This window comes from Anolis sagrei, chromosome 8 (assembly GCF_037176765.1).
Source record: "Anolis sagrei isolate rAnoSag1 chromosome 8, rAnoSag1.mat, whole genome shotgun sequence".
Classification (NCBI taxonomy): domain Eukaryota; kingdom Metazoa; phylum Chordata; class Lepidosauria; order Squamata; family Dactyloidae; genus Anolis; species Anolis sagrei.
The window spans coordinates 36,378,227-36,522,405 of NC_090028.1; the positions used below are offsets into that span (position 1 = coordinate 36,378,227).

General features: G+C 42.6%; 1 protein-coding gene across 1 annotated transcript; it reads left to right on the forward strand.

Moving 5' to 3' along the window:
* Positions 1-4,532: 4,532 nt before the first annotated feature.
* On the forward strand, positions 4,533-88,988 carry SLC6A2 (solute carrier family 6 member 2). The gene is made up of 14 exons (XM_067471121.1): positions 4,533-5,596; positions 36,959-37,090; positions 37,268-37,502; positions 41,973-42,111; positions 43,291-43,425; positions 48,946-49,049; positions 56,020-56,144; positions 57,798-57,910; positions 60,627-60,755; positions 65,056-65,155; positions 73,953-74,053; positions 79,205-79,372; positions 88,528-88,599; positions 88,751-88,988. The coding sequence occupies exons 1-14, from the start codon at positions 5,293-5,295 to the stop codon at positions 88,772-88,774; spliced, it is 1,881 nt and encodes a 626-aa protein (XP_067327222.1). The 5' UTR covers positions 4,533-5,292; the 3' UTR covers positions 88,775-88,988.
* Positions 88,989-144,179: the final 55,191 nt, after the last annotated feature.

Genomic DNA, 144,179 nt, shown 5'->3' on the forward strand with positions numbered 1-144,179 from the left:
TGGTTTTTGAGTTATGTTAATCCCACAAATGAACATTACATTTTTATTTATATAGATGGTCACTCTTTGGCCTGATAGGTGTCTTGTGTCCAAATTTGGTGTCAATTCATCCAGTGGTTTTTGAGTTATGCTAAATCCACACACAAACATTATATTTTTATTGATATAGATATTATTATTGTTATTGTTGTTGTTTGATTTCTTCTTCTCCATTGCAAAGACTTGGGTGGGGGGACACAAGGTGTCTTTCCAGTAAGGGGAAGCAAAAGGCCCTTCGGATTCTCCAAAGTAGGACATCTGGCAGGTTTGATTGAGATCATAATTCAATCAGCCAGAGAGAATGGGTTTTTTAAAAAGCTTCCTGCTGGCTTGCCAAGACCTGTGTTCCTTCTCCATAGAAAGGAGGCTGAAGAGGCAGTGATGGATGACCCAACTCTACCCAGGACCATCTTCTGCTGTGAGATGCCATCCATTGGTGAGTAGACTGAAGGTTCAGGGAGGTGGGGAAAGTAGCGTGTTGGGTTCAGCTTGGGCAAATACACAAAGAATACGTATTGTCGAAGGCTTTCATGGCCAGAATCACTGGGTTGTTGTAGGTTTTTTCGGGCTATATGGCCATGTTCTAGAGGCATTCTCTCCTGACCTTTTGCCTGCACCTATGGCAAGCATCCTCAGAGGTAGTGAGGTCTGCTGGAACTAGGGAAAAGGGTTTATATATCTGTGGAATGACCAGGGTGGGGCAAAGGACTCTTGCCTGCTGGAGCTAGGTGTGAATGTTTCAGGAGGAAACCATGAAAATGAACAAAATCTGGCTACCAGTATTAAAAAAACTCTAAAATTAGAACAGCACAATAACAGAGAGGAAACAGACAAGGACATCTAATCACCTCTCAACAAAAGATTGCTCCAGGCACTTCCAGGCAATCAAGTGCTAATCAAGGTGGTCAGTTGAAATATTCACATCTAGCTCCAGCAGACAAGAATCATTTGTCCCACCCTGGTCATTCCACAGATATATAAATCCTCTTTCCTAGTTCCAACAGACTTCACTACCTCTGAGGATGCTTGCCATAGATGCAGGCGAAACGTCAGGAGAAATGCCTGTAGAACATGGCCATATAGCCCGAAAAAACCTACAACAACCCACACAAAGAATACTCTATTGTACACTTGAAGCAAAACTAATGTGATGAGGAGGGTGGCTTCCTGGATTTTAAGTGTAGCACTTAAAGGTTTTTAGGGTGATTGTGTTGATGTGAGTACTGTGCATCATTGAGTGAGTAAGTTTAAAGATGTTGAGGTGACACCTTCTGCTGTCAAGAATTCAATTACTGCATGTTGCTTAAGTCGCATTGACCGACCGTCTGTGGAGGGTTCTATAGTTTGCACTTTAACAACACAACTGTTCAATGCTAAGGCTTCCTGCCAAAATGAAACTGTAGAGGAGAGTCTACCGAATAAGCTAGTACCTGCCACATACCAGTACTGCCATCTGTTGAGGAATTACGAAGGTGGAGGCATTACTTTTCATTCAACTCTCATACATTGGATAGACAGCTCTAGTTTCTTTGATATGGTGGTTATCATAGTTTCTATGGGTAAGCAGATCATGACTGGTAGGTAGCATATGTTCTGTATCTCACAAAAAAAGCTGATAGAAAACTGGTGCAATTGTTTGAAACTGGCAGATTAAATATACCTAGAAAGATGGCTAACATTCAAGGCACCAAATGTGTATTGGACAGGGTTATCATTGAATCGGAGCCCCCAGTGGCGCAGTGGGTTAAACAGCTGTGCCGGCAGGACTGAAGACCGACAGGTCGCAGGTTCAAATCCGGGGAGAGGTGGATGAGCTCCCTCTGTCAGCTCCAGCTCCCCAAGCGGGGACATGAGAGAAGCCTCCCACAAGGATGATAAAAACATCAAATCATCCGGGCGTCCCCTGGGCAACGTCCTTGCAGACGGCCAATTCTCTCACACCAGAAGCGACTTGCAGTTTCTCAAATCGCTCCTGACATGACAAAAATCATTGAATCAGTAATCTCCCAGAAGGAGACGAATTGGGTCCACTTTCCAATATGTGTCTGCCTTTGCAAAAAAAAAAAGCAGGGTCAGAAAGAATTCTCAGCTAAAGAAGCAGCAGGAATCGGGACACTTGCCATTATAATGGTAGACTCATTATATCTGTGTGCTAACTGTTCATAGTCCAAAGGGCAGCACTCCACAGAAGATGGATGCTCATCAACATGGTCAAGTATGTTGCACAACATAAACTTGATTTGTACAATAAACTTGAGTAAGGAGATTCTTAAAAGGGTAAAGTGAAATACCCAATGAGGAATGAGCATGCTCAACGGCTACAGAATGCTGAGTATGTTTTGGGGTGAACCATGCAGTGGGATAGAATGGCTTAGTATGGTTATTAAGAACACAGCTGGGTAAGTTGGATTCCTAAGCAAAAAAAACAACAACACTCCAGATGCCAAAATTTGGTAGCTGGTCTCACTTGTAAACAGAATAATCTGATTTATATGGGAAGAAAAATGTAACTGAATGATCAAAAATAGTTTGGTCAAAGCAAATGTGCATACATGGTGCCCAAACTCTACCAAACTGAATTGGGAAAGAATCTGGGTTCCTGGGGTCCCCAAAGAGAAGTGCAAGGATGGCACTTGGAACTAGCTGCCTTATAGTTGTCTCCACTGCTTTCCAAGGAGGAAAAGGAAGACAAAAGGAAGAGGAAGGCTTCTTGTTGAGGAGTTGAGATGCGGGAAGGAAGAAGGATATGACAGAGCCTAGTCAGTGTTGAGAAGAAGAGAAGGAAGAAAGTCCTTGGGGCCAAGGTGGTGCTTGGAACTAGCTATCTTGTAGTTGTTTCCACTTCTTTCCAAGGAGGAGGAAGAAGAAAGGGAGAAGAAGGTTTCCTATTGAGGGGCTGAGACCAGGGGAAGGAGGAGGGATAGGACAGAGCCTAGTCTGTGGTGAGGGGAAAAATATCCCCATTGAGGGATTGTGATCAGGAAAAAGAGGAGGGCTAGGACAGAGTAAAGTCAGTGTTCAGAGGAACGGAAGAAAGTCCTTGGGGCTTGGAACTAGTAGCTGCCTTGTAGTTGTCTCTCCTTCTTTCCAAGGAGAAGGAGGAAGAAGAAAGGGAGAGGAAGGCTTCCTGTTGAGCTTGAGATCAGGAAAAAGGAGGGTTGGGGCCAAGCCTGGTCAGTAGTGAGAGAAAGAGTTGGGGTGCAGCAATGTGGTGCTTGGAACGAGAAGCTGCCTTGTAGAGGAAAGCTTCTTGTTGAGGAGTTGAGATGCAGGAAGGAAGAAGGATATGACAGAGCCTAGTCAGTGTTGAGAAGAAGAGAAGGAAGAAAGTCCTTGGGGCCAAGGTGGTGCTTGGAATTAGCTACCTTGTAGTTGTTTCCACTTCTTTCTAAGGAGGAGGAAGAAGAAGAAAGGGAGAGAAAGGTTTCCTATTGGGGTTGACATCAGGAAAAGGAGGATTGGGACAAAGCCTGGTCAGTGGTGAGAGGAGGAGACGAAGGAGCAAAGTTGGGGCTCCTTGGAAGCAAAGCGCTGCTTGGAGCAAGGCGCCTTGGAGTTGTCTCCAGTTCTCCACTTCTTTCCAAGGAGGAGGAAGAAGGAGAGAGGAAGGATTCCCATTGAGGGACTGTGAGCAGGAAAAGGAAAAGGAGGAGAGATAGGACAGAGCTTAGTCAGTGTTCAGAGGAAGAGGAACGGGAGAAAGTCCTTGGGGCCAAAGCTGTGCTTTGAACCAGTAGCTGCCTTGTAGTTGTCTTGCCTTCTTTCCAAGGAGGAGGAGGGGAAACTAGCTGCCTTGTAGTTGTCTCCACTTCTTTCTGAGGAGGAGGAGGAAGAAGAAAGATAGAGGAAGACTTCATTTTGGGGTTGAGATCAGGAAAAGGAGGAGGGTTGGGACAAAGCCTGGTCAATGGTGAGAGGAATAAGAAAGTGGTTGAGGCCAATGTGGTGCTTGGAACTAGTAGCTGCCTTGTAGTTGTTTCTCCTTTTATTCCAAGGAGGAGGACCTAGCCGCCTTGTAGTTGTCTCTCATTCTTTCCGAGGAGGAGGAGGAGGAAGAAGAAGAAGAAGAAGAAAGGAAGAGGAAGGATTCCTATTGGGGTTGAGATCAGGAAAAGGAGGAGGGATAGGAGAGAGCCTGATCAGTGGTGAAAGAGGAGCAAGAAAGTCAATGAGGCACTTGGAAAGAGTAGCTCCCTTGTAGTTGTCTCTCCTGTTTTCCAACGAGGAGGAGGAAGCAGAAAGGGAGTAGAAGCCTTCCTTTTGGGGTTGAGATCAGGAAAAGGAAGAGGGTTGGGACAAAGCCTGGGCAGTGGTGAGTGGAAGAGTAGGAAGAAAGTCCTTGGGGCCAATGTGGTCCATGGAACTAGTCGCTGCCTTGTAGTTGTCTCTCCTTTTATTCCAAGGAGGAGGACCTAGCCGCCTTGTAGTTGTCTCTCATTCTTATCTAGGAGGAGGAGGAGGAGGAGGAGGAAGAAGAAGAAAGGAAGAGGAAGGATTCCTGTTGGGGTTGAGATCAGGAAAAGGAGGAGGGATAGGAGAGAGCCTGATCAGTGGTGAAAGAGGAGGAAGAAAGTCAATGAGGCACTTGGAAAGAGTAGCTGCCTTGTAGTTGTCTCTCCTGCTTTCCAAGGAGGAGGAAGAAGAAAGGGAGAGGAAGCCTTCCTATTGGGGTTGAGATCAGGAAAAGGAGGAGGGTTGGGACAAAGCCTGCTCAGTGGTGAGAGGAAGATTAGGAAGAAAGTCCTTGGGGCCAATGTGGTGCTTGGAACCAGGAGCTGCCTTGTAGTTGTCTCTCGTTCTTTCCAAGGAGGAGGGGGAAGAAGAAAGGGAGAGGAAACCTTCCTATTGGGGTTGAGATCAGGAAAAGGAGGAGGGTTGGGACAAAGCCTGCTCAGTAGTGAGTGGAAGAGAATAAGGAGCAAAGTCGGGGCTGGTTGGAACCAAAGCGCCGCTTGGAGCAAGGCGCCTTGGAGTTGTCTCCAGTTCTCCACTTCTTTCCAAGGAGGAGGAAGAAGGAGAGAGGAAGGCTGGGACCGGGGCGGTGCCTGCCTGTGTGTGCTCTCCTCCTGGCCCCGTGGCTTCCTTGCCTTGCCCTCTTCCTCCTCCTCCTCCTCCTCTCTCCTTCTTCTTCTTCCTCTTCCTCGGTGCGCCTTTTTGCGCCTCGCTCTTGGAGAGCTTTTGGAGAGGCGCGTCCTGAGCCTTCCTCTCCTCTCTCGGGGTTGTCTCCTCTGCTGGCTTCTCTCCGAAGTGAGGATGATCCAGCCCCGCAGTCCTCAGCCGCCCGAGCAGGACAGCAGCCCGGCGCCTCCTCCTCTCAAGAAGGATGTGGAGCTGATCCTGGTCAAGGAGCAGAACGGCGTCCAATACACCAGCACCAGCCTCTTGGAGAGCGGCGGTGGAGGCGGTGGCGGTGGCCCTTTCCTCAGCGGAGAGACCACTTTGCCGGAGAGGGAGACCTGGGCCAAGAAGATCGACTTCCTCCTCTCCGTCATCGGCTTCTCGGTGGATCTGGCCAACGTCTGGAGGTTCCCTTACCTCTGCTACAAGAACGGAGGAGGTAAGGCCAGCGGTGGCGCTTGACTTGCCTTGGGGCACCTGAGAGAACAAAGTTAAGGGCATCACCACCTTGGGGAGACTTGGAGAAGGGATGCACTTATGAGCTGCCTTGGCTCTGTTGGGGACATCCATACCATTGGGCACCCTCATGGCTCAGTGCAGTGGTTCTCAACCTTCTTAATTTTTTTTGTTTGGTAGTCTTTACAACATGGGGAACTGTATTAAGACCCCTTCATACAGTTCCCCATGTTGTGGTGACCACCAACCAATTTTTTTTTGTTGCTACTTCATAACTGTAATTTTGCTACTAGGTTCTTGTGGGTTTTTTCAGGCTATAGGGCCATGTTCTAGAGCAGTGTTTCTCAACCTGGGGGTCGGGACCCCTCTGGGGGTCGCGAAGGAGTGTCAGAGGGGTCGCCAAAGACCATCAGAAAACATAGTATTTTCTGTTGGTCATGGGGGGTTTGGGTGGAAAGTTTGGTCCAATTCTATCATTGGTGTGGTTCAGAATGCTATTTCATTGTGGGTAAACTATAAATCCCAGCAACTACAACTCCCAAATGTCGAGGTCTATTTTCCTCAAACTCCACCAGTGTTCACATTTGGGCTTATTGAGTATCCATGCCAAGTTTGGTCCACACCCAGCATTGTTTGAGTCCACAGTACTCTCTGGTTTTAGGTGAACTACAACTCCCAAACTCAAGGTCAATGCCCACCAAACCCTTCCAGTATTTTCTGTTGGTCATGGGAGAACTGTGTACCAAGTTTGGTTCAATTCCATCATTGGTGGAGTTCAGAAGGCTCTTTGATTTTAGGTGAACTATAAATCCCAGCAACTCCAGCATTACCAAATGACAAAATCAATCACCCGCAACCCCACCAGTATTCAAATTTGGGCATATCGGGTATTTGTGCCAAATTTGGTCTAGTGACTGAAAATACATCCTGCATATCAGATATTTACATTACGATTCATAACTGTAGCAACATAACAGTTATGAAGTAGCAACAAAAATAATTTTATGGTTGGGGGTCACCACAACATGAGGACCTGTACTAAGGGGTCTTGGCATTAGGAAGGTTGAGAACCATTGTTCTAGGGGTGTTTCTCCTGACGTTTCGCCTGCATCTATGGCAAGCATCCTCAGAAGTAGTGAGGTCGCTGAGAATGCTTGCCATAGATGCAGGCAAAACGTCAGGAGAAATGCCTCTAGAAACATGGCCCTATAGCCCGAAAAAACGCAGAAGAACCTAGTGATTCCAGCCATGAAAGCCTTCGACAATACAATTTTGCTACTGTTATGAGCCATAATGTAACTATCTGATATGCAGAATGTATTTTCATTAACCAGACCAAATTTGGCACAAATACCCGTTAAGTCCAAATTTGAATACTCGTGGGGTTGATTCTGTCATTTAGGAGTTATAGTTGCTGGGATTTATTGTTAACCTGCAATCAAAGAGCATTCTGAACTTCACCAATGATGGAATTGAACCAAAACTTAACACAAATATTCAATATGCCCAAATGTGAACTCTGGTGGAGTTTGGCAAAAGTAGACCTTGGCTTTTGGGAGTTGTAGTTGGTGGGATTTATAGTTCACCTACAATCAAAGAGTATTCTGAACTCCGCCAACAATGGAATTGAACCAAACTTGGCACAAAAAGCTTCCAGGACCAACAGAAAATAGTGGAGGGTTTGGTGAGCATTAACCTTGAGTTTTGGAGTTGTAGTTCACCTATATCCAGAGAGCACTGTGGACTCAAACAATGATGGATTTGGACCAAACTTGGCTCAAATCCTCAATATGCCCAAATGTAAGCACTGGTGGAGTTTGGGAAAATAGACCTTGACATTTGGGAGTTTATGCCAAGTTTGGTCTAGAGCCATCATTGTTTGAGTCCACAGTACCTTCTGGATGTAGGTGAACTATAACTCCAAAATTCTAGGTCAATGCCCACCAAACCCTTTCACTATTTTGTAGGTCATGGGAGTTCTGTGTGCCAAATTTTATTCCATTCCATCCTTGGTTGGGTACAGATTGCTCTTTGATTGTAGGTGAACTATAAATCCCAGCAACTACAACTCCCAAATGTCAAGGTCTATTTTTCCCAAACTCCATCAGTGTTCACATTTGGGCATATTGGGCATATTAAATATTTATGCCAAGTTTGGTCCAGAGTCATCATTGTTTGAGTCCACAGTACTCTCTGGATCTAGGTGAACTATAACTCCAAAACTCTAGGTCAATGCTCACCAAACCCTTCCACTATTTTCTGTTGGTCATGGGAGTTTTGTGTGCCAATTCCATCATTGGTGGGGTTCAGAATGCTCTTTGATTGTAGGTGCACTATAAATCCCAGCAACTACTCAGTATGGCTATCTACTGAGCGTGTAGAATAACACAGAATTTGATACGTAAGAGTAGTTTGAAACTGAACAACCATAAGGCAGATGGCATACAGAAATACTTTTGTACTGAGAGGGTTTTTTTAGTTGCATTGTGCTTTTCAAATGTACACTGCCTTAGATCACAAGGTGGAATAGAATACAGAAGTAATTTTAAAAAAATCCTTATCCAATCTTCTCGCCTTTCCTCCCTCAAATAAACTTTGCCATTGTAAACAAGGGCATTTAAGAGCAGCAGTAACCTATAAGCAACCATTCAAAGACTGAGCTGTTTAAGTCTGGGTCTTGGAGTATGTTTGAAACCAATTCAAAGAATGACGTTGGTAGCCTAAAGCCAAGATGGATAGATAAGCATATGGACAACGGTGGAGGGAGTTATTATGATGTAGCGCGGTGTTTCTCAACTTGGGGGTCGGGAACCCTAGGGGGTCACATTTGGGTAGAGGGGTTGCCAAAGACTATCAGAAAATACAGTATTTTCCATTGGTCATGGGGAATCTGTGTGGGAAGTTTGGCCCAATTCTATTGTTGGTGAGGTTCAGAATGCTTGTTGATTATAGGTGAACTATAAATCCCAGTGACTGGAACTCCCAAATGTAATGGTCTATTTTTCCCCAAACTCCACCAGTGTTCACATTTGGGCATATTGAGGATTTGTGCCAAGTTTGGTCCAGATCCATCATTGCTTGCATCCACAGTGCTCTCTGGATGTAGGTGAACTACAACTCCAAAACTCAAGGTCAATGCCCACCAAACTCTTCCTGTATTTTTTGTTGATCATGGGAGTTCTGTATGCCAAGTTTTGTTCAATTCCATTGTTGGTGGAATTCAGAATGCTCTTTGATTGTAGGTGAACTGTAAATCTCATCAACTACAACTCCCAAATGTCAAGGTCTATTTACCCCAAACTCCACCAGTGTTCACATTTGGGCATATTGAGGATTTGTGCCAAGTTTGGTCCAGATCCATCATTGCTTGCATCCACAGTGCTCTCTGGGTGTAGGTGAACTACAACTCCAAAACTCAAGGTCAATGCCCACCAAACTCTTCCTGTATTTTTTGTTCATCACGGGAGTTCTGTGTGCCAAGTTTCGTTCAATTCCATTGTTGGTGGAATTCAGAATGCTCTTTGATTGTAGGTGAAGCATAAATCCCATCAACTACAACTCCCAAATGTCAAGGTCTATTGACCCCAAACTCCACCAGTGTTCACATTTGGGCATATTGAAGATACTGCAAATGTTTACTTTGCGTAATGGGTTGAGCCACCCCTGCATGGCGCAATGCTATGGAATAATGGGGAGGTACCAGCAGAGAAGGCTAAATACCTTGTGAAACTATAACTCCCAGCCTCCTATAGCATTGAGCCATGGCAGTTCAAGTGGCATCAGATTGCATTAATTCAACAGTCCGAGACTCGTCTTCACAACTTCTGGGATGGAAACAACACTGAGGTATCTCCTTATTGTGAGCGTCGATTGAGATTAGCATTGAGACTCCGTGGCATCATTCCAGTTACTAAACTAATACAATATACCTACTAATACAAATAAATGGCAAACGGAAGATGCGTAAAAGAGCACGGCCAAAAGTTAGCGCAACGAATATTGTATTACAGTTTTGAGAGTAATAACAACACATTGAAGAAGGGATGGCATCCTAACTAATAGCATGCTTACTCAGGCTGAATTCACTTATTTATTGGTATTTCCATTTGCTGGTACTCCTCAACCGTGATGGCTTTCCAAGAACATGAATCAATTCCACCTTTTGGTTTCCAAACTTACGACGCAGACAGAAGGAATGCATGAAAGAATCCTTCTGGAAAACCACAAAGAGCCAACAATTCCAAATTCCTTCTTCAGATGCCTGTTGGGAAGTTAGAAGGAGGATGGAAAAGCTATTATTTATTGCCTTCCTCCCTCGTTTCTCTCTCCCCCCGCCACCCAGAAATTGATATACTGCACCTTTACATGGAAGCTCCATTTGACCAACAAAGCAAGTATAGAATCAAAGAGTTGAAAGAGACCTCCTGGGCCATCCAGTCCAACCCCTTGCCATGAAGCAGGAATACTGCACTCAAATCACCCCCGACAGATGGCCATCCAGCCTCTGTTTAAAAGCTTCCAAAGAAGGAGCCTCCACCTCACTCCAGGGCAGAGAGTTCCACTGCTGAATGGCTCTCACCGTCAGGAAGTTCTTCCTCATGTTCACATGGAATCTCCTCTCTTGTAGTTTGAAGCCATTGTTCCGCTTCCTAGTCTCCAGGGAAGCAGAAAACAAGCTTGCTCCCTCCTCCCTGTGTCTTCCTCTCACATATTTATACATGGCTATCATATCTCCTCTCAGCCTTCTCTTCTTCAGGCTAAACGTGCCCAGCTCCTTAAGCCGCTCCTCATAGGGCTTGTTCTCCAGACCCTTGATCATTTTAGTCGCCCTCCTCTGGACACATTCCAGCTTGTCAATATCTCTCTTCAATTGTTGTGCCCAGAATTGGACACAATATTCCAGGTGTGGTCTAACCAAGGCAGAATAGAGGGGCAGCATTACATCCTTAGATCTAGACACTAGGCTCCTCTTGATGCAGGCCAAAATCCCATTGGCTTTTTTTGCCACCACATCACATTGTTGGCTCATGTTTAACTTGTTGTCCACAAGGACTCCAAGAACTTTTTCACACGTCCTGCTCTCGAGCCAGGCCACGTCCCCCATTCTGTATCTTTGCATTTTGTTTTTTCTGCCTAAGTGGAGTATCTTGCATTTGTCCCTGTTGAACTTTATTGCGTTAGTTTTGGCCAATCATCTCTCTAATCTGTCAAGATCATTTTGAATCCTGCTCCTGTCCTCTGGAGTATTGCCTCTCCCTCCCAATGTGGTGTCATCTGCAAACTTGATGATCATGCCTTGTAACCCTTCATCTAAGTCATTAATAAAGATGTTGAACAGGACCGGGCCCAGGACGGAACTCCGTGGCACTCCGCTCGTCACTTCTTTCCAAGTAGCTACGGATGGACTTGCTGCGTTTCTCAACCTTCCTGATGCCGCGACCCCTTAATACAGTTCCCCATGTTGTGCTGACCCCCAACCATAGCATTATTTTCGTTGCTACTTCATAATGGTCATATTGCTACTGTTCTGAATCGTAATGTAAACACCTGATCTGTGGGATGTATTTTCATTCACTGGACCAAATTTGGCACAAATACCCGATATGCCCAAATCTCTATACTGGAGGTATTGATTTTGTCATTTGCGATTTATAGTTTACTAAAATCAAAGCCCCCGGTGGCGCATTGGGTTAAAGCACTGAGCTGCTGAGCTTGTTGATCGAAAGGTCACAGGTTCGATTCCGGGGTGAGCTTCCGCTGTCAGCCCTATCTTCTGCCAACCTAGCATTTTGAAAACATGCAAATGTGAGTAGATCAATAGGTACCGCTCCAGCGGGAAGGTAACGGCGCTCCATGCAGTCATGCCGGCCACATGACCTTGGAGGTGTCTATGGACAACGCTGGCTCTTTGGCTTAGAAATGGAGATGAGCACCACACCCCAGAGTCAGACATGACAGGACTTAATGTCAGGGGACTACCTTTACCTTTACCTTAAAATCAAAGAGCATTCTGAACTCCACCAACGATGGGATTGAACCAAACTTGGCACACAGAACTCCCATGACTAAGAGAAAATTGTTTGGTGAGCATTGACCTTGACTTTTGAAGTTAAGGACAAAGGTTAAAACAAAGGTTAAAATAGAGCAGCTATTACATAATCCCAATCCAGTTCTAATCTGAATTCTAGTGGGGTTGGGAGGGGATGACTTTGTAATTTGGGAATTGTAGTGGAAGTCTGACTTGGCCACGGTAGTTCACACTCTAGTTACATCCCGTATAGACTACTGCAACACTCTCTACATGAGGTTGCCTTTGAAGACTGTCCGGATATAAAATCTCAGCCTGCGTATGTTTGTGTTAGCAAAACTCAAAAAGTAATTGGTCGATTGACTTGCCAATTCGGCACAATGTTGCATTCCAATACACGCATGTTTTTATAGTAAAATGAAATTTTGACACAAGGTTCCATTCGAATCCTCACGTGTATTTAGTGTAAGACTAGCAGCGTGGGAATAGACAAAGTGCATTCTGTGTTGCCCAAAGCAACCACTCACAGCCAAGTTGTCACCTCAACAGTATAAGAATAATAGAATCCTAGAGTTGGAAGAGACCTCATGGGACATCCTGTCCAACCCCGTTCTGCCAAGAAACAAGAATATAGCTTTCAAAGCACCCCCGAATCCAGGGAGCAGGGTGAGCTACCGCTATTAGCACAGCTCCTGCCAACCTAGCAGTTCAAAAACATGTAAATGAGAGTAGATCAATAGGTACTGCCCCGGCTGGAAGGTACCAGCGCTCCATGCAGTCATGCCGGCCCCCTGACCTTGGAGGTGTCTACAGACAATGTCGGCTCCATGGCTTAGAAATGGAGATGAATGCCACCCCACAGAGTTAGACACGACTGGACTTAATGTCAAGGGGAAACCCTTAGTGTTGCCTAGTAGAACTGGAATTTTCCCAATTCATTCAAATTTTTAAGAGAAAAAAATACAAACAAAGAAAACAAAAATGTGTATACATATGCAAACATAAATAACATTTCCTAATATTTACATAACTCACTTTATTTATTTATTTTATGTTATTATTTTAAAATATTTAAATAAATAATATTTACATTGCTCACTATACAATTTATCCCACCAACCTACATATAACAACCTACTCCAACTATTCATAAGTGGAATATACAAACATATATGAAGAAGGGTTGTTGTGAGTTTTCTGGGCTATATGGCCATGCAAACAGAAACAACATTTCCTAATATTTACATAACTCACTTTATTTATTTATTTATTTATTTATTTAATATTATTATTTAAAATTATTTAAATAAATTATATTTACATAGCTCACTATACAATTTATCCCGCCAACCTACATCTCTACTCCAACTATTCATAAGTGGAATATACAAACATATATGCAGAAGGGTTGTTGTGAGTTTTCTGGGCTATATGGCCATGTTCCAAAAGCATTCTCTCCTGACGTTTCGCCTGCATCTATGGCAGGCAATCTCAGAGGTTGTGAAGTTGCCTGACCAAGGTGCAGGCGAAACTTCAGGAGGGAATGCTTCTGGAACATGGCCATAAAGCCCCGAAAACTCATAACAACCCAGTGATTCCAGCCATGAAAGCTTTTGACAATTCACATATTGTCAAAGACAGAGCCCCCGGTGGCACAGTGGGTTAAACCCCTATGCCGGCAGGACTGAAGACCCACAGGTCAAAGGTTCGAATCCGGGGAGAGGCGGATGAGCTCCCTCTATCAGCTCCAGCTCCTCATGCGGGGACATGAGAGAAGCCTCCCACATCAAATCATCTGGGCATCCCCTGGGCAACGTCCTTGCAGACTGCCAATTCTCTCACACCAGAAGCGACTTGCAGTTTCTCAGGTCACTCCTGACACGACAAAAAAAATATTATTTATTTATTTATTTACTGTATTTCTATTCCACCCTTCTCACCCCAGAGTCAGAGCAGATCACAATGCACACAGACATGGCAAACATTCAATGAAATAGACACATAATATATATAGACAGAGACACAGAGGCTATTTAACTTTTCCAAGCTTCATGAGGGTAAGCTTTTTTGAATTCCGACCACCGGGGGAGCTGTCGCTTCACCATCCACTTGTGACACCGATGAAATACTTCCTCATTCTTTTTGCATGCTGCTGGAGAGTTTTTTATGGTGTTGTAAATTCATTAAATTAGCCTCCCCGCATAAGCGGTACCTAAATTTCCTACTTGACAGATACAACTGTCTTTCGGGCTGCAAAGGTTGACAGCAAGCTAGGCAAATGGCCGGAAGCTCACTCCAACCCGGGCTGGCTTCAAACTCATGACCTCTCGGTCAGTAGTGATTTTAATGCAGCTGACTTCCAACCAGCTGCGCCACAACCCAATCCTATGCAGAAATTTCCTTTCTTCCTTTTTGTTGGTGTCTCTATAGTTCAACACCTTTTATTGTACCTTATCCAACACACTCATGTGCCACTGAAGAAAGGTTGTTTATATATGTAAATGATGGGGTTTTTTTAATCTCAGGGTTCAATTCAGTTTAAAATGTGATGGTGAGCAGGCATCGCCTGAACTTTTATAACTTTGTGGGGCGGAGAGGGGGACAGATGAAAGAGAAGAATACGGGCCCTTTTGGAGCACCGTGACACATGAGGCTGAATCCTGAGTATGTTTACTTGGAAAAATAAAGGTGCCTTGTGTTCATCACATTTTGCCTTACTCACTTTGTATGGCATGAAAGACTGGCCTCAGGCAGCAGATGATGGGCATCGTGAAAGGATAGTGGATGGTTTGTTCCTCAAAATGTATTGCGGCTTTCCTTTTAAAGAGAAAGCACAGATATCTTCTGCCCTGTGATCCAAAATAGCTTTGTTGGCTTTAGGTGCTGAAGATGATCCTTAAAGAAATCCCAGGCAGACTTGACTGTTGCTGTGGTTGGTGATTTTATACCACTGTTTCTCTACCTTCCTGATTCCGCGACTCCTTAATACAGTCCCTACAGTTGTGGTTTTTGTTATGTTTTGTTTTTTCATGTCAGAAGTGACTTGAGAAACTGCAAGTCACTTCTGGTGTGAGAGAATTGGCCGTCTGCAAGGATGTTGCCCAGATGTTTCGATGTTTTACCATCCTTGTGGGAGGCTTCTCTCTTGTCCCCACATGGAGAGCTGGAGCTGACAGAGGGAGCTCACCCGCACTCTCCCTGGATTTGAACCTACAACCTGTTTTGAACCTTCAGTCCTGCTGGCACAAGGGTTTAACCCATCACACCATCGGGGGCTCCCTCATGTTGTGGTGACCCCCAACCATAAAATAATTTTTGTTGCTACTTCGTAATAGTAATTAACTACTTTTATGAATCCTAAGGTAAATATCTGATATGCAGGATGTATTTTCATTCACTGGACCAAACACCTGATACGCCGAAATTTGAATACTGTATGGGGTTTGGGGTGGGGGATTAGTTTTGTCATTTGGGAGTTGTAGTTGCTGGGATTTATAGTTCACCTATGATCAAGAGCATTCTGAACTCCACCAATGATGGAATTGACCCAAACTTGGCACAAAGTACTCCCATGTCCAACAGAAAAGGAAGGGTTTGGTGGGTATTGACCTTGATTTTTGGAGTTGTAGTTCACCTACATCCAGAGAGCACTGTGGACTCAAACAATGATGGATCTGGACCAAACTTGGCCCAGTATACCCAAATGTGAATAGTGGTGGAGTTTGGGGAAAACAGACCTTGACATTTGGGAGTTGTAGTTGCTGGGATTTATAGTTCACCTACAATCAAAGAGCAAAGACCACCCAGTTCATCCCTGTCCTGCCAAGCAGGAATATGCAATCAAAGCGATTCTTGGCAGATGGTGATATATTTATTTGTCGTATTTACCATACGGCTTACATAGTAGGCAATGATTCTATGTCATACAAACATACATAGTACAATAGTATAGTACAGAGTACATAGTAAAATAATATACATTAAAACAATCATTAAAAACATATCAAACCTTAAAATCACTTATTTAAAATCACACAACCCAATATCATAGTCCATGGCCATTCCAAATTGTCATTGCACTATTCCATATTCTTATTGCACTGGAAGGGTACTAACCAAATGCTTGGTCCCACATCCATGTCTTTAGCCCTTTCCTGAAGGTTAGGGTTTCACTCCAGGACAGGAAAAGCCCTATGACTGTAAACACCACACTGTTGATTGGAAAACAATTCTTTTCTTGAAGATAATTAAAAAGCAGCAAGTAAAAAGCACTTTAAAGAAATAGGTAAATCCAATTAGGTAAGAAGATAAGCAGGGGCAAAAATAGTCCAAGGTAAAGTTCAGCAAACTCAATAAAAACCAAGGTCCACACTTCTCTAATATAATTCAGAAAACCAGGAAACATTAATCCAAGGCACGAGTAGGCATTCATACAATCCAAGAATCCAAACCATGAAAAAAGAAATACTTAAACAAGAATCTCCCCAGCAAGGCTTTCATGAAACAAGGATGAGAACTACACTTGATTGCAAACGATGCTATATCTGACTATATTTCCCATATTTTGAACTTTTATCCCCTCATTAAGCTATCCCCAGCACACAGAAATTGGTTTTGCTTTAATTGAGATTCCCTTATCTTTTTCTGTCGGATTCCGGCAGACCGCCGAAGGCACTGTTCGACTTGTCTGTTTTGACTAATATCCTGCCGTTTATCTATTTGCTCATTAACTTCTGCAGGCGCAGAGTCGTTTTCAAGCCCCAAAATCTGGGAACCCTCTGGTAACAATTCAGGGAGTACACCATCATCCCCACACCCTTCAAGGACATTATCATGCATTAATATCCTTGACCAAACCATAGCCATCTTGAAACTCATTGACATCACTCCCCACATCCAAAGCCCTGGAAGTTTAATGCCTAGGGCCTTCCAGAAACTAGATGTGCTAGTGCTAGTAAAATACATTAACCACTACAACCATGGTTGGTCTGCTTAAACGATCTCATGAATATCTTCATTGACCAACAACCTCATCAAATCCTGACCAGTTTCCATTCTGAGCTTGCTGTCCATCAGTTTTTAAAAAAATCCTATTTATTAGTTCGGAATGCATAAATGCCAGATGTTTGCGCTCTATTCATTTGGGTTTTCTTTCCCAAAGATCATAAAATAAAATATTCCCCACATGCTGGCTCTCTTATTTTTGTTCTCTGCATGTTTATTTATCCTTTGGACCTTGAAGGTCACAGATGAGATCTCAAGGAGCCCTCATGCTGGACACACTGTGCTAATATCAGTGCATTCTTGCGGTTTCCCAAACTACCACACATACTATTATGGGAAAATATGTAACTTCTCTTTAATGTTAGAGAAAGATGTAACTCTTTTGCATGTAGTGGCCAACATCCAAGTTGATACCCATTAGCCTGCTTTCTCATAGAGCAATGGTTCCCAAACTTTTTTTAACTAAGCACCACTTTGACCAGAGATCACTTCACCAGGGAATACTTCAACAGGGACCACTTCACCAGGGAATACTTGACCAGGGACCACTTCACCAGGGAATACTTCAACAGGGACCACTTTGACCAGGGACCACATGACCAGGGAATACTTGAACAGGGACCACTTTGACCAAGGAGTACTTGACCAGGGACCACTTTGACCAGGGAGTACTTAACCAGGGACCACTTTGACCAGGGACCACTTTGACCAGGGAATACTTGACCAGGGAATACTTGAACAGGGACCACTTTGACCAGGGAGTACTTGACTAGGGACCACTTTGACCAGGGACCACTTGACTAGTGAGTACTTGGCCAGGGACCACTTTGATGGGGACCACTTGACCTGGGAGTACTTGACCAGGGACCACTTTGACCAGGGACCACTTCACCGGGGAATACTTTGATCAGGGACCATGTTGACCAGGGAATACTTGACCAGGGACCACTTTGACCAGGGACAACTTGACCAGGGACCACTTCACCGGGGAGTACTTGACTGGGGACTCCTTTGGCCGGGGACCACTTTGACCAGGGACCACTTGACTAGAGTCCACTTCACCGGGGAATACTTTGACCGGGGACCACTTTGACCGGGGACCACTTGGACCGGGGACCACTTGTAGGGACTACTTTGACCAGGGTCCACTTTCCAACATAAATACCAAAAGGGTTACAAATCAGTTTTTGGTCAACTTTAAATTTGGTTTTGGGGTGCTGATTCAGAAAATTGCATTGGATAGACCACATCAGCTCTGGTTTCTGACAGAGAACATATGCCAGAAATACATGTCTGTTCAACATGTGAACCTTCAGGAGAAAATGCTGCTATAACACAGCCATACAGGCTGGAAACGACACAACACACCCAAGTCTGATGCTCTTTTTGAGGCTATTAAAAAGTTCTGCTACTCAGTCTTGCAAATGAATCTTCTGTTGGCATGTACAAATAGCTGAGCTTTATTCATTTGAATTCATTTAGCATCATTCATTTCTTGCATTCAAGTGCCGTTTTTCATTCTGTGTTTGGTTGGTGATGGATTGGTTGGTTACCATAACAATCCTGTGAAGTAGGTCAGACTGTGAATCTGATTGGCCCATGGTCATTTAGTATGTTTCATGCATCTCACTTGGACTAGAACCTAGAGCTTCCATATCTCAGTCTAATATTATAATCTTCAATAATAATAATAATAATAATAATAATAATAATCTTTACTTGTACCCCACCACCACCTCCCCAAAGGAACTCGGGGTGGCTCACAGAAGCACCCCAAGAACCACATGCAGACAACATACACCATCCATATGTCATCTCTGTGTTTGTGTGCATGAGTGTATTTACTCTGACGTGAACAAAATGTCTTGAAAATAAGGTTGGACAAGTTCATGGAGGATGCATAGAAGACTTGAAGGCCAAATGGAGTTTCCATGTAAAGTTGAAATACCATATATCACCACACACCAGTAACTGGGGGATGGAGCATGAGAGGAAGCCACTTGCCTCCCACCATTCTTCTGGACTTCCCATAGACTCCAGGACAGCGTTTCTCAATCTGAGGGTCCAGACCCCTGGGGGGTAGTGAGAAGGGTGTCAGAGGGATTGTCAAAGACAATCAGAAAACCCAGTATTTTCCATTGATCATGGGGGTTCTGTGTGGGAAGTCTGGCCCAATTCTATCACTGGTGGGGTTCAGAATGCTCTTTGATTGTAGGTGAAGTATAAATCCCAGCAACTACAACTCCCAAATGTCTATTTTCCCCCAAACTCCTTGGGCATATTGAGTACCCATGCCAAGTTTGGTCCGGATCCATCATTGTTTGAGTCCACACTGCTCTCTGAGTGTAGGTGAACTACAACTCCAAAACTCAATGTCAATGCCCACCAAACCCTTCCAGTATTTGTTCTTGGTCATGGGAGTTCCGTGTATCAAGTTTGGTTCAATTCCATCGTTAGTGGAGTCTAGAATGCGCTTTGATTGTAGGTGAACTATAAATCCCAGCAACTACAACTCCCAGATGTCTATTTTCCCCAAACTCCACCAGTGTTCACATTTGTGCATATTGAGTACCCGCGCCAAGTTTGATCCAGATCCATCATTGTTTGAGTCCACTGTGCTCTCTGGATGTAGGTGAACTACAACTCCCAAACTCAAGGTCAATGCCCACCAAACCCTTCAAGTATTTTCTGTTGGTCCTGGGAATTCTGTGTGCCAAGTTTGCTTCAATTCCATCACTAGTGGAGTTCAGAATGCTCTTTGATTGTAGATGAACTATAAATCCCAGCAACTATAACTCCCAAGTGACAAAATCAATCCCCCATCCCAACCCCATACAGTATTCAAATTTAAGCGTATAGGGTATTTGTGCCAAATTTGGTCCAGTGAATGAACATACATCCTGCATACCAGATATTTGTGTGACGATGCATGAGAGTAGCAAAATTACAGTTCTGAAGTAGCAATGAAAATAATTTTATGGTTGGAGGTCACCACAACATGAGGAATTTCTATTAAGGAGTCACATCATTAGGAAGATTGAGAAGCAGTACTCTAGGAGGAGCAGCATTCTGCATTATCTGGACTTTGGCTTTTATCTGGCAGGATTCTTTGTTGTCTGTTACTTGTGGGATCTCAAAGTCTTGGTAAGTATATTTGACCCACATATCCACAAGGTATCCTCTATTACAGTGTGTCTCAACCTCCCTAATGCTGCAACCCCTTAATACAGTTCCTCATGTTGTGGTGACCCCCAACCATGAAATTATTTCTGTTGCTACTCATAATTCTAATTTTGCTTCTGTTATGAATCGTAATGTAAATATCAGATACTCAGCGGCCCCAGGTCCCCATTGGGGAGATGGTGGTGGGGTACAAATAAAGATTATTATTATTATTATTATTATTATTATTATTATTATTATTATTATTATTATTCACTGGACCAAATGTGGCAGAAATACCTGCTACACCCAAATTTGAATACTGGTGGGGTTTGGGGGGATTTATAGTTCACCTACAATCAAAGAACATTCTGAACTCCACCAATGATGGAATTAAACCACCTTGGCACACAGAACTCCCATGACCATTAGAAAATACTGGAAGAATGTGGTGGGCAATGACCTTGAATTTGGGAGTTGTAGTTCACCTACATTCAGAGAGCATTCTGGACTCAAACAATGATGGAGCTGAAGCAAACTTGGCACAAATACTCAGTATGCTCAAATGCGAACACCGGTGGAGTTTGGGGAAAATAGATCTTGATATTTGGGAGTTGTAGTTGCAGGGATTTATAGTTCACCTACAATCAAAGAGCATTCTGAACCCTACCAGTGATAGAATTGGGCCAAACTTCCCAAACAGAACGTGCATGAGCAACAGAAAATTACTTAAGTGATCCCTCGTAGTCCGAGGATGATAGTACTCCAAGGTTCTGTTGGAGGGTCCATAGGTGACTGTGGAGCCCTATTCTTGATCCTGCAGTGAGAGCATTGGTTTCTAGGTGGAAGGTGGTCCTGGTCAGGGTTGGCTTGATGAGCCTTCCTCTTGGCATGTTTCTCTCTTTCACCCTCCATTCGTGCCTCTTCAAATTCTACAGCACTGCTGGTCACAGCTGACCTCCAGCTGGAGCGCTCAAGGGCCAGGGCTTCCCAGTTCTCAGTGTCTATGCCACAGTTTTTAAGGTTGGCTTTGTGCCCATCTTTAAATCTCTTTTCCTGCCCACCAACATTCCTTTTTCTAAGTTCTTGTGGGTTTTTTCGGGCTATATGGCCATGTTCTAGAGGCATTTCTCCTGATGTTTCGCCTGCATCTATGGCAAGCATCCTCATTTTCCGTTTTCCATTCTTGAGTATACTGTGTTTTCTGATGGTTTTTGGCGACCCCTCTGACACCCCCTCATGACCCCCCCAGGAGTCTCGACCCCCAAGTTGAAAACACTGCTCTACTAAGTATTCTCTTGAGATGTCTGTATACCAAACTATCCATCCTCCTTCTCACTCCTTCTCACTCTTTATCTGATTTGGAAATATTTTTTTTGAGCATAGATTGGCAAACCAGAAAGCCATCCCACTGACACGTGGAAAAAGGCTTCCTATTGTTCCATGAGTTGTCTACTGTTCTTTACTTTGTACTCAGCTCTGTTTGTGTGCATCTAATACAAGAAATCGTCTTTGCTCCCAGAGTGCTATTCTTAGCAGATGCAAATAAGAACTCTTTGGTGGCCTGCTGTGGTGTGTACCACTTCCTGTAAAAAATACATGTCATGCTCACTCAAATGCCAAATGTGGATCTGGAAAGAGAGACAGGCTGATTAAAAAAATCCCAGTTCCTCCACATATGTTTAGGCATTGTCTCTGGAGGCAACAGAATGAGGTGCTTGGATGTTGAAATGGTAAAGGATTGTGCCAATGGAAGCTGGTGGCTCTGAGGTTTATCTTTTATTAAAACTTGGGATGGATATGATACGGAAGCCTTCAACTGTTGGCAGATTGCGTTCCTTCAGGCTTTTAAGTGGGCAACTTGCTTTGGGCATTGAGATTTGAAAGGTGCCAGGCATCTGCAGAACTTATTCAAGTGGGCATCACAGATTATCATAAAATTAAAGCCTTGGACAACTTCTCAATCACAACGAAGCCTCCGTTTCACAACAGTTTCCTCTACAGCAGCCTTTTCTTCTCATTTCATTTACTCACAGAGCTGGACCAGGGGGGATTATTGGGATTTGAGTGCGGGGACTCTGAGGAAATTATTTCTATACATTTTCAAGGTGGGGCACACATCAAATCATTTTCCCCCTTAAGGTACCCTAAGGACAACAGTTTCCTGAGTATTAGGCTTGGGTAACCACAGAAAAATTTGGTTCTAAATTCGTTTTGTTTTTAGGGGGGCCTTGCATTTCATTTTTTTTTAATAATTCCGAAATTTTCCTTTTAAAAATTTTGAAATATATGAAATTTCGTAAAATTACGAATCGATTCGTTAATGGCGGACGTGATTGCGCAATATGCTAAAAAAAACCTCCAAATGGGACAGGAGGAACTTCTGAAGCTTCCCTCTCCCTCTGTTGTTGACTGTTGGTGTGGTAAAACAAACAACAACTATAAAACTTGCACCAGACATGCGAAAATAATTACGAAATAATTACGAAATAATTACGAAATAAATTGAAAAAATTGTTTCGAATCTAATTTACTCCTCACACTATTCCTGCATGGCTCAATATTGGATCGTAAGCTAATTTAAATACGAATTAATAGCGAATTACGAAATTAACGAACGAAACCGCCCAAGCCTACTGAGTATCTGTCGGTCCTATTTGCCTGGGATTTAGCATACGCCGAGTATTTCCCTCAAACTTTGTCCTTTATGGCTGCTGAAAAAAGAAAACCACATGAGCCCATCAAAGTAAAGATCAAGGGTTTCCTTGCAGATTTTCTATAGAGCAAAGTTTATTTTGGCTGAAAGGGGCAAACATTCACAGTGTGACAATATTCTATAGAACCTCAAGAGCTTCGTACAATATTTTTGTCCTATAGACCACAAGGTGGAGCAGTGAAACTTTGCAAGAGTATATACAGATATATATATAGATATAGATCAGGCATGGGCAAACTTTGGCCCTCCAGCTGTTTTGGACTTCAACTCACACAATTCCTAACAGTCTACCAGCTGTTAGGAATTATGGGAGTTGAAGTTCAAAACACGTGGAGGGCCAAAGTTTGCCCATGCCTGATATAGATAGACACATGTACACAATAATATACATATACACACACATGTTCTCATGCCACTATGGTGGCACTTGAGTGGTTTTAATAATGTGTTCAATGTGTATATGGTTTTAAATCTATGTTTTAATGCAGTGTTTCTCAACCTGGGGGCCGGGACCCCTGGGGGGGTGTCGTGAGGGGGTGTCTGAGAGGTCGCCAAAGACCATAAACAGTCTTTTCTGTTGGTCATGGAGGTTCTGTGTGGGAAGTTTGACCCAATTCTATCGTTGGTGGGGTTCAGAATGCTATTTGATTGTACGTGAACTATAAATCTCAGCAACTACAACTCCCAAATGTCAAGTCTATTTTCCCCAAACTCCAACACTGTTCACAATTTGGCATATTGAGTATTCATGCCAAGTTTGGTCCATATCTATAATCGTTTGAGTCCGCAGTGCTCCCTGGATGTAGGTGAACTACAACCCCAAAACTCAAGGTCAATGCCCACCAAACCATTCCAGTATTTTCTCTTGGTTATGGGAGTTCTGTGTGCCAGGTTTGGTTCAATTTCATAGTTGGTAGATTTCAGAATGCTCTTTGATTGTAGGTGAACTGTAAATCCCAGCAACTACAACTCCCAAATGTCGAGGTCTATTGTATTGTCGAAGGCCTCTAGACCATGGCCATATAGCCCGAAAAAACCTACAACAACCTCAAGGTCTATTTCTCCCAAACTCCACCAGTGTTCACATTTGGGCCTATTGAGTATTCATGCCAAGTTTGGTCCAGATCCAAAATTGTTTGAGTCCACAGTGCTTCCTGGATGTAGGTGAACTACAACTCCAAATCTCAAGGTCAATGCCCACTAGACCCTTCCAGTATTTTCTCTTGGTCGTGGGAGTTCTGTGTGCCAAGATGGGTTCAATTCTATTGTTGGTAGAATTCAGAATGCTCTTTGATTGTAGGTAAACTATAAATCCCAGCCACTACAACTCCCAAATGACAAAATCATCCCCCTCCCCCAACCCCACTAGAATTCAAATTTGAACTGGATTGGGATTGTGTAACAGCTGGTCTATTTGAACCTTTTTTTTAACCTTTGTCCTTAACTTCTGTGGTATGAAGTTTTATCTTGGCACTTTAATGATGATATTTTTAACTCAATCAAGTTTTAATTGTGCTGTAATGTATGTTCACTATTACAAGAACCCCTGGTGGCGCAGTGGGTTAAATCCCTATGCCGGCAGGACCGAAGACCAACAGGTCGCAGGTTGAATCCGGGGAGAGGCGGATGAGCTCCCTCTATCAGCTCCAGCTCCTCATGCGGGGACATGAGAGAAGCCTCCCACAAGGATGATAAAAACATCATAATCATCCGTGCATCCCCTGGGCAACGTTCTTGCAGACGGCCAATTCTCTCACACCAGAAGCGACTTGCAGTTTCTCAAGTCACTCCTGACACAACAAAAAAAATTTACAGAAGTTTTAGAACAGTGGTTAGTGTATTTTTGTTTTGTTTTGTCTTTTACTGTTGATATGGTCAGTGGCCTAGTCAATAAATTTTACTACTCAAATTTGGGCATATCGGGTATTTGTGCCAAATTTTGTCCAGTGAATGAAAATACATCCTGCATATCAGATATTTACACGACGATTCGCAACAGCAGCAAAATTACAGTTATGAGGTAGCAACAAAAATAATTTTATATTTGGGGGTCACCACTACATGAGGGAGCGTATTAAGGGATTGCAGCATTCGCAAGATTGTTTAAATATTTATCTTATTTTATACTGTTGTTGATATGGCATTGAATGGTTGCCTTTGTAAGATCGCTCTGAGTCCCTTTCGGGATGAGAAAGGCAGGATATAAATATCGTAAGTTAGTAAATAAGTAAGTAAGTAAAAATAAATAAGTCTATCCCCTCGTTTTGTATCATATGATATGGTGCAATGAAGCTTAAGGCGATAAATCAAAAATCAATGATCATGCAGCAAATATTCTCTTTACAGCAGTGGTTCTCAACCTTCGTAATGCCGTGACCCCTTAATATAGTTTCTCGTGTTGTGATGACCCCCAACCCTAAAATTATTTCCATTGCTACTTCATAACTGTAATTTTGGTATTGATATGAATCGTAATGTAAATATCTGATATGCAGGATGCATTCTCATTCACTGGATCAAACTTGGCACAAATACCCGATACACCCAAATTTGAATACTGGTGGGGTTGAGAGGGGTTGATTTGGTCATTTGGGAACTGTAGTTGCTGGGATTTATAGTTCACCTACAATCAAATAGTATTCTGAACTCCACCAACAATGCAATTGAACCAAACTTGGCACACAGAATTCCCATGACCAACAGAAAATACTGGAATGGTTTGGTGGGCATTGATCTTGGATTTTGAAGTTGTAGTTCACCTACATCCAGAGAGCATTGTGGATTCAAATAATAGTGGGTCTGGACCAAACTTGGTTTGGATACTCAGTATATCCAAATGTGAACACTGGTGGAGTTTGGGGGAAATAGACCTTGAAATTTGGACGTTGTCGTTGTTGGGATTTATAGTTTACCTACAATCAAAGATCATTCAGAGCTCCACCAATGATTGAACTGAAACAATCTTAGCACACAGAACTCCCATGACCAACAGAAAATACTGGAAGGGTTTGGTGGGCATTGACCTTGGATTGTGAAGTTGTAGTTCACCTACATCCAGAGAGCATTGTGGATTCAAACAATGATGGGTCTGGACCAAACTTGGCATGGATACTCAGTATGTCCAAATGTGAACACTGGAGGAGTTTGGGGAAAATAGACCTTGACATTTGGATGTTGTCATTGCTGGGATTTATAGTTCACCTACAATCAAATAGTATTCTGAACTCCACCAACAATGCAATGGAACCAAACTTGGCACACAGAACTCCTATGACGAAGAGAAAATGCTGGAAGGTTTTGATGGGCATTGACCTTGAGTATTGGAGTTGTAGTTCACCTACATCCAGATGGAGCACTGTGGACTCTAACAATGGTGGATCTGGACTAAACTTGGCATAGATACTCAGTATGTCCTAATGTGAACACTGGTGGACTTTGGTGAAAATAGACCTTGACATTTGGGAGATGTAGTTGCTGGGATTTATAGTTCAACTACAATCAAAAAGCATTCTGAATCCTAACAACAATAGAATTGGGCCAAACTTCCCACACGGAACCCCCATGACCAACAGAAAATACTGTGTTTTCTTATGGTCTTTGGCAACCCCTCTGAACCCCACTTTTCAACCAGGGGTCCCGACCCCCAAGTTGAGAAACGCTGCTTTAAAGAGACTGAAGTCTTGAAACCTGCCTCTCTTGTCGTGACAAGGAGGAATGTGTATTTAATTTGTAAAGGAAACTATCTGATTTTTGTGTTCTCTTTTATGAAGTCCCAAAGCCCTTTTACAAAAAGTGGAGAGATTTTTTTTAATATGTCTGAACACACACACACACACACACACACACACACACACACACACACACACTATTTCTCGCTTACATTTGAGCCTTTCAGGATAAGACTCATAAATGAACACTTTGATGTCACATAACAGTCTCATGGTTTGGAATAACAAGGCTTGGAAGTGCATTAGAAAGAGATTGGGGGATCAAAGGCGAGCAGCTGGATGTGATTTGCATTTCTGCAGGACTTTTTTCTGCTTTTTTGCTGTTGTACAGAAATCACAGCTCTTCACAAGGGGAACGCCGGTCAAAGGTGGCTTGAGAAACTGAGATCTGACATTATGATCATTAATTGCACCTTCATAGAACTCTCTCCATGAAATGGATGTTAGAAGAGGTCTAGGGAGACGCTGGATCAAAAGTTTCAGAAGTGAAGGGTACTTTAGAGCTGTGATATTTGAAATGGGATGCATCTATTCTATTTTTTTTAACTTGAAAGGACATGTTTCTAGGAATTTTGAGCTCTTCCAGTGCGACTCGATCGTCAACTTCCATTGGAAGCTGGCCACAGAATTGTATTGGAGGGTCTAGATCAGTGGTTCTCAACCTTTTTTTGACCACTTTGACCAGGGACCACTTTGACCAGGGACCACTTGACCAGGGACCACTTTGAACAGGGACCACTTTCACCAGGGACATTTTGACCAGGGAGCACTTGTCCAGGAACCACTTGACCAGAAACCACTTTGACCAGGGACCATTTTCACCAGGGACCACTTTCACCAGGGATTACTTTGACCATGGACCACTTTGACCAGGGACCACTTGTCCAAGGACTACTTGATCAGATACCATTTGACCAGGGACCATTTGACCAGCAACCACTTTGACCAGGGATTACTTTGACCATGGACCACTTTGACCAGGGATCACTTGACCAGGGACCACTTTCACCAGGGACACTTTCACCAGGGACCACTTGACCAGGGACCACTTGACCAGGGACACTTTCACCAGGGACCACTTTGACCAGGGACCACTTTGACTAGGGACAACTTTGACCAGGGACCACTTGTCCAGGGACTACTTGACCAGGTACCACTTTACCAGGTACCACTTTAATCAGGGACAACTTGATGTGAGTACTGTGCATTGTTGGGTGAGTAAGTTTAAAGATGTTGAGGTGGGAACATCTGACTTGTGTGACAAACAAAGATTTGGACGTCCTGTGACAGCAACCACTGAGTTTCACAAGCAAAAGGTTGACAGATTGATTCAGAACTATCATCGAATCACTCAGAGAGAAATTTCAAGCATAATCAGCATTTCACAAGATCGTGCGGGTCACATTATTTCTTTTCTTGGTTACCTTTCGATAGCCAAGAAATATGATGGGTACCCAGGATACTGGTGCCTGAAACTCACCCAATGACGCACAGTACTCACATCGACACAATCGGCTTCCATTCTCTGATGAATCTCCTTTGGGGTGATGCCTTCTGCTGTCAAGAATTCAATGACTGCATGTTGCTAAAGTCACATTGACCAACCGTCTGCGCAAGGTTCCATACTTCACACTTTAACAACACAACCATTCAATGCTAAGGCTTCCTGCCAAAATGGAAGTGTAGAGGAGAGTCTACTGAACAAGCCAGTAGAGAAGTTACAAAAGTGGAGGCATTACTTTTCATTCAACCCTCGTATATGTTAAGAAAAGTTCATAGATGCCTATGCACATTAACAAATAACAAAAATACCTATATGTGTTTACATGATGAAAGAAAAAATAATAATCTTGCCAATGTACAAAGAATCGGGTAAGGTATTAGTCCAAGTTTTAAAGGAGCTGTCTAAGGTATTGATTCCTAGGCTTAAAATAGGTTCAAGTTTTAGGATTGTCCCTCCAACAGTCAGACTAAAGCATAGAACAACATAACCCTCTCCAACAGAATAAAAAAACAACAACTGAGAGCCATGTATGACCAAACAACTATACAGCAGCAAGGAAGGAAAGGAAATTTCCACTTCAGTGACTTGGGTTTCGTAAAAAAGTCACTTGTGTAGTTAAAAAGGTTGCTGATTATAGCACAGTCAGACAAGCCTTGAGTGTTATCTCAAGACGTTTGCAGTTGCGTTTGATCCAGCGCTTGGTAGGCCTTTCCGTCATCGACCTCCCATGGCTGAGCACTTCAATCCACTTGAAAGGCACATGGAGCTCATTTTAGCTGGCTTAAAGCACTTTTCTTCACCTTCATGTACAATGAGTTTCAGTGAGCCCAGTTATTTTTGTGTATGTTTTTCTTTTCTAATGTTTTCCCCTCTCTTCTCCTCCAAAAAGGCTTCTTTTAAAAGTTATGCCCAGTGCCTAGCTTACCATCATCATTATGAAAATCAGTGACAAGCTGCTTCTCCTCCTCCTTCTTCCACCTTCCTTCCTCCTTCTCCTCTTCCTTGGCCTCATTCTTCTCCTCCTTCCAACTCCCCCTCCATCTCCTCTCCTCCTCCTTCACCTCCTCATTCTTTTCCTTCTCCTCCTTCCACTTCCCTCCTCCTCCTCTGCCTTTTCCTCCTCCTCCTCTTTCTTCTCTTCTTTCTCCTTCTTATCCTCCGTCTCCTCCTACTTCCACCTTTGCCTCCGCCTCCACCTTTTTCTCCTCCTCCTCCTCTTTCTTCTTTTCTTTCTCCTTTTTTATCCTCCTTCAGCTCCTCCTCCTTCCACCTTTGTCTCCGCCTCTGCCTTTTTCCTCTCCTCCTCTTTCTTCTCTTTCTCTTTCTCTTTCTCCTCCTCCTCCTTCTCTTTCTTCTCCTCTTTCTTCTCCTCTTTCTCCTTCTTATCCTCCTTCATCTCCTCCTTCCACCTTTGTCTCCGCCTCTGCCATTTTTTCTTCCTCCTCTTTCTTCTCTTTCTCCTTCTCCTCCTCTTCCTCCTCCCCTTCCACCTTTGTCCCCACCTCTGCCTTTTTCTTTTCCTCCTCTTTCTTCTCTTTCCCCTCCTCCTCCTCCTCCTCCTCTTTCTTCTCCTCTTTCTCCTTCTTATCCTCCTTCGTTTCCTCCTGCTTCCACCTTTGTCTCTGCCTCTGCCTTTTTCTCCTCCTCCTCTTTCTTCTCTTTCTCCTTCACCTCCTCCTCTTTCTTCTCATCTTTCTCCTTCTTATCCTCTTTCATCTCCTCCTTCCACCTTTGCCTCCGCCTCTGCCTTTTCCTCCACCTCCTCCTCTTCTTTTTTCTCTTTCCCCTCCTCCTTCTCCTCTTTCTCCTTCTTATCCTCCTTCATCTCCTCCTCCTTCCACCTTTGCCTCTGCCTTTTTCTCCTCCGCCTCTTACTTCTCTTTCTCCTCCTCCTCCTCCTTCTCCTCTTTCTCCTTCTTATCCTCCTTCATTTCCTCCTCCTTCCACCTTTGCCTCCTTATTCTCCTCCTCCTCTTTCTTCTCTTTCTCCTTCTCCTCCTCCATCTCCTCCTCCTCATTCTTCTCCTATTTCTCCTTCTTATCCTCCATCGGCTCCTCCTCATTCCACCTTTGCCTCCACCTTTTTCTCCTCCTCCTCTTTCTTCTCTCCCTCCTCTTCCTCCTCTTTCATTTCTTTCTCCTTCTTATCCTCCTTCATTTCCTCCTCCTTCCACCTTTGCCTCCACCTTATTCTCCTCCTCCTGTTTCTTCTCTTTCTCCTTCTCCTCCTTCTCCTCCTCCTCTTCTCCTCTTTCTCCTTCTTCTTCCTTCTCCTCCTCCATCCCCCACCTCCTCCTTCAGGTGATATGCTTCTACCAGACATTACCATAGAGTCACCCTGGATAACCTCGAAAATTCCTAAAGAGAAAACATCTCTAAGCATTTTCTTCTGATGGAAATCCTTCATTTCCGTAGGGTTCTTGATTACTCACAGTTTTCTGTTTCCATGATACGTTCAAGAATGTGTCATCCACAGATATGGGAGTCCTACTGTAATTGGAAAACATTCCCTCTCCCCAGCTGCTGTGTGTCTATCACGAGTAAAGAGTTGAAGGAGTTTATTTATTAGTAAATAAATAAATAAATGATACTATCAAGTTGTACTTAATGGACTGTGTTGGTTCTGTGGTGCCTACAACCTCCCTAGATAGATACATGTATACAATCTGCCTGGGCTGATTCACTTTGATCATGAACTCTCCCATTGATTGGAGTTACACTTTGATATTGAAATTAGCCATGACCTGATGGGAGAAAGTGCTTATTTTCCTAGGGAGACTTGTATCACCGAGATGGATTTACACAGTAAAACATTGAGCCTATTCCAACAATCCAACTGTATTATTCAGTTTCCCACCCATACCTGATTTCTCCAAAAACATTATGCTATATAACGTTATGCATCTGAAACCATTGCCCGGTGAATTGACCTCTACACACCTGTGAGGAAGCCAGGGAAAATGAAGCTAGGGAAACGACACACATTTTGGGGTGTCTGTTGTGTGGAAAGCACAAACGCTGAAATAATGAATTGTTTTTAACTAAGCTACCTACAATAAGTTATAGTAGGTCTGTTGACTTCACAAGCTTGTTGATTTATTTATTTATTTATTTACAGTATTTATATTCTGCCCTTCTCAGCCTCGGAGGGGACTCAGGGCGGATTACAATGTACATATACATGGCAAAAATTCAATGTCATAGACACACAACATATATAGACAGACACTCAGAGGCTATTTAACAATCCAGTTTTTTCATGAGGGCATTCTGGCCACCAGGGGAGCTGTCGCTTCACCGTCCATTTGTGACACTGCTAAAGTATTTCCTCATTCTTTACATGCTTGCTGGAGATTTTTATGGCCTCGTAAATTAGTTAAATTAGCCTCCCCACATAAGTGGTACCTAAATTTCCTACTTGACAGATGCAACTGTCTTTTGGTTTGCAAAGGTCGACAACAAGCTACACATATTGGTCAGTGGTGGTCCCTCGGCTGTGGAACGCCCTTCCTACAGATATCAGATCGGCCCCCTCCTTATTGGCATTTTGAAGGAAAGTGAAGACCTGGTTCGAACAGGCATTCGATTAGGCAGTGTAATTGATTACAGGAACACGGAATAACGGATTATGAGATTAGATTCTGATTCTATTGACGAGACGCGGATGATTTGTCATATTGATGTTTAATTGTTGTTATGCTATTGTTTTTAAATGTTCCAATGGTTTTGTAATGTGTTCATTGAAATTGCTGCTGTTAACCGCTTTGAGTCGCCTAAGGGCTGGGAAAAGCGGTATATAAATGAAGTAAATAAATAAATAAGAAACTCAGTCTGACCCTAAATAAATAAGAAACTCACTCTGACCCAGGCTGGCTTCGAACTCATGACCTTCCGGTCAGTAGTGATCTTAATACAGCTAACTCCCAGCTGTGCCACAGTCCTGGTGAGGTTTCATTTCTATGTGAAGAGCTTTAAATACTGTAGAATTACAATAGAGGACCCAGAAATGCTTGCAGAGGTGTTATCTCTAGGTTTCCAGGATGGTCATCTTCTACCGGTTGTTCGTGGGACTTGAAAATATGGTAGTTGTCATAAATACCAATGAGTTGCAAATCTGTGACTTTAATATATGTAATATAATATATTGTATCTACATATAATATTTATAATATTATAATGTAATACGATATGATACTAATAATAATATGATATTATAATTATATATTATATGTAATATTACTAATATTACAATATGATGGTATAGTACAATATAGTAATATATAATACTGATATTGTACTATGCTAACGGTATAATATATTGTATGTATATGTATCTTGTAATCTGCTCTGGGTCCCCTTCAGGGTGAGAAGGGCGGCATATAAATATAGTAAATAAATAATAAATAAATAAGTTATGAATCTTAAACTGCAATACTAAATTTCAGCCATAGTTTATAGCAATACAGTATTCCCGAAAAGATCCATATTCCCCTAGCTACTCTGTGGGTTATGTATCAGCTCAGAGGGGGGCATACATACAAGAATGAGTAGGTAGCAAGATAACACAATCCACTCTACTTACAGCAGTGGTTCTCAACTTTTTTCATGCTGTGCCCCCCTAATACAATTCTGCATGTTGTGGTGACCCCCAACCATGAAATTATTTTCCTTCCTACTTCATAAATGTCATTTTGCTACTGTTATCAATTGTAATGTAACTATGTGATATGCAGGATGTATTTTAATTCACTGGACCAAATTTGGCACAAATATCCAATATGCCCAAATTTGAATACTGGTGGGTTTGGGGGGGTTGATTTTGTCATTTGGGAGTTGTAGTTGCTGGGATTTATAGTTCACCTGTAATCAAAGAGCATTCTGAACTCTACCAACGATGGAATTGGACCATACTTGGCACACAGAACACCCATGACCAACAGAAAATACTGGAAAGGTGGGTGGGCATTGACCTTCAGTTTTGGAGTTGTAGTTCACCTACATCTAGAGACCACTGTGGACTCAAAGATGGATCTGGACTAAACTTGACATGAATATTCAATATGCCCAAATGTGAACACTGGTGGAGTTTGGGGGAAATAGACCTTGATATTTTGGGAGTTGTAGTTGCTGGGATTTATAGTTCACCTGCAATCAAAGAGCGTCCTGAACCCCACCAACAATAGAATTGGGCTAAACCTCCCACACAGAACCCCCATGTGAGTCACAGCAAAGCGTGGCAGGGGACAACTAGTAATATAATATATTGTGTGTGTGTGTATGTATGTGTATGTATATATATATATATATATATATATATATATATATATATATATATTGTAAGCTGCTCTGAGTCCCCTATGGTGTGAGAAGGGTGCCATATAAATGTCATAAATAAATAAGTTATAAATCTTAATCTGCAATACTTAATTCCAGCCATAGTTTATAGCAATACTGTATTCCTGAAAATATCCATATTCTCCGAGCCACTCTGTGGACTATCTATCAGCTCAGAGGGGGGCATACATACAAGAATGAGTAGATAGCAAGATAACACAATCTATTCTAATTACAGTATCTAATGAAATTTGAAAACAAATTATGTTCCTGGTTCGAAAGTGTTATTTCCTCTTTCATTGTGTGGTACTTTGAAAGTAGTTGTTCGACTCCAGATATTTCATTTTTGTGGCTTTTGATTGAGACTCTATGATAGCGGTTCTCAACCTGGGGGTCGCGACCCCCAGGGGGGTCACCTGGCCATTTCGGAGGGGTCGCAAGGCCTCGCACAAAGCCTGCCTCACCTGCCTCGCTCTCTTGTCATCCGGTTGTTTGGGTTCACAATGCTCTCCAGATGTAGGTGAACTACATCTCTCCTAAATCACTGTCAATTCTTCCCAAACCCCTCCAGTATTTTTTGTTTGACATGGGAGTTCTGCGCGGAGGTCTCAGTGGTCTGTGGAAGTCAGCGCTGAATCGGTTGAAGGTACTGCAAATCCCATAATCTGTTTTCCATATTCCCCCAAATATATATTTTCTGATTAATCATGATGCTTTAATTATGTTGAATTTGTAACAATCCTTCACATCCTTCATATCAGATATTTACATTACTATTTGTAACAGTAGCAAAATTACAGTTATAAAGGAGCAACGAAAATAATTTTATGGTTGGGGGTCACCACAACATGAGGAACCATATGTAGGGGTCCCAGTGTTAGGAAGGTTGAGAACCACTGCTCTATGAGATATTCATGGAAAAACTATAGCAAAATGTGATGTACGAAAAACAAAGTTTTAGCAGTTCAATAAACGTTTCCCAGTTCGGTTCCATTATCCAGGTGGAGGCCACAAGGGGGCACTAGAGAGAGAAGGGCGGAGTTGAAGAAAGAAAACCATTTCCCCCATTTTCACTGGTTATTTTCCCCCTCCCCACTTCCGATATCACAAATGAGTATTTTTTTTCCCACGATGGGGACATGGATTGGGGGGGAATAACAGAAACACTGAGGGAAATGGTTTTCATCCTTCAACCCATCCTCCACCTCCATAAATGTACTAACTTTCACTCTCTAGCACCCCCTTGTGGCCTCCTCCTGAATAACGGGACAGTACCTTTTTTCCATGTTTTTATGATAGAACCAATTAGAAAATGACATTTATAAACCAGGAAAAAATTGGTTACATAGCAATCACTATCACTATAATTCTCCATGATCCTTAATGCCCCAGTGGCACCCAAATGTATTGCAATGAAATTACAGCCCAACAGGAAAAAAATCTTTGTGTCTTGGTTTTCTAGGCCTGTTCCTGGGGTTATTTCACTGGTAATTTCCCCTCCCCACTTCCCATATAATAAACAAGGGGTTTCCACGATGGGGACATGAGTTGTCGGAATAACAGGAACACAGGAGGAAATGGTTTTTGTCCTTCAGCCCACCCTCCACTCCCATAAAATGTACTATCCTTCACTCTCTAGCACCACCTTGTGGCCTCCGCCCGGATAATGGCACAGTACCTTAAATATTTATAATATTATAATGTAATGCAATATAATACTACTACTACTACTACTACTAATAATAATAATAATAATAATTATAATAATAATAATAAAATGTTATAATTATATATTTTATATTACATTTAATATTACTAACTAGCTGTCCCCTGCCACACGTTGCTGTGGCCCAGTTTGGTGATCTGGGAAATAAAGTAATGAGAAAGTGTTGGTTTCTAATATAAGTAATTCCTTTATGCTTGTGAGTAAACAGTATTTCTTGTTGTTTCTTTGTCAGTGTTGCTGTGGAGAGTGTCCGGTTTGTCAACTCTGGAATATTGCAACATATCATAGTCCTTCTTTAAGGGTCTCTTTCAAATCTATGGTGCTATATCTGTGTGTGAGAGAGAGAATCATATCTATCTATCTATCTATCTATCTATCTATATCTATGGCTGGATGGCTCTTTGTCGGGAGGGCTCTGATTACATTTTCTTGCCCTAGTGAAGAGAGTTGGACTGGGTGGCCTTAAGTATTTTCCATTGGTCATGGGGGTTCTGTGTGGGAAGTCCGCCCCAATTCTGTCGTTTGTGGGATTCAGAATGCTCTTTGATTGTAGGTGAACTATAAATCCAAATAACAGCAACTCCCAAATGTCAAGGTCTATTTCCCCCAAACTCCATCTGTGTTCATATTTAGGCATATGGAATATTTGTGTCAAGTTTGGTCCATCATTGTTTGAGTCCACAGTGCTCTCTGGATGTAGGTGAACTACAACTCCCAAACTCAAGGTCAAACCCTTCCAGTGTTTCCTGTTGGTCATGGAAGTCCTGTATGCCATGTTTGGTTCAATTCCATCATTGGTGGAGTTCAGAATGCTCTTTGATTGTAGGTGAACTATAAATCCCAGCAACTACAAATCCCAAATGACAAAATCAATGTTTGTGAGTGAAGGACATACATTGGGTTGTTAGGTGTCTTGAGTCCAAATTTGGTGTCAATTCGTCCAGTGGTTTTTGAGTTCTGTTAATCCCACAAACGAACATTACATTTTTATTTATATAGATAATATTACCATATAATGGTATAGTACATTATAGTAATATTTAATACTGATATTGTACTATGCTAATAATATAATATAATATAATATAATAATATATAATATAATATATAATATAATAATAATATAATATAAAATAATATAATATATTGTATGTATGTATATCTTGTAAGCCGCTCTGAGTACCCTTCGGGGTGAGAAGTGTGGCGCCCGTACCTTGGGAAGTCTGACTTGGTCACGGTAGTCCACGCTCTGGTTACATCCCGCCTAGACTACTGCAACGCTCTCTACGTGGGGTTGCCCTTGAAGACGGCCCGGAAGCTTCAATTAGTCCAACGTGCGGCAGCCATGATTCTAACAGGAGCAGAGCGCAGGGAGCATACGACCCCCCCTATTGCGCCAGCTCCATTGGCTGCCTATCTGCTACCGAGCTCAATTCAAGGTGCTGGCGCTGGCCTATAAAGCCCTAAACGGTTCCGGCCCAAGATACCTATCTGACCGCATCTCGGCCTATGAACCCACCAGGACTTTGAGATCTTCCGGGGAGGCCCTGCTCTCGATCCCGCCGGCTTCTCAAGCACGGTTGGCGGGGATGAGAGATAGGGCCTTCTCGGTGGTGGCCCCTCGGCTGTGGAACGCCCTTCCTACGGACATTAGGCTGGCACCATCTCTCATGGCATTCTGAAAAAAGTTGAAGACCTGGATGTTTGTGCAGGTGTTCGAGTAATCTAGTGCAATATTGGTAATTGAACATAGGAATGGAACAATGGACGACGAACCTGGACTACGCTTTGATGATGAGACGATTGGGTTGGTTATTGTAATAATTGTTTAGTGTAATTGCCTGTTGTTTATTATGTGGATAATGTGTTAAGTGGTCAATTGTTATATGTGCATTGAATTATTGCTGTTTTTATTGTGTGTAAACCGCTGTGAGTTGCCTTCGGGCTGAGAACAGCGGTATATAAGCAAAGTAAATAAATAAATAAATATAAATGTCATAAATAAATAAATAAATGCCTTTTTCCCATGATTTTATGATAGAACCAATTAGAAAATGACAAATGATTAAGATTTTTTTTAAAAAAAAAAAGGAAACAAAACTTGAATGCACTTCATGTTAGTGTCTTATGGTTCTGTTTCCAGGTGCTTTCCTCATTCCTTACATCCTCTTCCTCATCATTGCCGGGATGCCTTTATTCTATATGGAACTAGCGTTGGGTCAGTATAATCGGGAAGGAGCTGCAACCGTATGGAAAATCTGCCCACTTTTCAAAGGTAAATCCCAGGTTTTCTACTTAAAATACTTGTTAAAAATCCTGCTTTGCACATGCTATGTGGGACACTGAGCAGTATTTTCTCTCTCGCCCCATAAAGGTGAGCTATAAGCATGAGTCACTGCTGTGAAAACGATCTGAATGGAATGTAAACGTCACGCTTTCCCTTTGCCTCCAGGTGTGGGCTATGCTGTGATACTCATCGCTCTCTACGTAGGCTTCTACTACAATGTTATCATTGCCTGGTCTCTGTATTATCTGTTTTCATCATTTACATTGGGGGAGCTTCCTTGGACGAAATGCGGCAATCCCTGGAACAGTCCCAACTGCACAGATCCGAAAAACGCCTCCGCCTTTATCCCTGGGACCTCTTATGCCAAGTACAAGATTACGCCTGCAGCTGAATTTTATGAGTAAGTGTACGTCTGTGCAAAAATGTCTGTGGATCCCTATGGAGTCTACTCCTTTTGGACTTGACCCAGACATTCCTTCTATTAATTTGAGTAGAGAAGTGGTGGGTTTTTTTCAAATAGTCAGGTTGAATACTTTCCCCCATTTCCCAGCAGTGAATACAAGAACCCTGAATAGGAATTGGGATCTTTCTAGACATCATTCTTGAAGGCAAAAAACTCATTTCAATAGGCTTAACTATTACCCGTGGTTTATGAATGTATCCCATACAGATATGGGAGTTGTAAGTTGCATCTACACTGCAGAATGGGTGCAATTTCACACTAGGCTTGTGCATGTATTCAGATTGTCTGGTTCCTTTTGATCAATCCAGCTTGTTTGGTTTGACTGGATGGCTGTAATGGCAAGGGACCAGCTGACATGTTTTTTTCGACCCCAACAGAACAGTAGCTGTCAATCACCAGCTGGTTACAACTGGAGTACAAGAAAGAGGCAGCCACTAGACCAATGGTTCTCAACCTGTGGGTACCCAGATGTTTTGGCCTTCAACTCCCAGAAATCCTAACAGCTGGTAAACTGGTTGGGATTTCTGGGAGTTGTAGGCCAAAATATCTGGGGGGACACAGGTTGAGAACCACGGCACTAGAAGGAAAAGCATGAGGGCAGAAGGCACCATTCCAGGCAGGGCAAAGAGAAGACTTTTTAAAGGAAGCCTTGGGTAGGATAACTCCAGGTCTTCGCTCTTCTTTACTTGGGAAGTGGGAAGGCTCCTTAAAATGTCTTGGCTATGTGCTGCAGGGAGAGTGTATGCCTGTCTGCAGTGCGTGTCTCCTCCAGAGTAGAAACAACCTTAATAAATCTTTAAACCCGGTCTCCTCTACAGACCGAAGGGAAAGGATTGCAGAAAAAGTGGTATCTTAAGCACTTTCCTTAAACCCAGGTCTTCTCTACTGACCAAAAAGTATCGCAGAAAAAGTTGTATCTTAAGCACTTTCCTTAAACTCAGGTCTTCTCTACAGACCAAAGGGAAAGGATAGCAGAAAAAGTGATATCTTAAGCACTTTCCTTAAACTCAGGTCTTCTCTATAGACCGAAGGGAAAGGATTGCAGAAAAAGTGGTATCTTAACCACTTTCCTTAAACCCAGGTCTTCTCTACAGAACGAAGGGAAAGGATTGCGAAAAAAGTGGTATCTTAAGCACTTTCCTTAAGCCCAGGTCTTCTCTACAGACCGAAGAGAAAGCATTGCAGAAAAAGTGGTATCTTTAAGCACTTTCCTTAAACCTAGGTCTTCTCTACACACTGAAGGGAATGGATTGCAGAAAAAGTGGCATCTTAAGCACTTTCCTTAAACCTAGGTCTTCTCTACACACCGAAGGGAAAGGAATGTAGAAAAAGTGGTATCTTAACTCTGATGCTTTTAATCCAGGTCTTAATGAAGGATATAAGGACAATTGATGGCATTGCCTAAAATGATGGGAAGAGGAACCCATGGAGCCCCCTCCCACCATTGCCACCAATGGGCCAAATCTAGCCGCATTTTTCGGCTGTGGTACAAAAACAGCTGTCTAGCTACTAGGGGTGGGCAACCACGGAAAAATTTGTTTCTAAACTCGATTCGTTTTTAGGGGGTTTTTGCGTTTCGATTTTTAAAAGAATTCCGAAATTTTTCTTTAAAAAAGTTCGTAATTTACGAAATTTCGGAAATTACGAAACAATTACGAAACAATTACGAATCGATTCATTAATGGCGGCCGCGACCACGCAATACGCTAAAAAAACCTCCAAATGGGACAGGGGGAACTTCTGAAGCTTCCCTCTCCCTCTGTTGTTGACTGTTGGTGTGATAATTATATTTTTTTTCACTGATAAAACAAACAAAAACTATAAAACTTGCACCAGACATGCGGAAATAATAATGAAATGATTTCGAAACGATTTCAAAACGATTTCGAAACAATTACGAAACGAATTGAAAAATTCGTTTCGATTTTTAGTTGCTCCTGAATGGTTCAATATCGCTTCGTTATAAAAAAAAAAATGAATTAATAACGAATTACGAAATTAACAAACGAAACCGCCCAGCCCTACTAGCTACACACCTGTTTTCGGAAGGCACGTAAAAACGATATGGGGGTCTACCAGTATCCATCTAGCAGAAACAGATCGAGGTTCAGCCCAAATGCACAGCCAATTTCACACTTCTTTAACTGCCATGGCTCAATGCCATGGGAGCTGCGGGAGCTGTGGTTTCTCAAGGCCTTTAGCTTTCTCTGACAAATAGTGCTGGTGCCTCCCCAAGCTATATTTTCCATGATTTCACAGCATTAATCCAAGGGAGTTACAGTAGAGTCGCCTAAGGGCTGAGAAGGGCGGTATACAAATACAGTAAATAAATAAATTGTGTCAAACGGCATCCATTCTACACTCCCCAAGTCTTTCTTAGGGTTCATTTCCATCACAGTCTTTTCCATTTCTGTGCAGATGGTGGAAGCTATTGGTTCTCTGCCTTGCATTTAGAAATAGAGTTTTTAATAGTTTGTTTTTTCTGGCTTCATCTTAAAGACGAGACCTGATAAACAAAGCAGGCACCTCCCATAGAGGCACGTCGTGTTCTTTTAGATTCCCTTTCCTGTTTAGGCTTCATATCCTTTTAACAGCGCCATAGAGACCATACTTTCAATACTGCTCCCAAAGGAGAAATTGAACGTACAATGAAGGGGGATCTAAGGGTCTGCCGTTCTTACAGTGTTTGTGTCACCTAAACAACAATCGGATCACAGTACTTGCAAAGATCTCTTGATCTCAACATCCCTCCATGCACATCTTCTCAGCAGCTTTTCCAACTGACCTAGAAGGATGTCCAGTGAAAGTTTATGGTGATATATATCAACTTGGGATCCATGAGACCATTAAATATCTTCCATATCAGTGGGTCAATAAACCCATTTTGGGTTTTAATCTAGACTCTAAGGGAGAGGTATTGAGTTCTCTTCCCAAAATACATATATGTACTTGGATTAGCTTCTTAAATGTATAGCACAAAACCTGGAACAGGTCTTCTTTCCTCACATGGAAGTCAGCAACAGCCACTTCATGGCATGAAGATTTTGATCTTCAATTCTTAAGAAAAGTAACTAAATTTGAATTGGGTTGTTGTAAGTTTTTCGGATTGTATGGTCATGTTCTAGAAGCATTCTCTCCTGACGTTTCGCCTGCATCTGTGGCTAGCATCCTCAGAGGTTGTGAGGTCTGTTAGAAACTAGGAAAATGGGTATTATATATCTGTGGAATAATGTCCAGGGTGGAAGAAAGAACTCTTTTCTGTTGGCTGTAGGTGTGAATGTTTCAATTGGCCACCTTGATTAGCATTTGATGGCCTGACAGTTTTTAGGTGTGGCTTGTTGCTGCCTGGGAAATTTCCTTGTTGAGAGGTGACCAGGTGTTCCTGATTGTTTCCTGGCTGGAGTTTCCCTGTGTTTGAGTTTTGTTTTTTGTTTACTAGGCATGGTTAGGACCAGTCGGAATCTTCATAATTTGGAATAAATTCGGAAAAATTACCATTTTGAAGCAATTTTGAACTTTTTTAGGAAACCAGAAGTCCCTTTGCCCTTTTGTAGCTAGTCTTGTCATTTTCCTTCCAACTCAGGAAGTGAGTAGGAAATTATTCTGGTCCCTGGCCTCGGCCCAAGCCAGAGAAGCCGGGGAAGGCTGAATTTCCTACCTTTGCTTTCCCCACTTCTGGCTCAAGCCAGAGAAGCCAGTTTTAAACCAGAGAATGAAGGAATTTCCTCTGCTTTATTTTCCCCACTCCTGGAGTAACACAACTACTTTCTTTAGCCTGTGGAAAGGTGTGAAGACTTCAGGAAAGGTATGCCATTGCTTATGCTAGCCAACACACATTTTGGTGCCTCAAATTTCAGAACTATTTCTGGGTATACAGTGTTCCCTCACTTATCATGGGGGTTCTGTTCCAGGACCCCCCTGGATGGCGAGACACTACGTCCGTCACCTTCTGTAAAAAGTCTTGGTGTCTTATTGGACCCTCTACTCACAATGGAGGTCCAGGTCTCTGCTGTGAGCAGATCTGTGTTTTTCCATCTACGTCAGGCTAGGCGACTGCCTACTTTTCTAGGAACGACCTGGCTATGGTGATCCAAGCGACGGTCATCTTGAGAAACGTGGAAAAGCACGTTTTGGGACCTGAAAAGGATGTACCTCCAAGTAGTTGATTCCTCTTCAGAGATATTGTCTACTTCCTCTTCGGAAGTTTTCTACTTTGTGATGGTGTGCTCCTCCTTTTTCATAGTTCTCCATGACTTTTCAAGGCCTCTTCTAGATATACGTCTCATTCTTTGCCAAGATTGGGTTGTGTTATTTTAGCAGGAATAGGGTAAAATTGATAAAGTGATCTTCAGTGCAAAATTATCTCACATCATTGCTGTTGTTTGGGTTTTTTCCCCTTTTGGTTAGGCGGCAAGTTTTGCAACTCAACAAAAGCCGTGGGATCCAAGACGTTGGCATGCCACGGTGGGAGCTCACACTATGTCTCCTTGTGGTTGTGATCGTCCTTTTCTTTAGCCTGTGGAAAGGTGTGAAGACTTCAGGAAAGGTATGCCATTGCTTATGCTAGCCAACACACATTTTGGTGCCTTAAATTTAAGAACTATTTCTGGGTATACAGTGTTCCCTCACTTATCATGGGGGTTCCGTTCCAGGACCCCCCACAAAAAGCAAAAATCTGCAAAGTAGGGGCACTATATATATTTTAAATATATTTTTAAACATTTTGTGCTTTTAAAACCACAAATGTATTAAAATATATTAAACATATTTCATTTTCTTTATTTCACATGATAAAATTTCAATTAAAAAATTAAATATATATATATTAAAAATATTAATTTTCAAACCTAACCGCGAAACAGCGAGGGAACACTGTATTTGACCTCTTTATTCCAAAAATGGCACCAATTTCCCTCTATCTGCTCTAACTTTTGAATTTCAGAACATATGCCATCTACCATTCTCTTGCCCGTAGAAAATCATTACAACCTTATCAAAGAAACTAGAGAAGATGTGGTCTACCCAATGCAATTTACTGAAAATTGCAAATAATCCCAGGAACAGGCCAAAAAACCAAGACACTAAGAAAACAAATTGTGATTTGTTGGGAAATATGATGTATATACTCAATTTTATCCTATTTATTTACTCTATTGTTAAAAGTGTCTTATTTTCACTTGCTACATAGAGTACAATCAAGTCTTACCACGCCTTGTTATTTGGTTTGGTATTGTGATATGGCCTAAGGGCTAAACAATAAAATTATTGTACTGTTGGGAATCTATTGTATCTCGTGCTATGTTAATATAGGCTGGGCAAATCGTGGTTTCTCATTTTAACCACTCTAAGGCCAAACTATAGTTTATAAACTACCTTCAAACTACAGATCAATGGAGGACAACTTCAGCAGATGTAATGGCCAATTCCTACACAACACTTTCCGTAGGTCGCAATCCCTGGCTGCCACCAACATAGACATAATTTCATCAAAATAATTGCTTTAAATGGAATATCCCATTTTCTGCTGATAGAACACAATTAAAGCTAATCAAAGCTTACTAAAAATCAGTTTTCCCCATTCATTACAAAATTTGATAGCTTAAGCCTATTGATGGCTTCCTCTATTCTCATTGGGATTGGCTACCAATTATAAATCCATTCTAGTAACAAACTCTTTGCCACCAAAATATAGATCAAATATCTTTGTGTTGGTATCATTTTGCAGGTTGTATGGATTACGGCCACATTGCCTTATCTTGTAATATCTGTGCTCTTAGTCCGTGGGCTGACTTTGCCTGGTGCATATGACGGAATCAGAGCATACCTCAACATAGATTTGAGAAGACTAAAAGAAGCTACGGTAAGTCCCCGGTTTTCATAGTCCTTTTGGTTTATAGATGGATGACTATATGTTCACCAGTGGTCACTTTTGGGCATATTAAGTATTTGTGCCAAGTTTGGCCCTGATCCATCAATGTTTGAGTTCACAGTGTTCTCCAGGTGTAGGTAAATTACAACTCCCAAACTCAAGGTCAATGCCCACCAAATCCTTCCACTTTTTTCTGTTGGTCATTGAAGTTCTAAGTGCTAGGTTTGGTTCAATTCCATCATTTCTGGAGTTCGGAATGCTCCTTGATTGTAGGTGAACTATAAATCCCAGCAACTACACTCCCGAATGACAAAATCAACCTCCCCCCCCCCCCAACTCCGCCAGTGTATTGGATATTTGTGCCAAATTTGGTCCAGTGAATAAGTCAGATCCTTGCATTACAATTGCTAACAGTAGCAAAATTACACTTATGAAGTAGCAACAAAAATGATTTTGAAAGGGTCTTTGAGTGAAATTTCCAAATGCTAAGCAAGGGGCTTTGAATGAAATTAACAACAAAAGAGAAATATACCCTTTCTCTGTAGAAAAGGAGCAACACGGAAGAAAATGTTTTTGAGACAAGATGTGACATGTAGAGGTCATACAAAGTTCAAACTCACATAGTTGTGTTGTGGTTAAGCCAAAGGTTGTGGTTAAGCGCAGAGTCTGCAGGTACAAGAAGGTACTTTCCATCAAAAGGTCAAGGGGGGGGGGGGCTGGAAAGAGAGTATTTTCCATGACAAAAAAATGTTCTTGTTTACTTGAGGGTATATAACGGTGTACAAAAGCCGGGGGGGGGGGGGGGCCAGTCACTTGAAGGGTAGCATCTGCGTATGCTGCCAGGCTGTCCCTCTTCTTCATGAAGAAACTAAAATAAACCTTGTTTTTTAATCTTTTTTTGGGACTGTCTCCTTCCTTACGTGCTCCCATGGTGTGGACCTAAGAAGACCCAATTTAGGGTCTCTAACAATTTTATCTTTGGGGGTCACCACAACATGAGGAACTGTATTAAGAGGTCATTGCATTAGGAAGGTTGAGAAAACACTGGTCTAATATATCCCCTCCTTGTCTATTGTTGTCAGGTTGACTTTGCTTCCACTCTTAGTCCTCCATCATTTATAAGCATGTAAGCATCTGCCCCTACGTCCCACCTCATAATCTAAGATCATCCAGGGAGGCCCTGCTCTCGCTCCCATCAACAGCACAAATGTGTCTGTTGGGAATGAGAGACAGGGCCTTCTCGGCTGTGGCCCCCAGCCTATGAAACACACTTCCAAATGAGGTAAGATCCGCTCCCTCCCTCCTGGCTTTTAGAAAAAAATTAAAATCATGGTTCTGGGACCAGGCCTTTGGACAGTAGAGGGACATTTACTGGAATGGCAATTTGACTGATGAGACTGTTTTATTGTTTTAATGCTTGTTGATGTATTGTTTTAATTGTGGTTTATGCTTGATTGTGGTTTTACTATTGTAATTGTTTGTATTGGCATTGTATCGGTGCCCAACGTAAGGCATTGAATATTGCCATTATTTATGTGTAAACTGCTTTGAGTCGGTTTATTTATTTACTTACTAGCCGTCCCCTGCCACGTGTTGCTGTGGCCCACATGGGGGTTCTGTGTGGGAGGTTTGGCCCAATTCTGTCATTGGTGGGGTTCAAAATGCTCTTTGACTGTAGGTGAACTATAAATCCCAGCAACTACAATTCTATTTCCCCCAAACTCCACCAGTGTTCACATTTGGGCATATTGAGTATTCTTTGGTCCAGATCCATCATTGTTTGAGTCTACAGTGATCTCTGGATGTGGGTGAACTACAACTCCAAAACCAAAGGACACTGCCCACCAAACCCCTCCAGTGTTTTCTGTTGGTCATGGGAGAACTGTGTGCCAAGTTTGATTCAGTTCCATCGTTGGTGGGATTCAGAATGCTCTTTGATTGTAGGTCAACTATAAATCCCAGCAACTACAATTCCCAAATGACAAGATCATTTTTTTTGAGTGAAGGACATACATTGGATTGTTAGGTGCCTTGTGTCCAAATTTGGTGTCAATTCGTCCAGTGGTTTTTGAGTTCTGTTAATCCCACAAACGAACATTACATTTTTATTTATATAGATACTGTAAATAGATAAATAAATAAATAAGCAGATGTAATTCCAAGAATTTTGTGTTATATGCTCTTACGTTGATGCTCATGGGATGGTGGGTCCTATGACAATATGGGCCCTTCAAGATGGTCATCGTTGCTAATCTCTGGAGTTGGCCTATATCTTTTGGATGTTGATCGAACTGAACAATGGGCAATGAATCCTTGTCTCCACAGCAGGAAACTATAACCTCATTGACTCTGCAGTCATGAATGAATGGTTGTCTATAGATGTCTGTAGCATTTGAAGCTATACGTCTGTTTCACCAAAGCACTAGCGAGAATGACTCAATGAAATTGGGGATGTCAGGAAGAGTGTGTGTCTCGTCTCCATTGTTCTCCATTAGGAGCTTCCTGAGAATGTTTCAGTCTCTGTGGATTCCCCGGGTGTTTTCTCTTCCCTTTACAATAAATCTGCCCTTCATGATGTGTCAGCAAGGATTCGGCACTAGCAAAATGTCGTAGTAACATTTGCAGCAGCGCGTCACTGAAGCTCAGAGAGAGAGACAGACTGGCACCTCCTGGAAAATATTTAGCAAACTAGAAATAGTTGGAGAAAGCAACACTCTCCAGTTATAGTGTTGTTGAAGTCAATACAGAGCAGCGCTGAAAAGTCAACATTTCAAGGTCTGTGGTTTGGATGTATTCGATACTTCACAGAATTGCCTCACAGATTTCCAGACAGCAAGCTAGATTAGTCTCTTTCAATACAAAAAAAAGCCCAGCAAATTTGAACTAGCTAGTTAATTAATTAATTTATTTACTGTATTTGTATCCTGCTTTTCTCAGCCAATTGACAACTCAAAGTGGTTTAGATAGATAGTAGGTAGAATTTAGATAGATAGTATTAGTTAGTATTTAGATAGTAAAGATGAAGTACTTTGGCCACATCATGAGAAGAAAGGAAAGCTTGGAGAAGACAATTATGCTGGGGAAAATGGAAGGAAAAAGGAAGAGGGGTCAACCAAGGTCTAGATGGATGGATGGGATCCTTGAAGTGACTGGATTGACCTTGAAGGAGTTCGGGGTGGTGACGGCCGACAGGGAGCTCTGGCCACATCATGAGAAGAAAGGAAAGCTTGGAGAAGACAATTATGCTGGGGAAAATGGAAGGAAAAAGGAAGAGGGGTCGACCAAGGGCAAGATGGATGGACCGGATCCTTGAAGTGACTGGATTGACCTTGAAGGAGTTCGGGGTGGTGACGGCCGACAGGGAGCTCTGGCCACATCATGAGAAGAAAGGAAAGCTTGGAGAAGACAATTATGCTGGGGAAAATGGAAGGAAAAAGGAAGAGGGGTCGACCAAGGGCAAGATGGATGGACCGGATCCTTGAAGTGACTGGATTGACCTTGAAGGAGCTGGTCAATCCAGTGTGGTAACGGCTGACAGGGAGCTCTGGCGTAGGCTGGTCCATGAAGTCACGAAGAGTCGGAAACAACTGAACAAATGAACAACAACAAGTGTATTATTTGGATTCCCAAATTCTAGTTCTCTGGGTGTTTGATGGTCTGGACAAATGGAGAGATCTGGAAGAACTTTGAATTTAACCTTTCAGAAAGTCCTTTGTTTATTCACCATTATCTGTTTCTGCAAAGTCTTGAGTAATGTTTGGGAAGTCTCAGAGAATGGCCAGGATAATATTTAGGCATCGAGAGGCCAGTCCTTCAGATTGCCAGTTCTGAAGATGTTTCAAACAATAAGGCAAGCACCAAGAACATAAATCATACCACAAAATGGGCTAAAAGGTAATGGCATACCTAGAGAATTGATGAATGATTATCTTCATAGTTGATCTCACTAAACAGTCAGACTGGTCTTTTCTGGAGTAACCAAAGTTTCCAGTTTTCAAGGACTGTCTTACATATAAAGCACTGAAGGAGTCATGCCTATAGATCGGTTTTTCTCAACCTGGGGGTCAAGACCCCTGGGGGGGGGGTCGTGAGGGGTGTCAGAGAGGTCACCAAAAACCATCATAAAGCACAGTATTTTCTGTTGGTCATGGCGATTCTGTGTGGGAAGTTTGGCCCAATTCTATCATTGGTGGGGTTCAGAAAACTACAAATCCCAGCAACTACACCTCCCAAATGTCAAGGTCTATTTTCCCCAAAATCCACCAGTGTTCACATTTGGGCATATTGAGTATTTGTGCCAAGTTTGGTCCAGATCCATCATTGTTTGAGTCCACAGTACTCTCTAGATGTAGGTGAACTACAACTCCAAAAGTCAAGGTCAGTGACCACCAAACCCTTCCAGTATTTTTTGTCGGGCGTATAACTCCCAGTATTTTCTAGGACTTCTGTGTGCCAAGTTTGGTGCAGATCCATTGTGGGCTGGGTTCAGAATGCTCTTTGATTGTTGGTGAACTATAAATCCCAGCAACTACAACTCCCAAATGTCAAGTCTATTTTGCCCCCAAACTCCTCCAGTGTTCACATTTGGGCATACTGAGTATTCATGCCAAGTTTGGTCCAGGTCCATCATTGTTTGAGTCCACATTACTCCCAGGATGTAGGTGAACTACAACTCCAAAACTCAAGGTCAGTGCCCACCAAACCATTCCAGTATTTTCTGTCGGTCATGGGAGTTCTGTGTGCCAAGTTTGGTGCAGATCCATTGTGGGCTGGGTTCAGAATGCTCTATGATTGTTGGTGAACTATAAATCCCAGCAACTACAACTCCCAAATGTCAAGTCTATTTTTCCCCAAATTGCCCCAGTGTTCACATTTGGGCATATTGAGTATTCATGCCAAGTTTGGTCCAGGTCCATCATTGTTTGAGTCCACAGTGCTTTTTGGATGTAGGTGAACTACAACTCCAAAACTCAAGGTCAATGGCCACCAAACCCTTTCTGTATTTTCTGTTGGTCATGGGAGTTCTGTGTGACATGTTTGGTACAGTTCCGTCATTTGTGGTGTTCAGAATGCTCTCTGATTGTAGGTGAACTATAAATCCCAGCAACTACAACTCCCAAGTGACAAAATCAATCCCCCCCCCCCCCAACGCCAGCAGTATTCAAATGTAGGAGTATTGGGTATTTGTGCCAAATTTGATCCTGTGAATGAAAATACATCCTGTATATCAGATCTTTACATGACGATTCATAACAGTAGCAAAATTACAGTTATGAAGTAGCAACGAAAATAATGTTATGGTTGGGGGTCACCACAACATGAGGAACTGTATTAAGGGGTCGTGGCATTAGGAAGGTTGAGAACCAACGCTATAAATCATTCTGGGTTTTAATTTCCATACATATAAAAAGTCACATTCATTTATTTTCCCCCCATTTGTATTGTTTTCCTTTTATCAATGAGAATCTTTTCAAGCATACAAATAACTAGTGCTGTGTTTTCTTTATTTAGGTTTGGATTGATGCAGCCACTCAGATATTTTACTCTTTAGGAGCTGGGTTTGGGGTCTTAATTGCTTTTGCCAGCTACAATGAGTTCAACAACAATTGTTACAGGTAAGACAAATGAAGTTTACATGATCAGACACTTGTGTTCAGTTATTTCTTATCTAAATGTGTGAAAAAGATCTTGGAGTCCTTGTGGCCAACAAGTTAAACATGAGCTAACAATGTGATGTGGCAGCAAAAAAAGCCAATGGGATTTTGGCCTGCATCAAGAGGAGCCTAGTGTCTAGATCTAGGGAAGTCATGCTCCCCATGCTCTATTCCGCTTTGGTTAGACCACACCTGGGATATTGTGTCCAATTCTGGGCACCACAATTCAAGAGAGATATTGACAAGCTGGAATGTGTCCAGAGGAGGGCAACTAAAATGATCAAGGGTCTGGAGAACAAGCCCTATGAGGAGCGGCTTAAGGAGCTGGGCATGTTTAGCCTGAAGAAGAGAAGGCTGAGAGGAGATATGATAGCCATGTATAAATATGTGAGAGGAAGCCACAGGGAGGAGGGAGCAAGTTTGTTTACTGCTTCCATGGAGATTAGGATGTGGAGCAATGACTTCAAACTACAAGAGAGGAGATTCCATCTGAACATGAGGAAGAAGTTCCTGACTGTGAGAGCCTTTCAGCAGTGGAACTCTCTGCCCCGGAGTGTGGTGTAGGCTCCTTCTTTGGAAGTTTTTAAACAGAGGCTGGATGGCCATCTGTCAGGGGTGATTTGAATGCAATATTCCTGCTTCTTGGCAGAATGGGGTTGGACTGGATAGCCCATGAGGTCTCTTCCAACACTATAATTATATGATTCTATGAAATTGATTAATACACTTCATTCTGTTAAAAACGTTTCCCTTCCTAAGTATAGAATGGAAACGAATGCAATAATGTTATTCCAGAAAGAAGGTATTCATTCTTTCTGTTTTTGTGTCTTCTATTATACTAAGAGCTATTTAATATTACAATTTCCAAAGCATCCTGCAATTCAACAAAATGGAAAAATGCATTAAACCAAGTAAAAAAATTTGAAATAGCACTAAGCCAGCAGAAGAGCTGAAAATAATAAGGACAGCACAGCGCTCCATTATTGGAGTTAAGAAGTAAAAAGATTAGACAACCTGGGTAAATATCAAGATCTTTGCTTGATATCAAAAAGTAATTAAACTGGGCACCAGGTGAGTCTCTTAGGGGAGAGTACTCTAGCATGGAAACACAACGTCCAAAGCAGTGCTCTGCTCAGTTGCCACTAGATGAGTCTCATATGGCCATATTGTCTATAGATGATCCCCCAGGGATTGTCCTATTCTTCATGTTTGTGATAATAAATGGTAGTTTAGAATGGACAATTCGAGCTAAGCTATAAGTGGATTAATCTAGTGTCTTCCTACATAGAAACATTTGAGTTTTTATGCAGCCTTCAAAAATGGTTGAGCTCCTACATCATGGAACACAACTTGGAGTTCTTTGAGGCCTAAAGAAGAGAAGGAGAAGGTGACATGATAGCTATTTAAATATCTGAAGGGATGTTATATTATTATTATTATTATTATTATTATTATTATTATTATTATTGACACAAAAGCAGGGTATGTCACAGCAAACGAGATCTCTATACTGGATTTCATATCACAAAATCACAAATCGAACACTTCCCAAGCGTCTAGGACTGTGTGATGTATTTTCGAATGATGCGTGCAGATCCAAGTAAGGTGGCCTTTTGCAGTAGTTATTATTTCTGATTGCAGTTGATTGATCATGATTTTGTCAATGTTTATTGTTTCCAAATGACGGCTGAAGTCTTTTGGCATGGCACCCAGTGTGCCAATCACCACTGGGACCACCTGTACTGGTTTATGCCAGAGCCTTTGCGGTTCAATTTTGAGGTTCTGATAACGGCTGAGTTTTTCCTGTTGTTTTTCCTCAATGCGGCTGTCACCTGGTATGGAGACATCAATAACTCAAACTTTTTTCTTTCCAAAGTTCTAAAACTTGGTCAGTCTGGATTCGAAAGTCCCACAGTATTTTTGCATGTTCATTTTCCACTACCTTTGCAGGTTTATGATCCCACCAATTCTTTACTGCTGGTAGGTGGTCCTTGTGACATAAGTTCCAATGAATCATTTCGGCCACAGAGTTGTGCCTCTGTTTGTAGTCCGTCTGTGCAATTTTCTTGCAACATCTGAGGAGATTGTCCATGGTTTCATCAGCTTCCTTGCACAATCTGCATTTTGGGTCATCAGCTGATTTTTCAATCCTGGCCTTAATTGCATTGATTCTTCTTCCTCTTCCTCTTCCTCCTCTTCTTCTTCTTCTTTCATATCAAAAGCATTGCACAAATTAGTATAAAACTAATAAAAATAGAAGAAGCGCAGGTGGCGAAATATGTTTTGACCAAAAACAGGCAACAGCAATGGCATTGTCTGTAGCCTCCTGTGTACATGAGGCAGAGCACAGTGTACAAGCATACAGATGCGGAGTTGTCTGTTCTGCTCCACAGTCACACAAGGTGGGGGATTCTTTTAGGTAGTGCCATTTTGCCAGGTTGTCTTTTGATTTTCCCACTCCGCTTCTGAGTCTGTTCAGGGACTTCCAAGTTGCTCATTCTTGGTTTGTCCCTGGAGGAAGACCCTCATGGGGGGCCATCCAGTTGGGATTTCCTGGTTTAGCTGCCCAGAGGGATACCCTTGCTGTTGCTGGGAGGACACCAAGTGGAATGGTAATTCTCATAAAGCTTTTCCTTGATTGGAGTCTACTGGGAGGAGGTTGGTAGCCATGTAGTGGGTGGCTTTCACAGCATTCAACCTTATTTCTCTCACATTTAGCAGCAACTTCCCATCACACATTGGGGGGAGGGCAATGCCAGCTAACTTGTAGAGTTTATCAACAGGTGTAGGTTTAAGACATCCTGTGATTATTCTGCATGTTTCGTTTAATGTTATGTTCAGAAGATGAATCAATCTTGTCTCTAGCTTCAGCAGAGACTAGAACTTCCACCTAACTTCCCAATGTTCCATGTAAACATTAAAAAAGAACTTCTTTACCGTAAGAGCTCTTCAACAGAGTAATAGATTGCCCTGGAAGGTGGTGGACTCTCCAACTTAGAAAGTCTTTAACCAGAACTTGGATAGCCTTCTTTAAGGATTGCTTTAGTAATGTATTCCTGCATGTCACAGGGTTGGGCGAGATGTCTTTTGTGGCTCTTTCCCAGTCTAAGACCCTACAATTCTCTGATAGGGTTGCCATACATTGGAGTCGATTTGAAGGCACATAACTTACTTACTTACTTACTTACTTAGGCAATCCCTCGTTTTCCGAGGAAGATTGTCTTCCAGTATTCTTGTGGGTCCGTATGTGGCTGTGGAGCCCTATTCTTGACCTGCACCTTCTTCTGCAGTGAGGACATTGGTTTCCAGGTGGAAGGCGGTCTCGGTCGGGATTGGCATGACGCGCCTTCCTCTTGGCTCGCTTCTCCCTTTTGCCCTCCATTCATGCCTCTTCAAATTCTGCAGCAATCCTGGTCACAGCTGACCTCCAGCTGGAGCTCTCAAGGGCCAGGGCTTCCCAGTTCTCAGTGTCTATGCCAGAATTTTTAAGGTTGGCTTTGAGCCCATCTTTGAATCTCTTTTCCTGTCCACCAACATTCCGTTTTCCGTTCTTGAGTTCGGAGTAGAGCAACTGCTTTGGGAGATGGCGGTCGGGCATCCGGACAATTTGGCCGGTCCAACGGAGTTGATGGCGGAGGACCATCGCTTCAATGCTGGTAGTCTTTGCTTCTTCCAGCACGCTGATGTTTGTCTGCCTGTCTTCCCAAGAGATTTGCAGGATTTTCCAGAGGCACAAAACAACAACAAAACATGCAGAAGATTTTCAATAGTGAATTAGCAAAATGGAACCAATGCCTTGGTTTCAGCAACTTAGTATTTAGACTACTTTTGATTGGAGTTTTCCTGTTAATGGCTTTAGAACTGGAAGTAAGTATCGCTTGGCAATAATTAATGGCTATTAGCTTGTAGTAAAAGTGGCACCTGTAATCCCACATGGTTATCCGAATGGCAACCATCTGCTTTTGGCAATTAGATTACTGCTAATCACAACCAATCACTTGGAAGTAAAGGAGACAAAAAAGGGGGAAAGAAGACAATTCCCTGCATAATTGCTCTTATCCTGTAATCTGAATAAATTTACTACAGAGACATCTGAAAGAAAAACTTTTAAGCCCACATTATCCAACATCTTTTGGAGAGGGAACAAAAGTCCTTGAGACAGGCTTAAAACTGGAGGTGATACAAAATGCATTTTCTGCTGTTTTTCATAAGGTTGTGCAATCTTTGGTGTAAACAATAATTAGTCCTGGTTTTGAAATATCCATTTATCTTGGCTCCTTTAACATGCGTTCTGGTGCCATGCCAACTGGAATAGAAATAGATTACACTTCTGCAAGGAAAATAACTGTATTTGTTTCTTGGTGAACATGTTTGCACACAAAAAATGGCATTTTATGCAACAACACTTTGTTTGCAACACATGTATTTTTTTTCTAAATATAGTATGGTTTATGCATCTTCCTATCCTCCAATCAGACACTTGTTACTATCAGATCAATGATGTAGTGCAAGGACTCTCAAACTTTTTCAGCCACTGAGGCCTTTTTGAAGCAAAAGTTTCTTGTGGAGCCTCAAGAATTTTTTATATTTTCTTTTAGGCATGGGCAAACTTTTTAACACTTTGTGTTTTAAAATTCAACAGATGGGCCAGGCCAGTGGCAGATGGATGGAGAGTGTTTGCGTGAACTAATTGAGAAAAAAAGCGATCAAATTCCTATGCACACTTCACGTGTGTCCTTTGTAGTGCAAAAAGAAAAAGAAAAGAAAGAACAATACAATATTTATAATGAAGAACAATTTATTTATTTTATTTATTTACAGTATTTATATTCCTCCATTCTCACCCCACAGGGGACTCAGGGCGGATTGCAATGTACATATACATGGCAAACATTCAATGCCATAGACACACAACATATACAGACAGACACTCAGAGGCTATTTAACATTCCAGCTTCTGGCCACCAGGGGAGCTGTCGCTTCACCGTCCATTTGTGACACTGATGAAATACTTCCTCATTCTTTGCATACTTCCTGGAGATTTTTATGGCCTCGTTAATCAGTTGAATTAGACTCCCCACATAAGTGGTACCTAAATGTCCTACTTGACAGATGCAACTGTTTTTCGGGCTGCAAAGTCGATAACAAGCTACACAATTTTGTTCGGAAGCTCACTCTGACCTGGGCTGGCTTCGAACTCATGACCTTTCGGTCAGTAGTGATCTTAATGCAGTGACTCCCAGCCAGCTGCGCGACAGTTGTGGTGCAATTTCACCCAACATAAAGAGTATTTCAGTGGAAGATCCCAGGGGCCATCCAGTCGAACTCCCTTCTGCCATGCAGGAAAAGCACAATCAAAGCACCCCCAACAGATGACCATCTAGCCCAGGGGTCCTCAAACTAAGGCCCAAGGGCCACATGCGGCCCTCCAAGCTCATTCACCCGGCTCTCACTCAGAGTCAACCTAAGTCTGAAATGACTTGAAAGCACACAATAATAAAAGCAACATCAGCCAAAAGCAGGCCCACACTTCCCATTGAAATACTAATAAGTTTATATTTGCTCGATTTTTTCTTCATTTTAATTATTGTATTGTTTTTATGTGGTTTTTTGCACTACAAATAAGATTCATGCTTTTTTCAAATTATAATCTGGCCCTCCAACAGTTCGAGGGACTGTGACCTGGCCCTCTGCTTAAAAAGTTTGAGGACCCCAGATCTAGCCTTTGTAATAATAATAATAATAATAATAATAATAATAATAATAATAACTGCAAGGACTTTGGCACAAACCAGTAAAGGTGGTCCCAGTGGTGATCGGCACACTGGGTGTAGTCCCTAAAGACCTTGGCCTGCACTTAAAAACAATAGGCTTACCACGTGTCAGCTGCAGAAGGTCATCTTACTGGGATCTGCATGCATTATACATCAAACAGTCCTAGACACTTGGGAAGTGTCCGACGTGTGATCCAATACAACAGCCAGCAGAGTGACCTTGTCTGCTGTGGACTCATCTTGTTATGTTTATAATAATAATAATAATAATAATAATAATAATAATAATAACTACTGCAAAAGGCCACCTGACTTGGATCTGCACACGTCATTTGAAAATACATCACACAGTCCTAGACACTTGGGAAGTGTTCGACTTGTGATTTTGTGATATGAAATCCAGCATGTAGATCTCATTTGCTGTGACATACTGTGTTTTTGTTTCAGAATAACAACAACAACAACAACAATAATAATAGGAGTAAAACTAGGGGCCATCCAGTCCTACCTGCTTCTGCCATGCAGGAAAAGCACAATCAAAGTACCTCCTGAGGTTGTTGTTGTGGTTTTTTTTTGGGGGGGGGGGGGGGTTGAAAGCCAGGAAGGTAAAAGGAAAAGGACTGGGTGGCGAGTAAGGTGAGGAAAACAGGGTTTTTGGGTGAGGGAATTGGGGAGAAGGCTTTGGGGTCAAGGGAGGCATAGGATGAGGAGCAGGAGCAAGAAAGAGGAGGGGACGCTTGTAGAGAAAGGAGGAGATAGGAAAGGGGAAGCATTTAGTCCCTCAGTATTCTTCGTGGAGCCCCAAGGGCTCTGCGAAGTAGACTTTGAGAACCGCTGATGTAGAGAGTGGAATATTCTTTAGGTCCTTTTTAACTGGTTGGATTTCAGGATAGATGGCACATGACAGAGTGGGAATTTTTCTCCATATCCCTTGGCTTTAGTACAACAGAGAACAGCCACACTCCAATGTCCAGCCACTGTATTCTGCTGAAAATGGCTTCTAGTGCCTCAGCCTTAAATATTGCCCTACAAAGTGGTTTCTAACTTATCAAACTTGGATAGCATTTTGTGTTTTAAAGTTTAGTTTTGTAAAATAGTGCTGAATTTGTTGTATAAATGGCTCTTTCTTTATTTCTTTCCTTCCTGTGTTTCTATAGAGATGCCCTGATGACCAGTACGATCAACTGTGTCACCAGCTTCATCTCAGGATTTGCCATTTTTTCTATCTTGGGCTATATGGCTCATGAGTACAAAGTTGACATTAAAGATGTGGCCACTGAAGGTAAGACGTCTTCTCTCTTCTGTAATGGAAACACTCTTTTCAAATCACACATAAATCTACCTTTCTTTGTTAAGCTTAGAGCCATGGAAACCCTCTAGCACCAGATTGCAAAAAAAAACTTGGAAGCTAAGCAGGGTTAGTCCTGGTTAGTACTTAAATGGGACATTGGCAATGAATCCTAGGGTGCTGTAGGCTCTATTTCAGAGGAAGGAACTGGAAACCATCTCTGAGTATTTTTTGCCATGAAGTTCATTGGGTCACCACAAGTTGACAGGCAACTGGCGTTGGAGTTGAACATGTGATTGTGTTTCAGGATCAGGGTGCTTTGGATGTGGGAATGATGTTAATGAGGCTCAAGATGAGTTTCAAGATGGCAATAATTTGGTCAGTGATATTGATGCAGAGAATGACCAGGAGATCCCTGTAGTTTCCCATGAGAATGTCCCTGAGGGGTGTGGGGATGCACCTGCAGAGATTAATGAGCAAATAGATAACAAGCCAAGAGATAGACAAGAAGAGTTCAGTCAAAACAGGAGGGCAGTGCAAAGGCTTAGATGATCTGCCAAGCTTCGGCAGAAAACAATTACAAAGCCACAACTAAAGAGAAACCAATTCCTGAGCACTAGTGACCTAGCTAACGAGGGGATAAAAGTCTCAAGTTTGGGATGTGTAGTCAGATGAAGCATCATTTAGAATCACACCAAGTTCTCATCCTTGTTTTATGGAAACCTTGCTTTGAAGTTTCATGCTAAGATATTCCTTGTTCATGGTTTTGGATTCCTGTATTACATGATTGCTTACCCAAGCCTTGGATCAATGTATTCCTGCTTTTTTGGATTGTATTGGAAATGTGTGGACTTTGCTTTGTTGGACGTTGCTGAACTCTACCATGGACTAATTTGTTCCTGCTTATCTTCTTACCTAATTGGATTTACCTATTTCTTTAAAGTGCTTTTTTACTTTGCTGCTTTTTACTTATCTTCAATAAAAGGATTGCTTTTTCCTATTCAACATGTAGTTTTAAAGTCAGAGGGTTATTCCTGTTCTGGAGTGCAACAAATGGAAGACACACACACACACAAATACATTCACTAGAAAGTAATCTCCTAAATAAACATGGTGAATGGATCCAATCTCCCCTTATGAACCCTCCAGGACTTTAAGATCGTCTGGGGAGGCCCTGCTCTCAATACCGCCTTCCTCACAAGTATGCCTGGCAGGGACGAGAGACAGGGCCTTCTCAGTGGTGGCCCCTCAGCTATGGAACACCCTCTCTAGGGATATCAGATTGGCCCCCTCCATTTTAGCATTCCGGAAAAAAAGTCACAGCTTTTTGATGCAAGGTAACAGACATAGGAAAATGGAACAACTCCATGACGTTACTGGATAATGTTTTTAACAAAGGGACTCTAATGATACATGTTTTTATTGCTATTGATTGTTTTTACTTGTTTTATATTTATATTAATGTTTTAATTGTAATTTTTGGCCTACGGGCTGAGAAGGGTGGTATATAAATATAGTAAATAAAATAAATAAATTAAAAAATCTGGAGAAATAGTTGTTATCATAAATAGAGATGAATTAAGAAAACCTGCCTTATATTGATGAAATTAGAAGACAGGTCCTTTCCTTTTTCTTTTCCTTCATCAGGACCTGGATTAGTTTTCATCCTTTATCCAGAGGCAATTTCAACCCTGAAAGGATCAACATTTTGGGCAATTGTGTTTTTCATCATGTTGCTTACGCTGGGCATTGACAGTTCCGTGAGTATTCCTCTCTCTCTCTGAATTATTCCTTTTTGGATATTTTCCTTTGTTGTGAAATTTGCATACAATAGGTCTTGCAGTATAGAGACTTTCCTTAGTCCAGGATTCTTCTAGTTGGGGTTTCTCTCTTATCTTTCCCATTTTTCTCTTTTTTAATTAAAAGTAATATTTCTGCTACATTCCTCCTAATTTTTATATCCATAATATTTTCTATTTCTGTTATAGCCAATTCCCAAAAATCTTTTACATATTTGCAATCCCAACACATATGCATGTAGGTTCCAATTTCTTGGCACCCTCTCCAACATTTTTCATTATTATTCTTATTTATAATGTTTAACCTTCTCGGGAGTCAGCTGCATTAAGATCACTACTGACCGAAAGGTCATGAGTTCGAAGCCAGCCCAAGTCGGAGTGAGCTTCAGACCAAAATTGTGTAGCTTTTTGTCGACCTTTGCAGCCCAAAAGACAGTTGCATCTGTCAAGTAGGAAATTTAGGTACCGCTTATGCGGGGAGGCTAATTTAACTGATTTACGAGGCCATAAAAATCTCCAGGAAGTATGCAAAGAATGAGGAAGTACTCCATCAGTGTCACAAACAGACGGTGAAGCGAAAGCTCCCCTGGTGGCCAGAAGCTGGAATGTTAAATAGCCTCTGAGTGTCTGTCTATATATGTTGCGTGTCTATGGCATTGAATGTTTGCCATGTATATGTACATTTTAATCCGCCCTGGGTCCCCTGCGAGGTGAGAAGGGCGGAATATAAATACTGCAAATAAATAAATAAATAAATAAATTTCTTTTATTCTGTTTGACTTTTTTTTAATTGTCTTGCTTTCCATATCTCTTCCTATTCTTTTTCAGTTATCTTTGTGCCTACTTCCTCCTCCCATAATTCTCTTATTGCTAGTCTTTTCTTTTTTTATTATTTCTTTAATTAGTATTTTATATATTTTACTTGTTGTTCCTTTTCATTGTTGGCTGTTTTCTCTTTTTAAAGATAAGAAGGGGAAAAATTAAAAGACATGCTATTAACAGCAGCTAGATAATTAATTGCAAAATATTAGAAAGGAGAAATGTAAATACACACCTCAGGGAAGCGTGCTTGTCCCATCCATGTTCAACATTTACACAAATGACCATCCACTGCCAGAAGGGACAGAGAGCTTCATCTATGCTGATGATCGTGCCATTACTGCTCAAGCAGGGAGCTTTGAGATGGTAAAACAGAAGCTCTCCAAAGCTCTAGGTGCCCTTACCGCCTATTACAGGGAAAACCAGCTGATCCCTAATCCATCTAAAACACAGACATGTACCTTTCACCTTAAGAACAGACAAGCATCCCGAGCTCTGAGGATTATTACCTGGGAAGGAATCCCACTGGAGCATTGCAGCGCACCCAAATACCTGGGAGTCACTCTGGACTGTGCTCTTACCTACAGGAAGCACTGCCTGAACATCAAGCAAAAAGTGGGTGCTAGAAACAATATCATACGAAAGCTGACTGGCACAACCTGGGGATCACAACCAGACACAGTGAAGACATCTGCCCTTGCGCTATGCTACTCTGCTGCTGAGTATGCATGCCCAGTGTGGAACACATCTCACCACACTAAAACAGTGGAGGAGGCTCTTAATGAGACATGCTGCATTATCACGGGGTGTCTGTGCCCTACACCACTGGAGAAACTACACTGTCTAGCCAGTATTGCACCACCTGACATCCCCGGGAAGTAGCAGCCAATAGTGAAAGGACCAAGGCAGAGACATCTCCAGCTCATCCCTTGTTTGGGTATCAGCCAGCACGTCAATGACTTCAATCAAGAAATAGTTTTCTAAGATCTACAGAGACACTCGCTGGAACACCTCAGCAAGCGAGAGTCCAAAAGTGGCAGGCTCAAACCCAGAACCTCAACCAATGGCTGATACCAAATGAGAGACTCCCCCCTGGGCACACAGAAGACGGGGCGACTTGGAAGGCGCTGAACAGACTGCGCTCTGGCACCACGAGATGCAGAGCCAACCTCAAGAAATGGGGCCACAAAGTGGAATCCACGACATGCGAGTGTGGAGAAGAGCAAACCACTGACCACCTGCTGCAATGCAACCTGAGTCCTGCCATATGCACAAGGGAGGACCTCCTTGCGGCAACACCAGAGGCACTCCAAGTGGCCAGCTACTGGTCAAAGGACATTTAATCAAGCTTGCAAACTCTGTTTTGTCTGTTTGTTAAAAAAATGTTTAAAATGTAATACAATTGTCTGGTTGCTACTGACACGATAAATAAATCAAATAAATAAATCCTACCTTATTAGACTCATCTATTTTCTTAAAGCATATTTTCACCTGGCTGTTTCCACTTATCTTCAATTTAAAAAAGGATTGTTTTCCTATTCAACGTGTGGTGTTTCAAAGTTAGAGGGTTATTCCTGTTCTGGAATGCAACAAGGTGAATGTAAATAAAAGAGAGGGAAATGTATAGTATATATCTATATAACTGTATTTTTTTCTCAAATAAAAAAATATTAATATTTTTAAAAGAACAAAAAAAGATTCTTCTAGTTGGGGTTTCTTGTCATTGGGAATGATGTGCTAGGAGAAACTTGGCCGATTCCAGCTGTCCAATTCTTAAACAATTCCAGAAGAGTTTTGCTTTTCATCATTGCCGTTGTTGATAAATGGCTTTGGGTTGGTCTTCTCTCTTCCTTCTCAGATGGGTGGCATGGAAGCTGTCATCACTGGTTTGGCAGATGACTTCCAGATCATAAAACGGCGGAGGAAGCTTTTCACCTTCTGCGTCTCTTTCGGCACTTTCCTTCTTGCTCTCTTCTGCATAACAAATGTAAGTATGCCTTTGGAAAAGCACTGAGTGTAAAAGTAGCATTATAGAAGAAATGCCCATCCATTTTGGTTGGCGTTGACAAAAGATGGGAGGAAATTTCTGCAATATTTGGAGACAGAAGCTAACAAATGACAGAAATGCATTTCTAGATAGACCAGTCTGCTAAATAGTCTGATAGTCGTGTCTTTTCCATAATGGCGCCTTAAACAGTAAGGATTCTGTAGTCCCATTGTAATTAACTTTCTATGGTTGTTTAATTCAGTGTTTCTCAACCTTCCTAATGCTGCGACCCCTTAATACGGTTCCTCATGTTGTGCTGACCCCCAACCATAAAAATATTTCCGTTGCTACCCATAACTATAATTTTACTACTGTTATGAATCGTAATGTAAATATCTGATACGCAGAATGTATTTTCATTCACTGGACCAAATTTGGCACAAATATCCAATAGTTCAACTACAGTCAAAGACCATTCTGAACTCCACCAACAATGGAATTCATAGAATCATAGAATCAAAGAGTTGGAAGAGACCTCATGGGCCATCCAGTACAACCCCATTCTGCCAAGAAGCAGGAATATTGCATTCAAATCACCCCTGACAGATGGCCATCCAGCCTCTGTTTAAAAGCTTCCAAGGAAGGAGCCTCCACCACACTCCGGGGCAGAGAGTTCCACTGCTGAACGGCTCTCACTCCTTTCTTGTAGTTTGAAGCCATTGCTCCATTGCGTCCTAGTCTCCAGTGCGGCAGAAAACAACCTTGCTTCCCCCTCCCTGTGACTTCCTCTCACATATTTATACATGGCTATCATGTCTCCTCTCAGCCTTTTCTTCTTCAGGCTAAACATGCCCAGCTCCTTAAGCTGCTCCTCATAGGGCTTGTTCTCCAGACGCTTGATTATTTTAGTTGCCGTCCTCTGGACACATTCCAGCTTGTCAATATCTCTCCTGAATTGTAGTGCCCAGAATTGGACACAATATTCCAATAACCACCTCGGCACACAGAAGTCCCACAACCAATAGGAAAACACTGGTAGAGTTTGGTGGACATTGACCTTGAATTTGGGAGTTGTAGTTCACCTACATTCAGAGTGTACTGTGGACTCAAACAATGATGGAGCTATACCAACTTGGCACGAATACTCAATATGACCAAATGTGAATACTGGTGGAGTTTGAGGAAAATAGACCTTGATATTTGGGAGTTGTAGTTGCTGGGATTTATAGTTCACCTACAATAAAAGAGCATTCTGAACCCCACCAACGATGGAATTGTGCCAAACTTCCCAGACAGAACTTGTACGAGCAACAGAAAATACTGTCTTTGGTGACCCCTCTGACACCCCCTCATGACACCCCCCCCCCCCCAGGGATCTTGACCCCCAGGTTGAGAAACGCTGGTTAATTCTTATCTTAGAGGCTGTTCTGTTGATTTAAATAGTTTTAGGGTAGCTTTTTAAAAATATATTGTTTTAACCTTAAGAAATTTAGTATGCAAAGAGTACCGTTGTTATCACTTATGATCTTTAGCTTGTAGCTATTTAATAGAAATAGGCTCCTGCATTTGATTCTCGCTTGAACTAATTTGTTCAATTCCATCCTTGCTTCATCTACAAACACGTTATGATATGTAATGTATTGACGTCAGTTGGGTACAAAACAGGAATCAGTGCCTTGCGATTCTGTGATTTATTTTGCTTTCAAATAACCACACAAGAGCAATGTGTTTTCAATTGGCTTTCTTTTAGAAAAAGGAGAACATCAAATACATGAGACAGGAGTAAAACTATTTAAACTACTTGGAGCTGCCCAGCGTCTGTCCCCTTGGCCAACCATTTTTTACTTGTTAAGAATAGAATTGAAGTTCAACAGTGACAAATGCAAGATACTCCACTTAGGCAGAAAAAACAAAATGCAAAGATACGGAATGGGGGACGATGATGCCTGGCTCGAGAGCAGTACGTGTGAAAAAGATCTTGGAGTCCTCGTGGACAACAAGTTAAACATGAGCCAGGAATGTGATGTGGCGGCAAAAAAAGCCAATGGGATTTTGGCCCGCATTAATAGGAGCATAGTTTCTAGATCCAGGGAAGTCATGCTCCCCATGCTCTATTCCGCTTTGGTTAGACCACACCTGGAATATTGTGTCCAATTCTGGGCACCACAATTCAAGAGAGATATTGACAAGCTGGAATGTGTCCAGAGGAGGGTGACTAAAATGATCAAGGGTCTGGAGAACAAGCCCTATGAGGAGTGGCTTAAGGAGCTGGGCATGTTTAGCCTGAAGAAGAGAAAGCTGAGAGGAGATATGATAGCCATGTATAAATATGTGAGAGGAAGCCACAGGGAGGAGGGAGCAAATTTGTTTACTGCTTCCCTGGGGACTAGGATGCAATGGAACAGTGGCTTCAAACTACAAGAAAGGAGATTCCATCTGAACATTATGAAGAACTTCCTGACTGAGAGCCGTTCAGCAGTGGAACTCTCTGCCTCGGAGAGTGGTGGAGGCTCCTTCTTTGGAAGATTTTAAACAGAGGCTGGATGGCCATCTGTCAGGGGTGCTTTGAATGCAATATTCCTGCTTCTTGGCAGAATGGGGTTGGACTAGATGGCCCATGAGGTCTCTTCCAACTCTTTGATTCTATGATTCTATGAATTTCTGTCCTTCTGATTCAAAGATATTTGAAGGTAGGTTAGGATAATTTGAGCCCCCGGTGGCACAACAGGTTTAATCCGGGGAGTTGGGTGAGCTCCCACTGTTAGCCCCAGCTTCTGCCAACCTAGCAGTTCAAAACATGCAAATGTCATCAGTTGGGGACCCCTCCTCCCAGCACCAACTGCTGCTCTGGGACAGAGTGAAGAGAGAGGGGGCCAGGGGACAGTTCCACCTTGTCTCCTGTGCTATGCTAATGATATAATATAATATAATATAATATATTTATAATCTATATAAATAAAAATGCAATGTTCGTTTGTGAGATGAACAGAACTCAAAAACCACTGGGCGAATTGACACCAAATTTGGACACAAGACACCTCTCAGGCCAACGAGTGACCATCACTCATAAAAAACACCGAAAAACACAGCAGAAGGGACTCAAATAGCCAAAAAAATAAATAAATACATTTCAACGCATGCATATAACCACATTGTCTCCCTGACATTAAGTCCAGCCGTGTCCAACACGGGGGGGGGGGGGGGGGATAGATGCTCATCTCCATTTCTAAGCCCAAGAGCTGGTGTTGTCCATGGACACCTCCAAGGTCATGTGGCTGCATGACTGCATGGAGCACCGTTACGTTTCCACCGGAGCAATACCTATTAATCTACTCACATTTGCATGTTTTCAAATTGCTAGCTTGGCAGAAGCTGGGGATAACAGCAGGAGCTCATGCCACTCCCCGGATTCGAACCTGAGACCTTTTGGTTAGCAAGTTTAACAGCTCAGCAGTTTAACCCACTGTAGGCTCCAGCATAACCACATGTGTATTTACGCATAACCACATAAATGCACATATACACAAATATATACACACACACACAAAACACATATATACAGACTGGGCCACAGCAACGCGTGGCAGGGGACGGCTAGTATTATAATGTAATGCAATATAATACAAATAATAATATGGTATTATAATTATATATTTTATATTACAAGTAATATTACTTATAATATTACAATATATTGGTATATACTACTCATATTGTACTATGCTAATAATATAATATATTGTATGTATGTGTGTGTGTGTGTATGTGTGTATGTGTGTGTGTGTGTGTGTGTGTATATATATATATATATATATATATTGTAAGCCACTCTTGAGTCCCCTTCGGGGTGAGAAGGGTGGCTTATAAATTGTCGTAAATATATAAATGTGGGTAGATAAATAGATACCGCTCCAGCAGAAAGGTTCCATTCAGTCATGCCAGCCACATGACTTTGGAAGTGTCTATGGACAACGCTGGCTCTTTGGCTTAGAAATGGAGATGAGCACCAACCCCCAGAGTTGGACACAACTGGACTTAATGTCAGGGGAAACCTTTACCTTTACCTTAGGACAATCAAATACCAAAAAGTATTTCAATGACAAGAAGAAGGCAGCAATTGTTCTAAGTAACATTGTTATTTGGGTATGGATCCATTATCTGGGAGGAGGACAGAGGAGACATAGTGAGAGTCAAGCAACTTAAATGATCTTTTGGTATTTGGAGATAGTCTGGGAATAATGGGCAATGCATCTTATTGCATGTTTCCATATCCTTATCTTGCTTCCTTATCGTTGCCTAGGGTGGAATCTACGTGCTTACCCTACTAGACACATTTGCTGCAGGAACGTCCATCTTGTTTGCTGTTTTAATGGAAGCCATTGGTGTTTCTTGGTTTTATGGTAAGTTGGCGGAAAGGGGATGAAGATCAATGTATGGTCGAAGGCTTTCATGGCCGGAATCACTGGGTTGTTGTAGGTTTTTTTCGGGCTGTATGGCCATGGTCTAGAGGCATTCTCTCCTGACGTTTCACCTGCATCTATGGCAAGCATCCTCAGAGGTAGTGAGATCTGTTGGAACTAGGAAAAAGGGTTTATAGACCCTTTTTCCTAGTTCCAACAGACCTCACTACCTCTGAGGTTGCTTGCCATAGATGCAGGCGAAACGTCAGGAGAGAATGCCTCTAGACCATGGCCATATAGCCCGAAAAAACCTAGAACAACCCAGGGATGGAGATCATCTTCATTGTTCTCTCACTGGAAACTAGCCCAATGTAATAGAAGCAAATAACGTCATAATTGCATAGGCGAGAGGGAACATGAAGATCTCTCTGGTTTAAGTTACAACTGGATCCACCCAAGATTATTAACAGACAATGCTGGCCTCTTGCCTCAAGTGAGGATTCCTTCACCTCGTTTAATCATAATTTTTTTAAATTTTTGTTGTTGCAAGTAAAGTAAAATAAGACTCAAAACACTGTTGTGATATATATGTCTTTGTAATAAGCAGAAAAGGGGGGCGGTTAGAAATGCTCATAAGCTGAAATAGTATATTTAGGAAAATGTGCAAGTAAAAATATGTTTCCTTGTAAACTTCTCTGTGTTTGAATGATGTGTAACCTACAAGTATAAGGGAGACATGAGCATTTGCTCAGGAGTACTTAAACATATACAGTAGAGTCTCGCTTATCCAACATTCGCTCATCCAACTTTCTGTGTTATCCAACAAAGTCTGCCTCCTGCCTGGATCCACAGCTGTTTCAATATATTGTGATGTTTTGGTGTTAAATTCGTAAATACAGTAATTACTAGGCATGGTTAGGTATCGTCCGAATACTCATAATTCGGAATAAAGTTGGAAAAGTTATCTTTTTGAAGCAATTTTGAAGTTATTTTAAAAACAGGAAGTCTCTTTCCCTTTCAAAGTTTCCCTCGCCATTTTTGATACGACTCAAGAAGTGAGTCGGAAGTGAGTCAGTGTTTGGAGACAAGCAGCCTCCCAGCATGCAAGCTGCTTGCCCCCCAGCCAATGAGGAGAGACGTTTTGGGGAGGGGAGGAGTATATATACACTCCACTTCCATCAATGCCAACAGAACTTCTCAAGATGCCAGCCACAGATGCAGGTGGAACGATAGGAGAGAATGCTGTTGGAACATGGCCATACAACCTGAAAAACACACAGCAACCCAGTGATTCCAGTCATGAAAGCCTTTGACAACACAGGTTCACCTTTTCTGGAAAAACCAGTTGAAGAATTTGTCATTATATATTTATTTATTTCAAATATTTGTACCTCGCCCTTTTCTACCCCTGAAGAGGGACTCAGGGTGGCTTACAGCCAGCAACAATTCGATGCCCCCCATATACAGATAAAACAACAGTTACATAATAAGTAAAACATTAAAATTAGTGCAAATTGAATTAGTTGGCATGTTGAAGTCCGAGTTCTACGATCAACAACTTGATCCGAAGCCTGTCCATAGTCCATTTTCCATAGCATTGTCGTCATTTTTATTGTCAGCCTGCTATCCAAATGCCTGGTCCCATAGCCACGTCTTCAACTTTTTCCTGAAGGAAAAGGAGGGAAGCTATTGACCTAATTTCACTGGAGAGAGAGTTCCACAGATGGGGAGCTACTGCCGAGAAGGCCCTGTCTCTCGTCCCCACCAAGTGCATTTGCAACAAAGGTGGGATTGAGAGCAGGGCCTCCCTGGAAGATCATACGTTTCGAAGTGAGACATAGGTGGAGATACATTCGGACAAGTAAGCTGGGCCAGAACCATATAGGGCTTTATAGGTCAAGACTAGCACTTGTACTCGGAACTGGACCGGTAGTCAGTGGAGTTGACATAACGGGGGTGGGTGGGTGGTATGCTCTCTGTATGTCACTCCAGTAAGTTGCAATGCAACACATTTGGCCTCTGATGGTCTCTATATGCCAACAGCTAGCAGACGTAAACATAGCCCAGTCGTGTAAAGGAGACGGTGAGATGAATTTTACTCCCCCGTTTGCACTGCATACACAGCCATAACATTGCTAGGCAGGCAGCCAAATGCCTATTCTCCTCCCGCAAATAAAAATGAATGCACTTAGGTAACCTAAGGTGGAAAAGCTAGGGCTGTATTTATTATAACAGCTCTTTACAGAGTTTACTAAACACAGCTGAGAAACTGGGGAGAAATGAGTCCTTAATGACATATTGTCGAGCCCAGGAGTGAACCGGGAAGCTTCCAAACCACTACCTTGAAGGTGGAGAGCTTCATATAAATTATGCCCTCAATTACTGTTGTCTTGTCTAAATACCCTTAATTGCAGGGCTTTGCATACTTGGGCCCTGGCAGGTAATTTCCATTCATTTGCTTGGCTGAAGCCATCTTTCAAATGGGACAGAAATAAAAGGAGAGAGCAAGAAACCACGCTAGTTGTGTGGGTACAGCTGTACCAGGAGCTCCAACTTCCTTTTCTTTCTTTGAGTACTTGCATGTATTACAAAGTTCCATGCATTTTGCAATAAGGTGGCTTCCCTTGATTTGCAGCCACCTGCCTATCATCGTTATGTTTTTTTAGTTCTGCCCCTTTCCCCAGGGCTCAGGAAGGAAAGGGAGCCATTTTAGCTCAGTCTTACAGTTGAAAGCTTAGCTACAGGACGTGAATCAGCTCCACCTGTAGAGAAGCTTCGTTTCTTACGAAATTCCGGGGGGAAACAGTTCCAAAGGACTCCAGCTGGAGAATCTACAAAGCCTTGACTGGTAGGTCTACTTGGGACCCAAGAAGCAGTTTGGAACCGGGAGTAGAGCCCACACCAGCACAGTTTAGAAAGTAGATCGCCCAAAGAGGGGTTAAAAAGGGTTTTCCTCTTAAAGAAAAGAAACAGTTCACGAAGCCAGTTGCCTGCCCATTGTGGACAAGATTAAGAAAGCCACCAGTTGATTCAAAGCCTTGAAGTATTTGTTTGACTTGTTGAAGATCTGAGAAGCATTTGTTTAATTTGTTGAAGACCTAAGCAATAATAAAGGACTTTGTTAAACTTTTCAAGCTTCTAAAGACTGTATAGGGAAATCCTTAGGGCCTCTCACTCGAGGCACCCCAGCTTCCCGCTGGGCACAAAGAGCACATCCTATTCAAAAGCCAATTGCTATAGGCCCAGCGCATGACAGCACACCAGTCCCAATCGCTTTCCTAATTCCTGAGTCACAAAACTCTTAAGAACCCCTCAACATACAAATCCACCTTTACTAGCTTTATCCATATCAGAGGTGATGTGGGACCTAAAAATACTACCTCCACCACAACAATGACCTGCAATGTAGTGGAGCCAAGGATGTTCACAAATTTGAACTCCATGATGACATGATGGCAACAGTTTTGGACAGCAATGGCTCCAAAAGTGACCCATTTAAGGTGGAATCAGGTGCCAAGCAGGGATGTGTTATTGCCCCAACTGTTGTGACTCAGCCGGAATCTCAGAGTGATAGTGTCAATGATTCTGATGGGGATGATGGGGATGATGGGATTCAGATTCACAGTCAGGTGCAAAGCAATGATGTCCCTGTGTTAGATGAAGAAGACCAGGAACAGGGGGGAGAAGCTCAGTTGTTTCCCACAACAAGGGATGACGCTGGGGAAAGTGAAACTACTGAGACCCAGGTGCATGATTTTGGAAGGGAGGATGGTTCTCAGCCAGATAGTTCTCAGCCTGATAATGAGGGGAAAAGCATTAACGAAGGAATTGACCTTGATGAAGCCAGTGGTTTAGATCGTGCAGTTGGAATTTAAGGTTCAAAGGAGTGTCAGGATCGCTAGCCATAGGAACGCCTTCATGTTGTCCAAAGAGTATTAAACAGGCTGTTTGAATATGCCTCAGTTTCAGAGCAACTTCCCACTTCAACCAAGAGACTTTGGATTTAACTTGCAGCTTTCATGTTGGTCATGGCCAGCACTTTTAATTTTAATTATTACATTTGGCCCTGCCATTGATTTTAATTGCATCATTGTTGTGTTATTAATGTTATTGCTCTGTTTTTTGAGTTATTTTGCTGTTTGTTGTTTTTACTATTGTATTTGGGCTCGGCCTCTTGTAAGCCGCACCGAATCCTTCAAGAGATGGTAGCAGGGTACAATTAAAGGTTTATTATTATTATTATTATTATTATTATTATTATTACTCATGTTCATGTTTTGGGACTTTTTCATGTTCTCATGGGACTTTGCCTTGCCTGTGTCTTCAAGGATCTTGTTTGCCTATGTTACCTTGGATTGATCTTCTGGAATATACTTTTGCCTTTTTGAACTTTTTTATCTTTTACTTTAATAAACCATAAAGACAACTGCTGGTGTGTTCTTTGGTGTCTTAAGCAAGGTGTCTTTACCCTGAGGTGCGACACCAACCTTATTTTCCATCTTCATCGCTATGATACTTCATCTTGTTGATGGGAAGCTTCCCACCGGAGTGGCAATCATCTATCGGACAGATGGCAAGCTATTTAACCTCAGCAGAATGAAAGCCAAAACAAAGGTTACAACAAGATCCGTTATAGAACTCCAACATGCTGATGACAACATCATCTGTGCGCATTCAGAAGAAGACCTACAAGCCACTCTAAACACCTTCGCAGAAGCATATGTGAAGCTCGGCCTGTCATTGAACATTGAGAGAACCAAAGAGCTCTTCCAGCAGTCACCAGCCAATCTCTCTCCAATGCCAGAGATTCAGCTTAATGGACAAACATTAATGAAGCAAAGTCCACCAACATTGAAGTGATGGTCCTTCACCATCAACTCCGCTGGACCGGCCACGTTGTCCAGATGCCTGACCACCATCTCCCAGAGATACAGCTTAATGGTGTAACATTAGAAAATGTTGACCATTTCCGCTACCTTGGCAGCCACCTCTCCACAAAAGTCAACATTGACACTGAAATACAACACCGCCTGACCTCTGTGAGTGCAGCATCCCAACAGATGTCCCAGTCCTCAAACACTCTCTGCTCCATTCGGAAAAAAGCTGCACTCGTAGAGCTCAGGCGGTGTTGTATTTCAACCTACAAACACGAGAATCCCATGCAATGCAACCATGGCAACTGAAGTGGAATCATATCAGTATTGCAACACAGTAGAAGCGCTCTTGATGAAGACGAAGAGAGCAAGAAGGGCTTTACTGATATGGATCCATCCAATGATCTGGACATTTGGACTCTCTTTAGGGGTGTTGCTAGCTATGAGGATGAGATTTGACCATCACACTTCGGACAGCAACCACTGAATTGTCCCTGCATCCGTTACCCAAAGAAGCTGTTTTAGCAAAAGCAAGTTATACGACTGGACCAACAGCTGTTCATCATTTTTTAATTAACTTGGATTACATGTTTTTGTTGGATAACATGCTGACATCCAATTATTTTGTTTGCCTGTTGGTTTAAAAATGACACTTGGGGGTTGCTCTTTGACTGAAGTCTGGCAGCAACTTCTCAAATACTTGGAAGAAATATAAACATGTCCATATGCTTGGCCTGGAGAAGAAATCATTAAGAGAAAGTCAGGCTGCCATCTTCCATTATTTGAAGGGCCGTCATGGAAAATTATTACTCTGGAGGATAGGATCCAAAGGAGCAAAGGTCCTTTCTTATTCTTCTCAACTATTAATGTATTAATTTAACCATCTCTTTAGAATACTTTCATTCTGGATTTGGGACTCTCCCAGCAGTTTTATGTATTGGAATTCCTTTCTGCCCTAATTCCTACCATTTCTTCTCTTCCCAGCTCTAACATTCCCATCCCTTTCCATGAATTGATATTAGAAGATGCCCATCCCACCCCTCTCCCTTCTCCAAATCATCTGTCTCAAGCAGTTAACTGATTTTCTTTTCATGGCCACATTATGACCCATTGCTCTATAAAGCACAATTTTGTTATGGCCGCAGGTAATGCTCAAGATGATCGCTAGTTAAATCTGGCATGTATCTCTTGTGGTTGGAGTTAACCTGCTTCTTTCTCTCTTCTCCAATTGCTTTCGTGACCCTTAGGAAGCATTGCTTAGCTGAAAGGCTCAGTTGACATTTTAGCACCAACCAAAACAATGTCTTTGTACTCACACATATATATATTTAGTACTAGTCATCTCCTGCCACGCGTTGCTGTGGCCCAGTCTGTATATATGTGCTTTGTGTGTGTGTATATAGGTTTTTATATGTGTGTATATATTTGTGTATCTATGTATATATGTGTTTATGTGTGTATAGATATAGAGATAGAGATAGAGAGAGATATAGATAGATATGTGTGTGGGGGTATGTGTGGGTGTATATATGTATGTGCATATGCGTGTGTGTGGATATGTATATATGTGTGTATATATTTGTGTGTTTATAAGTGCATATGTATATTGTGTATATGTGTGTGCTTGTCTTTATGCATATTTGTGTTTATATATGTGTATATTTGTGTGTGCGTGTGTATATGTATATATGTATGTATGTGTATGTATGTGTGAGTATATTTGTGTGTGCTTGGTTGTATGTGTATGTATGTGTGCATGTGTATATGTATATGAGTGTGTGTGTGTGTGTGTGTGTGTATGGTGTATTTTGGGGTTTTTTAAGTCCATTCTGCTCCACCCCGGAGTGTGGTGGAGGCTCCTTCTTTGGAAGCTTTTAAGCAGAGGCTGGATGGCCATCTGTCAGGGGTGATTTGAATGCAATATTCCTGCTTCTTGGCAGAATGGGGTTGGACTGGATGGCCCATGAGGTCTCTTCCAACTCTTTGATTCTATGATTCTATGATTCTATGAGGAGGGGTTTTTGTTTTTGTTTTTTGTATTTTTGGGGGTGATGAACACTCGTTGGACTGTATTGTGTCAAATTTTCGTGTCAATTCGTCCAATGGTTTCTGAGATATGTTAATCCCACAAACGAACATTACATTTTAATTTATATAGATGGTCGTTAAGCTGCACCTAGGAGAACCAGTGTGAAAAAGATGAAATTTGCATACAGGGATATTTTTTGACTTATTGGTACAAATATGAACCTACTGCTTCGGGGATAAATTTGAAAACAGAATAAGTGTTCTTGATGTGTAGCTTGGCATCCACAGAGGGTACCAAAAACCCTCCGTATTTTCAATAAGTACAATAATCTATCTATATAAATAAAAATGTAATGTTCGTTTGTGGGATTAGCATAACTCAAAAACCACACCACGAATTGACACCAAATTTGGACAGCGTACACCTAACAACCCAATGTATGTCCTTCACTAAAAAAAAAAAAGAAAGAAAAGAAAAGCAGAAAGGACTTCTAAACCCAAAATTCCTACAGGGAGAAAAAGCACATGTCCAAAGACACCCATGGCCACGACCCCTCCTCCGCGAGGGAAACAGCCAGCTGTTAAAGCATTGAGAGCCAGGCACATGCGCATGGGCACTCACACACACACACACAAGTGAGAGTGGGCACCATGGGAGTGGAGAGGGAGGCTTGCTGCATGGAGCCCTCTTTCCCTGCTATGTCAGGAGAGTGGTCTCCTCCTCCACTTCCTCATGCCTCTTCCTCATCCCCGCATGAGTCTCATCCTCCTCCCCCTTCCTCCCACCCCCACTGGCCACTGAGGTGGTCATCCTGGGAGCAGAGGCACACTGCAATGGTGAGAAGGTGGCCTCCCCTCACCAACCTCATCCTCCTCCCTCCATGAAATCTACAGTGTAGATGCACCCAAAGTCACCCCTTCTACACTGCCATGTAAAATCCAGATTATCTATTTATATGGCAGTGTAGACTCATATATATCATGGATGTTGGTTGACTGGTTGCATATATATATATATATATATATATATATATATATATATATATATATAATTATTATTATTATTATTATTATTATTATTATTATTAAAACTTGTGTGCCAATTGTGCCCGTATCTTGGGAAGTCAGGCCTGGCCACAGTGGTCCATGATCTTGCTACATCTAGGACAGACTACTGCAATGCACTCCTTGTGGGGCTGCCTTTGAAGACTGTTCAGAAGCTTCAAATAGTCCAATGAGAGGCAACCAGGTTAATAACTGGGGCAGCATACAGGGAGCACACAACTCGCATGTTGTATCAGCTCCACTGGCTGCCAGTTTGCTACTGAGCAAAATTCAAAGTGCTGGCTTTGATCTGTAAAGCGCTATTTGGCCCCAATCCAGTTTACCTGTCCAAATGCATCTCCCTCTTATGAAGGACCATGGAGACTAAGATCTTTGGGGAGGCTCTGCTCTCAGTCCCACCATTGTCTCAGGCACAATTGGCGGGTACGAGAGAGAGGGTTTTCTCAGTGATTGCTCCTCAACTGTGGAACTCCCTCCCTGGGGAAATTAGATCAGCCCCCTCCCTCCTGTCCTTCAGAAAGATGGTCAAAATGTGGCTGTGAGACCAAGACTTTGGGACAGTGCAATAAGGCAACAGTAGGAAACTCTGCCCTGCTGACCAGATCCAGTATGGCTGATCTGAGATGGTTTTCAACAATGGACTTTAAGTGGAGATAACTGATTTTAGTGTGTATTTTATAGTTTATTTTATGTTCCTTCATTGAATGTTTCGCTATATAAGTTGTGCTCCGCCCTGAGTCCCCTTCGGGGTGAGAAAGGTGGAATATAAATGCTTTAAATAAATAAATAAATAAATAAAACATGTTTTAGTATTTGTGGTCCATTTTCAGGTGTGGACAGATTCAGTGAAGATATCCAACAAATGATGGGTTTCAAGCCAGGCCTCTATTGGAGATTGTGCTGGAAATTTGTGAGCCCAGCATTTTTGTTGGTAAGCAATGCTAATGTTTCAGTAGAAGTACTAGAAATTGGGTTTCTGGTAAGATATATTCTTCCTTGTCTTTTTCAGTACAGCCCAAAGTTTCTTTGTTTACAGATGAAGGAAAATACAATGAAGGAGAAGGTATATTGGTATCCATTCTAGGCCTGTGTGATCAATGAAAAAAACGTTTCAATACTCATTACGAAATTAGGATGTGGTAGAAAATTGTTTCTAAAATATTTCTAAAATTGGATGGGGTTTGTATTGTAACTACAATGAGTTAACTACTTTTTTGTTACTTTTCGTTAAGTAAATGTGCCAATGGGGAAACTTCAGGGATGCTTTACTCCATAATTGTTAAAGCTATCGGCAGGAAACTACAAGTATAGAACACATTTACCACTATTATCCCACCAAGTTTCAGAACATTTCACTCATCCACTAATTATGGGGGGAATTTTGAAAGGTTTTGCAAACATTTTATTTTTTAAAAAAACTACAAAAGCTAACTCTTTAAATTAAACTCTTTAAACTGATTAAAACTTATTCATAGTTTAAACCCATCATGTTAGAGCAGCATTTCTCAACCTGGGGGTTGGGACCCAGAGGCAGCATGAGGGGGTTTCAGAGGAGTCACCAAAGACAACCAGAAAACTTAGGAAGCCCTTTGGAAGAGAAGACTGAAGATCTCTCTGCCTATCCTTCTTTTCCTTTTGGGAAACAGACATCAAATCCCTCCCACCAATAGCCTTCTTCCACTGTGATTGGCCGGCCTCGCAGCCAAGGGGAGGGCTGTTTCTGAGACTCCAAGCGAGGAGGGGAGAGCAGGCATGCTCTGCACATGGCAATGTGGTGCGCATGTGTGGGAAAGGGAGAGCGTGAAAGACTGGAGGGAGGCTCACACCAGGAAGCCCCTTCAAGCCATGGGGTTCTGTGTGGGAAGTTTGGCCCAATACTATCGTTGGTGGGGTTCAGAATGCTCTTTGATTGTAGGTGAACTATAAATCCCAGCAACTACAACTCCCAAATGTCAAGGTCTACTTTCCCCACACTCCACCAGTATTCACATTTGGGCATATTGAGTATTTGTGCCAAGTTTGGTCCAGATCCATCATTGTTTGAGTCCACAGTGCTTTCTGGATGAAGTTGAACTACAACTCCAAAAATCAAGATCAATGCCCACCAAACTCCTCCAGTATTTTCTGTTGGTCATGGGAGTTCTGTGTGCCAAGTTTAGTTTAATTCAATCATTGGTGGAGTTGGAGCCCCTGGTGGCACAGTGGATTAAATCTCTGTGCCGGCAGGACTAAAGACCAACAGGTCGCAGGTTCGAATCCGGGGAGAGGCGGATGAGCTCCCTCTGTCAGCTCCAGCTCCTCATACGGGGACATGAGAGAAGCCTCCCACAAGGATGATAAAAACATCAAAATCATCCTGGCATCCCCTGGGCAACGTCCTTGCAGACAGCCAATTCTCTCATACCAGAAGCAACTTGCAGTTTCTCAAGTTGCTCCTGACACAACAACAAAAAATTGGTGGAGTTCAGAATGCTCTTTGGTTGTAGGTGAACTATAAATCCCAGCAACTACAACTCCCAAATGTCAAGGTCTATTTTCCCTAAACTCCACCACTGTTCACATTTGGGTATATTGAGTTTTTGTGCCAAGTTTAGTCCAAATCCATCATTATTTGAGTCCACAGTGCTCTCTGGCTGTAGCTGAACTACAACTCCAAAACTCAAGATCAATGCCCATCAAACCCTTCCAATATTTTCTGTTGGTCATGGAACCTCTGTGTGCCAAGTTTGGTTTAATTTGATCGCTGGTGGAGTTTAGAATGCTCTTTGATTGTAGGTGAACTATAAATCCCAGCAACTACAACTCCCAAATGACAAAATAAATCCCCTACAACCCCACTAGAAATCAAATTTAGGCATATCAGATATTTGTGCCAAATTTGGTCCAGGGAATGAAAATACATCCTGTCTATCAGATATTTACACGACGATTCATAACAGCAGCAAAATTACAGTTATGAGGTAGCAATGAAAATCATTTTATATTTGGGGGTCACCACCACATGAGGAAGCGTATTAAGGGGTCGTGGCATTAGGAAGGTTGAGAAACACCGTGCTAGAGCCATGGAAGCCTTTTGTTTCCAACCTGCAGTGCTTCCAGGGGGAAAACTGTCACTTCACGTTGAACCCTGTAAAAAAAATCAAATGCCTTTGATTCAATATTTGAATGGCAGGAGTAATAACTGACATTATAAGCAAATCAAAACTGTCGGGGCCTTTCTTTGTGGCAAGATTTAACTTGACACTCGATATTAAACAACTAGTTGCGTACAGGCTCAGTCCCCTGTCTGACACATAGCTATTTGTGCTCGTGCTTTGGTTTGCAATAGCTAAGGATGCTGTGGCAAAAACACAAATATGGAGTAGAGTTAGAAGAAGCAATTAAGATTTTGGAATAAGGGAAGTAGACAGAATTTAGAATATGTTGTGTAGGAAATTGATTTGCTGATCTCTTTGAGATAGATGGATTAGAATGCAAGGCATTGTTTTTTTAAAATATTGCAACTTACCAAAGTTTGCAAAATCCAAATATTGGATTTGAGAGGGAAAAAATAAAGTAATACTAACAGATTTACCCATCAGTATTAAGATATGCAGTCCCCGGTGGCGCAGTGCATTAAAGCGCTGAGCTGCTGAGCTTGTTGATGAAAAGGTTGCAGGTTCGAATCCAGGGAGCGGCATGAGCTTCCGCTGTCAGCCCCAGCTTCTGCCAACCTAGCAGTTTGAAAACATGCAAATGTGAAGAGATCAATAGGAACTGCTTCAGCGGGAAGGTAACGGCGCTCCATGCAGTCATGCTGGCCACATGACCTTGGAGGTGTCTATGGACAACGCCGGCTCTTTGGCTTAGAAATGGAGATGAGCACCACACCCCAGAGTCAGATACAACTGGACTTAATACCTTTACTATTAACATATGATTGAGAGCACATATTTGGTCACAGGCCAGAGCATCAATAATGTCCTGGAATCATCCAACTTGGGCCAACCATCTTGAGCAGATGTGGGAATCTTGAGCAGATGTGGGAATCATGTGGCCCTCCAAAGGTTGATGGACTATATCTCCAAGCAGTCTTGGAGTCATAGAATTGGAAGAGACCTCTTGGGCCATCCAGGAAAATCGCGTTCAAAGCACTCCCTACAGATGGCCATCCAGCCTCTGTTTAAAAGCCTCCAAAGAAGGAGCCTCCACCACACTCTGGGGCAGAGAGTTCCACTGCTGAACAGCTCTCACAGTCAGGATGTTCTTCCTCATGTTCAGACGGAATCTCCTTTCTTGTAGTTTGAAGCCATTGTTCCGCGCCCTAGTCTCCAGGGAAGCAGAAAGGAAGCTCCTCCCTATGACTTCCCCGCACATACTTATACATGGTTATCATGTCTCCTCTCAGTCTTCTATTCTGCAGGCTAAACATGCTCAGCTCTTTAAGCCGTTCTTCATAGGGCTTGTTCTTCAGATCCTTGATCCTTTTAGTCGCCCTCCTCTGGACACATTCCAGCTTGTCAATATTTCTCTTCAATTGTGATGCGCAGAATTGGACACAGTATTCCAGATGTGGTGTAACCAAGGCAGAATAGAGGAGTAGCATGACTTCCCTGGATCTAGACTAGTGGTTCTCAACCTTCCTAATGCCACGACCCTTTAATACAGTTCCTCATGTTGTAGTGACCCGCAACCATAACATTATTTCTGTTGCTACATCATAACTGTAATTTTGCTACTGTTATGAATCGTAATGTTAATATCCAATATGCAGGATGTATTTTCATTCCCTGGACCAAATTTGGCACAAATATCCAATATGCCCAAATTTGAATATTGGGGAGGTGGTTATTTTGTCATTTGGGAGTTGTAGTTGCTGGGATTTATAGTTCACCTACAATCAAAGAGCATTCTGAACTCCACAAACGATGGAATTTAACCAAACTTGGCACACAGAGCTCCCATGACCAACAGAAAATACTGGAAGGGTTTGGTGGACATTGACCTTGAGTTCTGGAGTTGTAGTTTACCTACATCCAAAACATACTGTGGACTCAAACAATGATGAATCCGGATCAAACTTATTATTTACAGTATTTATATGCCACCTTTCTCACCCCTGGGGGGACTCACAGTGGACTCAAAACTTGGCATGAATACTCAATATACCCAAATGTGAACACTAGTGGAGCTTGAGGAAAATAGACTTAACATTTGGAAGTTGTAGTTGCTGGGATTTATAGTTCACCGACAATCAAAGAGCATTCTGAACTCCACCAATGGTAGAATTGGGCCAAACTTCCCACAAAGAACCCCCATGATCAACAAAAAATACTGTGTTTTCTGATGGTCTTTGGCGACCCCTTTGACACCCCTCACAACTCCCCCAGAGGTCCCGACCCCCAGGTTGAGAAACACTGATCTAGACACTAGACTCCTGTTAATGAAGGCCAAAATCACATTGTTTTTTTTAGCTGCAGCATCACATTGTTGGCTCATGTTTAACTTGTTATCCACAAGGACTCCAAGATCTTTTTCACATGCTCTCGAGACACACATCCCCCATTCTTTATCTTTGCATTTCATTTTTTTCCACCATGGAGCCCCCGTTGGCACAGAGGGTTAAACCCCTGTGCCAGCAGGACTGAAGACCGACAGGTTGCAGGTTCGAATCTGGGGAGAGGCGGATGAGCTCCCTCTGTCAGCTCCAGCTCCCCAAGCGGGGACATGAGAGAAGCCTCCCACAAGCATGATAAAAACATCAAATCATCCTGGCGTTCCCTGGGCAACGTCCTTGCAGACGGCCAATTCTCTCACACCAGAAGCGACTTGCAGTTTCTCAAGTCACTCCTGACACGACAAAACCCATTGTGATGAATTCTGGAAGTTACAATCAAACAACACTGGGAGGGATGCATAATTTACACCACTGAGAATTATGTGGTCAGCTAAATGTGAATCCCATAAACATCTCAAGATGGTTTGCAGACAACAGCCCATTTTGATAACAAGAGTCGTCATCTTTTTTTCCTTTCCAACTTGGAAGAGGTTTAAGTTTCGATGAAAACTGAAACGTCTCTTCTTCTACCCGTTTCCCTCCTAGTTTGTGGTAATAGTCAGTGTTACAACTTTCAAACCTCTGACCTACGATGAATACGTCTTCCCATCGTGGGCCAATACTGTCGGATGGGGCATAGCGTCGTCTTCGATGATCCTTGTGCCGGCCTGCATTCTGTATAAATTACTGAAAGCACGGGGGACCTTTAAACAAGTGAGTTTAAAAACAATGAAATGTCATGGAAATGTTCTTTGTGAAATGAAAATCGCCGGCGTTAAGCTAAGAGTTTGCTTTCCTTAATTCCACAAACGCTATGCGGAAAGGTGACCTTTCGGAAACTGCTTTTAAGTAATTTGACGTTTTCAGGAAGGATTTAGCACTCTTCTTTGCTTCCTGTCCTGGACATTTGAAGCTAAAGCACCCCAGATTCTGACCTATTATGGGACAAAGTAGGCACGGGAAGCAAAACCATCCATAGATTTCCCTGTATTTTTACTTTAATTCAGAGCAGCTGTGGCCAACGTTGGATTAAAGAAATAGCATGGGGCCATGTTGTTGGTTTTTTGTTTTGTTTTGTTTTTTTGCCCCCAAGCCATTCCCTGATTTCCAATTACATCCATGAATATGTTAGCAAAAGTGGTAAAAAAATCATTTCCAACATATAAAAATATAAACTTCTGGTGGGTGGGGATTGATTTCCATCAGGGAAACAATTCCATAGGAAATAGCCACCCCTTCATTTTGCGCCAAAGATCAAAATGAATACCTTTCACCTGCTTCCAGGTTGCTACCACTGTCATAAAAATCAAAAGAAACCATTCTGATTTTCTCCATCTTATATCTACATTAGCTCCAATATTCTCCATGCAGTCATGCCAGCCACTTGACCTTGGAGGTGTCTATGGACAATGCTGGCTCTTCAGCTTAGAAATGGAGATGAGCACCACACCCCAGAGTCGGACACGACTGGACCTAATGTCAGGGGAAAACCTTTACCTTTACTATATCTACAATAGCTCTAATATTCTTACAAGGATGAATAGGCAAAAATACAGGTGGAAGATTGGAGATTGGAATCCAATCTCGATAAAATAGTAAAGAGTAGAGACATCAGACTGGCAACAAAGATCCATTGCCTAGTCAAAGCCATGGTATTTCCTGTAGTCACCTACGGATGTGAGAGCTGGACCTTAGGGAAGGCTGAGCGAAGGAAGATCGATGCTTTTGAGCTGTGGTGTTGGAGGAAAGTTCTGAGAGTGCCTTGGACTGCGAGAAGATCCAACCAGTCCATCCTCCAGGAAATAAAGCCCGACTGCTCACTGGAGGGAAAGATACTAGAGACAAAGTTGAAGTACTTTGGTCACATCATGAGGAGACAGGAAAGCCTAGAGAAGACAATTATGCTGGGGAAAGTGGAAGGAAAAAGGAAGAGGGGCCGACCAAGGGCAAGATGGATGGATAGCATCCTTGAAGTGACTGGACTGACCTTGAGGGAGCTGGGGGTGGTGACGGCCGACAGGGAGCTCTGGCGTGGGCTGGTCCATGAGGTCACGAAGAGTCGGAGACGACTGAACGAATGAACAACAACAACAGGTGGAAGCCAGTTTTGCAAAATGCCCATTTCTGAAGTTTTATCATTAAAAAAAAGGCCCTCGAGATCAATGTTCAAATTGATGAGCAAAAATTTTCGAGTAACATTAGTATAAAGAACATGGCTAAGGATTCTGTGGGAGCCCCTGGTGGTGCAGTGGGTTAAACCGCTGAGCTGCTGGACTTACGGACCAAAAGGTCTCAGGTTTGAATTCAGGGAGTGGTGTGAACTTCCGCTGTCAGCCCCGGCTTCTTTCAACTTAGCAGTTCACAAACATGCAAATGGGAAGGTAAGGGTGCTCCATGCAGTCATGCTGGCCACATGACCTTGGAGGTGTCTACAGACGCCGCCGGCTCTTTGGCTTAGAAATGGAGAGGAGCACCAACCCCTGAGTTGGACATGACTGGACTTAATGACAGGAGAAAACCTGATTGTCGCCATAAGCAAAGGCACTGGGGGCAGGAATAGCAAAGTTAATGGGCAAAAGACTGGAGACACAGCATTCTGGGAAATGTAGTTTGGATAGACGAGGTCTCCTGGAAAATGCAAAAGGCCCTGCTCTGAACTACATTTCCTAGAATGCAGTGTTCAGGTATTTTTAAAGTAAGGTCCGTTTTGTTGTAGACTCTAGTGGTTCGTGCGCATACCACAACGAGCGCGTGCGTCGTATACCGGCATACCTCGGGAACAACTGTGCTCAGTTTCCACTCTGTAGCTAACCTGTACGGTTCTGTTCTGTGCTTTAAAAATGTTCAAAGATGGCTGTGACAACGTCCATGATGAGGTTCGCTCAGTGATATGGTTTTTGTCAGCAAGGAACCTGCCTGCTGCAGAAATTCGACAGATTTGTGAAGTGTACGGTGAGACTGTTATGAGTGAAAGCAAAGTGCGTAAGTGGGTACGACAGTTCAAAGATGGCTGTGACAACGTCCATGATGAGGACCGCTCCGGTTGCCCTTCTTTGATTACAGATTATTTGATTTGATCACAGACTCAAATCTTTGGTTTTTGTGGTCCTCTGTTAGGAGTTTCGGGACCCATCAGGAGCACAGTTTCCTAAACTTTAGGTGTTCAGAAACAATGTTGTAAAGCACTGATCTCGACACGTCAGGAAATTCATTTGAGAGACCTGTTATTGTGAAGCGCCTGTTCCCACGAATCCTCGCTTCAACTGAAGCCACCAAATCGTCTGTAATCAAAGAAGGGCAACCGGAGCGGTCCTCATCATGGACGTTGTCACGGCTATCTTTGAACTGTCATACCCACTTATGCACTTTGCTTTCACTCATAACAGTATCACCGTACACTTCACAAATCTGTCGAATTTCTGCAGCAGGCAGGTTCCTTGCTGACAAAAACCATATCACTGAGCGAACCTCACATGCGGAGGGTGAGTTGAGAGTCTTAAACATTTTTAAAGCACAGAAAAGAACCGTACAGGTGAGCTACAGAGCGGAAACTGAGCACAGTCGTTCCCGAAGCATGCCGGTACACGACGCACGTGCTCGTTGCGGTATGCACGCGAACTACTAGTGTCTACAACAAAACGGACCTTACTTAAAAAATACCCCTCGTAGTATAAATCTCTTCTAAGTTGAAGTTCTGTGATTGTGGCACGAAAGAAAAGGCACATAAGCAAAGGCACGGGGCCATACAGAATCCTTTACCTGTATGTTCCAGTATATATAGCGGGTGACAACATGGGTTACCGCACTGGGTGACACCAACTCTAGTGACACCACTGCTCCCAAAGGCAATAGTGGTGTTAAATATTTATGGTTGGTACTCGGCTGAGGTTGGAAAAAAGGCTGAAATGAGAGTTACGTCACAGGAAATGAGAGTGGTGGCATTTCCTTTTAAAGGGAAAGATAAGTGGGGTTCTCCTTCCCCCATAAACTGCCCCATTTCAGAACTAAAATGGTTCAGGTAGATGGTGATATACCAGTGCACAATTTTACACTACCCAGATTGACTGATCTGTGGTTACAATGCAAAATGTTGACTGCATGGCTATTATATGTGCTTGCAGGGAAGCCACACTCTTCTTCAATTTCAGAGAATCTTTGTTTCTATGGTGAAAAGCACAGCCCATTATTCTGCATGGTAATTGTGTTTGCTGCCTTATCCTTCCAATTACCATCTCCAAACCATGCAGGTTTCAAATCTGTGATCATATTAATTTTCCTGTCACTACTATTGGAAAGCCTTCTTCTCTGCACTGTCAAGAAATCCACAGTATGAGGAGTTAAGTCGAAGCCGTTTCCAGTGCCAATAGATATTCAGACTTTCGCTAAAGTAGCTTGTGAGGACATCGTTTGGTCTTCATGTTGAACATCCAATATTGGGAAAGAGGTTCAGACTAGGTTGTCATTTGTCAGGTGGTGTCTAGACTGGCCAGTAAATCAGGAGCTGGTCTGGAACCGAAATGTGCTGAATTGATACTGAAGGGGGGCACATGAACCATTCTGAACCCACAGTAGTGTTGAGTTAGAGTCTATATCAGTAGCTCTCTTTGTCGGTCCCCAGATGTTTTGATCTTCAACTCCCAGAAATCCTAACAGCTGGCTGGGATTTCTGGGAGTTGTAGGCCAAAACATCTGGGGACCCACAAGCTGAGGACCACTGGTCTACATGGTCCACCTGGGTTGAGACTGCATTGGCCCTGCTGGACCATAACCTCACTTGTCAAGTTCCTGACCATTGCAGGTGCCCCATACTAACATCAGCAGAAGCATCTCCATGACCATCAAGGAGGGAGTCAATCTCTCCAGTGGACTCTTATTGGTCACTTGGGTTCCTCTGTTGATAGCAGCATGGGGTTCCACCAATGGCCAAGAGCTCACCCAGGCTGTCTAGGAGCAGTAACAGTGGCAACATGGCCATGATCCATCCCCTTTTCCCTATAATGATGAGTGCAGGACAAAGGGGGTGGTGGCAATGACCCACATAGACAGCCTGCAAACTCAAATCCGATGTGAGCCTGCTGTCCGCACTGCACCAAAGCCATGGGTTTGCACTAGAGTAAGCCTGCACAACCTTTGGGTCTCCAGATGTTTGGGCCTCCAACTCTCAGAAGACCTAGCCAGCTAGTCCTGTGCCCAGGAATCATGGGAGTTGAAGTCCAAAACACCTGGAAGGGGCACAAGTTGTGCATACCTACTCTAGCAAACTCCAGAACATCCCCTGACTTTTCTTAACATGGGACTAAAGCAGATTAACCCCATAATACTTACCAGAAGTAGAGGAACAACTGAAAGACAGCCAGGATGAAATACAAGGTGAGTCTGGTTCATTAGACATATGTAGACAAGCCCTACAAAACTGGAAATTATTTATGGAGAACAAGTAAACCTTGAAAGAAAATGACTGGTTAAAAAACTGATTTTTCTGACCAGAAATCCTGCAAAGTTCTGATGGTGAGCAGCAAGCTTTAGGAAAGCCCAAAATTCAGACTGGATTATATGAGTCTAGGGCCCCTCGTGGCACTGTGGGTTAAACTTCTGAGATGCTGAAATTGCTGACTGAAAGGTTGGTGGTTCGAATCCGGGGAGTGGGGTGAGCTCCTTCTGTTAGCCCCAGCTTCTGCCAATCTAGCAGTTCGAAAACATGCAAATATGAGTAGATCAATAGGTACTGCTTCTGTGAGAAGGTAACGGCGTTCCATGCAATCATGACCTTGGAGGTGTCTACGGACAATGCCGGCTCGTCAGCTTAGAAATTGAGAGGAGCACCACCCCACAGAGTTGGACACAGCTAGACTTAATGTCAGGGGAAAGCTTTACCTTTTATATGAGTCTATACTGCCAGGTAGTCTGGGATAAGCAGATAATCTGGGATCAGACCCTGGGATATAAGTCAGTGTAAATTCAGCCTGCTTATATAATTAGTGTGTATTACTAATTACATAAGTATTACACATATATATCTTTGTGTCGCCTTGCTCTCAAAGTGGGACACGAAAGAGCTCACAAAAAGCAACATCTAAGATAATGGGGTGTTGTAGGTTTTTTCAGGCTATATGACCATGGTCTAGAGGCATTCTCTCCTGATGTTTCGCCTGCATCTATGGCAAGCATCCTCAGAGGTAGTGAGGTCACTACCTCTGAGGATGCTTGTCATAGATGCAGGCGAAATGTCAGGAGAGAATGCCTCTAGACCATGGCCATATAGCCTGAAAAAAACTACAACAACCCAGTGATTCCAGCCATGAAAGCCTTTGACAATACATCTAAGATAATGTTTTAAACATAATTAAAAATGGTCACATTAAAAATCCACATCAAATCATTAAAAAACACCCCTCACCCTATAAAAAGGTTCTTTGCAAGCAATGACATATTCAAAACTTGCTTGAACAGACATTTGGTCTAATTGTAGTGTCCACACAAAGAATTGTTTCAATTCCTCCAGGGCTGGTTTCATCCTTTGCCATCCAGTACTTGAGAAAAAGAAGAAAACAAATGGCCACTAAGATTGTGAGTATAGTGGGAGCTTTCAAAAACAAAACAAAGGATGACTTAGGGTAGAGATCTTTCTCAGATCACTTCATGTTGTTGCTATTTTTCTATCCTTAGCACAAAAAAACCCCCAAACCATTCCTGTTCTACCATGTTAATTAATAACTGCAGAATAATCCAACTTTCTTTCTTTTTTTCTTTTTTCTTTTTGGTGCAATGAGCAAAACGTCTAAAAGGTCATGTGGTGTGCTGACTGTTTTTTCCTCATTTTTAGAAAATAAATAATCATTTGCAGTAACACTGATATGTTATTTTGGGTGAAGTCATAATCCCAGTGTGGTGTAGTGGTTTGAGTATTGAGCCTATGACTGGTTGACTAGGAAGCCCATGGGGTGATTTGAGGCAAGTCATACCCTTTCAGCCTCTGAGGCATGCAAAGACAAAGCCCCTCGGAACAAGTCCTGCCAAGAAAACCCTTAGGATTGCAAAAAAGTCAGAAATGACTTACTGTATATTGTTGTTGTTCATTCGTTCAGTCGTCTCCGACTCTTCGTGACCTCATGGACCAGCCCACGCCAGAGCTCCCTGTCGGCCGTCACCACCCCCAGCTCCCTCAAGGTCAGTCCAGTCACTTCAAGGATGCCATCCATCCATCTTGCCCTTGGTCGGCCCCTCTTCCTTTTGCCTTCCACTTTCCCCAGCATCATTGTCTTCTCTAGGCTTTGCTGTCTCCTCATGATGTGGCCAAAGTACTTCAACTTTGTCTCTAGTCTCCTTCCCTCCAGTGAGCAGTCGGGCTTTATTTCCTGGAGGATGGACTGGTTGGATCTTCTCGCAGTCCAAGGCACTCTCAGCACTTTCCTCCAACACCACAGTTCAAAAGCATCGATCTTCCTTCGCTCAGCCTTCCCTAAGGTCCAGCTCTCACATCCGTAGGTGACTACAGGGAATACCATGGCTTTGACTAGGCAATGGATCTTGGTTGCCAGTCTGATGTCTCTACTCTTGACTATTTTATTGAGACTGGACATTGCTCTCCTCCCAAGAAGTAAGCGTCTTCTGATTTCCTGACCACAGTCTGCATCTGCAGTCATCTTTGCACCTAGAAATACAAAGTCTGTCACGGCCTCCACGGTTTCTCCCTCTATTTTCCAGTTGTCAGTCATTCTTGTTGCCATAATCTTGGTTTTTTGGATGTTTAGCTGCAACCCGGCTTTTGCGCTTTCTTCTTTCACCTTGATTAGAAGGCTCCTCAGCTCCTCCTCGCTTTCGGCCATCAGAGTGGTGTCATCTGCATATCTGAGGTTGTTAATGTTTCTTCCAGCAATTTTCACCCCAGCTTTGCATTCCTCAAGCCCCGCACATCGCATGATGTGTTCTGCATACAAGTTAAAAAGGTTGGGTGAGAGGATGCAGCCTTGCCGTACGCCTTTCCCAATCTTGAACCAGTCTGTTGTTCCGTGGTCAGTTCTTACTGTTGCGACTTGGTCCTTGTACAGATTCCTCAGGAAAGAGACAAGGTGGCTTGGGATGCCCATCCCACCAAGAACTTATTCCTAAACAAGATACTGTATATATTTGAGTATAAGTCTAGCTTTTCAGCCCTTTTTGAGACTAAAAAAAACCCCCTCAGCTTATACTCCGGTGAGGGTCCTGGCAGGAAGGCATGGGGCTGAAAGAAGGGCTTTTTTCAGTCCCACGCCTTCCTGCCAGAACCCTCACCTCTGCACAGCAACCTATCTTGCCTTTCTCTCCTCCTCTCTCACGCAGCACACACCTTCCTCTCCTCCTCTCTCAGCTCTCTCAGTCTTTCCCACTTTTCCTTATTCATATACACATAACATTTTCCCCAAAATGTATAGTTAAAACAAACTGTGGTGAGTATTGGAAGCATATGTAAGCACTAGGCTTGGTTGATAAAAAAAAATGGTTCAAAACTCATTTCGGATGTAGGGAGTGCTGGTGGTTCGATTCTAAAGTCAATTCCGATTTTCACGTGTTCAAAACTTTTTGAAACTTCCAAGACTTTCGAATTATTTTTGTTCATGGTTTGAAAGTATCATTTCCTGTTTCATTGGGTGGCCTTTACTTTGAAAGTAGTTGTTTTATTCCAGAAGCAGGGGAAAAGCAAGCCAAGGAAATTCCTTCCTTCTCTGGTTTAAAACTGGCTTCTCTGGCTTTGAAACTGGCTTCTCTGGCTTTAGCTAAAACCAGGAAATTCCTTCATTTTCTGGTTTAAAACTGGGTTCTCTGGCTTGAGCCAAGGCCAGGGACCAGAAGCGGGGAAAAGCAAGCGAAGGAAAGTCCTTACTTCTCTGGTTTAAAACTGGCTTCTCTGGCTTTAAAACTGGCTCCTCTGGCTTGAGCAGAGGTCAGGAAATTCCTTCCTTTTCTGGTTTAAAACTGGCTTCTCTGGCTTGAGCCAAGACCAGGGACAAGAAGCGGAGAAAAGCAAGTGAAGGAAAGTCCTTACTTCTCTGGTTTAAAACTGGCTTCTCTGACTTTAAACCTGGCTTCTCTGGCTTGAGCCAAGGCCAGGGACCAAAAGCTGGGGAAAGCAAGCGAAGGAAAGTCCTTACTTCTCTGGTTTAAAAGTGGCTTCTCTGGCTTTAAACCTGGCTTCTCTGGCTTGAGCTGAGGCCAGGGACCAGAAGCGGGGGAAAGCTGAATAATTTCCGACTCACTTCATGAGTCGTAACAAAAATGGCAGAAAAAGCTTCGGAAGAGCAAAGGGACTTCCAATAATCTTAAAAACTTCAAAATTGCTTCAAAAAGGTAATTTTTCCGACTTTATTCCAAATTACAAAGATTCCGACGGTACCTAACCGTGCCTATTAAGCACATTTACATTGAAGGTTAGAATAATGATTTCATCAGAGTTGGGCAGTCTTATCTTAAATTACAATTTTATGTAAATATTTGAAAATATTTAACCTAGTGATACCAATTTATTGGTATCTATTCATATTTTGAAATTTACCAGTAGCTGCGACATTTCCCACCCTCGGCTTATACTTGAGTCAATAAGTTTTTCAGTTTTTTGTGGTAAAATTAGGTGCCTCTGCTTATATACAGGTCGGCTTATACACTAGTATATACGGTAGTTTAAAAAAAGAAAGAAAACACCCCAAAGACTGCTTTTAATGGCCTGGAAGTTCCCTGAGTTCATTTCTGAACAGTGCTCAGCAGTCTTGTTTCGTGGCACTGTGCTTCCTATATTTATACGAAAGTAAATTTGATCCATTGCACACAATATGAATGCACAAATATAGATGTCCACAAAAATGGTTTTCTCTTCTCCTCATGCTCTTTGTCTTTAGAGACTAGCCTACTGCATCACACCTGAGAACGAACACCATCTTGTAGCAGAAGGGAACGTGAGACAGTTTAAGGTTAGTATTCTTTGCATTCCCTTCTTCCATTTTGGTGTGGAAAAAAAACTCCTAACAAAGAGCCACATGGATCAGAATGAACAGAACTCATTGTGAGAATACCATTGTGTTTAAGTTTCATTTTTCAGCCAATTCTTTCTCCTTCTTGCAGCTCAAGCATTGGCTATCTATATGATGTCAGGGATTTCAGGAGAAGAGTCCGTCTTTTAAAGCTATATTGGGAATACCCGAGAAGTCACCACCAAAGTTCTCAACCACGTCTGGTTCTTGTTGACTGGCTGGAAGGCACCAAAGATCACCTCCGGATTACTTTGGGTGACCATTCACCTTCCGTTCTGTAATGCCTGGTCATTCCAATTTCTTCAAATGAATTTCCCAAATGGCTTGTATTGATATTTTTATTTATTATTTATTTATTTTGATATTGTTTTCAGCATGTGCTGATCTGTATCTTGACCAAAAAGAATTGCCTTTGCTTGTGACAGGTGCAGAGGTGGGTGGATAATAACCAACTTCTAGTTAGAAGGGTTTTTTAAATATATATATATTGTGGGGTGGATCCTGACCAAAAAGAGCTGCCTTTGCTAGTGACAGAAGCAAAGATGAGAAAAATAATAATCAACTTTTAGTAGGAGGCAGGGAGATCAAGAGAATATTTAATACAGACATGGTTTGGTTGGGAGAAGATTCTGTAGGCATTAGCAAGTCTTAAAGAGTTGGATGTCCATCAACAGGTTGACATACTCGCGGACAACATCTAGTTGTCAAACCATAGAGTTGATGAAGATCATGTAGATCATTAGTATTCAAACTTTGCCCTTCCAAATGCTGTACTTCAGCTCCAAGAATTTCAACTGGTAGCTAAAATAGCTGGGGATTCTGGAATTCAAGTCCAAAACACCTGAGGAGCAAAGTTTGGGAACGATTGATGCTGATCATCTAACCCAGGCCTGCACTATCTGTGGTCCTTCAGGTGTTTGGGACTTCAACACCCAGAAGACTTAGCCAGCTTGTGCAGTGGTCAGGAATTCTGGGAGATGAAGTCCAAAACTTCTAAAGTCCAAAACTTATGAAGTCCAAAACACTTGAGGAGCAAAGTTTGGGAACCATTGATGCTGATCATCTAACCCAGGCCTGGACTATCTGTGGTCCTCCAGGTGTTTGGGACATCAACACCCAGAAGCCTTAGTCAGCTTGTGCAATGGTCAGGAATTCTGGGAGATGAAGTCCGAAACTTCCGGAGGGCCACAGAATGTGCAGGACTGCTCTTATCCAATTAATCCAAATATCCAACAAATGACTGCCTAATCCCTGGATGACCTTGTTTGAGGACTTCCCCCTTTCACAGCTATACCCTCATGGAGTCATGGAGTCATAGAGTTGGAAGAGACCTCATGGGCCATCCAGTCCAATCCCCTGCCAAGAAGCAGTAAAATTGCATTCAAAGCACCCCCAACAGATGGCCATCCAGCCTCTGTTTAAAAGCTTCCAAAGAAGGAGCCTCCACCACACTCCAGGGCAGAAAGTTCCACTGCTGAACGGCTCTCACAGTCAGGAAGTTCTTCCTAAAGTTTAGGTGGAATCTCCTTTCTTGTCCCTTTATCTGCAAAGGATACATTCCAGGATGTTGTGTGGATATGTGAAACTGCCAATAATTCCCATGAATTTATGAACTGAGTTCCTTCTTTCCCCAAAGAGTTGACTGGCAACTTCTTCTCTCTTCCAAACTTCAAATAAACAGGTGCAAATCAAATGGAAATTAGAATTGTATTATTGCAGAGAAACATGACTTCTGACAGATGTTCAGACCAGTGCTTTCTTTCATCCTCAGTTAATCTGCTTAGCCAATTTTGTATCACTCGATCCACTCTTTCACACATTCCATTTCCCTGAGGGAAGTAACTCCGTAATATTCACTTACTTTCTTCCAAAAACATTGACACAGATCCATGAATAACTGAGGCTCTTTGTGTTGGAATTTGGATATGTGTTGTGTAAGAAAGGCTTTCTATCAGTTCAGAATGAGATTGCTTCACATGTTTCCCCTGTAAACTGTGTGATGTAGTCTACTTGTGTAAGTCAATATTAATGCTTTCTCATGCACATAAGCAAATTTAAATTCCCCAAAGCCACTCACTCTAAGGGTTGTCTGTCAACTCTTTTTCTTCAACTACTATCACTAAGACCCCTGATAGACCATTGTGGCTTTTTACATGAGACAACTGCTCCAGCTTGCTTTTATAGCTTCAGTTGATGGATGAACCTATGAGAACTTGTTGTTCATTCATTCAGTCGTCTCCGACTCTTCATGACCTCATGGACCAGCCCACGCCAGAGCTCCCTGTCGGCCGTCACCACCCCCAGCTCCTTCAAGGTCAGTCCAGTCACTTCAAGGATGCCATCCATCCATCTTGCCCTTGGTCGGCCCCTCTTCCTTTTACCTTCCACTTTCCCCAGCATAATTGTCTTCTCTAGGCTTTGCTGTCTCCTCATGATGTGGCCAAAGTACTTCAACTTTGTCTCTAGTCTCCTTCCCTCCAATGAGCAGTCGGGCTTTATTTCCTGGAGGATGGACTGGTTGGATCTTCTCGCAGTCCAAGGCACTCTCAGCACTTTCCTCCAGCACCACAGCTCAAAGAACAGCTATGAGAACATCCTCACCCAAATTCCACATCTGTCACAATGCCAGGGCTCTGCCATTATTCCAGCAGAGGTGAACCAAACAAACTCCCAGTTTGTGTTAAACAATTAAATTGAACAGGACTTATATTCTGGCTGTTTAAATAGTCCAAAACATAAAAATAACACTCAGCCACGGAATATAAAACAAAGCTGACAGCAAACACTGTTGCAGGTTCAAGATAACACTGTAATCAGAAGGTCCAATCCAGTGATCAAATGCCAAGAGTTCAATGAGCAAAGTCTAGGGATCAAGGGTCTATACCAGGGGTCCTCAAACTAAGGCCCAGGGGCCAGATGCGGCCCTCCAAGGTCCTTTACCTGGCCCTCACTCAGGGTCAACCTACGTCTGAGACGACTTGAAAGCACACAACAACAGCAGCAGCAGCAACAATCTTATCTCATCAGTCAAAAGCAGGCCACACTTCCCATTGAAATACGAATAAATTTATATTTGTTAAAATTGGGTTTTGCACTACAAACAAGATATGTGCAGTGTGCATGTTTTTTTTTATAATCCGGCCCTCCAACAATTTGAGGGACTGTGACTTGGCCTTCTGTTTAAAAAGTTTGAGGACCCCTGGTCTATACCATAGTCAAAAGCCAGTCCAAAGATTCAAAGTTCCAGGATTCCGAAGCTTCAGGAGACAGGTCAGGACACTGAAAATCCACAAACCTGGGGGGAAACCAGCAGCATCTACCACCAATATAAGGCAAATACTTTTCTCCTGAAGATCAGTCCCAAGGCTAGCTCCTTATATCCAGAAACACCCAGCTGCAACCTATCTCTTGCATACCTCTACCCCTTAATTACTTTCACCCATGAACTCTTACTTACAGACTACTCAACCCTTTAGACCTAAGACTTACATTAACCCTTCCATCACCAACTGCTAGGCCTACCACTACCACCAACCACCATCAACTGAAGAACATGATACATGACAAACACTAGCACTATAACTGCATAATATGGATGAACCCCTAGTTCTCAGCTTACAAGCACCTGCCTGACCTGAGCTAAGACAAGAACAGGGGTACATCTTGTGAACAATATTCATGTGCTGGAAAAGAACCCATCTTTGAGGATGATCGTTGACAACTCTTGGTGACAACACATACGCATGGAGTCTTGGTGGCTCAGACTAAAGGCCCAGCTAACCCAATATCCTGGCAGACAGATGTCTTCAGGGAGTACACAAACCAAAGCGCAGAACAAATAAGCCTTTCTCAGGATGCCATAGGATGGAGCCATGGAATAATAGTGCTCCGACTGCCCATTGTGAATGGACATCCAACTCTTTCCTTCACCACTCAGTTTCAAGAGCTGTCAACCATGAACTGAAAGAGAGGGACTCAAAGCCCTATCCCAATGAGAGGTCTGTAAGTAGATGTGTTGTTTTTTTAATCCTGACCTGTGAGCTTATTGGGAAGCTTCCCAATTGTGTGTTTCCTCAACAGCCATTTCCAAAAACTACCCAAGTATCTTATCATGTCCTCTTTTTCAAGTCTGCCTTACTGGGAAGAGCTCTATAGTTAGGCTTTTCTTGGTTAATGCCAACCAAGGTTTTGGTTTAGGATTGCTTTGCTTAATTTGTAATGCCTTTTTATAACAAAAGGTTTAATAAGGGTACCTCTGTGTATATCAGTATTTTTATCTGTTTTTACCTGTGACGAAATGGAGGGGAAAGTATATTGTAAAATGAAACGTTGTAAGCTTTTACATGGAAAGTACTCATCCAACTCACCCCTACAGTCCGTCTGATCAGCTAAACTTGACGGCTAGATCTTGTCTAGCAAGATGGTTTGCCTTTGAACCCTCAGTGTTGTGCGGTTAGAAAGGAAAATGACACATCTGCATTAACAGTGTTGTGAGCTGCGGTGTCATATTCTCCAAAGCTGCCTTAATATCTGATAGAGGAAGTCCTGTGTGTTTGTAGTCTATATTCTCAAGAAACTAGAGAGTATTTTTTATGTGTAAGTTTGTTGTGGAAAGTTACGTGTAACCAAAAATGGTGCAGAATGGAAAGAGAAACACAACTCATACGCTCGAGATGAAAACAGCCTCCCTTGACAAGATTTCTTGCAGGTTATGATTCCCATTGATCGCACTGGATTGGATGATTTTCCTCAGTTGAGGTTAACATGGAAGCCACCTTAAGTATCCTATTCCCTGAGTTTGTCAAAACCCTTCTTCATATTGAATTTAGAGTCATAGAACTAGAAAGACGGTGGCTGGAATTTTATTGATGAGTTCCAATTAGAGTAGTTCACTAGTGTCTCACGAATGGGAGCAAGGCATTATTGGCATCATACTTATGGAATACCCTCACCCTCAAAGCCAAACTGGCACTCATGTTGATATAATTCCAACTCCATGTCGAAAAGTAATGCCTCCACCTTCATAACTCCTCAACAGATGGTAGTACTGATATGTGGCAGGTACTGGCTTGTTCAGTAGACTCTCCTCTACAGTTCCATTTTGGTGGGAAGCCTTAGCATTGAATGGTTGTGTTGTTAAAGTGAGAAATATGGAACCCTGTGCAGACAGTCGGTCAATGAGTCTTAGCAACATGCAGTCATTGAATTCTTGACAGCAGAAGGTGTCACCCCAAAGGAGATTCATCAGAGAATTCAAGCTGTTTATGTTGATTGTGTTGATGTGAATACTGCACGTCATTGGGCAAGTAAGTTTAAAGATGTTGAGGTGGGAACATCTGACTTGCATGACAAACAAAGAGTTAGACGTCCTGTGACAGCAACCACTGAATTTCACAAGCAAAAGGTTGACAGATTGATGCAGGATGATTGTCGTATCACTCAGAGAGAAATTTCAAGCACAATCAGCATTTCACAAGAATGGGTGGGTCACATTATTGTTTTGCTTGGCTATCGTAAGATCTGTACATGATGGGTTGCGGAAACAAAATGTCAACTTCTTCCGTGACGGCTTCAGAAAACTTGTTCATCATTGGCAGAAATGTATCCAATTGTCTGGTAATTATGTGGAAAAGTGAACAGTGTTAGTTAAAGAGCACATTCTAAGGATTATTTCTGCATTTGATTTATTAAAATATTCCCATCCAAACCCAGGTAACGAAGGTGGAGGCATTACTTTTCATTCAACCCTCGTATGTCTATAGTTGTCATCCTGAATAGTTTTAAATGCTATTGGCCCTCCATATCCATGGGGGATTCATTCCATAACTTCAAGTAGATTGCTAAACCTGCGAATGGTCATGTCCCAGTACACAAAATGGCGTAGTACATACTGTATTTGTGAGACGGGAGAGAAACATGAGACTGGAGAACGAATGAATATCTGTGAAATGATGGGACATGCGAATTCATGCTAAGCATTGATTCCCACCATTTCCAGATCCTCAGTCTCTGCAAACAATACACAACACAAGTAGCCAAGAACATTCTATATTTGCAAGACTGGAAAGGTTTATAAATCAGTGGGAGTCCAAACAGAGTGCTCAACCTCCCTGTCATTAAAAAAAAGATGAATCCAACCAATAGCCACCCAATAACCTTTCTCTATTTAATATCTGAGATGTCTCAGACTGAAAGTTACATTTCGTTTCATTTTATGGATTCCCCATCTACCCATGATCGTAGGAACCATTCTGCATCCCTGCATATGAAACCGGGAATAGCTGTGTTTCATTTCATTATGGAGACAAGTGTGGTGTATGCACTGGTTGACTATATTCAAGATGTTGGTCAAATCATTGAATGTTGAGTATTTGTCCTCTTTTCTTTTTCCTGTCCTTATGTGGAACATTGTAAATAAGAGTCAGGTTTTCTTTTTGAAGAAAAGAAAAACAAGCTGTGCACTGTAAATGTATAAGGTCTATACAAATATTGTGTTACAAAGTCTTATTTAAGTTGACATAGAAATATGCACTACAAAGAAGTATATACAATAAAGAGTATCTTCTGTACCAATCTACGTGGCCTCACAGCTTGTCTTTGTTTCCATTCTCTTTTTAACAAATGGCGATTATGATGTTCTTGAATTCACATGCGAAGAACCACTGTCTGTGTTGGAGTAAAGATTGACTTGTTGTGTGGTCCCCAAGGATATGTCTCTATTGCATTTTTTGACAAGGTTCATCTCACACAACATTTTCTATCTCTGTGCTTCAATACTTCAATAGTCTGCAAAAATTGTCAAGTAGTCCCTTGTCAAGTGGTCCCTGGTCAAAGTGGTCCCTAGTCAAGTCATCCCTTGTAAAGTGGTCCCTAGTCAAAATGGTCCCTTCTCAAGTGGTCCCTGGTCAAAGTGGTCCCTGGTCAAGTAGTCCCTGATCAAAGTGGTCCCTTGTCAAGTGGTCCATTGTCAAGTGGACACTGGTCAAAGTGGTCCCTGGTCAAAGTGGTCCCTGGTCAAGTAGTCCCTGATCAAAGTGGTCCTTGGTCAAGTGGTCCCTTGTCAAGTGGTCCCTGGTCAAGTAGTCCCTGATCAAAGTGGTCCTTGGTCAAGTGGTCCCTTATCAAGTGGTCCATTGTCAAATGGACACTGGTCAAAGTGGTCCCTGGTCAAAGTGGTCCCTGGTCAAGTAGTTCCTTGTCAAGTAGGCCCTTGTCAAGTGGTCCCTGGTCAGTGGTCCCTAGTCACGTAGTCCCTTGTACATTGGTCCCTAGTCAAAGTGGTCCCAGGTCAAGTAGTCCCTTCTCAAGTGGTCCCTGGTCAAAGTGGTCCCTGGTCAAGTAGTTCCTTGTCAAGTGGCCCCTGGTCAAAGTGGTCCCTAGTCAAGTAGTCCCTTGTACATTGGTCCCTAGTCAAAGTGCCCCCAGGTCAAGTAGTCCCTTCTCAAGTGGTCCCTGGTCAAAGTGGTCCCTGGTCAAGTAGTTCCTTGTCAAGTGGCCCCTGGTCAAAGTGGTCCCTAGTCAAGTCGTCCCTTGTAAAGTGCTCCCTAGTCAAAGTGGTCCCTGGTCAAGTAGTCCCTTGTCAAGTGGTCCCTGGTCAAAGTGGTCCCTTGTCAAGTAGTTCCTTGTCAAGTAGTCCCTTGTCAAGTGGTCCCTGGTCAAAGTGGTCCCCAGTCAAGTCGTCCCTTGTAAAGTGCTCCCTAGTCAAAGTGGTCCCTGGTCAAGTAGTCCCTTCTCAAGTGGTCCCTGGTCAAAGTGGTCCCTAATCAAGTGGTCCCTTGTCAAGTGGTCCATTGTCAAGTGGACGCTGGTCAAAGTGGTCCCTGGTCAAAGTGGTCCCGCACTCTGACTTGGGCTGGCTTTGAACTCATGATCTTTCGGTCAGTAGTGATCTTAATGTAGCTGACTCAAAGTGTCTAACATTAAAAGTATTGCAAAAGTATTGCAACTGAAATCAGTATGGACCATTAAGAGTTTGCTCCAGGCACAGTCAGCCCATTGTATGCTAATCAAGGTGGTCAGTTGAAAAGATTCACACCTAGCCCAACTTACAAAAGCCTTTTGTCTCACCCTGGTCAGTCCACAGATATATAAACCCCTTTTTTCCCAGCTCCAGCAGACCTCTGAGGATGCTTGCCATAGATGCAGGCGAAACGTCAGGAGAAATGCCTCTAGAACATGGCCATATAGCCCGAAAAAAACCCACAAGAACTGAGTGATTCCGGCCTTCGACAATATATTGCAATTCAATTTTTAAAAAATGCAAATGTACAATATTTAAACAGTATTAAACATCATTAGTATTAAAAACAATTCAGTTAAATCCATACAAATGTAAAACAAAACAAAATAAGTCAATGAGCAGCTGTCGCCAGCAGCCAAGACATCAGGCTTGTGAACAACCCACCATATAAAATGATATGGATGGAAATCACTACTGGTAGGAGAAATGGCAGCTGGAAAAACAAAATGGAGAAATCGCGCTGTGAGAATCAATGCATGAAATCAGTATGGACCTCAAGAAATATTCATTCCAAGTTCATGCAAGGTTTTGGAGAAGACCGGCTGGAAACAGATGGGCCTACCAAATGTCAGATAGGATCAAGTGCTTTGGGGATTTGTTTTGCTTTGTTTCTTGTGCACAACAGATATGTTTTCTTTCTCAATTGACAAATTTCATGGCGGGTGGTTGTTTCTCATCCCTTCTCATGTAGCATAGATGTTCTGCTTTCTTCACACTTGTTTTCCTGCTTGGATTAAGTCCCTGATCCTTTGAATGTGTTTATTCCAAGAACTAATCAAATCCAGTAGAGGAATTCCATGACGATCCCAATTCAAAAATGTGGCCTCTAGAATACCAGCAGTATCGCTGATCGTGCCAATTCAGGAATTCATCAGGATTGATGCTATAGACTACACCATTTAGGAATATGGAATGTTCCATTTTATAAATAGGCATGTGAAATCCTGCCAGTCCCAGTTTTATGGCATTTCTAATTCTCACCTTTATTTCAGTTGAACCTTCCCTTCTGAAACTTTGGGTTTTTTCTTCCCACCTTTCTGCATGAGATTAGTATACATATTCTAAAAGAAAAACAGTATTTATATTCCACCCTTTTCACCCTGCAGGGGACTCAGGGCGGACTACAATGTACATATACATGGCAAACATTCAATGACATAGACACACAACATATATAGACAGACACTCGGAGGCTATTTAACATTCCAGCTTCTGGCCACCAGGGGAGCTGTTGCTTCACCGTCCATTTGTGACACTGATGAAATACTTCCTCATTCTTTGCATGCTTGCTGGAGATTTTTATGGCGTCGTAAATTAGCCTCTCCGCATAAGCGGTACCTAAATTTCCTACTTGACAGATGCAACTGTCTTTCGGGCTGCAAAGGTCGACAGCAAGCTACATAATATGATTGGAAGCTCACTCCAACCTGGGCTGGCTTCAAACTCATAACCTTTTGGTCAGTAGTGATGTTAATGCAGCTGACTCCCAGCCAGCTGTGCCACAGTCCCAAACTTGGCATAAATAGTCAATATGTCCAAATGTGAACACTGGTGGAGTTGAGGAAAAAGAGACCTTGACATTTGGGAGTTGTAGTTACTGGGATTTATAGTTCACCTACAATCAAAGAGCCCCTTGAACCCCACCAACGATAGAATTGGGCCAGGCTTCCCACACAGAACCCCCATGACCAATGACTCATTCTTTCCATACTTCCTGGAGATTTTTATGGCCTCGTAAAATAAGTTAAATTAGCCTCCCCACATAAGTGGTAACTAAATTTCCTACTTGACAGATGCAACTGTCTTTTGGGCTGCAAAGGTTGACAACAAGCTACACAATTTTGGTCGGAAGCTCACTCCGACCCGGGCTGGCTTTGAACTCATGACCTTTCGGTCAGTAGTGATCTTAATGCAGCTGACTCCCAGCCAGCTACACCACAGTCCCACTGCATTTATTTGAAATCAAGTGTTTGGAGCATTGGATCAAAACCCAAGAAATTCCTTGAAAGCCTTGCCTTTGAGAAAGTCGCCTTCTGAGCCTTTGACACCAACTTGTGAAGATTGCCAAGAAGATTGACACCAACTTGGTGTCAACTTGTATAAACCACCTTGAGTCGACTGAGAAAGGCAGTATACAAATATGGTAAATAAATAATGTGCATTTATGTACAGTAAGACCCCCCCCCCCCCAATATCCTTGACAGACAGGTTCCCAATAAGAAAGCAGTTACCTGAAACCACAGATATGACCAAACACAATGACTTCTAGCCTCAGCATTTCATAGTGTCACTCTGTTGTTGTTGTTCATTCATTCAGTCGTCTCCGACTCTTCGTGACCTCACAGACCAGCCCACGCCAGAGCTCCCTGTCGGCCGTCACCACCCCCAGCTCCTTCAAGGTCAGTCCAGTCACTTCAAGGATGCCATCCATCCATCTTGCCCTTGGTCGGCCCCTCTTCCTTTTGCCTTCCACTTTCCCCAGCATCATTGTCTTCTCTAGGCTTTGCTGTCTCCTCATGATGTGGCCAAAGTACTTCAACTTTGTCTCTACTCTCCTTCCCTCCAGTGAGCAGTCGGGCTTTCTTTCCTGGAGGATGGACTGGTTGGATCTTCTCGCAGTCCAAGGCACTCTCAGAACTTTCCTCCAGCACCACAGTTCAAAAGCATCTCTCTTCCTTCGCTCAGCCTTCCCTAAGGTCCAGCTCTCACATCCGTAGGTGACTACAGGGAAGACCATGGCTTTGACTAGGCGGATCTTTGTTGCCAGTCTGATGTCTCTGCTCTTTACTATTTTATCGAGACTGGACATTGCTCTCCTCCCAAGAAGGAAGCGTCTTCTGATTTCCTGGCCACAGTCTGCATCTACAGTAATATTTGCGCCTAGAAATACAAAGTCTGTCACGGCCTCCACATTTTCGCCCCCTATTTCCCAGTTGTCAATCATTCTTGTTGCCATAATGTTTTTTTTTTATGTTTAGCTGCAACCCGGCTTTTGCGCTTTCTTCTTTCACCTTGATTAGAAGGCTCCTCAGCGCCTCCTCACTTTCGGCCATCAGAGTGGTGTCATCTGCATATCTGAGGTTGTTAATGTTTCTTCCAGCAATTTTCACCCCAGCCTTGCATTCATCCAGCCCCGCACATCGCATGATGTGTTCTGCATACAAGTTAAAAAGGTTGGGTGAGAGTATGCAGTCTTGCCGTACGCCTTTCCCAATCTGTAGGACCTACAAAATCACAGAGTGGTATCCTCTCAAAGAATTTGATAAGTTTTACAGAATAGTTCTATAGTGACTTCTGAAGTAAGCATACCACAAAAACTCCTGGAGGACCTATATCATTCCTAGAGACATACTTTTCTCCTGGGTGCAGATAAGTAAAACTGTGAATAGCAGAATTCCACATCTGCTATAGTCCTATACACATTTTTGTATCACATTTTCTCTTTTAGCCGATGTATGTTTGCACCTAGTTTTCAACTGTACATATTTTTCAGTTGATACTACCTTCAGAAATATGCATAGCTCCAATTAGATCAGTGCTTCTTAACCTTTGGGCTACAAGGACAAAAATCTAGTCCTCAAACCTCCTTCCTCTTTGTTTATTTATTTTATTTTATTTCTGCTCCTTTCGCATCACCTGCTACTCCTTCCCTGTTACTGATCATGGCATATGTTCTGTATCAGAAGCTAGAGCTGATGTGGTCTATCCAATGCAATTTTCTGAATCAGCACCCCTAACCGAATCTAAAGTTGACCAAAACCTGATTCGTAATCCTTTTGTTACTACTGTTGGAGAGTGGTCTCTGGTCAAGTAGTCCCTGATCAAGTGGTCTCTAGACAAAGTGGTCCCTGGTCAAATTGGTGCCTGGTCAAACTGGTCCTTGGTCAAGTAGTCCCTGGTTAAGTGGTCCCTGGTCAACTAGTCTCTGGTCAAAGTGGTCCCTGGTCAACTAGTCTCTGGTCAAAGTGGTCTCTGGTCAAGTGGCCCCTGTCAAAGTGGTCCCTGGTCAAGTAGTCTGCACAAAGTGGTCCCTGGTCAAACTGGTCCTTGGTCAAGTAGTCCCTAGTCAAGTGGTCCCTGGTCAAGAAGTCCATGGTCAAGTGGTCCCTGGTCAAAGTGGTCCCTGGTCAAACTGGTCCCTGGTCAACTAGCCCCTGGTCAAAGTGGTCTCTTGTCAAGTTGCCCCTAGTCAAGTGGTCCCTGGTCAAACTGGTCCCTGGTCAAACTAGTCCCTAGTCAAGTGGTCCCTGGTCAAAGTGGTCCCTAGTCAAACTGGTCCCTGGTCAAAGTGGTCCCTGGTCAAAGTGGTCCTTAGTCAAACTGGTCCCTGGTCAAACTGGTCCCTGGTCAAGGGGCCCCTGGTCAAAGTGGTCTCTGATCAAGTGGTCCCTGTTCAAAAAAAGGGTTGGGAACCACTGGTTTAGACTGACAGGGAGACTAATACCTGCTGGTTGTCCTACAAGCAATGCCAACAGCACATATTTAGGTACAAAGGGGAAGACTAGCATTAAATTCAATGTGGGGTGAATTATAGAAAGCCATTTAAAAACATAGTTTCTCATCCGTCCCTGTTCTTAGACACATTTCAGTGAAAGCACTGCTTGATAATTCTGTAGTTACTAAACAAAATGAGCTAAAATTGTGCCATATTCTCAAATGCAACTATCAATTGGCCCACTGGGAACTATTTGATCAGCCAACCCATCTGTTCCACCATGACATAATAAATGGCTTTGTGGCAAATGTGCCTCAATCATAAATCATTTTAAGTACAGTTTAGTAGCACATGTGGGAACTTCCTATTAGCCATCTAATGATAGTGTTTATAGGGAGCCATTTATTTCTTGACTCCTAGAAGATGAACTGTTGTCGAGAGCTAAGCCAGGGAGAAGGAAAGGTTTGCTGTTTATTGTTTGTTTAAACCGCCAAGCAGACAAATACTGGGGAAAGAGCATGAAAAAGTTCCACTTCACCATGACTAAAGATATAAGCACAAATTGAGAAAAAATGCATATGTTGTGCAAAAGAAACAAAGCAAAACAAAACCCAAATGCACTTGTTCCTATCACACATTTGGTTGGCTCAACTGCTTCCAGCTGGTCTTCTCCAAAATTAGCTGAAACCAGATGTTGAACTTGGACAAAGTATTTCTCGGGCTTGGTACTTATGTCAATTATTTTCATAGTAGAGAAAATGAAGTTGTGTTTCACTTGGCCGAACAGTCAACAATAGCAACTCCTTGTACAGCTAAGCTAAATGCCAAGCCATTCTTGGGCATCACTGTAGTAAATTAGAATATGAGGTGAATGTCAAGGCACACAAGGAAAATTAATACTAAGCGGAGGTGGGGGTGTTGAAGTATAAAGTGATTGCACTGCAAGAAAGCGAATTCCAAACTCCACAAGAGGAAGACAAGATCTGGATGAAACAGACATAATGTTGGCTTTCAGCCTGTGATTGTGTTTCAGGATCAGGGTGCTTTGGATGTGGGGAGTGATGCCAATGAGTTTCATGGTGAGTTTCAAGATGGCAATGGTTTGATCAGTGATATTGATGCAGAGAATGACCAGGAGATCCCTGTAGTTTCCCATGAGAATGTCCCTGAGGAGTGTGGGGATGCTGGTATGCTTTCTGAATTGTTACCAGAGAGTTCTCATGAGAGAGAACATGAAAATAGCTCAGCACCTGCAGAAATTAATGAGCAAGTCGATACCGAGCTAAGAGATAGACAAGAAGAGTTCAGTCAAAACAGGAGAGCTGAGCAATGGCTTAGGCGCTCTGCTAGGCTTCGACAGAAAATAGTAACAAAGCCTCAAGTAAAGAGAAACCAATTTCGGACTGCTAGTGACCTAGCTAACAAGGGGATAAAAGTCTCAAGTTTGGGATGTGTAGTCAGATGAAGCATTGTTTAGAATCACACCAAGTTCTTGTCCTAGTTTTATGGAAGCCTTGAAGTTTCATGCTAAGATATTTCTTGTTTCATGATTCTGATTCCTGGATCTCATGATTGTTTACCTTGGATCAATGTATTCTTGATTTTCTGGATTGTATTAGTGTTGTGTGGGTTTTGCTTTTATGGACTTTGCTGATCTCTACTTTGGACTAATTTGTTCCTGCTTATCCTCATACCTAATTGGATTTACCTATTTCTTTAAAGTGCTTCTTACTTTGCTGTTTTTTACTTATCTTCAATAAAAGGATTTTTTTTTTCCTATTCAACATGTGGTGTTTGAAGTCAGAGAATTATTCTTGTCCTGGAGTGCAACACAGAAGACCAAATAATACTTTACAGGATTGCTACTCAAAGTGGTAGAATTTGAACCAGTACTGGTTCCTACCAAGTTTTGAGGAAACAGAGAAATAACACCGGCCAACACACATTTTGATGTCTCAAATATTAGACCTGTTTCTGGGAACATTTGACCTGCCGATTCAAAAAAAATGGCATCACTTTTCCCCTATCGACACCAGTCTTTGAAATACAGAACATATTCCATCTACTAATCTGTTCACTCATAGAAAAAGTTTCTAGTTTCTTAGATATGAAAACGATATCTAAGAAACTAGAGCTGATGCAATCTATCCAATGTATTTTTTTTCTGAATCAGTGCCCCAAATAACTTCAGATAAGTAAAGGTAAGGTAAAGGTTTTCCCCTAACATTAAGTCCAGTTGTGTCCGACTCTGGGGTGTGGTGCTTAAGAGCCGGCATTGTCCATTGCCCCCCCCCCCAAGGTCATGTGGCCAGCATCACTGCATGGAGCAAAGTTACCTTCCTGCCGGAGTGGTACCTATTGATCTACTCACATTTTCATGTTTTTGAACTACTAGGTTGGCAGAAGCTGGGGCTGTCAGCAGAAGCTCATGCTGCTCCCCAGATTCGAACCTGCAACCTTTTGGTCAACAAGCTCAGCAGCCTCAAATACAGGCCTAGCTCCAGCAGACAAGAGTTCTTTGTCCCACCCTGGTCATTCCATAGATATATAAACCCAATTTTCCTAGTTCCAGCAGACTTCACTACCTCTGAGGATGCTTGCCATAGATGCAGGTGAAAGGTCAGGAGAGAATGCCTCTAGAACATGGCCATATAGCCCAAAAAAACCTACAACAACCCATAGTTAATATTATGCTATTTTTTTTTAAAAAAAGTTCCATTGCATAAAACTTCTGCACTCTACAAAGTGCTAACTGGAAGCACATGTTCAGAATCAGTCTCAGCCTTGTGATTTTGGAGATGGCCGGTGGCAGGGAGTCAGTGGTAGGACACTCCGCTAACCGTGCGTAGAACTTCTGTTTAGTATTTCTCCTGCTCTTGCCCGAAGATGTTTTCTCATCAAAATACCAAATAGCTCTCATTAACATTACCAACAATAACAGAACATACCAGCCATGCAATGGAGAAGACTAAAACATGAACTCTCGAGATTACTTGAGAAGCCAAGTAATAAAATAAGGGTAGAATAGCATATGACAGAATAAGCACTGAATGTGCTTCTCCTACACCCATCATCATCACCACTAACATCTAATAATCTAGTAAAGTTGATTAAAAGGGTTTATCTATATACATAAAAATGTAACGTTCGTTTGTGGGATTAACAGAACTCAAAAACCACTGGACGAATTGACACCAAATTTGGGCACAAGACATTCACTAACCCAAGGAGTGACTATCACTCAAAAAATTGATTTTGTCATTTGGGAGTTGTAGTTGCTGAGATTTATAGTTCACCTAGAATCCAAGCGCATTCTGAACACCACCAATGATGGAATTGAACCAAATGTGGTACACGGGACTCCTGTGACCAACAGAAACACTAGCAGGGTTTAATGGGCATTGACCTTAAGTTTGGGAGTTGTAGTTCACCTACATCCAGAGAACACTCACTGTGAACTCAATCAAAGATGGATCTGGACCAAACTTGGCACGAATATTCCATATGCCTAAGTATGTACACAGATGGAGTTTGGGGGAAATAGACGTTGACATTTGGGAGCTGTAGTTACCGGGATCTATAGTCCGCCTACAATCAAAGAGCATGCTGAACTCCACCAATGACAGAATTGGGGCAAACTTTGCACACAGAACCCCCATGACCAACAGAAAATACTTAAGGCCACCCAGTCCAACTCCCTTCACCAGGGCAAGAAAACGTAATCAAAGCCCTCCCGACAAAGAGCCATCCAGCCATGAATAGATATGATTCACAGAGAGAGAGATAGTATCCTAGATTTGAAGGGGACCCCTAAAGAAGGACAATAATATGTTACATGTTCCAGAGTAAGCAAACCAGACAATCTCTACATCAACACTGGCAAAGTAACAACAAGTACTGTTTCTCCACAATCATCAAGACATTGCAGATTTTAGAAACCAACACTTTCTCGTTACTTTATTTTCAAGATCACCAGACTGGGCTTTCCTGTCCACCAACATTCCATTTTCCGTTCTTGAGTTCGGAGAAGAGCAACTGCTTTGGGAGATGGTGGTCGGGCATCCGGACAACGTGGCCAGTCCAGCGGAGTTGATGGCGGAGGACCATCGCTTCAATGCTGGTGGTCTTTGCTTTTTCCAGCATGCTGACATTTGTCCGCTTGTCTTCCCAAGAGATTTGCAGGATTTTTCAGAGGCAACGCTGATGGAATTGTTCCAGGAGTTGCATGTGATGTCTGTAGACAGTCCATATTTCACAGGCATAAAGCAGGTTTGGGAGGACAATAGCTTGGTATCCCTACGGATGTCCAGGTCCCCAAACACTCTCTGCTTCATTTGGAAAAAAGCTGCACTTGCAGAGCTCAGGCGGTGTTGCATTTCGGTGTCAATGTTGACTTTTGTGGAGAGTGGCAGCCAAGGTAATGGAAATGGAATTGTTCCAAGAGTTGCATGTGACATCTGTAGACAGTCCATGTCTCACAGGCATAAAGCAGGGTTGGGAGGACAATAGCTTTATAAACAAGCAGGGACAGGCCCGTAGCCAGGATTTTGATTCGGGGGGTGCTGAGTTTGATTCAGGAGGGGGGCTGAGTTTGATTCAAAGGGGGGGGGGGGTGAGGATCTACCCTAGCAAATCTTTTGTATCGTTATCCCAATACCCCCATGCATATGAGATATATTGAGCATGGTGATCAGATAATGATATGAATAAACAAAACAGTTTAAATAATGTACCAGTAAGGCCTTCTCGCCAACCACTCTGAAAATTTCGGGGGGGGGGCTCCACAGAGCACAGTTTGAGAACCCCTGATCTGCAGCAATTGGTATTAATTGGTGGTCACCCAACCAAGTTATTGTTGTGTTTATTATATTTATTTACCCCACTTTTTCTCTCCACAAGAAGATTCAAGAAGTTCTAAATAATGCTGACACTTCTTACCTTCCAAGATCAGGTGACTTGTCCCACTTTAAGCAAAGTTTGGGAATATTCTGGAGTTCGCTTGAAACTGCGATGTAGTTCAGGGCTTCAGTACAGCCAGGGCAAATGGACCAGATCCATTTTGGACCAATTCCTTGCAAGCTGCAAATCCAACAACCTCTGAATGATGCCAAATCAGCCACAATTCTGGTCTCCGACATGCAATTCTGCACTATTGAAAAGGGCTGCATATTTCAACTAGCTTTTCCCGTAAACATGCAACCTTTTCCTCCTCCCGCGTCTTTCTCTTATTTAACCAGGCATTATGGATGCAATGTAAATGTTGGTTTTATTATGTGGCCTATTTGTCTTCAGAGGAAGGTGAATGTCAGATGAGGTTTCTCAGGCTACACAGAGAAGCCATTGAAATCCACAAGCATGTGGACAATTTCAACAGAAAGGAAGAAACCATGAAAATGGACAAAATCTAGCTACCAGTATTTTAAAAACTTTAAAATCATAACAGAAGATAAAGAACAACACTCAAAAACAGGGGAATTCTGGACAAGAATCAATCAGGGACAACTAATCACCTCCCAACAAAGGATTCCCTCAGGCAGGAAGAAGCCAGACCTTGAAACTGCTAGGCCATTAAATGCTGTTTCTATTTTATATCAGTACCAAGTGTATACTGCTCTTTCTGTGTACCGATTGTTGGGTTTCATACCTTTGAAGGTGTTTTGCTATTTATATGTTGCTGAAAGTGCTAATCAAGGTGGCCAATTGCTACATTCACACCTCCCTCAAATGGACAAGAGTGCTTTCTCTCACCCTGAACATTCCACAGATATACAAGGGTTGAATGAAAAGTAATGCCTACACCTTCATAACTCCTCAACAGATGGTAGTACTGGTATGAGGCAGGTACTGGCTTGTTCAGTAGACCCTCCCCATCAATTCCATTTTGGTGGGAAGCCTTAGCATGGAACAGTTGTGTTGTTACAGTGCGAAATATGGAATCCTGCACAGACAGTCGGTCAATGTGACTTAGGCAGTGTGCAGTCATTGAATTCTTGACAGCGGAAGGTGTCAACCCAAAGGAGATTCATCAGAAAATGCAAGATGTTTATGGTGATTGTGTTAATGTGAGTACTGTGTATCATTGGACGAGTAACAAACAAAGAGTTGGACGTCTTGTGACAGCAACCACCAAGTCACAAACAAAAGGTTGACAGATTGATTCAGGATGATTGTCATATCATTCAGAGAGAAATTTCAAGCATAATCGACATTTCCCAAAAACGTGTGGGTCACATTATTGCTTTGCTGGGTATCCAGGATGCTGATGCCTGAAATGAAAGCGCACAGACTTGAAACTTCAGAGACTGGATCTCACCACCGTATGACATCCTCCATACTAGATTTAGCACCATCTGACTTCCATCTGTTCCCAATAATGAAAGAAGATATGCGGGGACATCATTATGCATCTGATGAAGAGAGAACTGTGAGACGCTGGTTGCAGAAACAGAGTGTCAACTTCTTCTGTGACTGTGCTGTCGCGAGCTGGGCCTATGACAATGTCTGTTTACAGGACGTGCTTTCTGTATGCCCAACGGGACGCCGGGGTGCCTCAGCTAAAGGGTCCCAGAGGTTTCCCAAAACAAAGTTCTTTAGAGGCTCAAAATAAGTCCAACAAAGTTCTTTATTAAGGCTTAAATCTTCGAACAAATGTATAAAATGCCATACAATCTTGAAAAACTGGTAGCTTTCTCGATCTGCCAACAAGGGACAGGCAACTGCTTGATGAACTGTTCCTTTCCTCTTCAGGGAAACCTTCCGACCCCTCCTTGGGCAATCTTTCTTAACCCTGCTGGCGTGAGGCCCCAACTCCTGGCTCCAAGCTGCATTATGGATAGCCCAAGTGGTCCCTTACCAAGTAATGGTTGCTGCAGATCTGCCAAGCTGGTGACCTTTTAGTTTCTCCATGAAGACTGTGGAACTGTTTCTTTTGCCCAGCAAAGGCTGGCTGCAGATCTTTAACCTCAGTAAAAGCTGGCTGTAGATCTATTTCTTTGACCTCGGCAGAGCTGTAAGAAGCAAAGCTTTTTACAGGTGGGGTAGAGATAAGCCTAAACGTCCTACTGTAAGGCTTCAAACTGTGAGACTAAACTGAAAGTCCCCCTTTCCCTCCAAAACCTGGGGAAAGGGGCAGGTCTAAAGGCCCTAACGATGATTGATAGGCTGTTGGCCCTGTGGTTGCAACCTGGGGAAAGCTACCCAATTGCAAAATGCAAGGCCCAAATGGATTCATGCAAACTAACAGTGCAAGAAAAAGAATCAAATCTCCTTGCACAGCTGTGCCAGCACAGAAAACTTGCTCATCATTGGCAGAAACGTATCCAGTTGTCTGGTGATTATGTGGAAAAGTGAATAGTGGTAGTTAAAGAGCACATTCTAAGGATTATTTCTGCATTTGATTTATTAAAATATTCCCATCCACACCCAAGTAACAAAGGTGGAGGCATTACTTTTCATTCAACCCTCATATAAACCCCATTTTCCTAGTTTCCAGCAGACCTCACAACCTCTGACGATGCCTGCCATAGATGGAGGTGAAATGTCAGGAGAAAATGCCACCAGGGCGTGACGATACAGCCCAAAAAACTCACAACAACACTGTGAAGTTGCTTCGACATTCTTTTCCTGCTTTCCCCCCATGAAATGTTGAAAGGCACGCACCTCATAATGTTAAACAAACAATTGGCCAGTACTCCTAAAATTTGGGAGGACCGCCATCCCACCAGCGCATTCTTCTGGAGGCTGTTTCATACCATCCCATTGTTATATGACTCATTGACAAAGGATTTCTTCATCCCTAGAATTCCTGGTGGAGCACTACAACAGCAAGCAAGCAAACTTGTTCTCTGCTGTTTAGCATTGTCATTAGGAAAAGCAAGCAAGTGAAGCCAATAACAAAGATAACACGACAGCCTGTTTTAGACCTTCGGGAATTTGACAATAATTTGTATTTACAGATGACAAAGAAAAGGCCGGAGAGGAGCTGGCGTTTTGCTCCCTCCCTCCAGTTCAGTTTCTTTTTCTACTTCTTACCGTTGTTATCAGTTGCTGAAAAAGGTCAAGCTTTCGAAATTCTTTCAAATTTGGTTAAACAATAAAAGTCAGCAACGCCATCGCCAACCTCAGCATAATTGTTGTGGCTTTGAAAGTGCTTAATCCAATTGGAGGGAAGAAAGGAGTGTTTGGAGCGCCAGCGTGTATCGCAAACTCATTCAGACAATACCGGCACTAATCGAATTGGAGAGATGTTAATCCGTCTGGTTTCCGAGCTAAGAGCTGCCATTGTCAAAGGCAACCTTGCAATATAATCCAATTGGAATATTTTAAGACTATATTAAAAAAAAAAAACACACACATCTGCAAAGGGCACCTTTTGCAGAGAAGATGGCCCTTTCCTCAAATATATACTTCCAAGAAATAGTTTCTCTTGGAAGTTGTTTAATTGGATCTTGTGAGAGTGTTTGGAGAGTTAGCAAACTATGAAATATCCATTTGTATTTGTTTATCTGCTCGTTTACACCTATTTGGTTTATAGTCTATCTTTCTTCCATGGTTGGGATACAAGGCATTTTCCTAAACAAGTAATATTAGGAGTCAATGGCAGGACATCCTAGGGTCATCATAAGTTGCAAACAACTTGAAGGAACACAACAAAAAGAACAAAAAAAATATATTTATAGCATTTTATGCAAGACAATTTGCATTCTAGTAACTTATTCTGCCAGAATTACAGAAATATATATTTGCAACCCTAACTTAGAATGTATTGTCGAAGGCTTTCATGGCCTGAATCACTGGGTTGTTGTAGGTTTTTTTCGGGCTATATGGCCATGTTCTAGAGGCATTTTATCCTGACGTTTTGCCTGCATCCATGGCAAGCATCCTTGCTACCTCTGAGGATGCTTGCCATAGATCCAGGTGAAACGTCAGGAGAGAATCCCTCTAGAACATGGACATATAACCCGAAAAAACCTACAACAACCCAGTGAGTAGCTTTTCATTCAAACACAGCAAAGCGATGACTTAAAGTATTGCATGCACACATATGTATATAGGCTTATTTTGAAAAGCTGTTATACCATCCATCTCCTGGCAGTGCCTGGGGCAATCTTTTGTTGAGAGGTGATTAGATGTCCTTGTTTGTTTCCTCTCTGTTGATGGCACTGCCAGGCCATCAAATGCTAATCAAGGTGGTCAGTTGAAACATTCACACTTAGCTCCAACAGACAAGAGTTCTTTGTCCCACCCTGGTCATTCCACAGATATAGAAACCCACTTTCCTAGTTCCAACAGACCTCACTACCTCTGAGGATGCTTGCCATAGATGCAGGTGAAACGTCAGGAGAGAATGCCTCTAGACCATGGCCATATAGCCCGAAAAAATCTACAACAACCCAGTGATTCCAGCCATGAAAGCCTTCGACAATACATTACACCTATTTGGTTTATATTCTATCTTTCTTCCATGGTTGGGATACAAGGCATCTTCCTAAACAAGTAATATTAGGAGTCTATGGTGGGAAATCTTAGGGTCGTCATAAATTGCAAACAACTTGAAAGAACACAACATTAAGATCACTCAGTTCTTGTGGGTTTTTTCGGGCTATATGGCCATGTTCTAGAGGCATTTCTCCTGACGTTTCGCCTGCATCTATGGCAGGCTTCCTCAGAGGTCTGCTGGAGCTGGGAAAAAAGGGGGTTTATATATCTGTGGACTGACCAGGGTGAGACAAAAGGCTTTTGTAAGTTGGGCTAGGTGTGAATCTTTTCAACTGACCACCTTGATTAGCATACAATGGGCTGACTGTGCCTGGAGCAAACTCTTAATGAAAGGTGCTTAGATGTCCCTGCCTGTTTTTCTCTCTGCTGTTTTAATTTTAGAATTTTTTAATACTGGTAGCCAGATTTTGTTCATTTTCATGGTTTCTTCCTTTCTGTTGAAATTGTCCACATGTTTGTGGATTTCAATGGCTTCTCTGTGTAGTCTGACATGGTGGTTGTGAGAGTGATCCAGCATTTTTGTGTTCTCAAATAAAATGCTGTGTCCAGGTTGGTTCATCAGGTGCTCTGCTATGGCTGATTTCTCTGGTTGGAGTAGTCTGCAGTGCCTTTCATGTTCCTGGATTCTTGTTTGGGCGCTGCGTTTGGTGGTCCCTATGTAGACTTGTCCACAGCTGCATGGTATACGGTAGACTCCTGCAGAGGTGAGAGGATCCCTCTTGTCCTTTGCTGAACGTAGCATTTGTTGGATTTTCTTGGTGGGTTTGTAGATTGTTTGTATGTTGTGTTTCCTCATCAGCTTTCCTATGCGATCAGTGGTTCCCTTGATGTATGGCAGGAACACCTGCCATCACTACCAAAAGGTCACTACCAAAAGGTCATGAGTTCTGTTCAGATGCGAACACAATGATGGACAGGGTATAGGGATTTTATCTTTGAAGATCCCCACTGCTGTCACCAATTGTACAGTTTGCACGAACCAATTGTACAGGTGTGGATGATTATGGAAGGAATTAATCTAAGGCCTCAATTGTGTATAAGAATATATTATAGAGGAGGCCAATTATTACATGTAAATTAAGGTAACTGCCACCAACGTGAGGTATTTGAGGTACCACCGATGAGATCTGGCTTTACAGACGCAGATTAATTGAGATGAGACGGTCTTCAACAAAAGATAACAAGTTTATTGTGTACAAAGTGTATGGTTGCAGGCTGTTAAATAACTTATAGAACTTTGAATATCACTTGGTTTGTAATACAGTCCACCCTTCCAAATAACACAGCTCATGGCTAACTTTTACTGAGGTGAAGCTCTTTAGTGAACAATGTTTCCTACTATGAATAGCCTTCCAATTTGATCTTTCCTTGATCAAATCTCTGATCTCTAGTCCTTCCTTAACTAGGGATCTTAACAAGCTTCCTTTAGTCTTCCTTGACTAAAAAAACTGGCCAGGTTTTTCTCTTCAGCCCTTCTAGACTGAAAAACCTCCAGCTGCTCACACACCTCTCTCCCAGGCTTTTCAAGCCTCCACACTCACTCCCCCACACACACTCTCTGCCCCTTTTCTATATCTTTTCCTGCTTGGCTCCGCCCACTTCTCACTCTCCTGAGCTAGCCTGCCTGGTCTCCTTGGCAACGCTCACTGTGGATTCAAACTAGATAACTCTAGTTTTAGCTACTGTTACAAACACAAATATATACTCTAACAGTTAAACACATACATAGTATCAATGACTTCTGCACAAGTTCGAAGCCAGCCCGGGTCAGAGTGAGCTTCCGATCAAATTATGTAGCTTGCTGTCGACCTTTGCAGCCCGAAAGACAGTTGCATCTGTCAAGTAGGAAATTCTATGCGGAGAGGCTAATTTATGATGCCATAAAAATCTCCAGCAAGCATGCAAAGAATGAGGAAGTACTTCATCAGTGTCACAAATGGATGGTGAAGCGACAGCTCCCCTGGTGGCCAGAATACCCTCATGAAAAAGCTGGAATGTTAAATAGCCTCTGTGTGTCTGTCTATATATGTTGTGTGTCTATGGCATTGAATTTTTGCCATGTATATGAACATTGTAATCTGCCCTGAGTCCCAAATAAGTTTGGTCAAGAGCCATCATTGTGTGAGTCCAATGCTCTCCACACCCTTCCAGTATTTCCTGTTGGTCATGGGAGTTCTGTGTGCCAAGTTTGGTTCAATTCCTTAATGGGTGGAGTTCAGAATGTTCTTTGATTGTAGGTGAACTATGAACCCCAGCAACTACAACTCCCAAATGACAAAATCAATCTCCCCGCAACCCCACCAGTATTCAGATTTGGGCATATTGGGTATTTATGCCAAATTTGGTCCAGTGAATGAAAATACATCCTGCATATCAGATATTTACATTACAGTTCATAACAGTAGCAAAATTGCAGTTACAAAGTAGCAATGAAAATAATTTTATGGTTGGGAGTCACCACAACATGAAGAACTGTATTAAGGAGTTGCAACATTAGGAAGGTTGAGAACTACTACGCTACTCGGCAGTGATACTAACTTCCCTCATGAAAATTCCCAGCAAGACCTACGTGATTTGTAACCTTACTTCCCGGATATCAAGTTAGTTGAGACTCGATGAGATATTCTTTGAAAAACTAGAGGGAAATGTGCTGCAGGATGTCATGCGAAAACAAAGTTTTGGCAGTTTAATAAACTTTTTCCATGTTTTTATGACCAATTAGGAAAGGGCATTTATAACCCAGGAACAAAAATGGTGTTACATAGTGCAACAGAATGCAAGGAGTAGCCAATTAAAATCTCAATCATTGAGGTACTTAGCAACCACTAATCATTTTCACAGCTTATGAAAACAACATTATCATTCCCGATTATAAATAATTGCAGCCAGGCTCTGCAATGAACTTTCTCCCGTGGCATTTTCTAGTTTCAGATTTTTTTTAAAAAAAAATGTCTTATTATCCTTGTTTGGTTTGAAATTTTTCAACCGATAATACATGGGTTGCTGAGATAATATATGACTCCATCAACCTAACACAAATCATGTTTTCTGCACACATTCTCATAACTCATCTTGACAAAGGTAGTTTGGCAAAGGCTTTAACCTTCTCCGCCCAAGAGTATCCAAACTACAAATACCATGATTCCATCACATTGGACCATGGTAACTTGCATTCATCTTACTGTGTAGTTCTGCCTTCAAATGCCATACAACTTCCCAAAAAAAGAGTGTATCTACATCAGTGGTTTCCAACCTGTGGTCCATGGACCACCAGTAGTCCCCAAGAACTAAAATATGGTCTGTGGCCTCACTGTTACTACATCGTTGCAACAAGAGCGACTCTTCTCACAAAACTTGTTTTATAGTGCCAAGTCAACGGGGATGTTGGGAGGGGAATCATAGAATCATAGAATCAAAGAGTTGGAAGAGACCTCATGGGCCATCCAGTTCAACCCCATTCTGCCAAGAAGCAGGAATATTGCATTCAAATCACCCCTGACAGATGGCCACCCAGCCTCTGTTTAAAAGCTTCCAAAGAAGGAGCCTCCACCACACTCCGGGGCAGAGAGTTCCATTGCTGAACGGCTCTCACAGTCAGGAAGTTCTTCCTCATGTTCAGATGGAATCTCCCCTCTTGTAGTTTGAAGCCATTGTTTCGCGTCCTAGTCTCCAGGGAAGCAGAAAACAAGCTTGCTCCCTCCTCCCTGTGGCTTCTTTCACATATTTATACATGGCTATCATATCTCCTCTCAGCCTTCTCTTCTTCAGGTTAAACATGCCCAGATCCTTAAGCCGCTCCTCATAGGGCTTGTTCTCCAGACCCTTGATCATTTTTGTCGCCCTCCTCTGGACACATTCCAGCTTATCAACATCTCTCTTGAATTGTGGTGCCCAGAATTGGACACAATATTCCAGGTGTGGTCTAACCAAAGCGGAATAGAGGGGTAGCATGACTTCCCTAGATCTAGACAGGGGAGAGGCTGGCTACCCATGAAAGACACAACAACAAGCCTCCTGGCTCAAAGTGGTCCCTGGTCAAGTGGTCCCTGGTCAAAGTAGTCCCTGGTCAAAGCGGTCCCTGGTCAAAGTGGTTCCTGGTCAAGTGGTCCCTGGGCAAAGTAGTCCCTGGTCAAAGTGGTCCCTGGGCAAAGTAGTCCCTGGTCAAAGTGGTTCCTAGTCAAGTGGTCCCTGGGCAAAGTAGTCCCTGGTCAAAATGGTCCCTGGGCAAAGTAGTCCCTGGTCAAAGTGGTTCCTAGTCAAGTGGTCCCTGGGCAAAGTAGCCCCTGGTCAAAGTGGTCCCTGTCAAGTGGTCCCTGGTCAAAGTAGTCCTTGGTCAAAGTGGTTCCTGGTCAAGTGGTTCCTGGGCAAAGTAGTCCCTGGTCAAAGTGGTCCCTGTCAAGTGGTCCCTGGTCAAGTGGTCTGTGGTCAAAGTGGTTCCTGGCCAAAGTAGCCCCTGGTCAAAGTGGTCCCTGTCAAGTGGTCCCTGGTCAAAGTAGTCCTTGGTCAAAGTGGTTCCTGGTCAAGTGGTTCCTGGGCAAAGTAGTCCCTGGTCAAAGTGGTCCCTGGTCAAAGTGGTCCCTGGTCAAGTGGTCTGTGGTCAAAGTGGTTCCTGGCCAAAGTAGCCCCTGGTCAAAGTGGTCCCTGGTCAAAGCGGTTCCTGGTCAACGTGGTCCCTGGTCAAAGTGATCCCTGGTCAAAGTGGTCCCTGGTCAAAGTGATTCCTGGTCAAAGTGGTCCCTGGTCAAAGTAGTCCCTGGTCAAAGTGATTCCTGGTCAAAGTGGTTCCTGGTAAAAAAAAAAGATTGGGAACCACTGATCTACATTGTCAAATGAATGCTGTTTGACCTTGCTTTAAGTGCTCAATGCTATGGACTCATGAGAGTTGTTATGTTTAGGTCTTTCATCTTCTCTTCCAAAGAGTGCTTGTGCCTAGTCAAACTACAACTCCCATGATTCCATAGCATTGAGTCATGGCAGTTATAGTGAAGTCAAACTGCATTCATTTGACAGTAGAGATGCACACAAAGAAATGAAAGGAGGTAAACAGAATATACAGTATATCAAGTTCAGGCAAAACCGTAAACTTGCAAATGCCAGAGACAACATGTTTGCATAGAAATACATCACTCATCGCTTGAAAAGTCACCATAGAGACCCAGCTGAAAAAGTGGCAGGTTCTTATTGAAGCAATTGCAGACAAGAAGACAAGAGCATAATAGGGCATGAGATGTGGGCTAACTGAGTCCTTCATTAATCTGTCACACTGATAAGCAATTGTGAGTTGACACCAAGGATGAACTTGGCACAGAATGTCTACAAGGCCCGTCGTTGAGTTCACAAAACTTAAAAGAGGTCGGTTTGCTTTGCTGAGTTCCCTCTGAGCTCCCTCTCGGTCCGATAAGCTTATCTTTTGTGTTTGGGCTGAACAGGAGTGTTTGGGTCAATACGACGCCGTCTTCCAACTAAGTCAGTGAGACCAAATGGGACTTCGGAGTGCAAAATGTTCCTACAAAGTCTCCAAAATAAGCCTTCAAACACCTCTTGCTGCTCTGCAGATAAATGTTAAAATATGGATTATTTTGCAAACTCAAATGCCCAGTCCAACTTTCCCAATCTCTCTGGTGCTTTTTTGTTTGCCAGTTCCATGGATCACCAAACTGGCTGTTTACACAGAGAGGGCATTCGTGCATCTTATCAGCTCTTTCCTGCTGCTCAATTCATTATTCAGAGTGCCCCCCTCCCCCAATCACATCATTCGACAAGGACACAAACTCTATAACAGTCCAAACTAACTTGCAGATGATCTTTCTTCAGAAACCAGTTCATAAACACACAGTGAGGTAGCAAGCAAGAGCATTGTGAATTATATTAAACTAACTTGGGATGCATCTACACTGTAAAATAAATTTGACTTGGCACCACTTTAGATCAATGCTATGGAATCATAGCAACTGTAGTTGGGTGATGCACCCAAAGAAGGCTAGTCCTCATAGAAATGCAATGTTCGTGATTGCATAACATGCAAAAATGTCTTAGGAGACCATGTAGACATATATTGTCAGTTGGCCCTGGTCTGTTATGACATTATCATAGCGATGAAGATGGAGAATAAAGTTGAAGGGAAGCTTCCCACCAGAGTGGAAATCATCTATCAGATAAATGGCAAGCTATTTAACCTCAGCAGACTGAAAGCCAAAACCAACATCTGTTATAGAACTCCAATATGCTCTAGACACCTTCTCAGAAGCGTACGAGAAGCTCAGCCTGTCATTGAGAAAATCAAAGTGCTCTTCCTGCAGTCACCAGCCAGTCCCTCTCCAATGCCAGAAATACAGCTGAATGGTGTAACATTAGAAAATGTTGATCATTTCCACTACCTTGACAATCACCTCTCCACAAAAGTCAACATTGACACTGAAATACAACACCGCCTGAGCTCTGCGAGTGCAGCTTTTTTCCGAATGAGTGTTTGAGGACTGGGACATCCGTAGGGATAGCAAGCTATTGTCCTCCCAACCCTGCTTTACGCCTGTGAAATATTGACTGTCTACAGACATCACATGCAACTCCTAGAACGATTCCATCAGCGCTGCCTCTGGAAAATCCTGAAAATCTCTTGGGAAGACAACGTGCTGGAAGAAGCAAAGACCACCAGCATAGAAGCAATGGTCCGCCGCCATCAACTCCACTGGACCGGCCTCATTGTTCAGATGCCCCACCACCATCTGAAACCATTAAGCATTTGTACCTGAATATTTCAAGCCTGTTCAATAAACATTCTTGTTATTTTTATCAACATATACCAACCTCAGTGTGAATACCTTTGTGGTCAAATCATTATTCCAGTCAGCTTTTAACAACCTTCAAGAAAACTATAGTGACACAGAGTGGGTTACTGAACAACCTCTCAATAATATGTCAGCCTGTTTATTGTTAACATGATGGCAGCAGAAATCTTTTGAAGAATCATTTTAGGTCTCTCAGTCCCAGTGGTTCCCAGTTCCTAATTTTAAGTATACAGTTGGTTCAGCAACCATACTCCCTCTACCTTTTGTGAGCTCTATATTTTGGTGAGCTAGTATGTAGTGGAGATGTCATCGTTATAATTTGGCTGAGCAGCGTTGGGATTATTATATATATTTCCCTGTATATAAATTTAAATTTTTCTCTACTACTTGGCTGTGTTGCTATACCCTAAATAGCCTTGGTCCAAACTATCTGAAAGACCATATCTCCTAATGCAAGCATGAGTTTTAAGATCTGCAGAGGTGACTTGGGAGGGAGCATTTTCTGTGGTTCCTCCAGTGTCTGGAGCTCTCTTCCTTGGGAGGCCTGCTTGGCCTCTTCTTTGCTCTCTTTCCATCAATAGTGGAAGATGTTTAACTTCAGATAGGCCTTTGAGTTTTAATTATGGAGCAGCCTTGTATTTGTGTGTGTAAAGTTAATCTTTCACTAGAACTTTAGATTTAAATGGTTTTTATTGTGTTTTCGAAATAATATTGTTTAACTATTTTTTACAACTTTTGTATACTAAAGTTTTAACTTCATCTTTTTTTTAAAAAAATGGTAAGCATCCTTGAATTCCAACTTGGGAGAAAGGCTGGATACAAATACACAAAGCAAAAAATCTCTGCCACATCACACAGACCTGACTATTGGCTCTGTCATTGTTATTGCAATTGCCCATAAATTAAGACCTGGCTAATCTAATAACAGTAAGAGGAACTGTTTCATTGAAAAGCAAACCAGAGATCTGGTGTGTATCTCATAGCAGCATCATTCACTTTCCCAGCTATCTAGCTCCATATGACAATGCAGTCTCTTTGTAAACCTTATAATAACCCTTTATTATATTTGGTAATACAGTATTAAGATCTTGGCTTTCGAAAACAAGGATCTTAATCAAATTTTATGGGGCGCATCTACTTCTTTTGCTTGAGAGTTCTAAAAAGTGTGGGGTTTTGTTTTTGTAAGTGCACCTTAGAGAAATCTTATTAACAAGCAAGGATGCTGGGATTGCAGGAGAACATGAAAAGAAAGATAAAGTTTGCTAAAGATTGGGATTTGAGTTTGGGGGTGATTTTTGATTTGGTTAAGCATTAATTAAAGGAGACAAGACTGGGTCTCATTTCGAGGCAGAGAAAACAAGAAGGAAGCCTCTACAATTTTCCTATGCAAAGGCCAGCTTAGTAAACAGTTGAAAGCTGCTTCAGTGTCAGTGATGGAGATCCTCTGCTGCACCAGAAGGCATCAGACTAACATAAGGAGTGCAAGGACACAACCCTTTCCTTCCTGTCTTGATGCCACTTGATAGCAATTGCAACCAGAGTTGGCCATTTCAATTTGACTTATGTTGTTGTTGTTGTTCATTCGTTCAGTCGTCTCCGACTCTTCGTGACCTCATGGACCAGCCCACGCCAGAGCTCCCTGTCGGCCGTTACCACCCCCAACTCCTTCAAGGTCAGTCCAGTCACTTCAAGGATGCCATCCATCCATCTTGCCCTTGGTCGGCCCCTCTTCCTTTTACCTTCCACTTTCCCCAGCATCATTGTCTTCTCTAGGCTTTGCTGTCTCCTCATGATGTGGCCAAAGGACTTCAGCTTTGTCTCTAGTATCCTTCCCTCCAATGAGCAGCCGGGCTTTCTTTCCTGGAGGATGGACTGGTTGGATCTTCTCGCAGTCCAAGGCACTCTCAGAACTTTCCTCCAACACCACAGCTCAAAAGCATCGATCTTCCTTCGCTCAGCCTTCCCTAAAGTCCAGCTCTCACATCCGTAGGTTACTACAGGGAATACCATGGCTTTGACTAGGCGGATCTTTGTTGCCAGTCTGATGTCTCTACTCTTTACTATTTTATCGAGATTGGACATTGCTCTCCTCCCAAGAAGTAAGCGTCTTCTGATTTCCTGGCTACAATTTGACTTATAGTCGATGTGATTCTGTCAAGATGACTTTCTGGCTGGCATCCTATTCACAGATGTTCCAGTACATCCATCTTCTGCCTCTGAAATAAGAGGTAAAAGGTTGTTGTATGGCCACCGCTTATTTTCTAGACTACAACTTCTAGTGGTTATGCAAGTCAAGAAAAAGGAGAAGGAGAAGGAGAAGGAGAAGGAAAAAGGAGAAGGAGAAGAAGGAAAAGGAAAAGGAAAGGGAAAAGGAGAAGGAGAAGGAGAAGAAGGAAAAGGGAAAGGGAAAGGGAAAGGTGGAGGAGGTGGAGGAGGAGGAGGAGGAGGAGGAGAAGAAGGAGAAGGAGAAGGAGAAGGAGAAGGAGAAGGAGAAGGAGAAGGAGAAGGAGAAGGAGAAGGAGAAGGAGAAATGAAAAGTCGGTGACAGATCCCAAATGTAGACTCTGCAAGGAAGCAAGGAAGCAGATGAAACAATAGATCACATCCTCAGCTGCTGCAAAAAGATCACGCAAACAGACTACAAGCAGAGGCACAACACTGTTGCTCAGATGATCCATTGGAACTTGTGCCACAAAGACCATCTTCCTGCGCGAAAAAACAGGTGGGATCACAAGCCAGAAAAAGTTACAGAGAATGAATATATCAAGCTACTCTGGGACTTCCAGATTCAGTTTTGCAGCACAACTCTCCTGACCTCACAATCGTGTTAAAAACAAAGTATGGATTGTCAATGTTGCAATGCCGGGTGACAGCAGAATTGATGAGAAACAACTGGAAAAGATGACACAATATGAGGATTTGAAGATCAAACTGCAAAGACTCTGGCACAAGCCAGTCAAGGAGGTCCCAGTGGTGATCGGCACACTGGATGCAGTGCCTAAAGACCTTGGCCTGCACTTAAACACAATTGGCACTGACAAAATTATCATCTGCCAGCTGCGAAAGGCCACCTTACTGGGATCTGCACACATTATTCGCCGATACATCACACAGTCCTAGACACTTGGGAAGTGTCCGACTTGTGATCCCATACAACAGCTAGCAGAGTGATCTTGTTTGCTGTGGACATCTTGTTGTGTTTCAAAGAAGAAGAAGAAGAAGAAGAAGAAGAAGAAGAAGAAGAAGAAGAAGAAGAAGAAGAAGAAGAAGAAGAAGAAGAAGAAGATAATGATTTGGGAAGAAGAATTCTTATAAAGGAGAGGCAATACTTTAAATTTGACCTTCAACTGCAAAAGCTTTGAGTATCCCTCATTTCCTCTTGGGAAGCCTCATAGGTAAAAATTTGACCATCATATGAATAAGATGTTTAACAAAAATGAATCAAACAAGGCTCTTCCGGTGCCCTTATCTCTCTCCAGCTTCTCTACCACCCTGTTTTCCTTCTTGTTTTTATAACTTCTCGCTTGATTTTGGTCTTTATTTTCCTTGCTTTGTATCAGCACTTTGCTGCCAAGTCAACTGTGAATGTTTTTATGGTCCCACCAAATTTGATTTAAAAGGTCAGCTCTGCAGACTCTTGCGGTCAGCTTAAACACTACCCTACAATAACTCTAAATGCATTATGGTGCCAGGCATGGTTTTCTAGGAAGCAAAGAGAACGGCGGCCCACACCCCAGAATATTGATTTGCAAGACCCAATCATGCCTGGTCACTTCAGGTCAGGTCACAGTCTTGATGCCATTTGCCCTAATGTTTTCACAGAAAAGGGAGAGCTAAGTTACGGACAGAGCCTGCAGGTATCATAGTATCCAATCCATCAGGAAGCCTTTGTCCAAAGAAGCTAATCCAATTGTGTGCAAACAAGGCTTTTGGGGGGCAAAGTTAGCTTTTCTTCATTATTTATGCCTTCCATTTAGGTGAACATGGCAATGTCAGTGTGCATCTCAGCATCTCTGGATCCCAGTAAGGTGGCCTTTTGCAGCTGGCAGATGGTAATTTTGTCAGCGCCGATGGTGTTTAAGTGCAAGCCAAGGTCTTTAGGCACTGCACCCAGTGTGCCGATCACCATTGGGACCCCCTTGACTGGTTTGTGCCAGCGTCTTTGCAGTTCCATCTTTAAATTCTCGTATCATGTCAGCTTTTCCAGTTGTTTCTCTTCAATCCTGCTGTCACCTGGGATTGCAACATTGACAATCCATTCTTTGTTTTTTAACACAATCGTGAGGTCAGGAGTATTGTGCTCCAAAACTCTGTCAGTCTGAATTTGGAAGTCCTAGAGTAATTTGACATGTTCATTTTCTTTAACCTTTTCCAGCTTGTGATCCCACCAGTTCTTTGTTGCAGGCCGATATTTGTGGCACAAGTTCCAATGAATCATCTGAGCAACAGTGTTGTGCCTCTGCTTGTAGTCTGTCTGTGCGATCTTCTTGTAGCTGAGGATGTGATCTATTGTTCCATCTGCTTCCTTGTAGAGTCTACACTAGGGATCTGTCGTCGACTTTTCAATTCTGGCTTTGGTGGCATAAGTTCTAATGGCTTGTTCTTGGGCTGCCAGAATCAGGCCCTCTGCCTCCTTTCTCAAAGTCCCATTTGTGAGCGACAACCATGTTTTTTTCTTTGTCTATTTGGCTCTCAATTTTTCTCAGGTAATGTCCGCTGAGACCCTTCTTTTGCCAGTTTTCTCTTATGCTTTGCATTGTGTTTTTACGGTATTCATTCTTTGTCTTTTGCACTTGAAGCAGTTTACTACTATTGAATTCCCTTAATTTTGGTTCTTGACTGCCTTTCACATCATCTGCCAGTGCGTGTTTCTCTTCTTCTACCGTTTGTTTCACTTGTAGAAGCCCTCTCTCTTCCTCCTGATTTTCTGGACAGGTCAAGTCTGTCGACATCACTACGTAGGTGTAATGAGTAGTGGATTGTCATCAGTTTCCTTGTTTTTCTGTCGAGATCATCCAGCTCTGTTTGGGTCCAGTTCACAATCCCAGCAGTGTATCTAATGATGGTGATGGCCCAGGTGTTGATAGCCTTGATCATATTATTATTATTATTATTATTATTATTGACACAAAAGCACAATATGCCACAGCAAACGAGATCTCTATGCTGGATTTCGTATCACAAAAAGCACCAGATGCAGGGTCTTCTCTATTTCTGCCCCTGCCTTATGGAATTCCTTGCCTCCCTATTTGAGAGTCATGCGTGACTTTTTATCCTAGCACTTAAGACCTGGCTTTTTACTAGAGCATTTGTCCCATGTTAATTTTAATATTTGTATGTATGTGTTTTATCCTGTATAATTTCTGCAATGTAAATCGCCTGGAGCATCTCGGATGGTGGGCGATTAATAAGTAATTAAAGATGATGATGATGATGATGATGATGATGATGATGATGATGATGAAAATCACAAGTCGAACACTATCCAAGCATCTAGGACTGTGTGATGTATTTTTGAATGATGCGCACAGATCCAAGTCAGGTGGCCTTTTGCAGTTGGCAGATCGTGATTTTGTCCATGTTTATTGTTCCCAAATGCCGGCTGAGATCTTTTGGCACGGCACCCAGTGTGCTGATGACCACTGGGACCACCTCTACTGGTTTATGCTAGAGCCTTTGCAGTTCGATTTTGGGGTCTTGATAGCTGCTGAGTTTTTCCTGTTGTTTTTCCTCAATGTGACTGTCACCTGGAATGCGACATCAATAATCCAGACTTTTTCCCCCACAATCATGATGTCTGGTATATTGTGTTCCAAAACTTTGTCAGTCTGGATTCGAAAGTCCCACAGTATTTTTGCATGTTCATTTTCCACAACCTTTGCGGGTATATGATCTCACCAATTCTTTACAGCTGGCAGGTGGTACTTGTGACATAAGTTCCAGTGAATCATTTGGGCCATAGAGTTGTGCCTTTGTTTGTAGTCCATCTGTACAATTTTCTTGCAGTAGCTGAGGATATGGTCCATGGTTTCATCAGCTGCCTTGCACAGTCTGCATTTTGGGTAATCCGCTGATTTTTCAATCCTGGGCTTAATATCCTTTGTTCTGATAGCTTGCTCCTGGGCTGCAAAATCAGGCCTTCTTCTGTCTCCTTCTTCAAGGTTCCATTCGTGAGCCATCACCGGGTCTTCTCCTTGTCAACTTTTCCTTCAATCTTCTCAAGATACTGCCCATGCAATGCTTTGTTGTGCCAGCTGTCAGCTCTGGTTTGGAGTGCAGTTTTCTTGTACTGGTTCTTTGTCTGCTGTGCTTTGAGAAGTTTCCAATTATTGACTTCAGTTAAAACAGGCTCTTGGCTTTCCTTGACATATTTTGCCAGGGCATGTTTTTCTTCTTCAACTGATTGTTTTACTTGTAAAAGTCCTCTGTCACCAGACTTCTTCTTCTTCTTTTTCTCCTCCTCCTCCTTATTATTATTATTATTATTATTATTATTATTATTGGCAAAGGTTTGTCCTTGCATCTGAAAGCAAAGAACAATACGCAGATTTACAACTCCATCGCTGAAATGGCTGCCTCACCCAGGTACGTCTTCCTTCTTTCCCTTTACGTTGGAAATGTTTCTGCCTGGAGGTACACACAAACATCTAAAGAACATTTCTTTTTTTTAAAAAAAATCAAGCTAATAGTATTATAAATGTTCCTACCACTTCACCCTGAAGGGCATTGCAGGAAATTGCTTATTATTTTGTAATCAGGATCTGAAACCACTCTTCAGAGGCTAATGGCTGTGTCCAAAATCTGCTTGCCTTTTGCTTCTTGAATTGGCATCAAAGGCCACCTTGTTTTATTTTTTAAAATTATTTGAAAGCCAAGCGAAATAAATACAATCATAATATTAATAAATATCCAAACGTATACATGTCAATTAATATCCAAAAGTGATGGGATGGGCCAGTCTGACTTTTATAAGATTGGTCACCCCATAAGAAAAATTTACCCAACCGTTGTCAGGAGCCAAATAGAGATATACATTGTTTTGGAAAATACTAGGATTATTGCAACCAATACAAATCAATACAATCTCCTTTGTAACACGAAGCTCTCCCAGGAAATAAACACCAAGTGGATCTCAAAAATTAAATTTGGAAAGCAAACGAGATCAGGGATTTTCTTTTTCATCTAACTCAGTGTTTCTTAACCTTCCTAGTGCCATGGCCCCTTAATACAGTTCCTCATGTTGTGGTGATCTCAAACCATAAAATTATTTTCATTGCTACTTCATAACTGTAATTTTGCTCCTGTTATGAATCGTAATGTAAATCTCTGATATGCAGGATGTATTTTCATTCACTGGACCAAATTTGGCACAAATACCCGATATGCCCAAATTTGAATACTGGTGGGGTTGGAGGATTTATTTTATTTTTATTTTTTTCATTTTGAAGTTGTAGTTGCTGTCAACCTACAATCAAAGAGTATTCTGGACTCCACCAATGATGGAATGGAACCAAACTTGACACACAGAACTCCCACGACCAACTGAAAATACTGGAAGGGTTTGGCAGGCATTGATCTTGAGTTTTGGAGTTCAACTACATTCAGAGAGCACTGTGCACTCAAGCAATGATGGATGTGGACCAAACTTGGCATGAATTCTCAATATGACAAAAGTAGACACTGGTGGAGATTGGGAAAAATAGACCTTGACATTTGGGAGTTATAGTTGCTGGGATTTATACTTAGCCTACAAACAAAGAGCATTCTGAACCCCACCAACGAGAGAACTGAACTGCATTGACCTTGAGTTTTGGAGTTGAAGTTCACCTACATCCAGAGAGCACTGTGGACTCAAACACTGATAGATTTGAACCAAACTTGGCACAAATACTCAATATGCCCAAATGTGGTGAAGTTTGGGGAAAATAGACCTTGACATTTGGGAGTTTGGTTCAATTCTGTCATTGGTCGGGTTCAGAATGCTCTTTGATTGTAGGTGAACTATAAATCCCAGTAACTACAACTCTGAAATATTAAGGTCTATTTTCCCCACACTTGACATGACATTTGGGCATGTTGAGTATTTGTGCCAAGTTTGGTCCACATCCACAATTTTTTGAGTCCACAGTGCTCTCTGGATGGAGGTGAATTACAACTCCAAAACTCAAGGTCAATGCCCACCAGACCCTTCCAGTATTTTTTTCTTGGTCATGGGGGTTCTGTGTGCAAAGCGTAGTTCAATTCCATTCTTAGTGGAGTTCAGAATGCTCTTTGATTGTAGGTAAACTATAAATCCCAGCAACTACAACTCCCAAATGACAAAATGATCCTCCTCCATCCCCACTAGAACTACAACTCCAAAATCAAAGTCAATGTCCACCATAACTCTTCCAGTATTTACTGTCACTCAAGGGAGTTCTGTGTGCCAAGTTAGGTTCGATTCCATTGTTGGTGGAGTTCAAAATGCTCTTTGGTTGCAGGTGAACTATAAATCCCAGTAACTACAACTCCCAAATTACAAAATCAATACCCCCCCCCCCCCTCCGAACCCCACTAGTATTCAAATTTGAGCATATCGGGTATTTGTGCCGTATTTGGTCCAGTGAATGAAAATACTTCCTGCATATCAGATATTTACATGACGATTCATAGCAGTAGCAGAATTACAGTTATGAAATAGCAATGACAATAATTTTATGATGGGGGTCACCAAATTTAATTTTCGAGATCCACGTGGTGTTTATTTCCTAGGAGATCCTCATGTTAAAAAGGAAATTTTATTGATTTGTATTGGTTGCAATAATCCTAGTATTTTCCAAAATGATGTGTTTGGCTCCTGACAACAGTTGGGTAAAATTTTCTTATGGGGTGTGACCTATCTTTTAAAAGTCAGACTGTCCTATCCCATAATTGATATGTATACATTTGGATATTTATTAATATTATGATTATATTTATTTTTTAGGTTCAATTCCATCGTTGGTTGAATTCAAAATGCTCTTTGGTTGTAGGTGAACTATAAATCCCAGCAAGTACAACTCCCAAACTTGGGTGTATTGGGTATTTGTGCCAAATTTGGTCCAGCAAATGAAAATACATCCTGCGTATCAGATATTTACATTACGATTCATAACTAGAGCAAAATTACAGTTATGAAGGAGCAACAAAAATAATTTTATGGTTGGGGGTCACCGCAACATGAGGAACTGTATTAAGGGGTCGCGGCATCAGTAAGGTTGAGAAACACTGCTCTATTGCCTCCTACTGACACAGATTGGAAAGCCGTTGTTGTCCTCCACTCCCAACGGCGAAAAAAACTCATATATTTCCAAAATAACTATATCACATCCCATGGTTAATCAACCAAATTGTATCAATGCATTTCCTTTTTACACAGCAACACTACACATGTCTACTGAAATGCGCATCCAATTGATTTTATGAGCTTTATCACAGAGTAATTAGGTTTAAGACCATATCCTTTTGAGAATTTTTTCCCCTCAAATGCAGTTGTGGGAAAGTGGCTGGCACTAGGACTCTTCAGAGCCAAAGCGGTTTCCACGCATCTTTGAATTCCAAGCAACGCAATTGTGCTGCCAAGAATATCTATCATGGCAAAAGAAATTTCACAACAAAAATATTGAGCTGCCCAGTAAGAGAAATAGCGTGTGCCAAAATACACATGTTATATAGATCCACTGAACTTGGTGGCTCAGAGAGGAGAGTTATGTGTCTCCTTCCAGATGTTGCTGAAGTAAACCTAACCGATCCATCCAGTCTTGAGGAATGCTGTGAGGTGCAGTTCAACAACGTCTGCGGGGTTGCATGCTTCACCCATGGTGCCCCAATGGGACCATGTAATGGTCTCACATAGTTCCTGGCAAAATTATACTCATTTGCACATAAGACTTCATGTTCTCCATGGTCTTGAATAAATCACAACAACATAAATCTGTGCTTTGGAAACATGGCTGGGCCAAATCCAGACCCAGAGCTGGGCCATGGAGACAAAGCACCACCTTCAGTCTAAAGGGGAAATAACATATGAAAGCTTTGCTAGGTGAGACCCAAAGCCCATATATATACAAGTGGCTTAGGTGATCCCTCATTGTCCGAGTAGAATAGTCTTCCAAAATCAGTGTACTGGAGGTGAATCCGTAGGTGACTGTGGAGCCCTATTCTTGACCTGCATGTTCTCCCTTCCAGGTGGAAGGCAGTCCCGGTCAGGGTTGGCTTGATGCACCTTCCTCTTGGCACTTTTTTCTCTTTCGCCCTCCACTCATGCCTCTTCAAATTCTACAGCACTGCTGGTCACAGCTGACCTCCAGCTGGAGCGCTCTGTGCCATCACGCCTGGGGCTGTAGCTCTTAGTTATGCAACTTTTAATACTTCCCTTTAAACACTTGTCTATATTTATACGTAACATCTATAATTACACATAACTGTAAGTTAAAAAATTCACCACATTCCTTCCTTCCCTCTTTCCTCTCTCCTTCCCTCTCTTTCTCCTTCCTTCCCTTTTGTCCTTCCCTCTTCCCTCCCCCCTTCCCTCTCTTTCTCCTTCCTTCCCTTCTGTCCTTCCTTCCTTCCCTCTTTCCTCCTCCCTTCCTTCTCTTTCTCCTTCCTTCCTTCCCTTTTGTCCTTCCCTCCCTCTTTCCTCCCTCCTTCCCTCTCTTTCTCCTTCCTTCCTTCCCTTTTATCCTTCCTTCCCTCTTTCCTCCCCCTTCCCTGTCTTTCTCCTTCCTTCCCTTTTGTCCTTCCCTCCCTCTTTCCTCACTCTTTCCCTCTCTTTCTCCTTCCTTTCTTCCCTCTTTCCTCCCTCTGTCCCTCTCTCTTTCTCCTTCCGTCCCTTTCATCCTTCCTTCCTTCTCTCTTTCCTTCCTTCCACCTTCCGTCCCTCCCTTCCTTCCTTACCTCACTCTTTCTCCCTCCCTCCCTTCCTTCCTTTCATCCTTCCCTCCTTCCCTTTTGGCAGTTTTCCCTTCCCTCATTCCCTTCCATCCTTCTCTTCCTCCCTACGTTTCTTCTCTTTTTCCTTCCTCCTTTCCTCCTGGGAGATGTTTAGTTGGAAGAAGAGAAGGTAGAGAGGGAACATGAGAACCATGTTTCAAGATTTAAAAGGGTGTCCCATTGAGGAGGAGGAGGAGGAGGAGGAAAACTGACTATCTTCTGCTCTAGAGACCAGGGAACAAGGGAGCAATGGGTTCCAATGACAGGGAAAGAGATTCGACTGAAAAGATTGGAAAGAACGTCCTGAGAGCAAGAGCTATTGGAGAGTGGCCTAGGCTGCCTGGGAGTGTGGTGGAGTCTCCTTCTCTGGAGGCTTTTCTTCAGAGGCTGTCTATCAGGAGTGATTTGATTGTGCCTTCCTGCATGGCAGGGGGTTGGACTGGATGGCCCTTGGGGGTCTCTTCCAACTCTAGGATTCTAGGATTATATATCAAGAGTAGGCAATACAGGGTCTCATAGATAGACTTTTTCTCTCTCGTCCACCATCTCATCCTGACCAAGGCCAACCCTTTTGGGATCCAAATGCTTTCTGCCTTTCCTTCACTTTGTGCCTCCAAAAGAGAAGAGGAAGGGGAGTAAAGGGCAGGGAGGGGTCTTGGGGAGCCCCCCTTCCTCCCAGCCCATCCACCCCACTCCAGCCGCCCATGCAACCCCAAGTTAGAAAGTTTGCCCATGCCTGGTATTGATCTTATAACATGATAGCTATCTTTCGCACAACTGAGACTCGAGCGCCAACTGCGACCGTACCTCGCGAAGGTGGATCTGGCCGGAGTGGTCCATGCCTTGGTCACCTCCAGATTGTACTACTGCAATGCACTCTATGTGGGGCTGCCCTTGAAGACGGCTCGGAAGTTCCAACTGGTCCAACGAACGGCAGCCAGGATGTTAACTGGGGCCCCTTACAGAGAGAGGTCAACCCTCCTGTTTAAGGAGCTCCACTGGCTGCCGTTTATATTCCGAGCCCAATTTAAGGTGCAGGTGCTCACCTACAAAGCCCTGAATGGTTTGGGACCAGCCTACCTGCGTGACCGCATCTCCATCTACGAACCCACACGTTCAGTTTGGTCATCTGGAGAGGCCCTACTCGTGATCCCACCTGCGTCGCAAGCGCGTTTGGTGGGGACACGGGACAGGGCCTTTTCCGTGGTGGCCCCCCAACTCTGGAACACCCTCCCCAAAGATCTTAGACAGGCCCCTACATTGGCAGTCTTCAGAAAGAACTTGAAGACCTGGCTTTTCTGATGTGCCTTCCCAGATTAGGAAACCTCCACTACCAAGTCACAGAAGCACGTTACTAGAACCAATGATTGCTGCACATCGCACATCGCACTTGCCCTAGAAGCCTCATATACACCTCCTGTCACATCAGCACTTTTAATTCTTGTACCCATTACTCCGGCCTGGCCCAGTTTTATTGTGTTTTAGTGTATTGTTTATTGCCTGTTGTTCATTTTGCTTTATTCTGTTTTTAATTGTTTGATTTGCTTAGATTGTATTGTTGTGTTGTGTGCTGAGGCCTCGGCCTGTGTAAGCCGCATCGAGTCCTCCGGGAGATGCTAGCGGGGTACAAATAAAGTTTAATAATAATAATAATAATAATAATAATAATAATAAACATCTGAAGGAATGTCTTGTAGAAGATGGACTTCTTCTGTTCCTCCAGAGACTCGAATGACACCCAATAGATTTAAATTACAAAATTCCACCTAAATATGAGGAAGAACGTGTTAGAAATACCAGAAAGAGTCTGGCTAAAGTGAATCCCTATGGCTCTGGCACCATAAAGTGGTGTTCTGTGAACATAGCCATTCGAAAGTAGCCTTCTCCACCATCCATATTGTCTGGATGGACCAAAACGATAAACCAGCTGAACTGCTGATAATTTGCTAAAGGAACGTTTAAATGGCACATTTAAAACAAATGAACACTCCAGTACCGATCATTAAAATGTCGAAACTCTGTAGTAACGGTGGATAACTATTGACTTTTCTGAAATGTCTGCCACTTGTTAGCTAACCGTAGCAATATTTCAGCCCAAGTGTCCCAGAAGATCCTTTTATTGTTAAATAAGAGCCGCTGGCTATTTTCAGATCTGCAATTTGCCTTCTGAGAAACCATCACCATGCTCTGAACATGACTGGAGCTGGGGTATTTTAAGGTGAAGACAAAACAAGCATCCAAAGTTGGCTTGGAAGTTGAAGCATTTCTTGAATTTGGCTCCCCCTTGGAATATGAGGGTTGAATGAAAAGTAATGCCTCCACCTTTGTAAGTCCTCAACAGATGGCAGTACTGGTATGTTGCAGGTACTGGCTTGTTCAGTAGACTCTCCCCTACAGTTCAATTTTTGTGGGAAGCCCTAGCATTGAACAGTTGTGTTGTTGAAGTGCGAAATATGGAACCCTGCACAGACGGTCGGTCTATGTGACTTAAGCAACATGCAGTCATTGAATTCTTGACAGTAGAAGGTGTCACCCCAAAGGAGATTCATCCGAGAATGTAAGCTGTTTATGATGATTGTGTTGATATGATTAATGTGCGTCATTGGGCAAGTACGTTTAAAGATGTTGAGGTGGGAACATCTGAGTTGCGTGACAAACAAAGGGTTGGATGTCCTGTGACAGCAACCACAAGCAAAATATTGGCAGATTGATTCAGGATGATCATTGTATCACTCAGAGAGAAATTTCAAGCATAATCGGCATTTCACAAGAACGTGTGGGTCACATTATTGCTTTGCTTGGCTATCGGAAGATCTGTGCACGATGGGTACATTGAGTGAAATGTGAGAAGCTGGTTGCAGAAATAGAGTGTCACCTTCTTCCGTGATGGCTTCAGAGAACTTGTTCATCGTTGGCAGAAATGTATCCGATTGTCTGGTGATTATGTGGAAACGTGAATAGTGGTAGCTTAATGCTATAAAATTAGAAAATGTTGACAATTTCCACTATGTTGCCAGCCACCTCTCCAGATACTGGTCAAAGGACATTTAATCAACTACCAAACTCACAAATTTTGTATTTTGTCTGTTTGTTGGCTTTGTTCTGTTAGAAATGTAATATAATTTGACTGGTTGTCCTGACACGACAAATAAATAAACCAATGATAATACTTAACCAAAGACTATAAGTGTTGAGTAAAGAGCATGGGAGATCTTGTTTATGGTAGAACTAAATATCTTGCTAGAAATGCATTCCTTAAACTTAATTACCAATCTCTTTGTTAAATACTCCATCATGCAAATATGCTGGCCAACATCTTCCTAAATGCACTCTTAATTCTTTCTAACAATTCATGCCAAGCAAAATTACTATAACTGAAAACAAAGTTGGGGGGAAAAAAGAGTCCGAGAGTCGAGGACAATGCTTCTGTCACAATAACCTACTTCTTTCCGTCTTGGATAACAGTCATGCATTAGTCAAATACAATTTCAACACACCCTTATATTGCCTCTAGGTGCGTTAACCTTGAAGAACAGAGAAAAGAAAGAAAGAAAAAAAAACAAGTGCTTGATATTTTAAGAAAAGGACACAAAAGTCAACGAGAAAGGGTGATGTTTCAAGAAATCAAAAAGGCAGGCAAATGTCAGGGAATGTCAGGGAGAAAAGAGTTCATATATATCAAATCAGGACTATTAGCATTGCTCCAAAATAGCTTGGGGATTATAGGTAGAGTTACTTGAGTAAAAATATTTTTTTCCCTATTGCATTGCTGTAAGGGTCCTGCTTAGCAGAAAAGTACTTATATAAATCCTTGTAATAAATCATGAATTGAAACTTTTATGTTTCTAGCATCAAATTAAAACAATATGGGGAGAGAGTTAAGCTAGATCGAAAGGTCCTTGCAACATAATCCAGTCAATATTATATATATATATATATATATATATATATATATATATATATATATATATACACACACACACACACACACACATACTCCTGTTCATTGGCACATGGCTATCCATTCTGGATGGTGGCTTCTATGCAACTGGAGTGACCAATCCATTCTGGGTTTTCATCCAGACATTAAAGGAGCTATCCAGGGTGTTATGAATATGTAGAAAACACAAGAATGGTCATCAGATTGGGGGAAAATCAACATATCCCCATGCCAAAAAGGGAAGCACTAAAGAATGCTTAAACTTTCATACAGTGGTCCTTATTTCTCATGCCAATAAGATAATGTTCAAGATCCTGCAAGGAAGACTCCGGCAATACATGGAGAGAGAGTGGCCAGATGGACAAGTTGGGTTTAGAAAAGACAGACAACAAAAGACAAAATTGCTAATATCCACTGGAGAATGGAGAAAGGCAGGGAGTTTCAGAAAAAAACATCTATTTCTGTTTTATTGACTATTCTAAAGCCTTTGACTGTATGGACCATAATAAATTGTGGCACATTCTTGGTGGTATGGGCATACTAAATCACCTTGTCTCTCTCCTGAGGAATCTGTATAAGGACCAAGTAGCAACAGTCAGAACTGACCCTGGAACAACAGACGGGTTCAAGGTTGGGAAAGGCGTATGGCAGGGTTGTTTCCTCTCACCCAACCTATTCAACTTGTATGCAGAACACATCATGCAATGTGCAGGGCTTGACGAATGCAAGGCTGGGGTGAAAATTGCTGGAAGAAACATCAACAACTTTAGATATGCAGATGACACCACTTTGATGGCCAAAAGCGAGAAGGAGCTGAGGAGCCTTATGACCAAGGTGAAAGAAGAAAGCGCAAAAGCCGGGTTGCAGCTACACATCAAAAAAACCAAGATTATGACAACAAGAATGATTGACAACTGGAAAACAGAGGGAGAAACGGTGGATACAGTGACAGAGTTTGTATTTCTAGGTGCAAAGATGACTGTAGACGCAAACTGCAGCCAGGAAATCAGGAGACACTTACTTCTTGGGAGGAGAAGAATGTCCAATCTCGATAAAATAGTGAAGAGTAGAGGCATCACACTGGCAACCAAGATCCGCCTAGTCAAAGCCATGGTATTCCCTGTAGTAACCTACAGATGTGAGAGCTGGACCATAAGGGAGGCTGAGCAAAGGAAGAGAGATGTGTTTGAGCTGTGGTGTTGGAGGAAAGTTCTGAGAGTGCCTTGGACTGCGAGAAGATCCAACCAGTCCATCCTCCAGGAAATAAAGCCTGACTGCTCATTGGAGGGAAGGATAGTAGAGACAAAGTTGAAGTCCTTTGGCCACATCATGAGGAGACAGGAAAGCTTAGACAATGATGCTAGGGAAAATGGAAGGAAAAAGGAAGAGGGGCCGACCAAGGGAAACATGCATGGATGGTATCCTTGAAGTGACTGGCTTGACTCTGAAGGAGCTGGGGGTGGTGACGGCCGACAGGGAGCTCTGGCATGGGCTGGTCCAGGAGGTCACAAAGAGTTGGGAGCAACTGAACGAATAAACAACAACAAAGGTGTTCTAACTATTTTGGAGACAGGATCCAGAGTTCAGACTGAAATCCAGAGCAGGTTTGCATCCCATGGAAACAGAAGCCACCAGTCTCCACCGTTCGCTCCAAAATGGTCAACAAGTTAATTTGCAAAATCAACCTTGGGCTGAAATTGCCTCTGAGGGTACAAGATGTAATCACCTACAAGATTGTGGATGCTCCCAGGAGCAATAACAGATTATGTAAAACCCTTTTAGGCTTGCCTTAACACTTCATGAGAGAGAAAACAGTGCTGACACCCGTCTTTCGAACTGATGAGAGCCGATTTTGATTTGTCTGTCTGTATGATTAGAAAATGAGAAACACATCTTGAGCCCAAGCAATCTTCTTTAATTTGTGTTCTTGCTGAGCAGAGTACACTTTCTGCCCAAGCTAGAGGTGGCATGACCTCAAACATCTTGTTTGGATCCTTGGCTTAAAGTATTGCTGCCATGGATCCACCTTTACATCTGTTAAGAGTTGAAACCACATTACTACAAAGTGCAGGTCAACAGAAATGGAAGGAAAAGCAGGTTCCAGCTGTGATTTGAAACGGTGCTTCAGATGTGATTTGAAACGTGCTTCTCCACTCCTAATATATAGTAATTAAAACGACTATACCGTATTAGTTCATATTAAAGTTCCAATAAATACTCAGGGTCGATGAGGAGGAAAGTAGAATGTGATTAGGACATACTACAGCAAATAGAGAGAACCAGTGTGGTATAGTGATTGGAGCATTGGACTATGACTCTGGAGTGTCTGGAGACCAGGACTTGATTCCCCACTCAGCCATGGAAATCTACTGGATGACCATGGGGGAATCGCATGCTTCCAGACCCAGATGCCCCTGATGGCACAATGAGTTAAATCTTTGTGCCTGCAGGACTGCTGTCCAAAAGGTCAGTGCTTCGAATCCAGGGAGCAGAGTGAGCTCCCATCTGTCAGCTCCAGCTTTGCATGTGGGGGACATGAGAGAAGCCTCCCACAGGATGGTATGAGGGTTGAATGAAAAGTAATGCCTCCACCTTCGTTACTTGGGTTTGGATAGGACATCAACACAACTACTCAATGTGAAGGCTTCCCACCAAAATGGAACTGTAGAGGAGAGTCTACTGCCACATACCAGTACTGCTATCTGTTGAGGAGTTACGAAGGTAGAGGCATTTTTTTCATTCAACTTTTCATTCAACCCTCATAAAACATCTGCGTGTTCCCTGGGCAATGTCCAATTCTTTGACACCAGAAGTGACTTGCAGTTTCTCAAGTCACTCCTGGCACACAAAAAAGCCTCAGAAAACCCTCTTACAGGTCAATTTGAAAGTAAATATCAACAGGATTTTGTTTAGTCAAAACTAGAATACCTTCATCAAAACATCAAAAAACCAAGATTATGGCAACAAGAATGATTGACAACTGGAAAATAGAGAGAGAATGTGGAGGCCATGACAGACTTTGTATTTCTAGGTGCAAAGATTACTGCAGATGCAGACTGTGGCCAGGAAATCAGAAGATGCTTACTTCTTGGGGGGAGAGCAATGTCCAATCTCGATAAAACAGTAAAGAGTAGAGACATCACACTGGCAACAAAGATCCGCCTAGTCAAAGCCATGGTATTCCCTGTAGTCACCTACGGATGTGAGAGCTGGACCTTAGGGAAGGCTGAGCGAAGGAAGATCGATGCTTTTGAGCTGTGGTGTTGGAGGAAAGTTCTGAGAGTGCCTTGGACTGCGAGAAGATCCAACCAGTCCATCCTCCAGGAAATAAAGCCCGACTGCTCATTGGAGGGAAGGATACTAGAGACAAAGTTGAAGTCCTTTGGCCACATCATGAGGAGACAGCAAAACCTAGAGAAGACAATTATGCTGGGGAAAGTGGAAGGCAAAAGGAAGAGGGGCCGACCAAGGGCAAGATGGATGGATGGCATCCTTGAAGTGACTGGACTGACCTTGAAGGAGCTGGGGGTGGTGACGGCCAACAGGGAGCTCTGGCGTGGGCTGGTATATGAGGTCACGAAGAGTCGGAGACGACTGAACAAATGAACAACAACAGAATACGTTCACCAATTCACTGAGATTGGTCTATGTGTTTACTCACCATTCAACAATTGTTGAGACTGGCTAATAGTATTCCAGACATTGGTGTTTGTTTCTCTCTGTAGAAATGTTCAGTGGCTCACAGGACCCACTTTGCTTTCTATCGAATTGGACCATTTGTTTCTCTCAACATTATGTTCTACCCTGTTGGACCGCTATTCTTCAGAAGTTGTGGTCTAAGAAGCAGCCTTGCCACTGTCTGCTTTGAAAACATGTTCCATGGGGTTGCTGAGCTATGGCCCATTCATTGATAAAAGCCTTGGTGCTGCGCTCCTTACAGCAGATGCGTACGATGAGACTTCTTTTGTTAGGCCCCAGCTATCTTCATGATCGCATCTCCTTCTATGAGCCAGCACGAACTCTAACATCTACCGGGGAGGCCCTCCTCTCGCTCCCACCACCATCATCAGTGCGGTTGTTGGGAACAAGGGAGAGGGCCTTCTCGGTGGTGGCCCCCCACCCCAGGGAAATAAGACAGGTCTCATCCCTCTCCTCTTTTCGTAAGAGCTTGAAGTCTTGGTGGTCTCACCAGACCTTCGAGAATGATTAGCACGAGCTCTAGCCCCCTGACCACTACTTAGAATCTGGCCCTTTACCCCTACCTATTACCCTGGTCACCTCAATTGGTTCAGGAAAGGAGCATCTACTACAGGGTCCATTGCCACTACTGTTAAGTCTGGTTACTGCACTTTACCCATTTCCTTGGCCCCTTATGGTTACTTTGCACTAATTCTGGCCCAGCCATCCCAAACTGCCTAGTCCTTTCTCATTTGAGCAACGGTGTTATGCCTCTGCTTGTAGTCTGTCTGCGCGATCTTCTTGCAGCAGCTGAGGATGTGGTCTATTGTTTCATCTGCTTCCTTGCAGAGTGTACACTTGGGATCTGTTGCCGACTTTTCAATTCTGGCTTTGATGGCATTGGTTCGAATGGCTTGTTCTTGGGCTGCCAGAATCAGGCCCTCTGTCTCCTTTTTCAACATCCCATTTGTGAGCCACAACCATGTTTTTTCTTTGTCTATTTTGCTCTCAATTTTTCCCAGGAACTGTCCATGGAGAGCCTTCTTTGGCCAGTTTTCTCTTCTGCTCTGGATTGTGTTTTTACGGTATTCCCTCTTTGTTTTTTGCACTTTAAGCAGATTACTACTATTGACTTCCCTCAATGTTGGTTCTTGACTGCCTTTGTTGTTGTTGTTGTTGTTGTTGTTGTTGTTGTTGTTGTTGTTAATATTATTATTATTCTGTATGGATTTTCTCTCTTCCAAGTTTCCGATTGCCTGCTTGTGACTCCTTCTGGTTGGGAGTGCCAGTTATTACAATCCAATCCTGCAATTTTGCTGCCATCGTGTGGCTTACTCATACTACAGGCAAAGATAGGTAACTTGGCCAATTGTCTCCAGCTTATTCCTTGGTTTCTTACACAGACACCAAAACAAGAAAAGGGAAGATGTGTGATGGGCAATTAGGCGCATCCATCCATCCATCTATCTATTTATCATCTCTCCACCTGTCATCTATCTATGATCTAGCTGCCATCTGTCTCTCCCATCTCTCTCTGAATCTCTCTCTCTCTATCTAATCTATCTATCACCTTTCTTTAAACCTACGAGGGTCGAATGAAAAGTAATGCCTCCACTTTCTTTACTTAGGTTTGGATGGGAATATTTTAATAAATCAAATGCAGAAATAATCCTTAGAATGTGTTCTTTATTTATTTATTTATTTTGTGCACTTTTACCCCGCCCTTCTCCCCTCGAAGGGGGACTCTGGGCAGCCTCACACAAGCACCATACGATGCTGTCAACAAGTAAACAATTCGAAGTACAATTAAAACATTAAAAATCATTAAAACATTAAAAATCAATAAAACACATTATGCAATTCATTAGATAGTAGATTATATGTGTCGGTAAAACCAAATCCAAGTCTAGGCAGATTCAATGTTGTAAATATTCTTTAACTACCGCTATTCACTTTTCCACATAATCACCAGACAATTGGATACATTATTGCCAACGATAAACAAGTTTTCTGTAGCTGTCACAGAAGAAGTTGACACTCTGTTTCTGCAACCAGCTTCTCACAGTTCTCTCAATGTACCCATCGTGCACAGATCTTCCAATAGCCAAGCAAAGCAATAATGTGACCCACCCGTTCTTGTGAAATGCCGATTATGCTTGAAATTTCTCTCTGAGTGATACGACGATCGTCCTGAATCAATCTGTCAACGTTTTGCTTGTGAAACTCGGTGGTTGCTGTCACAGGATGTCCAACTCTTTGTTTGTCACACAAGTCAGATGTTCCCACCTCAATATCTTTAAACTTACTCACCCAGTGATGCACAGTACTCACATCAACACAATCACCATAAACAGATTGCATTCTCTGATGAACCTCCTTTGGGGTGACACCTTCTGCTGTCAAGAATTCAATGACTGCACTTTGCTTCAGTCGCATTGACCGGCCATCTGTGCAGGGATCCATACTTCGCATTTTAACAACACAACCGTTCAATGCTAAGGCTTCCCACCAAAATGGAATTGTAGAGGGGAGTCTACTGAACAAGCCAGTACCTGCTGCATACCAGTACTGCCATCTGTTGAGGAGTTACGAAGGTGGAGGCATTACTTTTCATTCAACCCTCATATGTATGTATGTATGTATGTATGTATGTATGTATGTATCTATCTATCTATCTATCTATCTATCTATCTATCTCAGTGTTTCTCAACCTTCCTAATGCCACGACTCCTTAATACAGTTCCTCATGTTGTGGTGACACCCAACCATAACATTATTTTCATTGCTACTTCATAACTCCCTTCAGCCTCACATGCTCTCCCTCGCTCGCACATGCACCACACCACGCTGCCATGTGCCGAGCACGCCTTCTCTCCCCTCCTTGCTTGGAATCTCAGAAGCAGTTCTCCCCTTGGCTGAGAGGCTGGCTACTCACAGCAGGAGGAGGGTTTTTGGTGGGAGGATTCGCTGTCTGTTTCCAAAAAAGGAAGAGAAGGACAGGCAAAGAGATCTTCAGCCTTCTCTGCTAAAGGGGTTCCTAAGACCATCAGAAATGTTTTTGGTGGTCTTTGGCAAACCCTTTGAAACTCCCTAGAGACCCCCACAGGAGTCCCGACCCCCAGGTTGACAAACGCTGATTTATCTCTTCATGTATTTAATCTGCTGTCAAGAATTCAATGACTGCACGTTGCTTAAGTTGCATTGGCCAACTGTCTGCGCAGGGTTCCATACTTTGCACTTTAACAACACAACTGTTTAATGCTTAGGCGTCCCGCCAAAATGGAACTGTAGAGGAGAGTCTACTGCCGCATCCCAGTACTGCCATCTGTTGAGAAGTTATGAAGGTGGAGGCATTACATTTTATTCAACCCTCGTATATATCACGTATTTATTAGGGCTGGGCAACTACGGAAAAATTTGTTTCTAAACTCGATTTGTTTTTTGGGGTTTTTTGCGTTTCGATATTTAAAAGAATTCCCGAAATTTTTCTTTAAAAAAGTTCGATATTTACGAAATTTCGTAAATTACAAAACAATTACAAAACGATTTCGAAACGAATATGAATCGATTCGTTAATGGCAGACGCTAAAAAACCTCCATATGGGACAGGGGAAACTTCTGAAGCTTCCCTCTCCCTCTGTTGTTGACTGTTGGTGTGATATTTATAATTCTTTTTCACTGATTAAACAAACAACAGCTATAAAACTTTCCCCAGACATGCGGAAATAATAACGAAACGATTTCGAAACAATTTCGAAACGAATACGAATCGAATACGAAGCAATTACGAAACGAATTGAAAAATTCATTTCGTTTTTTAGATGCTCCTGAATGGTTCAAAATCGCTTCGTTATAAAAAAAAAATAACGATTTTTTAACGAATTACTAAATTACGAAACGAAACCGCCCAGCCCTACTATTTATCAATTATCCATCAATATCTCTATCTATTTCTCTGCCTTTCTATTTTCTATCATTGATTAATTTCAGTACAAATAATGTCACTCACAAAGTGGGGAAGCCATTTCCAGATTTCAAAGAAAAGAAGTGTATACAGGTTTTAATATCCCTTACCCAAAATGCGTGGATTTTGGGGAACCTGTATTTGTGTTTTTCTACATAATAAGGTATCTTTGAAATGAGAGACATGTCTTCATCCAAAATCCATTCATGTCTCACATGCAACTTATACATACAATATTGTTTAATAATTGTGCATGAGACAAACTTGATGCACACTAAGCTGTGGTGGCACAATGGGTTAAACCCTTGTGCCAGCTGAACTGCTGACCTGAGGGTCAGCAATTTGAACCCATCAGATGGGATGAGCTCCTGTCTGTCAGCTCCCATTTCCATGCAGGGACATGAGAGTAGCCTTCCACAGAATGGTAAAACATCCGGGCATCCTCTGGGCAACGTCTCTTCAGATGGCCAATTCTCTCACACCAGTAACAACTTGCAGTTTGTTGTAGGTTTTTTTGGGCTATATGGCCATGGTCTAGAGGCATTCCCTCCTGACGTTTCACCTGCATCTATGGCAAGCATCCTCAGAGGTAGTGAGGTCTGTTGGAACTAGGAAAAAGGGTTTATGTATCTGTGGAATGACCAGGGTGGGACAAAGGACTCTTGTCTGCTGGAGCTAAGTGTGAATGTTTCAACTGACCACCTTGATTAGCATATAATGGCCTGACAGTGCCTAGAGCAAACTTTTGTTGAGAGGTAATTAGATGTTCTTGTTTGTTTCCTCTCTGTTGTGGTGCTGTTGTAATACTGGTAGCCAGACTTTGTTCATTTTCATGGTTTCCTCCTTTTTGTTGAAATTGTCCACATGCTTGTGGATTTCAATGGCTTCTCTGTGTAGTCTGACATGGTGGTTGTGAGAGTGGTCCAGCATTTCTGTGTTCATTTCTGTATTACCTCTCAACAAAAGTTTGCTCTAGGCACTGTCAGGCCATTATATGCTAATCAAGGTGGTCAGTTGAAACATTCACACCTAGCTCCAGCAGACAAGAGTCCTTTGTCCCACCCTGGTCATTCCACAGATATATAAACCCTTTTTCCTAGTTCCAACAGACCTCACTACCTCTGAGGATACTTGCCAAAGATACAGGCGAAACGTCAGAAGAGAATGCCTCTAGACCATGGCCATATAGCCCGAGAAAACCTACAACAACCCAGTGATTCCGGCCATGAAAGCCTTCAACAATAACTTGCAGTTTCTCAAGTCGCTTCTGACATGATTAAAAAAAAACCCTGAACCATCAGAAAGCAAAGGTTTCAGCCACCATTGTGGGCAATTTTGGATTTTGGCATATTTTGCATTTCAGAATCCCAGATAGGCATGTTGAACTTGTATCTGGATCCTCTTCTGAATTACAATGCAGCCTTGGTCCAGTAGGTGGTGTGGTTGATCTTCCGATACTTGGCTTCCACATGATACCAAAAGAAAAAAAGGTCTACCAGCTAATTCATGTAGGAGCCCCTCATGGATGGCCTTTAGGGGTCTCTTCAAACTCTAGGATTCTATTATTCAGAGGCTGGATGGTCATCTGTTGGGAGTTCTTTGTGTGTTCATGCATCAAGGAACATGAAAGGCACTGCAGACTAACTCAACCAGAGAAGTCAGTCAGAGCAGAGCACCTGATGAACCAACCTGGACACAGCATTTCATTTGAGAACACAGAAATGCTGGACCACTCTCACAACCACCATGTCAGACTACACAGAGAAGCCATTGAAATCCACAAGCATGGGGACAATTTCAACAGAAAGGAGGAAACCATGAAAATGAACAAAATCTGGCTACCAGTATTTAAAAAAACTCTAAAATCAGGACAGTAAATAAAGAACAACACTAAAAAAAAGAAGAGGAATTCCAGACAGGAAACAATCAGGGCCAGTTAACACCTCCCAACAAAGGATTCTCCAGACAGGAAGCAACCCTTTCCTATACTATACAAAGACATATATCATATATACACATACAGTAGAGTCTCGCTTATCCAACATAAATGGGATAGCAGAAGGATGGATAAGCAAAAATGTTGGATAATATGTACTGGGTACCAGTACTAAAAACATTCTAAAATTAAAACAGTAAATAAAAACAAAACTCAAACACAGGGAAACTCGAGACAAGAAACAATCAGGAACACCTAATCACCTCTCAATATCGGAATTTCCCAGGCAGTAACAAGGCATGTAACAAGAAATAAAGCCTGACTACTCATTGGAGGGAAGAATGGTAGAGACCAAGATGAAGTACTTTGGCCACTTCATCATGAGAAGAAAGCTTAGAGAAGACAATGATGCTGGGGAAAATGGAAGGAAAAAGGAAGAGAGGCCGACCTAGGGCAAGATGGATGGATGGCATCCTTGAAGTGACTGAATTGACGTTGAAGGAGCTGGGGGTGGCCACGGCCGACAGGGAGCTCTGGCGTGGGCTGGTCCATGAAGTCATGAAGAGTCGGAAATGACTGAACGAATGAACAACAACATCTAAAAACTGCCAGGCCATCAAATGCTAATCAAGGTGGCCAATTGAAACATTCACACTTGTCTCCAACAGACAAGAGTTCTTTGTCCCACTCTGGTCATTCCAGAGATATATAAACCGAATTTTCCTATGTATTATCGAAGGCTTTCATGGCCGGAATCACTGGGTTGTTGTAGGTTTTTCCGGGCTATATGGCCATGTTCTAGAGGCATTTTCTCTTGACGTTTTGCCTGCTTCTATGGCAAGCATCCTCAGAGGTAGTGAGGTCCTTTGACCTCACTACCTCTGAGGATGCTTGCCATAGAGGCAGGCAAAACGTCAGGAGAAAATGCCTCTAGAACATGGCCATATAGCCCGGAAAAACCTACAACAACCCACCAATTTTCCTAGTTTTCAAGAGACCTCACAACCTCTGAGGATGCCTGCCAGAGATGCAGGTGAAACGTCAGGAGAAAATGCTTCTGGAACATAGCCATACACCCTGAAAAACATACAACAACCCAGCTGACAATGTTAAAAAAATAAAATAAAACTGTACAATTCCGTATGTACTAAGGCAGACATGGAGATAAAGTTCCCAGGGTGAGAACTGAGAGTGACTCCTATATTTATAAAGCGAAACTCAGCCATGCATTCATGTTCTCTTTGATGCGAGTTTGCGGCTCTTCAGATGTATTAGGGACTTCTCTTATTTTCAGCAGAGAAAGGCCAGAGGGTATGAGATGATTACGTAACCTGTAAGACTATATACACATAATACCGGTTTGTTCTTACAAACACATGACAACAACAAAGACCAGTACAAATTTGTCTCAACAAAGCAGTCCTTCTTAAGAATCTCGTATCCAACCTCAGCCGTTCTAAAGTAGAAAAGGGAAGAATTCCTCCTCCCAGTTTCAGGATTTGTTTCATGCAGGACTTCATTATGATGTTATATGCATGCTCTGTCTTTGAAAACATTATGAGATATGTACTATATATGGAGCCCTCGATGGCACAGTGGGTTAAACAGCTGAGCTGCTGAGCTTGTTGACCGAAAGGTTGCAGGTTCGAATCCGGGAAGTGGTGTGAGCTTCTGCTGTCAGCCCCAGCTTCTGCCAACCTAGCTGTGCTGGTACGGCTGTACCAGGAGCTCCAACTTTATTTGCTTTGTATTAAATGTGTGCTTGCAGTCCAAGGTTTCAGGGATTCTGCAGAAAGGTGGCTTCCTTTGGTTGCAGTCGTAGGGCAAGTCACCTGTCCATCTTTGTTAAGATTTGGTTCCGCCCCTTGTTCAGGGCAATTGGGAAGGGAGCCATTTTTAGTTAGTCTCAGTAAGGAAAGCTAATTTAGAGGACGTGTACAAGCTTCTCCTGTACAAAAGCTTCAACCCTTAAGACTTTCTGGGGGGAAACAGTCTTAAGAGCATCCAAAGATCTCCAAAGATCTCCAGGGAAACAGCCCTAAAGCTTTGAGGAATTTCGGAGGGTAAACAGTTTGGAAGACCAAAGAACTCCAGCTGGAGAATCTACTGGCTTTACTGGTAGGTCCACTCGGCGCTCGAGACGTAATTCAACCCGGTAGCGGAGCCCACATCAGTAAGGATTAGATTACAGTCAGCCTGGGAGAAGTTAAAAAGGGGATTTTCCATTAAAGTAAAAGATCAGTTATTGAAAAATATCTTGGAGTCCTCCTGGACAGGAAGTTAAACATGACCCAATGAGGAGTGGCTTAAG

Bases quoted from the DNA above. Each gene is read 5' to 3' on its own strand.
- SLC6A2 (XM_067471121.1), top strand. From the start codon at position 5,293: ATGATCCAGCCCCGCAGTCCTCAGCCGCCCGAGCAGGACAGCAGCCCG. The intron at 56,145-57,797 runs GTAAGACGTCTT...TTCCTTCATCAG, and splicing joins TAAAGATGTGGCCACTGAAG to GACCTGGATTAGTTTTCATC. The intron at 65,156-73,952 runs GTAAGTTGGCGG...GTCCATTTTCAG, and splicing joins TGGTGTTTCTTGGTTTTATG to GTGTGGACAGATTCAGTGAA.